Source organism: Doryrhamphus excisus, linkage group LG19, assembly GCF_037039965.1.
Source record: "Doryrhamphus excisus strain RoL-2023G ecotype Guam linkage group LG19, RoL_Dexc_Guam_v1.1, whole genome shotgun sequence".
Taxonomy (NCBI): Eukaryota; Metazoa; Chordata; class Actinopteri; order Syngnathiformes; family Syngnathidae; genus Doryrhamphus; species Doryrhamphus excisus.
In genome coordinates, this window is record NC_136375.1 from 6223579 (window position 1) to 6367757 (window position 144179).

The following is a 144179-nucleotide window of genomic DNA, read 5'->3' on the forward strand; positions in this document are numbered from 1 at the left end:
AAGAACGTCAAGGTTGCCACAGAACAGAGTAAGTCATGTCTTGTTTATTACGTCATGTCTCGAAACACTATTCCATGCTAGCGACAAGGCTAAAAAGCATTATAGATCCTACATAAACATCATGTATGTTTACTGGGATGACTAAATGAAGCATAAGCAACCCCAGGGCAATTTACGCTCACCATTCTGTGTTTTGAAGGCCACCGATCTTTATCTCGATGTCCTAAGTCTATGTTCTGCAAGTTCTCCATTTCACTTCCTAATGTTTCTCCTTTTATTTTCTCCACCAAAACTATTGACAAATGGCTCCAATCTTGGATTTAATCCCTGTAAACGTCCTCTGTCTTGCACGCCTCCATGTTTGTTTACCTCAGTGATTATACAGTGACTGCACAGCGAGAGCTAGCTCGTCATAGCTGGCACCATTAACGATAAATGTCATTTCATAAGTGGAACCACATGGAACATAACTACAAACAACAAATAAACATATTTTAATGGATGGATGATAGGTAAAACAAAACAACCTTAAGCAAGACATAAAGACCAGAACAAGAAAATAAAATAAAAATAAATAAATATGGAATAGATCATGTCCAATTTAATAATAATACATCATTATAGTAATTTAATAAACCCAGTCTTGTGTGTTTTTATCGCTCCCCCTCTGTTGTGTTCAAAAGCCGAGTGATCAACTCAGTCTTTCATTGAAGCAGGGCAGTGATAGTAATCGGCTGATAGTGATAGTAAATGAAATTGAAGCAGGGCAGTGATAGTAATCGGCTGATAGTGATAGTAAATGAATTTTCCCCCTCTTATTACCATTTTATTGTTTCACATCAAGTGCACCGTTATTCTCTTATCGTTACACTTGACATGACTTTTTGTGGTATTTTACCGTTACTAAAAAATGTACCATAAATAGCTTCCTTTGGTAAATGTTCAATACACACACACACACACCGAAGCATCTAAATAAAAGGAATCTATTTTTAAACATGTGGCCTATTGAATAATGCCACTTAGAATAGATTCCACGGTGCAAACACAGCTTCTGTCCACACTGCACTTTCTCCCAGTGACCCCAATCCAATGGGATTACTGCTAAACTAGGCTGGGATTACATCATCATCATCTCGCTTCAAGTGAAGGACACACACACGACAATTACCGTAAATTCCAGTGTATAAGCCACACCCACTAAGTGGAGGAAAAAAGTACCGTATTTTAAACTAAAAAGAAAAATCCAGAAATCACAATGCATGATTTTTTAACAATTTATTTGTGTGATACAGCTGCAAATAAGTATTTGAACACCTGTGTATCATCTAGAATTCTGACCCTGAAAGACCTGTTAGTCTGCCCATTAGAAGTCCACCTGCACTCCATGTATCATCCTGAATCAGATGCACCTGTTTGAGGTCGTTAGCTGCATAAAGACACCTGTCCACCCCATACAATCAGTAAGACTTTAACTTGTAACATGGCGAAGACCAAAGAGCTGTCCAAAGACACCAGAGACAAAATTGTACACCTCCACAAGGCTGGAAAGGGCTACGGAGCAATTACCAAGCAGCTTGGTGAAAAAAGGTCCACTGTTGGAGCTATCATTAGAAAATGGAAGAAGCTAAACATGACGGTCAATCTCAATCGGAGTGGAGCCCCATGCAAGATATCACCTCGTGGGGTCTCAATGATTCTAAGAAAGGTGAGGAATCAGCCCAGAACTACACGACAGGACTTGGTCAATGACCTGAAAAGAGCTGGGACCACCGTTTCCAAGGTTACTGTAGGTAATACACTAAGACGTCATGATGTGAAATCATGCATGGCACGAAAGGTTCCCCTGCTTAAACCAGCACATGTCAAGGCCCGTCTTAAGTTTGCATATGACCATTTGGATGATACAGAGGAGTCATGGGAGAAAGTTTTATGGTCAGATGAGACCAAAATAGAACTTTTTGGTCATAATTCCAATAAGCGTGTTTGGAGGAAGAAGAATGAAGAGTACAATCCGAAGAACACCATCCCTACTGTGAAGCATGGGGGTGGTAGCATCATGCTTTGGGGGTGTTTTTCTGCACATGGGACAGGACGAGTGCACTGCATTAAAGAGAGGATGACTGGGGCCGTGTATTGTGAGATTTTGGGGAACAACCTCCTTCCCTCTGTCAGAGCATTGAAGATGGGTCGTGGCTGGGTCTTCCAACACGACAACGACCCGAAGCACACAGCCAGGAAAACCAAGGAGTGGCTCCGTAAGAAGCATATCAAGGTTCTAGCATGGCCCAGCCAGTCTCCAGACCTGAACCCAATCGAAAATCTTTGGAGGGAGCTCAAACTCCGTGTTTCTCAGCGACAGCCCAGAAACCTGACTGATCTAGAGAAGATCTGTGTGGAGGAGTGGGCCAAGATCCCTCCTGCAGTGTGTGCAAACCTGGTGAAAAACTACAGGAAACGTTTGACCTCTGTAATAGCAAACAAAGGCTACTGTACCAAATATTAACATTCATTTTCTCAGGTGTTCAAATACTTATTTGCAGCTGTATCACACAAATAAATTGTTAAAAAATCATGCATTGTGATTTCTGGATTTTTCTTTTTAGTTTATCTCTCTCACAGTGGACATGCACCTACGATGAAAATTTCAGACCCCTCCATGATTTCTAAGTGGGAGAAATAGCAAAATAGCAGGGTGTTCAAATACTTATTTTCTTCACTGTAAGTCGCACTGGAGTATAAATCGCCCTTTGTAGTTCCTCCCCCTCATACGTCTGTAAACTCGAGATTAATTCTTCGATCTAGCGGATTGTAGTTGCCATCCGGCAATCCCACTTCTGACACCAATCTGGCGCTCAAGGGTCTTGTAACAGAAAAAGGTTTAATTTTTGAGAGCAGTTTCATTCAACAACCACACGGCCTGTTAGATTCCACCATCGGTGATCACTCACCATAAGAGTCTCAGTCATGGACAAGAAAACCTAAACGCATCACACAGCATTCATTCATTCATTTTCTACCACTTTTCTTCACGAGGGTCGCGGGGGTTGCTGGAGACTATCCCAGCTGTCTTCGGGCAGAGGCGGGGTACACCCTGGACTGGTCGCCAGCCAATCACAGGGCACATATAGACAAACAACCATTCACCCTCACATTCATACCTATGGACAATTTGGAGTCACCAATTAACCTAGCATGTTTTTGGAATGTGGGAGGAAACCGGAGTACCCGGTGAAAACCCACGCATGCACGGGGAGAACATGCAAACTCCACACAGAGATGGCCGAGGGTGGGAATTGAACCCTGGTCTCCTAGCTGTGAGGTCTGCGCGCTAACCACTAGACCGCCTCACACAGCATTGCAACAGATAAACAAAAACAGACAATAACAAACAACCATGTGACTTAAAACTAGAAACTGAAGCGCTACTTACATAGACGGTGCCGCAAAGCCCTACAATATATTACATATATTTTTATGTATTTACTTTTAAAAATGTCTGAAAATCTATAAGGACATATTTTTTGTTCTTTGTCCTAGTGTTTATTTGTACGGTATTTCCACATTGATGCGGTTTTCGTAGTGCCCTTGAACGCACCTCGCTGTGGCCTCATGATAATCAGGAAGTGTCCTTCAGAGCAGGACGAGGGATGTGTTTGTGAGCTGAAGATGGATGCATGGTGTTGGATTTACCCAGCTATAAAAACAATAATGCTGAGAGCATGGTTTAATATTTATTCAATTGAAAAAAGAAGTCGTTATACGGTAGGTGTTATATACATCACATGGATCTATTATATACATATTTAAGTTGACAAAAACAACTTATTATGGCTAAAGATACTAAAGACGGGGTTGAGAACTATAAAATCAGCAACACAAATGAAAAAGTTTCAATACTGATGTTGCTTGTTTGTTGACTTCAAGCCAGCTAGGAGCCAAAATGGCCGCCGCCAGCGAAGAGCCTAAATGGCTGACGCTAATGTTTTCTGCTTGTGAGGCCAAGCGGCTATAAACTCAGTTAAATAACTAATAAAGTAGGCGGTGATCCTCATTCGTTGTCATAGATGCAGTCTGTGGGGGGAAAAAACACATTTTAAGAGTTTAAAGAGTTTTAAGGTCTGGGTAGTATCCGTGATACCACCGAGTAAAGTTCAGGCTGGTATCACCGATACAGATCCGATATCGGTAAATTTGTAGTATGTTTCATTTGGTAGCATAAAGAATACAAGACATTTCATTCATTCATTCATAATGAATGAAATATGAATACATATAAAATATAATAAAAAATAATAGTAATAATGTATTAAGTTCAAGAATAATTTATTTATTTTAAATCCTAAAGTATGCGAGGTACGATATAACCACTCTAATGTACACCAGAAAATGCCGTAAAAAATCAGAAAATAATATTATAATATTGTATTTCAGTAAATTATTCAATTAAATTAACTAATTTGTATTATAAATAATATATATTAATAAATAAATGTCATATTTTTATTTTTATTTTTTTATTTGTTAATTTTTATTTTTATTTTTATTTTTATTTTTATTTTTATTTTTATTTTTATTTTTATTTTTATTTTTATTTTTAGTTTTATTTTTATTTTCATTTTTATTTATTATATATTTATAGTAATAATAATAATACATTGATTTGAATTGCTAAATGTATTATTTAGTATATTGATTAACACTAAATATCCATATTTGTGCTTTATTCAAATGAAAATAAAAAGCTTTTATTTATTGTATTCAGTGGAATATTTTGTATAATTATAAAACAGCAAATGGATTTTATTTAACTTTTTAAATGTATTATTGAATGAATGAAAATGAAATAAGTACAATAATAAAAGCGCTAAAACCTTCCCATGCGCGGACAAAGATGAGCTGAAATGGCGATCCAAGTATGGATATTTGGATTGGGGAATGGCTTTCAGAGCGCGACGAGTTGGTATCGGAAGCATGGAAGCATCGACATCACGAATCAGAAGTTAGGACAAAACACACCGTCGCCGACGTCGTCGTAAATGTCGCCGTCGCTGCAGAAAGGAAAGGAGACACGGTTTAGTGAACTTGCGGCTTGATGTCTTGCCGTGTGTCGTTGTGGTACTCACTCTGTGCTAATATGGCCGATGGAAACGTAACCAACTGGAAGGACGGGAAAGGAGAGCGGGTAGAGTTAATACACCGTGGGGGCGAGGGGGCGTGCAGGGCGCCGGTCACTTACACTTCCCGTCCTCGTTGCGACAGATCATTTTGTCGTGCGCAGCCTTTACGATCACGTCCACTTTCTCCCCGGCTTTGACCGCCAGCTCCTTGCCGCCCCACTTGAGCGGAGCGCTGGGCGTGGCGATGGTCACCTGGTAGAGCACCTGGATCTCCCCATCGTACTTAAGGGCGAACATCCAAAAGGGAGTAGAAGGGAAAAGCGTAGCCAAACGTACGGAGGACCGATACTCACTTTAAACTTCTTCCTGAACTCTTTCTCCTCCTTCTCAAGCTTTTTCAGCTTCTTTGGGTCCGACTCCTCGGCTGCCTTGCCTTTGCCTTTTAGGCTGGGAATGCTGAGGAACAAACCACACTTGACAAAGTTTTCCACGCCAACCTGACGGCTTTCTATTGCTTACCTGCTAATGGGCGGAAGGGGGGGCTGGCTTTGGGCGTCCACGTCGTAGTAGATCTCATCGTCAGCGGCTGCTGCCAGAGAAGGGAATCCAATGTTTACCGCTTATTATTGTTATTTTAGTATATGAAAACATTCCATTCATAAAACAAATATTCATAATAATAAAACAAGTATGACATTAACATTTATATACATTTTAAATTTAAACGTATTCTTTTTTTCTACATTAAATAAAAAAAAGGCTTAAAAAAACTACAATTCCAATATTTAATTAATTTTAAAACTAAAATTTAAAAATAAAATTTAAAATTATTTCCATTTAAAATGAAAGAAAATCTCTGAATTATATTCTGACATAAAAAAATTCTGAATTATGTGTTTGCTTTTTATTAAAATAAAAAATAAATATATGTATATTTTCTTAATCAAATAAAAATAAGAGAATCATCCTATTTATTATAAATAACATTTTTATGAAGTACTTCAATTTAAAAAAACTTAAAAATATAAAGCATTCTTTTCTTTTTATATTAAAATGAAAAACTCTTGCATTAAATTCAATAATTAGTATAATATTTTGCTTTTAAAATGTATTTAATATAAAATTATGTTTTATTTTGAGTTGATTTTATATTGTGTCAGATTTGTAATAATGAATAATACTTTTCTTTTGTATATGAATTTAATGAATAAAAATATAAAAAAATATTTAAAAAAATCCTTTTGTCATTAAAAGAAAAAACTAATATGAATCATAGTGTTAGTTATTGTCTCTAATAAATGAAAGAAAATACTTTAATTGTTCTTTCATTTTTGGACGTGAAATTTAAAAAATGCTTAAAAATCACAATTTCTATATGAATATCTGATAAGGTTTTTATCAAATAAAACCACTGACCGTGTCAGTTCAACTTGACCTAAACATCGGAATTGTACGATATCGATCCCCAAGAATGGAACGACCAAATAAAGATGGAAAAAATGGAAAAGCAAAGAGAGCACCCACCCGCACGGTCTGCTGTGAACTGGCTGGGGGGAGGCAGTCTGCCACGAGCAGAAAGACCATGAGAAAGAGAAAAGAGCGACTGTCGGTTAATCACGGCGGAGGAGTGCACACTAAGACGTGGTTAGTGAGAGCCGATATCCGGTATTGATCGCAGGCAAAGACAATCATCGAGATGACCCACGAATAAGCCATGCGGTTATGCAAGAAGGCGCCACGCCCTTCTTCTGTCAGCCAATCATTGGAGGTGATCAGTGAGCGGTTTGGCCCCGTGTTTACAGTCTTACTATACTGATGCACGTTTACACTTTTACGCTGGCCGCACGTCCACTTCTATCAAACATCTTCAGGAGGGCGTGAGGCTTGGCGAGGTACTTCCTGGGCTGGGCGGGGCTAAAGAGCCAAGCACTCGTCAACAAAACAACCCTGTATTTCAAATTTGACGGTGTTTTTTTTTATACTCATTTTGATTTCATGGAGTTTCATGATCGATACTCACCGAACATCCAAGTCTGGATCCATCACGTCATTGTAGATTTCACCTTCTTCTTCTTCTGGGGGCGGCGGGAGAAGCACTGCCAACAACAATAATAATAATAACAGCATCACATAATCTAAACGGTCCATTACACTCCTCAACTCACTCAAGAAAATATAATACAAATAATTACAAATCACATATAATTAAAATTAATACAAATCATTTTTACAAATAATAATAAACAGTGAATTACAAATAAATACAAATAATACATAAATAAATAATAAATGTGATTTTTTTCAGTAAGAAAATTACAAAATAATAAAAAACAAATAACTAAAGAGAGTACAAAATTAAACACTTTAAATAAAAAAAATAACATATATTACAAAGAAATATTCGTCATTAAAAAATAAAAATTCACATAGTTAAAAACAATTAAATAAGAAATAAAAATAATAAATCAAAACAATACAAAAATAGTTTACAAATAAATACAAATGAGGCCTAATAAAAAATAATTCTTTTTACACAAAATATTTTTTAAATAAAAAATATTAAAACTATAACTACGAATTAATAATAATAATTAATAACAATAATTATATAATTAATAAAATATATAAATAATAATTAAGAATAAAAGAAAAGAAGTAATAAATAGTAAATAAGTAAACATAATAACTAATAAAAATAAAAATATATAATTTAAAATAATGAAAATAATAACTAAATATAACAAATAAATAATAAATGAAAACAAATAAATAATATACGTAAATGTAATTAGCACGGTATCCTAGCTAACGTATGGTGTAATGTCAAGCTAGCGATGATAATAAGTTGATTGTGTGTACCTCCTAGTCCACTGATCCCGCTGTGGAGAGAAGACAACGTTGTATCGTTACAGTCGAAAACAATCGGGTGTCCAAAGTGCGGAACTAGCCACCGACGCTTACGACCTTACCTGCTGTCTGACGAGGCCACGTCCACGTCGTCGTACAACTCACACTTGGACCCCTGCTGGGCCTGATGGCTCTTCAGAGTGTTGAAGTCGATCTCCACCGAGGTGGTCTTCACGTAGCCAACTGTACGTACGCAACATAATTCATACTTTCATTTTTATGGAAGCCATGACTGTACCTACACAAATATATCATACCTTTTTATTCACATGGAAGCCATGACTGTACCTACGCAAATTTATCATAATTTATAATAATAATAATTTATAATGATAATCATAATTTATCATTATTATGGAAGCCATGATCTAGCTAGAAAAATTTTTTCCACACGAGGGTCGCGGTCGGTGCTGGAGCCTATCCCAGCTGTCTTCGGGCGAGAGTCGGGGTACACCCTGGACTGGTTGCCAGCCAATCACAGGGCAAAATATATATTTAAAAAATTTAATTCTAATAATAAATCAAAAATATACAAAAATATAATCAAATATATATATATATATATATATAATCGAATATATATATATATATAAGTATATATGAAGAAATTAAAAATAAATAAGAATAAATCAAACAAAAAATATATATATATTTAATATAATGATAATAATATATAAATAATAATAACAAATAAAATAAAGCAAATACATCTAAAATAAACCCAAAATAGAATCTATGAAAAATAAAAACATTAAAAAATGTATGTATAATAATAAATCAAATAAATAAAAGTAAATGACTGGCTGCATTTTGGTCGAATCCAGTTTAATTGTACCATGCTTTTATTTGGAGCTTATTTTGCACTGAACAGGAAGTCACTGTGTGCAGGTGTGAAGTGGTTATGTTATGTTATGTTATGTTATGCAACAGTGCTTAGCCGTAACAATGGAAGTAAACAATTTAGAAAGGAGCAGATTTGCTGAGCCTTTATGACTTAGTTTTAGACAGAAGAACCAGAACCAGAACCACCAGGTTCTGGTGGTTCAGCATCTGACGAGGGAAGCAACTTACTGGATCCGTCCTGTTTCCGTCCCACCCATTTGCCCTCAGGGGTGCCCTGGACCCGGATGATGTCCAGACAGTCTCCTCGCTTGAGGGCCAGCTCCGTCCTGCCGCCTCTGCAGTCCACACGGGCCTTGCCTTGGTGGAGGGCCTCCAGGGGCCCCACCAGCTGAGACGGCCGAGAGATGTCATCCCACCTTTGTTGGGTTGCACCGCGGCACTTTTGCTCACCTTCAGTTTCTTTCTGGCTTCCTGCTCTTTCTTCTCTCGCCCCCTCTGCTCCTTCTTCTCCGCCTCCTGTTGCCTTTTCTCCTCCTGCTCCTTCCTCCTGTCTTCTTCTTCCCTGTTGACGGCAAACACCACTGGAGTTGGCCGTGTCCATGATGGGGCTCACATTCATCCTAATGTGACTCAGCAACTTTCAATTGTCTCATTTGTCCACAAGATGGCGCTACTGTTTCCCATTCAAAGCATGCAGCAACATTCCGGCCTTTAAAGGGTTCAAAATGTATTATTCAGGTTAGATATATATTTCATGCTGACGTCATTGACTTAAGTGGAAAAGAAATATGATATTTCATATTCACTGCATGACTTTTTGTCATCAGAACCCCCCAAAAGAAAATCTAACTGTATAGAAAAAAAGAACAATGCATGAAAATCAATCCAAAATAATAAGTAAAAACTGAGTAGTAAAAGTGTTGTGTAATAATAATAATACGTAATAATAATACTCTCACCAGGGTTCATCCAGCGGCTCGTACGTGTCTCCGCTGTGGTCGTCGTCATGGTGATGTTGGCGTTCCTCCTGGCCGGTAGAAACACAATAAAAGGTAAACGAGGCGTTCAGTGTCGGTAAGAAATGTGCGTTCGCATTTGTGTCACCTTGGCCCGCTGACTGGGATGAGCTAAACGGGAGCATAAACAGCAAACAATAAAAGATAGCATTAAAGCATTAAAGATTCCCGGAAATGATTGGCCATGTTAGCCGCTGCCCAAACGTCACTCCACCTGTGGACGGTGGCAGCGGAGGAGGAGGAGGAGACGTCTTCTTCACCTCCTCAAGGTCGTCATACGACTCTTCTTGGTGCATCCTGCAACCGCCACATATCAACAAATATCATGTACCATATTTACTGTAGCTACATGTTCTATATCTACATCTCACCTTTGTCATACAGCGTAAAATGTATGATTCTTATTATTAATAATATCAGCTTCACTCTTTGCTTCCATTTCTTAGTTTTCCAATATTTCCATTTTATTCTTAAATCATCTTCAATATTCTAGTAATATTATGACTTTATTACATTATTTTTTCCTTCATATTTCAACTCTGTGCTACTAAAATGGAATTTTTCCCTCGTAATATTGCAAGTATTGCAGCTATATTGCAAATATAATAATATTAATAAATATTAATAATATTGCAAATATTGCAACAGTTTTCTGGTTACAATTCGACTTTTGTCCTGTTAACGTTTGGACTTTATTCTGGCAAAATTAGCGTTTATTTGTCATTCTTGCTTCTGTTTTCATTTCAATTTTCTACTTTTAATATTTAAACTTTATTACCATAATATTTTGATATTACCTTTGTATATTATAACTTTTCCCTGAACCTAATTTTCCAACAACTTTTTCATTATTAACATTAAAATATTATTATGAACATCTTTTCATTATTAATATAAAAATATTTTTTTCTTCAATATTTCAGCTCTATCCTACTGAAATGGTTTTATTTATTTATTATCTTGAAATTGCTTACTTTTATGCTTTTTTTCTTGTTACATATAACTTTATTGTATTAATATTCATATATGTATATTCTATTAATATTTTGACTAATAATATTAATAATATTATAACTTTCTCCCCAACCTAATTTCTAAAAATTACATTTTTTTGTTTTGTTTGTTTCTCATAATATGACTTTTAAGAAAACATATTTTTTCTGTCATATTTCAACTCTCAGCTACTAAAATGTATTATTTGTGTCATTATTTTTCATGAGTACTTATGAGACACTTCATCTCTTTGTTTATTTTTCTCTTAATATTTTGACTTTATTCTTGTAAAGTTGCAGCTGTTTTTCCTATTTCCCCTTTCTGGTTTTTTTTGTATGAGGTAAAAATTCTCATACAATATGGATTTTTTTTCACATTCTAGAAAAGTACCACGAGCCAATAAATAACTGCCTCTACCCACAAATGGGCCCTAGGCCACACTTTGGACAGCCCTGATGTAAACATAGTCTAGGTCAGGGGTGGGCAAACTTTTTGACTCGCGGGCCGCATTGATATGACAAAATTTACGGGGGGGCAGACTATATATTTTACACGTAACAGTCCACCTGGTATTATTGTATCTGTAAAATTGTCATGCAAATCTGCTATTATTATTTATTATTTTATATTTATATTTCAATATTTTAAAAATAATAAAATATTATAATAATTACAATAAAATGTAAATAATAATTATTATATTATTATGTAAAATATGCAAATATAACAACAATATTATATATAATTAATATAATAATTAGCATTAATATAATAATTATAATAATCATAATAGTTCTAATAATAATTATAATAATCTAATAATAATAATAATTATAATAATCTAATAATAATAATAATAATTATTATTATTATGTGCTTGTGTCCCTTTTTTCAGGAGCACTTTGTAAACAACAGACCATGTCAAAAAACGAAATTGATAAAACCATCAAAAGGTTGGCTCAGGCCATGATGCCAGGTTGTATGTTGAGTTTAAATAAAATACTTTGGAAAGATTGGGCGGGCCGTATTCAAACACTTGGCGGGCCGGATGTGGCCCCCGGGCCGTAGTTTGCCCACCCCTGGTCTAGGTCATAGGATGGAGAAATAAGTTGAGCCATTTTACCGGACTCACACGCTAGGAACATACAGACGCCTACAGTAGAGCATTGTGCCTTGCCAAATAGCACCTACACCAACATTCGGTATTACTACACATAAAGTAGTCCCCGAGCTGTACTCTCTCTCTCTCTGTGTGTGTGTGTGTGTGTGTGTGAGTGACTGTTTACGTGGTTCCAAAATGTCGCGGGGGCAGACTCGGGAGTGCACTTTGAGGAGGCTGGGTGGTGTGGTTGCTATGGTTACCAGGAGCCGAAGACATCTGGGTGACGCTGGAAGTGCTTCCTGTGAAGAAAAAGCATTGAACCATCAACCGTTCCTTGGGTATGTACGGAACCGTACACACGCTCATAGACAACTAGTCACGGTGGCTGACGTGTATGTGAGTGATTGGAAGAGAAGCTCTGAAACGCCGGCCCGTTTGTGAGTTAGCAGACCCCCAGATCTAAGAACAAATAATTAGTCCTGCAACCGGGCATCCATTTCTTTACTTTTTGTGAAGTTTCTTCTCGTAATTCTGATCTTCTCGTCACATGATCACTTTATCACTTAAATTAAGTTTTCTTGTGAAGTGATTCTAGAATGCACCACTAGAATGGCCCCCTGGCCGCCCTTTGGACACCCGTGAAGGAAGAGATTCTGTAGAAAGTGGTATTCGTTAATAGGCTCATGACTCATCATATGACTTCCTCATGTGATGAAGCAAAGTTAGCGCTGTGGGGGGGGGCGTTGTGGCTCACGTGGGTCCAAAAGAGGAAGTACTGTAAGTCAGTGACTGAGTGCAGGGTTCATTCCTACTGTACTATGTGAGATACTGGAGAGTATATCTGAAGTACTTACAGGTTCTTATTATGTTTATTGACACTGGACATTAGCTTAGAAGTTAGGGAAGTTCATGGACAGGGAAACTTCCCTAAATCATTAGCTGGGTTACAGGCTCTTATATATGTTATATAGGCTCTTATAGAGGTTATATAGGCTCTAATAGAGGTTTTATAGGCTTTATATAGGTTATATAGGCTCTTATAGAGGTTATATAGGCTCTAATAGAGGTTTTATAGGCTTTATATAGGTTATATGGGCTCTTATAGAGGTTATATAGGCTCTAATAGAGGTTGCATATGCTCTTATATAGGTTATATAGGCTCTTATAGAGGTTATATAGGCTCTAATAGAGGTTTTATAGGCTTTATATAGGTTATATGGGCTCTTATAGAGGTTATATAGGCTCTAATAGAGGTTGCATATGCTCTTATATAGGTTATATAGGCTCTTATATAGGTTATATTGGCTCTTATAAAAGTTATATAGGCTCTAATAGAGGTTTTATAGGCTCTTATATAGGGTATATAGACTCTTATATAGGTTATATTGGCTCTTATATAGTTTATATTGGCTCTTATATACGTTATATAGGCTCTTATAGAGGTTATATTGGCTCTTATAGGGGTTGTATAGGCTCTAATAGAGGTTTTATAGGCTCTTTTATAGGTTACATAGGCTCTTATATAGGTTAAATAGGCTCTTTTATAGGTTATATAGGCTCTTATATAGGTTATATAGGCTCTTATAGAGGTTATATAGGCTCTTATATAGGCTCTTATGTAGGTTATATAAGCTCTTGTATAGGTAATATTGGCTCTTATAGAGGTTATATAGGCTCTTATAGAGGTTTTATAGGTTCTCATATAGGTTATATAGGTTCTTATATAGCTTATGTAGGCTCTTATATAGGTTATGTAGGCTCTTATATAGGTTATATAGGCTCTTATATAGGTTATATTGGCTCTTATATAGGTTATATAGGCTCTTATAGAGGTTATATTGGCTCTTATAGGGGCTGTATAGGCTCTAATAGAGGTTTTATAGGCTCTTTTATAGGTTATATAGGCTCTTATATAGGTTAAATAGGCTCTTTTATAGGTTATATAGGCTCTTATATAGGTTATACAGACTCTTATGTAGGTTATATAAGCTCTTATATAGGTTATATTGGCTCTTATAGAGGTTATATAGGCTCTTATATAGGTTATATAGGCTCTTATGTAGATTATATAAGCTCTTATATAGGTTATATTGGCTCTTGTAGAGGTTATATAGGCTCTTATAGAGGTTTTATAGGTTCTCATATAGGTTATATAGGTTCTTATATAGGTCATGTAGGCTCTTATATAGGTTATGTAGGCTCTTATATAGGTTATATAGGCTCTTATATAGGTTATATAGGCTCTTATAGAGGTTATATTGGCTCTTATTGAGGTTATATATGCTCTTATAGAGGTTTTATAGGCTCTTATATAGGTTATATAGGCTTTTATATAGGTTATATAGGCTCTTATATACGTAGGTTATATAGGCTTTTATATAGGTTATATAGGCTCTTATATAGGTTATATAGGCTCTTATATAGGCCATATAGGCTCTTACATACGTTATATGGGCTCTTATATAGGTTATATTAGCTCTTATATAGGTTATATCGGCTCTTATATAGGTTATATTGGCTCTTATAGAGGTTATATAGGCTCTTATAGAGGTTTTATAGGCTTTTATATAGGTTATATAGCCTTTTATATAGGTATATTGGCTCTTATAGAGGTTATATAGGCTCTAATAGAGGTTTTATAAGCTCTTATATAGGTTATATAGGCTTTTATATAGGCTATATTGGCTCTTATAGAGGTTATATAGGCTCTTATAGAGGTTATATAGGCTCTAATAGAGGTTTTATAGGCTCTTATATAGGTTTTATAGGCTCTTATATAGGTTATATTGGCTCTTATAGAGGTTATATAGGCTCTTATAGAGGTTTTATAGGTTCTCATATAGGTTCTTATATAGGTTATATAGGCTCTTGTATAGGTTATATTGGCTCTCATATTGGTTATATTGGCTCTTATAGAGGTTATGTAGGTTCTTATATAGGTTAAATAGGCTCTTATATAGGGCATATAGGCTCTTACATACTACGTTATATAGGCTCTTATAGAGGTTATATAGGCTCTTATATAGGGTATATAGGCTCTAACTGATTGATGCAGCAAATGCCAGGGAGGAGCCTAATGGGGATAAGGGCCATAGAAAATACATGGATGAATGGATGGGTGGATGGATGGATGGATGGATGGATGGATGAATAGATGGGTGGATGTACGAATGGATGGATGGATGGATGGGGATGGATGACTGGATGGATGATTACCTACTCCTACTCCTATTACTCCTATTACCCAATATAGTACACATAATAACCCACATTAAGAAAAGACAACTTGTCTAACAACTATAGTAATATATTAGATATAATAAGACATAATATGGACTCCCACATTAGCATGTAATAAGGAATGCTACGTTGGGGAATCCTACGGTATGCTGCCATCATCTTACCAGTAACGATCCCAGCAGCCCTTCTGAAGTCGTCCAGGTCTACTTTCGGGGGTCGTTTGGGTTTAGCAGGAGGAGGACTCCACTTGGGGAGCGGGTTGCGTTTGGGGCCAGAGGCGGGGTCGTCAATGACGCCGTTCTGAGAAGCTTCTGTTGCGGGTTTCCTCAGGCTGGGCTTTTTGCTGACTGGAGGTTTTGGAGGCGGGACAGTCTGATGGACAGCCTGATTGGCCGTAGGTTTGCTGTCAAGTTGCGGCTTGTCCGGCTCTGCTGGACGTTTGTCCGTGTGACCTTCACTCTGCTGCCACAGTTTGGTGACACTGCTGCTGGGTTTTTGGGTCAAAGGAGGGATTTGGGGAGCCGAGTCCCCGCTGCTGGGTTTGGATGCTGCTGGGGGGGGTCTGGGGAAGGCAGGTTTGGGGTTGGAGAGGGTAGTGCTCAGTGGAGGCTTAAGGGTGGGCTTTGGAGTGGGCGGAGACAAGGGGGCGTGTCCTTTGTCAAGGAGAGGCGTTTTGTTGCTGCCGCCGCCATCCTGGCTGCTGTCAAACCTGCTAGCTAGCACTTTGGTTGTATTGGTCACATGATGCACCTCTCTGGCGCTCTTAGCGGGCGCCGTGTTTTTAAGGTGAGAAGGTTTGGGGGGGATCTTGATGGCGCCGCCAGACAGGCTTTCCAAGACGGGTTTCTTGGGCGGGACGGTGGGACCGCTGGAGAGGGCGAGGTTGAGGGGCGCTTTGGGTCGCCCCGGCGACGGTGATGGGCTCTCTTCGCTGGCGTTGGCTTGGAAGCGAGCCATGATGGCTTTTACATCAGCCTTGTTTTCCTGGAAAGAAGAGAAACATGTGACCTGTCGTGTCATGTCAGATTGTCCCTCGTTTATCGCTGCTTCCAGATCCGACCGCCATAAGTGAATTTCCACCAAGTAGAATTCAATATTAATAAATACATATACATGAGAGCGTGAATGGTTGTTTGTGTATCGGCCAATTGGGCTTCCTGTCTGGTGTGTGAGATTTTACTGTAGAGGTGTGAGCATACAGTACGAGGAAGTGGAGATAAGCACACAAAGCTGATGCTGATATTTCACTGCACAGGTACTCACTGACAGCGTTGCACAATAAGGTGAAAGTTCACTTCTGCATGCACTCGCTAACACACTCACTCGCTAATACTCACATGCTAACACACTCACTCGCTAATACTCACATGCTAACACACTCCCTTGCTAACACACTCACATACTTGCTAATACTCACATGCTAACACACTCACATACTTGCTAATATTCACATGCTAACACACTCCTGTGCTGATACTCATATGCTAACACACTGATATACTTGCTAATACTCACATGCTCACACACTCACATACTTGCTAATACTCACATTCTAACACACTCACATACTTGCTAATATTCACATGCTAACACACTCCTGTGCTAATACTCATATGCTAACACACTGATATACTTGCTAATACTTACATGCTCACACACTCACATACTTTCTAATACTCACATGCTAACACACTCATACTTGCTGCTAAAACACTCACTTGCTAACACTCACATACTTGCTAATACTCACATGCTAACACACTCACTTGCTAATACTCACATGCGAACACACTCATATACTTGCTAATACTCACATGCTGACACACTCACTTGGTAATATTCACATTCTAACACACTCACATATTTGCTAATACTCACATGCTAACACATATACTTGCTAATACTCACATGCGAACACACTCACTTGCTAATACTCACATGCTAACACACTCCCTTGCTAACACACTCACATGCTTGCTAATACTCACATGCTAACACACTCACTTGCTAATACTCACATGCTAACACACTCCCTTGCTAATACTCACATGCTAACACACTCATATACTTGCTAATACTCACATGCTAACACACTCACATACTTGCTAATACTCACATGCTAACACACTCGCATACTTGCTAATACTCACATGCTAACACACTCACTTGCTAATACTCACATGCTAACACATTCACTTGACAATACTCACATGCTAACACACTCACTTGCTAATATTCACATGTTAATACACTCACATACTTGCTAATACTCACATGCTAACACACTCACTTGCTAATACTCACCTGCTAACACACTCACATACTTGCTAATACTCACATGCTAACACACTGACTTGCTAATACTCACATGCTAACACACTCACTAGCTAATACTCACATGATAACACACTCCCTTGCTAATACTCACATGCTAACACACTCCCTTACTAATACTCACATGCTAATACACTCATATACTCGCTAATACTCACATACTAACACACTGGCTTGCTAATACTCACATGCTAACACACTCACATACACGCTAATACTCACATGCTAACACACTCACTTGCTAATACTCACCTGCTAACACACTCACATACTTGCTAATACTCACATGCTAACACACTGACTTGCTAATACTCACATGCTAACACACTCACTAGCTAATACTCACATGCTAACACACTCCCTTGCTAATACTCACATGCTAACACACTCCCTTGCTAATACTCACATGCTAATACACTCATATACTCGCTAATACTCACATACTAACACACTGGCTTGCTAATACTCACATGCTAACACACTCACATACACGCTAATACTCACATGCTAACACACTCACCTATTCACTAAACATTTGCATACTCACAGACAGACCCAGACTTATGTAATCTATCTATAGTAAAGAGTACTTAAGTAAAGAGAACAAAAACAGTGATGGATTGTCGTGTTTGTGCTATTTCCTTTCATGTAAACAGGAGAAATGGTCTGAATACTTCTGCAACGCACTGTATATACTACACATGTACATACTATAAGTATATGTACACATATGTATATATGTATATACTGTATGTATACGATATGAGCCCTACTGTATATAGAAACATCACACCTTTCACTTCACCCCAAGTCAATGTGGTGAATGTGGAAATGAAATTAGTCCAAAATAAAGCCCAAATCACGCTTCTGTTTCCCAAAAAGCCCAATGAGCCAATGAGCAATACGTGTTGCTGCACAATTGCTGCAACCACCTCTCAGAGTAACGCAACACACAAGACAAGACTGTCAACAGTTTCATACATTTTTCATGTACTTTCATGAACTTTTGTGTTTTTTGCTAACACACTCACATACTTGCTAATACTAACATGCTAACACACTCACTTGCTAACACACTCACATACTTGTTAATACTCACATGCTAACACACTCCCTTGTTAATGCTCACATGCCAACACACTCACTCGCTAATACTCACATGCTAACACACTCCCTTGTTAATGCTCACATGCCAACACACTCACTCGCTAATACTCACATGCTAACACACTCCCTTGTTAATACTCACATGCTAACGCACTCACATACTTGCTAATACTCACACGCTAACGCACTCACTTGCTAACACACTCATATACTTGCTTATACTCACATGCTAACACACTTGCTAATACTCACATTCTAACCCACTCACATACTTGCTAATACATGCTAACACATATACTTGCTAATACTCACATGCTAACACACTCACATACTTGCTAATACTAACATGCTAACACACTCACTTGCTAACACACTCACATACTTGTTAATACTCACACGCTAACACACTCCCTTGCTAATGCTCACATGCCAACACACTCACTCACTAATACTCACATGCTAACACACTCACTCGCTAATACTCACATGCTAACACACTCACTTGTTAATACTCACATGCTAACACACTTGCTAATACTCACATTCTAACACACTCACATACTTGCTAATACATGCTAACACATATACTTGCTAATACTCACATGCTAACACATATACTTGCTAATACTCACATGCTAACACATATATTTGTTAATACTCACATGCTAACACACTGCCTTGTTAACACACTCACATACTTGCTAATACTCACATGCTAACACACTTCCTTGCTGATACTCACATGCCAACACACTCACTTGCTAATACTCACATGCTAACACACTCACATACTTGCTAATACTCACATGCTAACACAATGAGCCAATGAGCAATACGTGTTGCTGCACAATTGCTGCAACCACCTCTCAGAGTAACGCAACACACAAGACAAGACCGTCAACAGCTTCATACATTTTTCATGTACTTTCATGAACTTTTGTGTACTTGATAGTATTGATGTGCTAGTCGTCATGTCATGATGTTTCATTAGGACCCATCAACAGGTCCACTTGGTCACATCCGGATACGTATTCAATCGTCTATCGAAGGGAGCGTTCCATCCCTAGGAAATTGTTTCTAGTCACTGAGCGTATGTGTCGTGATGGTAAGGCTAGCAAGTCTTCCACGGCATCTTCAGCACGGCCCACAGGGGGCGCCGTGGAGACTCAAGTTGCAAAAAAGGCCAAACAAATCAAATGTAGTGTTTGTAGCGCACACAGAGTGCTTATGGACACACATTAGGTACGGCAAAGCCTCCCCAGCAAAGAGGAAGCAAAACATTTCTATTTCCACTTTGGTGAAATAGTGAAGGCCCAAGTTGCACAAGCCAATACGCTGACACAAGACTGAATTCTTTGTCAAAGAATTCCTAATTCCTAGTTCCTAATTCCTAATTCCTAGTTCCTAATTCCTAGTTTCTCCGTCACCTCGAGCGAAACCAAACCGAGGCTAGCTGCTGTCTGGTCGCTCATGGAGTGACCTTTTATCGCCTAGTTTGTCGTCTGTCCTACTCACCATGCCGATTACGAGACGCCCGCCTGCTTCCACCGTGTCCGTGGAAGCCGTGAACGGAATCCGTGGAAGGAAGTCGTGGAAGTCCCGAAGCGTTTTTGTGTGTGCGTACCTGTCCCACGCTGGATGTCAAACAGACATAAAGAATCAACTTGTGTGGCCAAAGTGGAGACGACTTCCTCTCTTTCTCTCTCTCTCTCTCTCTCTGTCACACTGTTATCTGTGTGTGTGTGTGACGCTATCATATGTGTGTGTGTGTGTGTTTGTGTGTGAGACGCTGTTATCTGTGTGTGCTGATCTCATGGATTTGCGTGTCGCTGGTTAACTCCACGCATGTTTCTATGTGTGCTTAACGACACTGCTGTTACCCAAACTCACCCCCAAATGTCCCCTAGGTCCATTATTTCTTTTTTCTTTGGGGGGGGGGCATTGACATAAGAAGATCATCTACTTGAAGAAGAACATCCACTTGGTAAAGTGTTTTTGGTTCATACAGTATAGTTGCTGTAGTCAGTGTGTGTGGTGACTTTTTATTGTGAGTTTGTGACATGGGGGTTTCGGGTTGGGGGGGGTGGCGATCACACTTTTCATGTGTGTCTTCAAATCTTGCCTGGGAATGGCCTTTTATTGGGGCCAAGCCAAGGCGCACCGGTGTATAACGCTCTATTCAAGCTTAATGGGGGCAGGGGGGAGGGTGGTACACTAGTGCCTATACCAGCTGACTTCTGCAAAACTTCTGTGAACCTCCCAAACACCGAATACTACATTGGTACTACAGTTCTAGGTCAGAATGGTTTAACACCAGAATACTACATTGGTACTACAGTTCTAGGTCAGAATGGTTTAACACCAGAATACTACATTGGTACTACAGTTATAGGTCAGAATGGTTTAACACCAGAATACTACATTGGTACTACAGTTCTAGGTCAGAATGGTTTAACACCAGAATACTACATTGGTACTACAGTTCTAGGTCAGAATGGTTTAACACCAGAATACTACATTGGTACTACAGTTCTAGGTCAGAATGGTTTAACACCAGAATACTACATTGGTACTACAGTTCTAGGTCAGAATGTTTTTTAACGCCAGAATACTACATTGGTACTACAGTTCTAGGTCAGAATGGTTTAACACCAGAATACTACATTGGTACTACAATTATAGGAGGAAAAAGCGTCATAGGTTCCCTTTAAAAAAATAATACTAGGATTGTGAATTCCCACTGTAATATTACAATGTAATATTTCATCATATACATTTCAAGGTAATATTGAAATCCTGTGTACATTTAAACCCAATCGTATACTTATATTATTTATATAATATTTTATTGACTGACTGGTGAAATGTGATCAAAATAAAGGCTAATAATAATAATAATAATAATAATAATAATAATAATAATAATAATAATAATAATAATAATAATAATAATAATAAATAAAATCATGATGGAAAGTTAATACGTCCAGAAAGCCTGAAACTGCGGTGCACACATGTAAGTATCATGTAGTCGTATGTAAGTACATCATACATAAGAAGCCTTCATCGTGCTGCACCGTATATACAACTACATATTAGGCTACATCCTCATCGTATCCATGGTAACGCCCCCCCTCGCCACCTCCTCCTCCTCTTCCCGACTCCTCCGGGCAGTGAATCCCGAGCAGCTTCTGCAGCTTTTCCTCCTGCAATCGGAGCTCCATGGAGTCCACCAGGTCGTAGATGTTGTCCAAGGACCACATGGGGGACGGGAACCACGCCTTGACGTCTCCGTCCTTGCCCACCACCAACATGCTGAAGTAGTCCTTGCTGATCTTCAGCTGATCCCGCAGGTTGGCGACGGCGTGGCGGGCTAAGGGCTCCACCTGGCTCTGACTACGACCTGCAGGGAGAGCGAGTAGATGTTTGACCTGCAAACCTGCACGGTGGACGGGATCTGGAGCGGAACGAGCGGGTTCACCGTTGAGGGGGAAGAGCTCCAGCATCCCAGAGGATTTGTCTCCAACCCCGATCAGCTTCAACACGGCAAAGTGGCGAATACCTGCATGGAGGGAAGAGTCTTTATGGTAACCAGGAGAAGGTCAGAATGGTTTAACACCAGAATACTACATTGGTACTACAGTTCTAGGTCAGAATGGTTTAACACCAGAATACTACATTGGTACTACAGTTCTAGGTCAGAATGGTTTAACACCAGAATACTACATTGGTACTACAGTTATAGGTCAGAATGGTTTAACATCAGAATACTACATTGGTACTACAGTTATAGGTCAGAATGGTTTAACACCAGAATACTACATTGGTACTACAGTTCTAGGTCAGAATGGTTTAACATCAGAATACTACATTGGTACTACAGTTCTAGGTCAGAATGGTTTAACACCAGAATACTACATTGGTACTACAGTTATAGGTCAGAATGGTTTAACACCAGAATACTACATTGGTACTACAGTTTTAGGTCAGAATGGTTAAACACCAGAATACTACATTGGTACTACAGTTATGGGTCAGAATGGTTTAACACCAGAATACTACATTGGTACTACAGTTCTAGGTCAGAATGGTTTAACACCAGAATACTACATTGGTACTACAGTTCTAGGTCAGAATGGTTTAACACCAGAATACTACATTGGTACTACAGTTCTAGGTCAGAATGGTTTAACACCAGAATACTACATTGGTACTACAGTTCTAGGTCAGAATGGTTTAACACCAGAATACTACATTGGTACTACAGTTCTAGGTCAGAATGGTTTAACACCAGAATACTACATTGGTACTACAGTTATAGGTCAGAATGGTTTAACACCAGAATACTACATTGGTACGACAGTTTTAGGTCAGAATGGTTAAACACCAGAATACTACATTGGTACTACAGTTATGGGTCAGAATGGTTTAACACCAGAATACTACATTGGTACTACAGTTCTAGGTCAGAATGGTTTAACACCAGAATACTACATTGGTACTACAGTTCTAGGTCAGAATGGTTTAACACCAGAATACTACATTGGTACTACAGTTATAGGTCAGAATGGTTTAACACCAGAATACTACATTGGTACTACAGTTCTAGGTCAGAATGGTTTAACACCAGAATACTACATTGGTACTACAGTTTTAGGTCAGAATGGTTAAACACCAGAATACTACATTGGTACTACAGTTATAGGTCAGAATGGTTTAACACCAGAATACTACATTGGTACTACAGTTATAGGTCAGAATGGTTTAACGCCAGAATACTACATTGGTACTACAGTTATAGGTCAGAATGGTTTAACACCAGAATACTACATTGGTACTACAGTTATAGGTCAGAATGGTTTAACGCCAGAATACTACATTGGTACTACAGTTATAGGTCAGAATGGTTTAACGCCAGAATACTACATTGGTACTACAGTTATAGGTCAGAATGGTTTAATGCCAGAATACTACATTGGTACTACAGTTATAGGTCAGAATGGTTTAATGCCAGAATACTACATTGGTACTACAGTTATAGGTCAGAATGGTTCAACGCCAGAATACTACATTGGTACTACAGTTATAGGTCAGAATGGTTTAACGCCAGAATACTACATTGGTACTACAGTTATAGGTCAGAATGGTTCAACGCCAGAATACTACATTGGTACTACAGTTCTAGGTCAGAATGGTTTAACGCCAGAATACTACATTGGTACGACAGTTTTAGGTCAGAATGGTTCAACACCAGAATACTACATTGGTACTACAGTTATAGGTCAGAATGGTTTAACACCAGAATACTACATTGGTACTACAGTTCTAGGTCAGAATGGTTCAACACCAGAATACTACATTGGTACTACAGTTATAGGTCAGAATGGTTTAACACCAGAATACTACATTGGTACTACAGTTATAGGTCAGAATGGTTTAACACCAGAATACTACATTGGTACTACAGTTATAGGTCAGAATGGTTTAACACCAGAATACTACATTGGTACTACAGTTCTAGGTCAGAATGGTTTAACGCCAGAATACTACATTGGTACTACAGTTCTAGGTCAGAATGGTTTAACGCCAGAATACTACATTGGTACTACAGTTCTAGGTCAGAATGGTTTAACGCCAGAATACTACATTGGTACTACAGTTCTAGGTCAGAATGGTTTAACGCCAGAATACTACATTGGTACTACAGTTATAGGTCAGAATGGTTTAACGCCAGAATACTACATTGGTACTACAGTTATAGGTCAGAATGGTTTAACGCCAGAATACTACATTGGTACTACAGTTCTAGGTCAGAATGGTTTAACACCAGAATACTACATTGGTACTACAGTTCTAGGTCAGAATGGTTTAACACCAGAATACTACATTGGTACTACAGTTCTAGGTCAGAATGGTTTAACACCAGAATACTACATTGGTACTACAGTTATAGGTCAGAATGGTTTAACACCAGAATACTACATTGGTACTACAGTTCTAGGTCAGAATTGTTTAACACCAGAATACTACATTGGTACTAACAGGGGAGTTCAGGACACGACCGACCGGGTTGAAATACAAGCACTCTAAACATTGTTGTATTCCCTGTATTAGTACTGAGTAGTGCTAGTAGTAGTATCAGTAGTAGTAGTAGCAGTACTGACCAAGGTGACATTGCTGCCCATTGAGAGCAGAGAGCTGCTGTTGGAGAGAATAGTCATCTTCAGATGGAGCGGACAACAGCAGTAGTCTCCTCTTGGACATGAACCTACAAGCAGATTGCATCATGTCAACATCGTGGCTCCTCCTCCTTGTCAGAAGGACGTCCTACGCCAGGCGTCTCAAACATGCGGCAAGACCCGAGTTTGAGGCCCCCGTCTTGATATGAAAGTTTAATGTTAGTGCGGCCCACGCAAGTGGTAGAGGCGGGGTACACTTGGGACTGGTGGCCAGCCAATCACAGGGCACATATAGACAAACAACCATTCACACTCACATTCATACCTATGGACAATTTGGAGTCGCTAATTAACCTAGCATGTTTTTGGAATGTGGGATGAAACTGGAGTACCCGGAGAAAACCCATGCATGCACAGGGAGAACATGCAAACTCCACACAGAGATGGCCGAGGGTGGAATTGAACCCTGGTCTCCTAGCTGTGAGGTCTGTGCGCTAACCACTCAACCACCGTGCCGCGCTATGGTATCTTGTACCCAGAAAAAATTATTACGTTTGATTAATGTTCATGTTAAAGGTTAAATAACTGTTAATAGTTATCCTCCCTATCCGTGTGGAAGTGGTAAGTTTTTGGCTATTTAAGTTTAAAGGAAATAACTTGAAGGCTACCGTTTAGGTCGCTAGCTCTCTAGTTTGCGAGTTAGCATGTGTCTCAAGACCCTGCAGTTGCGCAATACTGTATGTTGTAAATAAAAAGAGTATAAATGTGACTATAGTCGTGTTTTGTCATGTCTACAGGGCTCTAATAATGCTTTGTGGCCCCCAAGTAAATTGAGTGTGAGACCCCTGTCCTATGCGCTTTCATACCTGAGCAGGGGGTTCTCCTGGTCGGATTGCTGCTTGTCGGCTCCACAAGGCGGAGGATGTTTCCTCTCTTCTTCCTTTTCAGCGCTCCGTGAGGGAAAGCTGTCCACGTACTCCAACATGGCCGTGCTGGATAGCGGGGCTTCAAAGACTCTCTGGGGCTTGATGTCGTAGTCGGTGATGGTCATGGAGAAGAGGTCGGGGGAAGACAAACCCAGCTCGGATCTCAGCAGTGGCGTCAGGTCCGAATCTGACAGCTGCCGGCTCACCAGCGAATCGAACGCGGGCTCTGACTCTTGGACACGCAAAAAGACACAACGCCACGCAATCAGTTAGAGATGAGCAGTTCATGCACCCCACTGATGTTCTGAACTCCTGTTTCTAGCACAACCTTCAACAGCACCTCTGCAAGTAGTGCATGCCATTTTTCTTGGATTGCGTCCAATGTTGATAACAATTATTCAGTAATTCCTCGTTTAGGGCGGCTAATTGTTTACAGACCCGACTACTTAAATAAATGAAACATTTTCATCGTTAGAGCATAGAAACCCTTTTTACATTATTAGAGCCCCGTAGACAAGAAGTAACACCCCTATAGTCACTTTTACACTCCTAATCTTTGTTTACGTCAAAATGCTCAGGCTACAGAATCACTGTAGGGACAGATGACCGACACCGGCACATCCAGCTAGCAAGCTAACTAGTCAGCCTCTCCAATTTACTTGTTAATTTTAAAATGAAATCTGTTTATGACTTTCTAAATATGAGCTTAAACATTATTAGTAGACGCCTGCCGCTAGCATAGCAACCCGACATGCTAACTACTTAGCCTCAAACAAGCAGGGGTGCTGCTCCATGAGATCTCATGGAGAGGAGCCAGTTGAGGTGGCTCGGGTGTCTAGTCCGGATGCCTCCCTAGCCCAGCCAGGAGGAGGCCCCGGGGTAGACCTAGGACACACTGAGGGATCATGTCTCACAGCTGGCCTGGGGAGGCTCGTGTCGTCCCAGTGGGACTGGAGGGGGTGGGGGTGCAGAGACAGAGAAGTCTGCGACTGCTGCCCCCGTGACTCGGACCCGGATCGGTGGAAGAAAAAGGATGGATGCATCAAAACCTGCTAGACTTTTGCCCTCCTAGTGACAAGACTGGTCTCCAGGCAAGGGTCTGAAGGAAAGAAGGTAGAACAGAGAACATGGGCATCGATCCCGCTACCCTCGTATGCTAAGTAAGCTAATTCCTGTGTCGGAGCAGGTTGGTTCTTCTGAGAGCGATTGGGTATCTCAAGCTTTTTTGACATTCTTGTAGGATTTCAACCCTTTTAAAAAATACTTTTTGCTGCTTTTTAAAAAAAGCTTTTCTTGTGAAAGGACGCATGGGCATTTCCTCTTTGTTGGTCCTGGTCCAACATGACTTCTATCTGAGTTCTAACAAAGACGGCCTTCAAGAAATACGGCAAGGCGTCTTACCGAGTTGGTGGTGCTGCAGCGTGAGCGTGGCGTCGGCACCTTGGCCCACGATGGTCGCCACGGTGACCTTCCTGGCGGCGAGCTGGCAGCGCTGTTTGTCGTTCTGGGCCAGCTGCTCCAAGTACAGCTTGGCGTCTCTGCCGGGGGTGGATATCAGCTTCCGAGAGTGGAAAAACACAAAGGCGGTGAAGGATTTCAACCATGGATGTTCCTGAAGAAGACTTCTCACCATCAACCGTCTTTTCCCCTTCAAATGCTCCACAAAGTCCTTCAAGGCACTTCTGTCCTTCTCGCTAACTTCTTTGTTGGACTTCTTTCCTCTTCCTTTCTTCCCTTTCTTCCCTTTCTTCCCTTTGTCCTTCTTCTTTTCCCTGCTTTTGTCCTCTTTGACATGAATGCTCTCCTCTGCGGGCGTCCTCGGCCCCTCATCCGGGGTGGCGTCCGGCCTGCCGGAAACCATGAACCAAGAACACCAGTACCATGAACAAGAAACACAAGTACCATGAACCAAGAATACAAGTACCATGAACCGGGAACACAAATACCATGAAAAAGGAACACAAGTATCATGAACCAAGAATAAAAGTACCATGAACCAGGAACACAAGTACCGTGATCCAGGAACACCATGAACAAGGAACACAAGTACCATGAACCAGGAACACAAGTACCATGAACCAAGAACACAAGTACCATGAACAAGGAACCCTAACCCTAACCCCCTAACCCTAACCCTAACCCCCAACCCTAACCCCTAACCCCTAACCCCGAGCCCTAACCCCTAACCCTAACCCCCAACCCTAACCCCGAGCCCGAACCCCTAACCCCTAACCCTAACCCCCTAACCCCCAACCCTAACCCCTAACCCCTAACCCCTAACCCCTAACCCCTAACCCCTAACCCCTAACCCCCTAACCTTAACCCCCCTAACCCTAACCCCTAACCCCTAACCCCTAACCCCTAACCCCCTAACCCTAACCCTAACCCCTAACCCCGAGCCCTAACCCCTAACCCCTAACCCCTAACCCTAACCCCCAACCCTAACCCCTAACCCCTAACCCCTAACCCCTAACCCCTAACCCCCTAACCCCCTAACCACCTAACCCCTAACCCCCAACCCTAATCCCTAACCCCCTAACCTTAACCCCCCTAACCTTAACCCCTAACCCTAAACCCTAAACCCTAAAAGGAACACAAGTATCATGAACCAAGAATAAAAGTACCATGAACCAGGAACACAAGTACCGTGATCCAGGAACACCATGAACAAGGAACACAAGTACCATGAACCAGGAACACAAGTACCATGAACCAAGAACACAAGTACCATGAACAAGGAACCCTAACCCTAACCCCCTAACCCCCTAACCCTAACCCTAACCCCCAACCCTAACCCCTAACCCCTAACCCCGAGCCCTAACCCCTAACCCTAACCCCCAACCCTAACCCCGAGCCCCTAACCCCTAACCCCTAACCCTAACCCCCTAACCCCCAACCCTAACCCCTAACCCCTAACCCCTAACCCCTAACCCCTAACCCCTAACCCCTAACCCCCTAACCTTAACCCCCCTAACCCTAACCCCTAACCCCTAACCCCCTAACCCTAACCCCTAACCCCGAGCCCTAACCCCTAACCCCTAACCCCTAACCCTAACCCCCAACCCTAACCCCTAACCCCTAACCCCTAACCCCTAACCCCTAACCCCTAACCCCTAACCCCCTAACCCCCTAACCACCTAACCCCTAACCCCCAACCCTAATCCCTAACCCCCTAACCTTAACCCCCCTAACCTTAACCCCTAACCCTAAACCCTAAACCCTAAACCCTAAACCCTAAACCCTAAACCCTAAACCCTAACCCCTAACCCTAACCCCTAACTCTAACCCTAACCTCTAACCCTAACCCTAACCCCTTAACCCTAACCCTAACCCTAACCCTAACCCTAACCCCCAACCCTAACCCCTAACCCCAACCCCTAACCCCCTAACCTTAACCCCTAGCCCCTAACTCTAACCCTAACCTCTAACCCTAGCCTCTAACCCTAACCCCCTAACCCTAACCCTAACCCTAACCTTAACCCTAACCCCCAACCCTAACCCCTAACCCCACCCCCTAGCCCCCTAACCCTAACCCTAACCCCACCCCCTAGCCCCCTAACCCTACCCTAACCCTAACCCCTAACCATACCCCCTAACCCTAACCCCCTAACCCTAACAAGGGTTACACAAGGAACACAAGTACCATGAACCAGGAACACAAGTACCATGAAAGTACCATGAAACATGAGACGGTGCTCCAGCTTGGCTGTTGATGCAAAGTGTAGTAGTAGTGTAGGAGTAGACGGATGGAGTACAGTATACGTACGTACTACACACCTTTGCTTGTTCACTTCCTCTTTTCCGGCCGACACGTGCGGAGGCGGGTGCCCCTCCTCTTTGTCCTCTTCCTGTTTATCGCCGCTGCCGGGTGCCCTCCTGGGGACGGGCGCCATACGGATGACGAACCTGGACCTCCCGTTGAGGATGTCTTGGACCTTCCTCTTCAGGGCGGCTTTCCTCTGCAACGCCGCCATCCGGCTGACGTTGCTGTGCCTGTGAGGACCGAGGACGATCTTCTTCTTGCTCTTCTTCCTTGTCCGCACAACCTTCTTCTTGGCGCTGTGGCACCTGGTACGTGGGAGATCAGGTTTGAGGTACGCGTCCAGGAGAGGAAGCGTTGCACAAACCTTAAGTTGGAGCCCTTTCTGGTGATCTTCTCCAGCTTCCTCATGGGGAACTGATCGATCATCTCCAAGATGGCCTCCACGCGCACCGGGTAGGGGAAGCGCTCGCTGACTCTCAGGTTTTTTTTCAGCACCAACATGTTGAAGGTTTGCTCCTGAAGGGGATGAGAAGTCAGATCATAGTGATAGCGTCACGATCTGCCGGCACCGCAGAGCGGCGTTTAAGTCGATATGGCTTTCACCAAGAACCGCATCTCCCCGATGCAGACAGCACTCGTGCAGCCCCCAGACCGTGACCCTTGGATATTTTGGAAAGCAACACTTGCAGCTTGGATAGATTTCATCTCAGCTTTGGTATACAACTGGAAAGTTCACTCTTTTTTTTTTAAAGTCTACACTAGTTAAACTACATGAGTTTTTACCACTTCATCCTCCTTCTTTATTCCACTTCATTCATTCATTCACTGGACTGGTGGCCAGCCAATCACAGGGCACATATAGACAAACAACCATTCACACTCACATTCATACCTATGGACAATTTGGAGTCACCAATTAACCTAGCATGTTTTTGGAATGTGGGAGGAAACCGGAGTACCCGGAGAAAACCCACGCAAGCACGGGGAGAACATGCAAACTCCACACAGAGATGGCCGAGGGGTGGGATTGAACCCTGTTCTTCTAGCTGTGAGGTCTGCGCACTAACCACTCGACTATTCCACTTAATATTCCACTTTATTCTCTTACTACTGGGGCTTTATTTTCATAACATGAAAACCTTTTCTACAAGCTAATTTCCATTTTCAATGCCCCTTATCCTCACTAGGGTGGGGGTATGCTGGAACCTACTACCGCTGTCTTTGGGCGGGGTACACGCTGGAATGAAAAAATTTAAAATGAAACTAAAACTTTTTCTGGTTCTATTCCAACTTTTGGGTCTCAATATCTTCCCAATAATTATTGTTGTATTGTTATTATTGGGGGCGGCACGGCGGTCTAGTGCTTAGCGCACAGATCTCACAGCTAGGAGACCAGGGTTCAATTCCACACTCGGCTATCTCTGTGTGGAGTTTGTATGTTCTCCCTGTGCATGCGTGGGTTTTCTCCGGGTACTCCGGTTTCCTCCCACATTCCAAAAACATGCTAGGTTAATTGGTGACTCCAAATTGTCCATAGGTATGAATGTGAGTGTGAATGGTTGTTTGTCTATATGTGCCCTGTGATTGGCTGGCCACCAGTCCAGGGTGTACCTCGCCTCCTGCCCCAAGACAGCTGGGATAGGCTCCAGCACCCCCGCAAGGAAAAAGCGGTAGAAAATGAATGAATGAATGAATGTTATTATTGGGAGCAGCTACCTGTGTGAGTTCCAGGTAGTGCAGCAGTTTGGTGACAGTGTCAGGGTCCAAGCTCTCCACGGTGGCGTCTCCTTGTACGCTGGTGCTCTGGATGCGGCCTTCCATCATGGCGTTCTGGATGACGGTGACGATGACCGTGTCTCGTTCTGCCAGACGGCAGTTCAGGGATTTCTAAAGGAGACAAATCAGATTGTCGGTCTCTTCAAGTACCGGAGTCCCTTGCGGTTTTACGCCTGAACCACCTGATCCGCGTCCTCCAGCTGCTTCTCCATCATACGGAGGTAGTGGTCGTTGTGGGAGGGGGCCGCTATCACCCACAGACGCTTTTTACCTGGACGAAGAAGAGCTTATAGAAACAGTCGCTTGCCACTTGCACGCGTTTCTTTACGTGCCTGCAAAATCCGAGAGAAAATCCAAATCCGGTCCAAACTCTCCAGCTTCGCCGCCACGCTGTCCGTCCTCATGCAAGCCAAGCTCCATTCCGGGGGAAAGGTCCGAATAGTCTCCCCAGTCCTTCACATTAGGGTCCAGATGGCTCCCGGTTTTGCTGGGCCGTGAAATCTGCAAGCTGGGCTGACTGAGGCTCCACAGTGCAAAAAGCAAAAAAGAGCAAAAGCTGCAAAAACTGCAAAACATCCTGGTCATGGTCCACGGAGACTTTCATTCAGAAGGAGTCACCCCTAGAACCAAAACACCTTTTCAATCCTGCTCATAAGCCTCGTTTGGTGGGAACCAGTGGGAGCAGGAGAAGGACCAAAAGACGTGAGGACCACAAGCCGGCAGAGTCAAGACTGAGGAGCACACACACATACACACACATACACACACACACACACACACACACACTGGCTCATCTGGACTTGCTTATGCGGCTCAGAGAGAGGAATGTATCAAAAGTGTTTCACGTGTGAACATTTCATCCCTCTCTTTTTTCTGTTTCCTGCTCTTCTTCTTCTTCTTGGCCACTTTTTATAGCGTGCTAGTTTGTACTTGCAGTGAATTGCATTTGACCTTCTGATGGCCTTGGGGGTGGAGGGGGGGGTTATTTATGATGGCTGCCTGACGTCCTGCTGGGTAAATATGCCCACGGAAATCCCAGTGGTAAAGTTCACTTCAAAGGTAAAGGGAACCTTAACAAACACCACCCAATAAAAATAGCGTACACCAGAAAGTAAATAAATAAATATGACCCATCGAGAAAGTACAGGAGGGATTAATATCTACTTTGCTCTTTTTTTCATATTCTTGCATTACTTTTTTTTTCCAAGTTTTTCAACTTTCCTCTTTTTTCTTTTCATAATATGAATTTACTCCCATCAAATCTCGCTTTAACACCTAATATTTTCACCTTATTCTCTTAAAAATACTGCTGTTCTTCTGTATCTTTTCATTTTCCGATTATTTCATTATTTTTGTACTTTTTGTACATTTTTTTCTCATGATTATGACTTTATTCCCATAATAGTAGGACTTTTTGTAACATGAATAACTTTTCCACAACCTCATTTCCCCCTAAATCCAGTCTTTATCTAATATTTCCATTTGCTACTAAAATGATTATTTTCTTTATGAACATTATTACAACATTATTCTTCTAAAATGGCAACTTTAATTTTCATTAGAATCCAAGTTTTTTTCTTAATATTTTGAATTTGTATTTGGAATTGTATCTGGAAGTGAACCCTGAGAGAAGTTTGGGATGGCTCAAAATGCTCGCTTTCAGAGGGTGTGGTAAAACTGTTCCTTTGTGACATCACAAAGAGGCGGACTTTAGCAGATATTAGCAGATTGTATCAGATTGTGGAAGATCCGGAAAGCTTTGTGTAGTGGTTATTGTTTATAGCTGCTCTATAGGAGTCCACAACTCAATACAATGGGCCCAACTTCATTTTTCATTAGAATACAACTTTTTGCTCTTAATAATTATATTATATTATATATAAATTACACCTGCTTTTTTCAATTTTAATTTTTGTTTTCTTTTCATTTTCCAAGTATTTCAACGTTGTCTTAAATAAACTTCATACAATTTCTCCCCGTAATCGTATGACTATGACTTTATTCTTAGAAAATAATAACTTTTTCACCAAATGACAATTTAGTTTGTCACTAATAATAATTACATCTTAAAAAAAACCAACTAACATCTTTAATAATTCAACTTCATGCTGTTAAAATGATGCATGTTTTTCACATTACAACATAAAAATTATGACATTTTCTATAATTTTTATAGTCTTTTCTTAATATTTGGACTTTATTCTCTTTAAATTACTACGGATTTTTAAATTTTGCTATTTTTGTAAAGTACTTGTTAAAATATATTAGCACAATCTGATTGGTTCCAATTCTAGTATTATTTTTTACTTTATTCTTGTAAAATTACTGCAATTTTTTTCTGCTGTTTACTTTCAGTTTTCTTGTTAAATGATTGAGATTGTGTCGCGGGCTGCAAGTGGCAACTGGGCCGCACTTTGGACGCTAGATGGCACTCAATGGTCATGTGGTGTGATTATTAAAATCATTTGATATTTGAAATATTTCCTGTAGCGCTGTTCTGCAACAATACTTGTGCATGCATGAGTGATGCTAAAATTATTATATTTGGGATTATGATTATGAGTATTATGAGGTGAACGTGTCCTGAGTGTTGAGGGAAGACTTGTGTCCACGTCAGGTCCTCGCTTGTGCAGAAAGACAAGGCTTTGTGTTTGTCAGCCACAAGAAAAGGCTTTGAAGAAAATTCCAGCCATGTTAACGAGCCTCGGGTGTAATGCAAACCAGAAGTGTGTGTCTGTGTGTGTGTGTGTGTGCGGGTGTGTGTGTCGGGAAGACAATCCCTAACACACTCAGTGACCCCCTTATAGAGTAAACACAAGACTCAATTTAAATGCTTTTGAAGTCAAATAAAAAAACTTCCTGTGATGCGATTCAACTTGCGCATACCCACAGCGCCTATTAGGGGTGTCAAGGAAAAAAGCTGAAAAAAACAAAAAAATCACGAGACCAGACAATGCCGAGGTCGAGTCCACGAGAAGGAGATGAGATTTTAACATGAATTTTAAGAAAAGTACAAGGAAAAAATAGGACCCGACAAACAAATGCTCCTCTTCTAGTGTTAGCATTCTTGCAATGCGAACATGCTAATCTTAGCATGTTAGCACATAGCATAATAATGTAAAGTGCTTATACATGTGTCTAGCTATGAAAATGAATAAAAACTCTAATATGCTAATATTAGCATGCTAGCAATGGTAACATGCTAACACCTAGCATAATACTGGCAAGCGTTTATATAAGTTCCTAGCAATGGAAACGGCTAGTTATAATGGAGAGACAACATCGGAGGGACAAAGTTAACATGCTAATGTTAGCATGCTAACATATAGCATAATAGTGCAAAGTGTGTATACATGTGTCTAACTATGAAAATGACTAAAAACTCTAATATGCTAATATTAGCATGCTAGCAATGGTAACATGCTAACACCGAGCATAATACTGGCAAGGCTTTATATAAGTTATATAGGTTCCTAGCAATGAAAATGGCTAAAGTTAACATGGAGGGACAACATTTGAGGGACAAAGTTAACATGCTAATGTTAGCATGCTAACGCATAGCATAATAGTGCAAAGTGTGTATACATGTGTCTAGCTATGACAATGACTAAAAACTCCAATATGCTAATATTAGCATACTAGCAATGGCAACATGCTAACACCTAGCATAATACTGACAAGCCTTTATATGAGTTCCTAGCAATGAAAATGGCTACAGTTAACATGGAGGGACAAAATTGGCGGGACAAAGTTAACTTGCTAATGTTAGCATGCTAACACATAGCATAATAGTGCAAAGTGTGTATACATGTGTCTCGCTCTGGAAATGGTAACATGCTAATATTAGCATGGTAACAAATGTCAAAAATGGTCCTATGTAGCATTGTGAAAGAATCCTTTGAAAATCCTTTGAAAAATCACCCCCAACATTTAATCTCTTCATCCATATCTAATTTCAGACAATTTCTCAAAATTTTATTTATAAAAGTTATTTTGAACACAAACATAAATATGTTATTATTGTAAATACTCCGGTATTTACTCAATAACAGCTTCCGTGGACAGTAAACAGTGAAACAGCACCCCTTAGTGGAACTAAGGAGAAAATTATCATTTTCACAAACTGTAAAACAGCATACTCTAGTGGACATAATGAGTCATTTATTTCGAATTGTTTTGAGGCAAGTTTAATATAAATTTAAAAACGTGAAGGTGTGATCTCTTTTTTGAGAGAGAATAAGCACATTTATGAGGTTTTTGTGTTTTTGCAAGACTTTTGCAACGGAACATGCAGCTATATTGAAAAAAAAAAAACGATAATGGAGGTTAGGTTATGAAATATGAACTAACGTGAGCACTGTTTTAAGAAATAGTGATGGAATAACCACCACATTTAGATTCATATCGGAAGTGTCAGGAATAAATCGAATTAAAAAAAGCATATTACTCATCGGTACATATGTTTATATGATCCAATAATATTACTGCCGCTTCTGCTAGATGACATCTTCCGGGTCGACAGAGAGTTCGCCTGCACACAAAAAAGAAGACACCGGAGCGCCTGCAAAGGTCAGTGCTTTTATCTGACGTGAACATGCGTCGTTTTTGTCACTTTATGACGTGCATGAGTGTCGCCGTGCACCCACGTTTTTGTGCTATTTTTGTTGTTGATCCCACGCATGGCCACCGGATGCTGGGACAGATGTGATTTATCAGCGCTAGCATGCTATGCTAGCTCCATGCTAGCTACTTCCTCCTCACCGGCCAGAGAGGACACATAATCATAATAAACAGAAATTACGCATAATTTCATAATAAACAGACATAAACATCGGTGGAATATTAAAGCGACTAACATTAATTCAACATCACTGGAAGTCGTTTATTTCTTTTCTTAGTAAAAGACCTCATGCACTTTACAGAGTGAACTGTCATGTGGCGTTTGGAAAACATTGAATGACAGAAAAAATAGAACCGGGGGCGTTCATTCATAAATATGATGGAATATGGAATCAATTATTTTCTTTGGGATTGAAAACTAGATAGAATGAGCGCATGTTGCCAACTATTCACATCGCTCGTGAATGAATGGAAGTGTTGCTGACGTGGTCAATTGTTTAATACCGACTTCTTTGAACGCAGCACTCTTGATACCAGCTGTGTCCCGTTTTTCATTGATTTGCTGATGTATGGATGTTTATTGATTTATAATCACGATGGCAACAAGGCCATCGTTTTGGCCTGACGACCCTCGTTTGGGAGTGTAAATGTTGGACTGGGGGCTGCCACCAATATTTGTTTTTTGAAGTAGTGACGTGTTCGAGTCCCAATGCGATTGACTGAATAAAAGAACATATAGCATTAACCCTTTCGGCGGCCAGGCTTACTGTCAGTTTGAGAAATCATCAGTTTTTCCCCCATCATTTGTGATGGGGGGAAAAGTTACTAATTTTCTACTTATTACTAATCTAATTTACTAATCTAATTTGCATAATATATATAATAATTTTGCATAATATGACGTCACCACCCAATTTGTGAGATCCCTGTCTCCACCACACCAGTTCATCAAAATGTGTGATCCACTTGGGATACTCCTCATCTCTCAAGCAAACCCATCCATCACCATCATCACTTGCAGCTTGATCTTGAACACCACTGCTACCTCAACCGCTATGATATACAGCTACTGTATTATTACATACTGCAGATATAGAGTGCGGTATCTATTAAACCTCGTAGCCCCCCTAAAGGGTCACTCTTCTTAAAGACGGGGACCACCACCCTGGTCTGTCAATCCAAAGGTACTGTTCTCGACTTCCATGCATTTTGGAGAGACATGTCAGCCAAGACAGACCCTCAGGGTGACCCTCCCGGGGGTCCACCCCTGGAGCTTTGCCACTGAGGATCGTTTTTACCACCCCAGGTAGCTCAGCCACGGTGATGGAACCGTCCTCTGACTCTGCTTCCTTTATTTAAAATATGTCAGTGGGATTGAGGGCCTCAAAGTATTCCTTCCACCGTCCGACTACATCCTCAGTCGAGGTCAGCAGACCCCTACCCCCTCTGTGAACAGTGTGGACCGGGCCACAACCTCTCCGAAGACCACAGAAAGTCGTGCTCCATACTTAATTGAATTCCTCCCACACCCGAGTTTGTGCCCCGAGTGCAATAAACAGAATCGAGTGAGCGTGGAATCAGAAAGTGGGAGGCAATTTTGCAAAAGTTAGCGAACATTATTGTGTGCGCCCTCTCGCTGAAGGATTTTACTCCCCCCAATATTTATTTTTACCTCTTCAGTTCCGTTTTTATATAGTTTGCCCGCTCCTGACGCCATAGAAGCGTAAGACCTTGTGCTACGTGTTCTTCATCTTGATACCATTCATGAACCACCACGGTGTCCCTGTTGTCTCGTCCCCAGGAGGAGTGCCGTCTGTCCTGCTGAGCTCCTGCTGCGTGTGTGGGTGCACCATGGCCAACCTCCTACGCGTCCTTGCGGCCAGCTGCTCTGCCCCCGTCTTCGGAGGGGTGTCCTGTTTGAAACTGCAGAGTGGACCCGCTATCAAAACAACATGCGTGCGCTTTTTTAGGACCCATCAAGCCCTCGGAAGATGCGCCAGTCCAGGTAGAGAAAAGCCTGTCTCTGCTTTGTGGTTGTCCTGTACTCCAATCAGGTGATTTGTTAGTATTTAGATAGCAGCATCACCTGTACCGTATACCATGTAGTATACATTAACTGTATAGTCAGCCTCACTATCATTAATCACTTGTCCTGTGCACCAGGCCTCGACCGGTGCCTCAAAAGATCATTTCCGCTCTACATCTTTATATATTAGATATACGTATGTCTTCATATCTTTCCCTGACAGACTTTTATTTTGAAAATCTGCATTGATTTTTAACCAAATCTTTTGAAGTTTTTTTTTTCTTTTTTACACGACATGCTGCTTGTTGTTTACTTACCGTTCAACTCAGGAACAAAGAAAAGGAAAATGTGTGCTAAGCTGCAATCAACCTACAAAGTAGCATCTTTATTGAAGATGGTGTATGATATGCTGCTGGCTGCTGGTGCATGTTGCTGCCATGTTTTGCTTGTTTGCATAATTCTTTGTGACTAATAGTTATAATTGTGGGTTTTGCCTGCGCCCTCTTTTTTTTTTTTTTTCCAAACTTATTTCAACATTCCGGGCCTCAAGCATCCCTCGGTGGTCTTGGGCCCTGACATTTGGGCACCCTTATTGTTTTATTGATTGGAATACCTTTAACACTAATTATTGGAACGCAATATTTATCAATTTAATCACAGATTAACAACTTATTTCTGTCTGTGATGAAATGTGATTTAATTCTGAGTTAACTATGGACAAAATGTGATTAATCGCGAGTTAGAATTGAACTTTTTTTCTCTCAATATTTTGACTTTATTCCCATAAAATTACGCTTTCTTACTGTTTTTTTCCCCCCAATTTTCCAGCTTTCTTCTCATACATATAACTTTATTCCCATAATATTTTGACTTTAATCTCGTAACTTTTTCACCAATGTAATTTTCCAAAATGTACTTGTTTTCATTATTTAATTAATTTTAAAAAATATTTCAGCTAATCCTACTAAAACATAATTTTATTCTCATAAAATTATGACATGATTTATTATATTGTAACACCTTTTTTCCTTTTTTTCCTCATAACATGTTGATTTATTATTATTATTTATTCTTGTGGAATTGCAGCTGATTTTATGAAGCTGATATTTTGCTGTTTTATGAAGCTATATATTTAGAATGTGCCACGGGCCAAAAAAAAAAAAAAAAAGAAACTCCACGGACACCCCTATAATTAAAGACTCCGTTCTCCCTGTAGCATGTATAGCTTTACGGTCTTTGCAATTTGTATATTTCCAATTCACACCAATAATTCCACACCGAGGCTGTACCATGCTAGCAAGCTGTGTGGGGCACGACGGAGTTTAACCAGGTGTCACTGGTGTATCGACATAAAGACCGATACCGTCACATCTGCATATTCATAACAAACCTAACGTTAAAGTATAATTTTCAGATGATGGAAAGGGTGTAAGCTGCAGTCTTCTTTTGTCCCCCCCCTTCTTCAGGGGTTCCCTACAAGCACATCACAGTCGGCGTCCCCAAAGAGATCTTCCAGAACGAGCGGCGTGTGGCGCTGTCTCCCGCTGGCGTCCAGGCGCTCATCAAGCAGGGCTTCAACGTAGTGGTGGAGTCCGGTGCCGGGGAGTTTTCCAAGTTTCCGGATGAGCAGTATGCTCAGGCGGGAGCTGCCATTAAAGACATCAAAGACGTCCTGGCGTCTGATGTGGTGGTCAAGGTAGGCACGCTTGGCAGTGGACATGTGGACGCGTAGTGGTATGGACAGGTTTGGGCACCCCTGGTCGTTTACTTGGAATGGCTGATCCCAACAACCAGTCCTTTAGAAGGGAACATCTGGAACATCAGGGGTCCCAAAACCTTTTCATACCTGTGTTGTTGCAAATGTTTGAGTATAGCAGGTTGTAGTAAATGCGAGTGCTATGATATGCTGTGATATTTTTCTGCTATTTTTCTGTCTTCCAGGTCCGTGCGCCCATTTTCAACCCGGAGCTGGGCGTCCACGAGGTGGAGCTGATGAAGGACGCGGCCACCTTGATCAGCTTCATCTACCCGGCCCAGAACCCCGAGCTAATGGACATGCTGTCCCAGAAGAAAGCCACCGTCCTGGCCATGGACCAGGTGCCTCGAGTCACCATCGCCCAGGGTTACGACGCCCTGAGCTCCATGGCCAACATCGCCGGGTGGGGCAATGATGCCTTCAAGAGTGCATGGTGATGCTTCACGGGCCAAATCATTGAATTTCCACTTTTCCGTGTCGTCAGGTACAAGGCCGTTGTGCTGGCAGCCAACAGCTTCGGACGCTTTTTCACGGGTCAGATCACTGCGGCCGGGAAGGTGCCACCCGCCAAGGTGTGTCTCGTGTGTTTGGTTAATCTCGCACTGCTCAGAAGATACCCCAGCGCTGTTATCTTGCACGTGATTAGGTGCTCATCATCGGAGGTGGAGTGGCGGGGTTAGCAGCGGCCGGCACCGCCCGAGCCATGGGCGCCATCGTCCGAGGCTTTGACACCCGGTTGGTTTTCCCACATCGAGATTTGACTTAAGGCGATGACGTCTCACACTTCCCTTTCTCGCTCTTCCAGGGCTGCAGCGTTGGAGCAGTTCAAGTCTTTGGGGGCGGAGCCGCTGGAGGTGGACATCAAGGAGTCAGGAGAGGGCCAAGGAGGCTACGCCAAAGTCATGTCCAAGGAGTTCATCGAGGCCGAGATGAAGCTGTTTGCCAAGCAGTGTCAGGACGTGGACATTGTCATCAGCACTGCGCTTATTCCCGGTATGCACGCATGGCACACAAAGTCACGTAGTGTGTCTTATTTATCTACTGTATGAAGTAATAGGAGTGTAAAGATTACTATAGGGTTGTTATTTCATGTCTAGAGGGCTTTAATGATATTAAATTGTTTTTAGAGGGTCAGGTTTTTTTTGCTTAGTATGTCTTATTTTCACTTATAGGTCTACTATATTAACCAATAGGTGTGTAAAGATTACTATAGGGTTGTTATTTCATGTCTAGAGGGCTCTAATGATATTCAATTGTTATTAGGTTTAGGTCAGGTTATCTTTGCTTAGTGTGTCTTATTTTCACTTAGGTCTACTATATTAGGCAATAGGAGTGTAGAGGGGACTATAGGGTTGTTATGTCATGTCTAGAGGGCTCTAATGATATTAAATTGTTTTTAGAGGGTCAGGTTTTCTTTGCTTAGTATGTCTTATTTTCACTTAGGTCAACTATATTAAGTAATAGGAGTGTAAAGATGACTATAGGGTTGTTATTTCATGTCTAAAGGGCTCTAATGATATTAAATTGTTTTTAGAGGGTCAGGTTTTCTTTGCTTAGTATGTCTTATTTTCACTTAGGTCAACTATATTAAGTAATAGGAGTGTAAAGATGACTATAGGGTTGTTATTTAATGTCTAGAGGGCTCTAATGATATTAAATTGTTTTTAGAGGGTCAGGTTTTCTTTGCTTACTGTGTGTTATTTTCACTTAGGTCAAATATATTAACTAATAGGAGTGTAAAGATGACTATAGGGTTGTTATTTCATGTCTAGAGGGATCTAATGATATTAAATTGTTTTTAGAGGGTCAGGTTTTCTTTGCTTACTGTGTGTTATTTTCACTTAGGTCAAATTAAGTAATAGGAGTGTAAAGATGACTATAGGGTTGTTATTTCATGTCTAGAGGGCTCTAATGATATTAAATTGTTTTTAGAGGGTCAGGTTTTCTTTGCTTAGTGTGTCTTATTTTCACTTAGGTCTACTATATTACATAATAGGAGTGTAAAGGTGACTATAGGGTTGTTATTTCATGTCTAGAGGGCTCTAATGATATTAAATTGTTTTTAGAGGGTCAGGTTTTCTTTGCTTAGTGTGTATTATTTTCACTTAGGTCTACTATATTACGTAATAGGAGTTTAAAGGTAACTATAGGGTTGTTATTTCAAGTCTGGAGAGCTCTAATGATGTTAGTGTACTTAAAAAGTTGTCAATAGGTTTTCCTATATGTAATGTGTTTTTGTTTTCCCTTATGTCGCCTATATTGTGTAATAGAAACACTAAAGTGACTATAGGGGTGCTATCTAATGTTTAATACAAATGTTAAAATGTGTATTTAGAAGGTTGTAAACAGGTTTTCTATGCTGTAACTATTCCATTTCTATATCAGGAAGATTGCGCTGTGCACATGATACGAGCACAAATGCTCATCCGGCTTTGCTTTCACATTTTAGGTAAGAAGGCTCCCATCCTCATCACCAAGCCCATGGTGGAGAGCATGAAGGACGGCTCAGTGGTGGTGGACCTGGCTGCCGAGGCGGGAGGAAACATCGAGACCACGGTACCCGGGGAGCTCTCTGTGCACAAGGTGATGGCAACATTATTCACCTGGTAGATGACCCCTAGGACGTCCAATGACTCCTTTCTTTATTTTGCAGGGTGTGACCCACATCGGCTACACGGACCTGCCCAGCCGTCTGCCCACCCAGTCCAGCACGCTGTACTCCAACAACATCACCAAGCTGGTACGGGCCATCAGTCCCGACAAGGAGAACTTCTACTTGGACGTGAAGGAGGTGTTCGACTACGGGACCATGGATCACGTCGTCAGGGGCTCAGTCGTCATGCAGGTACCAGATGGCCCCGAAGCAGGCCTGCTGTCTCACATGCAGTTTCCACTTATGGCCACCAGGTGTCACCCATACACCAATTTACACATTCTTGTTGGCTCCGGCTTCCTTTCCTTTTCTATGTTGATCATTTTTGATATGTATCATATCATATATGATATTTCACTAATGATTTGGCTAGGGAGTGTACGTTGCAATATACTGTAGACCAGTGGTGTCCAAGGGGCGGCCTGGGGGCCATTTGCAGCACACAGCTGTTTTTTTCTTGGCGGTATTGGATATTGAGAGTTGGACAATATCGGCATTTTGGTATACTTAATTCTAATATTATGGAATTATAGGCAAATATTATGAGAAGTAAATTGATGATTTTATGAAAAGATTATTTAAGAAGGAAGTTAAACTACTTTGGAGGTGGGGAGGGCAGAAATGCAAAATAAAACTGCTGTAATTTTATGAGAATAAAGTCAATATATTAAAAGAAAAAAGAATGGGAATAAAGTAGGCATTTATTGGAATATTTAGGTTTCGGGAATAAGCTATATTGTGGGAATACAGTCAGAATAGCAGATTTCTGGAAAATTATTTAAGGAAAAAAAATGTGGGGTAAAAAAAAATTGGTAACCATGTGACAAAGCTGATATTAAGAAGAGGCGATAATATCGAAATATTGATATTTCCTTTAAGCACGATATCAAAACCAGATAGTAGACTGGATTTGCACTGTATCTCCCTCACCCCTGCATGCAGGCGTCTGCGGTGGAAGGAATAAGTTTGAAGGAATACGCTGAGTAATGTGGAAGTACTTGGAATTCAAAGTATCAAAAGTAATTTTCACCACCTTAAAACCTGGTGTGACGCTCCGGACTGTGTGCCACGCTCCGATTACGTTCCTCAGGAAAAAAGTGGCCCATCACATACCGAAGGAGGAGCTGCAAGGAAAACCTTGGCCATGTCTCCGGCCACCAGTCCAGGGTGGACCCCGCCTCTCGCCCGAAGACAGCTGGGATAGGCTCCAGCACCTTTGGCTTATTCTTTTTTGATTTTTCACCATGTGGCCCTGGCTGGATAAAGGATAAAGGCCTTGCCCCCCCCATCCTACCTTCATCACATCATTGATCCTCATCATATTGTTGGGACGCTTTTGCTATTTTAATCAAGTCTCTGGAATCTTCTTTTCATTTGTTGTCCCCCTCCTCCCCCAGTGAACAAATGAAGGATACTCAAGTGTTTTATCTGTATTTTCTTACAGAACGATGCAGATATGACGAATTGTACCTAGGAACCATTAGTCAGATGTTGACGTCTTTGTCTAATGTTACGGTCATGAGACGTTGAGGTGTAATAAATGTCTTGTCGACCCGATTGCTCTCATTTTCTGTTTGTTTGCATTTCAGGATGGAAAGAACCTCTTCCCGGCTCCTCAGCCCAACAACCTGCCCGTCGCCGCCCCCCCCAAGCCCAAGTCTGTCAAGGAGCTGGAAGCTGAGAAGACTTCCCAAGTCTCCCCCTTCAGGGCCACGCTAACCTCCGCTGGCGCGTACACCGGAGGTCAGTCGGTGCGGCGTGCATCGGATGTGGCGCTGAATGCACCTTGGCTCGTCCCGTAACGTTTGTTGTGCTGGGGGGGGGGGGGGGGGGCTACCATGTGTACCACTTCTGGTTCGTAGGACATGCTTGACCCAGCCACAGTCAACCCCCACACCCCAATTTGATATCCACCCATACTGATACGCTTTTAAGATCAGAGCTCCCTTTGCTTTAATATATGGCTGTGCCAAAAGAAAAACATCCAACTGTTTTGTTTGGCCGTGAACGCATCATGTGGAGTACTGGCTATTCATTGAGACTCTTGGCTACATTTGCTGATATTGCTCTAGCTAGGTTTGCTGGTACTCTTCTAGCTACGTTTATTGGTACTGTCTTGGGTACATTTGCTGATATTGCTCTAGCTAGGTTTGCTGGTACTTTTCTAGCTACGTTTATTGGTACTGTCTTGGCTATATTTGCTGATATTGCTCTACCTAGGTTTGCTGGTAATCTTATAGCTAGGTTTACTGGTACTGTCGTGGCTACATTTGCTAATATTCTTCTATCTATGTGTACTGGTACTGTCGTGGCTACATTTTCTGATATTGCTCTAGCTACGTTTGCTGGTACTCTTCTAGCTACGTGTACTGGTACTGTCTTGGCTACATTTGCTGATAGTTTTTTAGCTATGTTTGCTGGTACCCTTCTAGCTATGTTTACTGGTATTGTCTTGGCTACATTTGCTAATATTCTTCTAGCTATGTTTGCTGGTACTCTTCTAGCTACGTGTACTGGTACTGTCGTGGCTACATTTGCTGATATTGCTCGAGCTATGTTTGCTGGTACTCTTCCTGCTACGTGTACTGATATTCTTTTGACCTGTGTTTTGCTGATGCTATTCTAGCTACTTTTGCTAATACTCTTTTGGTTTTGTTTTGCTGACACTTCTCGCTAGGTTTGCTGCTATTCTTCCGGCGACATTCGCCAATACTGTTCTAGCTAAACTGGTGACTTAGACTGGTACCATAACAGCTACCTAAAACGGCACCAACTGCCCGTGCTGTGCTTGAGCCCGCTTCCCAGCCAGAGCTGAGGGGCGGGGCAGGGTGTGCGAGGAGGTCGGCTTTCGCGGGTCAGCGACAAGGTGGAGGTTAATCATCAGCTCTCCCGGGTCAGCGCTGGAATGTGGGCGGGGGGTGCGAGGTGTCACAGGCCCAAACAGGGCACCCTCTTAGCATCAGGAAGTGCGTCAAATAAAAGCGCCGTCACGCTGAGTGTTTTGTTTGAAGCGCCGCCGCCAGTGGTTCCCGCGGTGCCACACAGGCCTCTGTGTGCGTGTGCGCCACATGCGCTTAATTGCGAGTCGCACGTTGTTGACTAGTACTTAACGCCCACCGCTCACCCGGCCGCTCGTTAGCGTGGACGTGTAATTCAGTAGTTTGGGATAATAAACTGCCATGGGGGGCTTGGGGTGGGGGGGCTGGCAGGAAATGAGGAAAATGTGAATGGTCACATGCCAACGTGGGAAATGTATTCCATGGAAACCGCTGCCTTGCCAAAGTGACTTAATACTCGGGTGTGGAGGGGGACCGGGGTGCACCCAATCCATCTGTGGCGGTCAATTGGGGGATCCTACAAAAATAATCTTGCACTTTTATTCTGAAAGGGATTTCTTTCTTCAGCTTGTTATCTATTGGAAAGACATACGTTGTCAATCGACACGCCACAAATGGACAGGAAGTTATCAGCGCGGGTGCGTTTATGATAAAGCAAGGACAATGCACCACGCCGCCCGTGTGGGTATCAAAGTAACGCTTGCATGCAAATAGACATGCAAAACTGTACCGCAAGGCATGCTGGGTAGTTAAGGATCTCAGATTTTGAGGCTTTTTATTGGTATGTTTTATTAAATTGGATTGACACAGAATTGAATTGGAAAATGGAAGAAATAGCAGTAACTTTACAAAATAAAGTCAAAATATTAAATAGAAAAAGTCATAATTTTACAAGAATAATATATTATAAAAAAGTTTAATTTTAGTAGCATAAAGTTAAAATATTAAAGAAAAAAAATGTCTTAACAAAAAAAGTTGTAATATTATGAGGAAATAACCAAAACACAATACAATTGTCGTTTTTGGAAAAATATAGTTACTGAAAAAGTTCTAATATAATTGTGGAAAAAGTCCAAATATTATGGAAAGAACATTTACAAGAATATTAAAATCGCAGTAGTTTCATGAAAAGCGTCAAAATATTATGAAGGAACTTAGGAAAGGAGTTATATTGTTATCTAATATTGTGGAAATAATAATATTAGAAAAAAGTTCTAATCTAACCAGCAGCGACACAATTTTATGGGGAGAAATATTTGTACATTCTTTGTTACCTAATGACATGACGTATTACAACTTTGCCCCCAAGCTAATGTGACAGAAATGACAACCTTCTTTCTTTTATTTGTTATAACATTACAAGTGCAAAACATTTCTTTAATATTACACCTCCTTGCTATGAAAATTATAATTCATTCATTATCTACAGCTTTTTCCTCACGAGGGTTGCGGGGGGTGCTGAAGCCTATCCCAGCTGTCTTGGGGCGAGAGGCGGGGTACACCCTGGACTGAAAAATTTTAATTTTTCAAATATATTTTAATTAATATTTTTTCTTTATAGTATTAGAGTAGTAGAGGAAAAAGCATAGAGTTGAAATATTCAAGAAAAATTATTAAAATTAAAATTATTTTTTAAAGTCAAACAATTTAGAGAAACTGACAAAACAAAATTCATTTGTAATTTTTGGAAAATTAGCTTGGGGGAAAGTTCTACAAAAGCAAACGGCAAGAATGTCAAAAAGAGCAAAGAGTGAATTAATGATAGATATGACTGGAATATGACCCATATATTACCGGTATATGACCCATATCTGACCGCAATATGACCTGAATATGACCCATATATAGACATAGACTTTATTTATTGTCATTGCACAATAACACAGCAGTGAAATTGCCAATGAAATGTTGTTGCCTGGCTCCTGTGTAATGATAAATAATAATGTGGAGAATAAATGGATTACATCAAGTATGAACAATGTACAGTGTAAACAGTAATTTGTACAAATAATTTAAATAATTTAGAATAAATAACAATAATTTAAAGCTTATTTGGCATTGAGCAAATATGACCTGAATCTGACCGGAATATGACCCATACCTGACCGGAATATGACCTGAATCAGACCCATATCTGACCCATATATGACTGAATTATGACCGGTATATGACCCATATCTGACCCATATCTGACCTGAATATGACCGGAATATGACCCATATATGACCGGAATATGATCCATATATGACCGGAATATGACCCATATCTGACCGGAATATGACCTGAATTTGACCCATACATGACCGGAATATGACCAAGCTGAGATGAAGTACTGGCTACAGTAGTATTTCTTAGCATAGTATCTACAAACTGACTGGGAACCCCTTGGACACCCGTGGGTTAAAGTGAATCCTGTTGTCAAATGATTCGCCAATACCAGAGTATAAACTGTGATTTTCCCCCCCCTCCTCCCGCAGGCATGGGCACGCTGTTGGCTTTGGGCCTGTCGGCCCCCAACGCCGCCTTCACGCAGATGGTCACCACCTTCGGGCTGGCGGGCATCGTGGGCTACCACACCGTGTGGGGCGTCACTCCCGCGCTGCACTCGCCGCTCATGTCGGTGACCAACGCCATCTCAGGTTAGTGATGATGATGATGATGATGATGATGAATGGTCTCCATGTTCTTCAACACATGAGCACTTAGATGCCTGGACCCAAACAGGAAGTTGTGGTCGGCTGCTGCTGCTTAACACAACAGGGTTAAGAGGTCGGTTTTGGGGGGGGATGCGTGCATGTGTGTGTTCTCACCGCTTTGATCCCCCCCCACAAGGAACCACGCTGAGGGTAGGAAGTAACACACCAACGGTGATCTTTCGGGGTCAGGGTGGTCTTCTGCTCGTTTAGACATCAGAGCAGGCGGTGGAGCGAACACGGACACTTTTCACATCCTTTAAAACTTTATTGGCAAACAGGCCAGTCTTGCTTTTATGTTGACACCTCGGCTGCTCCCACCTTCAACTTTATTCTTTCTCACATCAGTCATTGAAAGTCCACCATCTTTGTAGTTCAAAGGAAGTCTGCATAGCATGGCCCGGCCCGCCGCACTTTCAAAAAATAGCATTCAACAAGAACAATTCACTAAAAAATTGAAAAATCAGCATTAATTTTACAAGAACAAAATATGGGAATGAAATCCTAATATTACAAAAAGAAAATTATTTGAAAATTCTTTAAAAAATATTAAAATAAACATCCAAATGCCAAAAACGTAATGTTTAAAGAGTAAAGTCAAAATATTAAGAAAAATAACTCCAAAAAATTCTAACATTAAACAACGGCGAGAAAGTCAGAATATTATGAAAAAAAAATTGACAAAGTAAGCTTAAAAAAAGTATATATTACATTTTGCAATATTTTTTGTTATCCAAGAGTATCTTGTTTTTTGTAAAAACGTTTTGGTTAAATTTTAAAATGTGTACTAGCATATTTAAATAAATATTTTATTTTCCCAGGGAAGCACATATTGCAACATTCACCATGATCATGCTAGGTGTTGGCATGCTAATATTAGTATTGCTAACATTAGCGTCATAGTATTTTTAGTCTTTTCATCCCAGTTTGCAGTATCATGTCAGGTGCTAGCATGCTAACATTAACATAGTATCATTTTAAACCATTTTCTTAGCTAGACATTTCCCTCAATAGCTTCTCGATTTAATTTTGGAGAATTGTGGTAATAAGGAGACTGGCGGGGAGTTTGCACATTTTTAAAAATTTGAAGTACTTTAGCTTTTTTCATTTGTTGAGGGAATTTTCCAGTCTGAAATGATAAATTACTGCTGTGCTATGTTTCCATTTGGATTCCATTCCAATCAATTGATGTTTTTGCTTTACATATGAACATAAGCAGACACTTGGCGCTACCATGCTAGGTGTTAGCGTACTAACATCATTATATTAGCATTTTTAACATTTCCAGAGGTAGGCATTTATGCAAATGGTAAACACACATCTATTATCTTAGCCGTTAGCATGCTAATATTAGCATTGTTAGCATCCTTTAAGTCCTTAAAACCTTTCCATGGTAGGTTTTCATGGTGCAGGAATGTGAATACGTAGATAAAATAATATAGGACTAATATCTGTGGTGGCGGCACGGTGGTTGCCGCGCAGACCCCACAGATAGGAGACCAGGGTTCAATTTCACCCTCGCCCATCTCTGTGTGGAGTTTGCATGTTCTCCCCGGGCATGCGTGGGTTTTCTCCGGGTACTCCAGTTTCCTCCCACATTCCAAACAAAAACATGCTAGGTTAATTAGCGACTCCAAATTGTCCATGAATATGAGTGTGAATGGTTGTTTGTCTATATACCTATGATTGGCTGGCCACCAGTCCAGTCCGCATCTCGCCCGAAGACAGCTGGGATAGGCTCCAGCGCCCCCGCGACCCTCCTGAGGAAAAGCGGTAGAAAATGAATGAATAATATCTGTGGTGTAATAACAAGGGGTGGAGCATGGCGCTAGGTGCTTTTCTAGTTGAGTTGAAGTGGTTGGTGCATACAGGAGGTGATCTATCCAGCAGGTAAAAGGTCACAATGACAATATTAGGTATGTAGACGATGCCTGTTGTTTCTTATGAGACCAAAGGTTTTTTCTTTTGCAGGTCTGACGGCCGTGGGTGGTCTGTCTCTAATGGGCGGTGGCTACGCCCCAAGCAGCACTGCAGAGACGCTGGCCGTGCTCGCAGCCTTCATCTCCTCGGTCAACATTGCTGGTGAGTCGCCCGCACCGGGTCGTCTTTGCCACCAGTAAAACCTCAGCTTAGGAGGAAGACTGGCGGGTCTGCCTTTGAATGCGTGGCGCCGCCTTTTCTGATTGGCGGCTGGGTTGGACACGTTCGTGACATCTCCATTTTCAGGACAAAGTGTTGCTTCACAGCTCAGCTGTTTGCTTTGTTAGCTAGCATAGCAATATTTCTACAGATGCGTATTGACTTGACTTCCAGAAGGTACGATCAGGAGCAAAACGCATTCTGGTGTTTTTCTTCAGGATGGAAGCGTACGCCGTACTCACGCTTCATCCGCATCACGCTTTATCATTTTAAAATTACAGCTTTTGTCCATTTCTGTTTTTTTACATTGTCTGAATAGTACCATACTGTACTATACCATACTATATTATACCATATTATTCCATACCATACTATACCATACCGTACCGTACATACCATACTATGCCATATTATACTATACTATACCATACCATGCTATATTATACCATGCCATACCTTGCTATATTATACCATACCACACTATACTATATACTTCAAATTTGTGTACTATTTGTCTCCAAATATGACTTTATTCCATATTATAATTTTCCCACAACCTAATTTTCTCCCAATTGCCACTTTTTTTTAAGACTTTTATTAAGACTTCTCTTTCTTTAATATTTCAAGTCTATGCCACAAAAATGACATTTTTCCTCATATTCAAGTTTATAAATTGGTACTTTTTTCCTCCTTAAAATACAACTTTTCTTAATGTGTTAACTTTATTTTCACAAAATTACAGCTGCTTATTTACATATTTAAAAAAAAAAATCTAAATATTTCAACTTTCCCCCTGAATGCTTAGCTGCTACGTTTATTTCCCCACAATGTTATGACATAAAGAAATCATTTTTCTTTAATATTTCAACTTCATGCTGCTAAATTGACCCCAAAAACCAAAACAAGAAAAACCACAACAACCGTCTTCTAGTACGGGGGGTCCAAAAGTATCGACTCACATCAAGACTAGGAAGTATGACCATCCTGTGGAACGCCATGTTGCCGTTCCAGACAACTTGGAAGTGGGACATTTTGGACCTCTAAGTCGGACAAAGGGTGTTAGAGCGGTGCTGGATATCCTGTCATGCTCCCGCCTCTCTCCTTTACAGCGGAGAGAGGAAAGCGGAGCGTTTCTACTTGAATTATCCGCACTGACATGTTTAAAGGTCACTCGTTATTTTCCTGGCTTGGGTTGTTGGGCTTGGCAACGCTCGTCCTTGTCAGTAGTTCTGGTCTAAGGACTGTAGACCCCTCGTCATCTTCAAAGTTAGTCTGGAGTGTTGGCTCCAAAGCTCACATGTGGTCTATGGGGGCTTTTCAGGCGGCTTCCTGGTGACTCAGAAGATGCTGGACATGTTCAAGCGTCCCACCGATCCCCCCGAGTATAACTACCTTTATCTGCTCCCGGGAGGAGTCTTTGTGGGCGGATACGCGGCAGCGCTGCATTCGGGGTACAACATCGAACAGGTGGGTGACCATGGAGTTAGGATATCATCCCGGTTTCTTTGTTCGTCCAGATTTTGCACACATGCAACTCGCTTCTTTGATCTTCTCTGACCAGATGATGTACTTGGGCTCTGGAATGTGCTGCGTGGGCGCCCTGGCTGGCCTCTCCAACCAGAAAACAGCCCGTCTGGGCAACGCCTTGGGCATCATGGGTGTCGCAGGGGGCATCGCCGCCACTCTTGGCGCTCTCAAACCCAGCCCCGAGCTCCTGGCGCAGATGAGCGCCGCCATGGCTGTGGGCGGCACCGCTGGTGAGTGGCATCGGGAAACGTCTTTCGCATCTTCAACATGCTAATTGTTCCGGGAACAAATCTGAGACGCAGACTAAACATCCGAACGTATCCAAACACGGCGTTCCACCTCATCAACAACACATGCGTCCTCATCCCAGATGAGATTTGACGATCCTCTGTACTCCCGCAGGTCTGACCATCGCTAAGAGGATCCAGATCACCGACTTGCCCCAGCTGGTGGCCGCCTTCCACAGCCTTGTGGGGCTGGCGGCGGTGCTGACCTGCGTGGCGGAATACATGGTGGAGTACCCTCACTTTGCCACCGACCCCGCCGCCAACCTCACCAAGATAGTGGCCTACCTGGGCACCTACATCGGCGGGATCACCTTCAGCGGCTCTCTGGTGGCGTACGGCAAGCTGCAAGGTTTGGGACGCTTCCGGCGAAACTAAAGCCAGGATGCAACTAAAATATGCTAAAGAGTTATACAGCTTAGATTTCATCTCAGCTCTGTCGTATACTCTACGTGAAAAAGCACGATTGACTTCACACCTTGCTCTTTTTCCCTATTTTGGCTCTTTTTGGTTTTAAATATTTTGTCTTTATTTGAGGACATTTTTTCTCAAAATATTATGACGTTATTCCCATATTAACTTTTTTTCCTGCCTATTTTTCCAAAAAATATTTGATCAAATATGGTATTTTGTTATTTAATATTTCAAGTTCATGGGATAAAAATTCCAACTTCCAACTCTGGCAAAATTCCAACTTTTTTCTTGTTAGAATGCAACATTTTGCATGACTTTATTATTGTAAACAAAGAAAATAAGGCAATTTTGCCAATTTTCTTCTTGGAATTAAGACTTCATTCAGACTTGCCATAATATTAGAACTTTATTATAACCTTTTTACACAACATAATTTTCCATAAATTATTTTAAAAAATATTTTTTGTGATATATTTATATAACTTAAAAACTCCACCTGTTTCTTCCATTTCTGATATCTTTTAAAATGTTTTCAATATTTAAATTTAATTCATGTGCAGAAAATTTCAAAATACTTATTCCCATAATATCACTTTATGCAACCTAATTTTCCAAAAAAAGACAACTTTATTTTGTTGTGTTTTTGAAGTCATACTAAAATGACACATTTAAGACCACTTAAGTCACAGTTTTACGTGACTACTTTTCCTCATTAAAATGTTTTTTTTTTCTCAACATTTTTATTTTATTCTGGTAAAATTACAGCTGTTTTTTCCGTTTCCCAAAAAAAAATTCAACAATTTAAACTTTCACCGGAAATGTTCTTCTTATAATTATGATTTTATGATACCTATTATGATTTTCTTTCATTTCTGCTATTTTATTTTTCTAAATATTTCTACTTGATTTGTGTTAAAGTATGATTTTTTTCCCCTTTAACATGTTTTTCCACTACCTAATTTTCCCCCCAAAAAATTAATTATTTTGTGTGTATGAAAGGTCAACATTATGCTGCTCACATGAAATAGTTTTTCCTTTTAATATTTTTTAAACTTTATTTAACTTTTTTTTCTGAATATTTAGACTTTATTTTGTATTTTTTTCGTTTTCTTACGAAAGAAGAGACAATGTGCTTGTTAAATGTTGGACTGAAATGCAGCAGAGCAGGAGGCTCAGAGCTAAGCTTTCTCCAGTTCACAGATTCTTGTGTCGTACAAGAATGTTAACATGTAAAATAAGCCGACATGCATTCTGCTGAAAGTATTGGCATGCTAACTTTGCCATCCTGGGGAACCTCACTCCGTTCACTTCCGACCAGTCTTTGTTGGCACAGAACACATACTTCTGTTTGTCGTTTTTGGTCAAAAGAAATACAGCAGAGCGTGAGGCTCAGAGATAAACTCAATCTAGCTAACTGGGTCTTGGGTAGTGTAGTGATATCAAGATGTAAAATACGTCCAGCAATGCCGGCGTTTGGGGTTGCTAACTTGGATAGCCTGGGGGAACCTCACTCCGTTCATTTTCTGTCTTTACTGGAACAGAACACATCATTTCTTAACAGGAGGAGGGAGAACGCCACAGACTGACAGAAATGTAGCAGAGCCTGAAGTTCAGAGCTAAACTTTTCTCCAGATTATTATTAGTAGTAGAGTGTTGAACTATTTTGGGCTCACAGTTATAACATGAGAAACCATACAAAATGAATGTGTCATTTTTGGGAAAACATTATGGGAATAAAGTCATAATATTATGAGAACATTTATGAATAAAGTTGAAATATTTGGAAAAAGTATTAAAAAAAGAGAGATTAAATATATATTTAACTTCTTAGCATATCTACAAAATATCAAAGTTGCATCCTTCCATTTTTCACAATGTGGCCCCCACTGGAGGGAAAACCTTTTGCATTGTTGTTGAATGGTGTTCCTAAAAACTTCCTGTTTGACGTGTCCATCAATCACGCAGGAATGCTGAACAGTGCCCCCCTGATGCTCCCCGGCCGCCACGCCCTGAACGCCTCGCTGATGGCGGGCTGCGTCGGCGGGATGATTCCGTACATGCTGGACCCCAGCTATGCCACCGGCATCACCTGCCTGGGCTCCGTCTCCGCTCTGTCGGCCATCATGGTACGTACTGCGGGACTTGAAACTCGGCCCATGTTTGCACAGTGAAGCATTCATTTTTTATGGGGGGGGTCGGGTCAAGGGGCCTTTCGGCGGGGCAGATCGAAATCCGTAAAACGCCGACGGACGGCGCGTGTTAGAGGTTGTGATTTCCATCAGGAAGGGGGGCGGACGCGTGCGAAGGGGAAGTCAATAAGCGGTTTGTTGCGCCCGCAAGTCTCTCTCGTAGTCTGGCAGCCGTCGGGGCGAAAGAAGGCTCCACTTTGTGCGAGCGCCAACTTCCTGCTTGCACTTGACTCTAATTATGTTGGGCTTCACCACTAGAAAGTCACACTTGGCCTTTTCAAAAACGCAGCAGCAAAATATTCTAAACAAACCTTTTCAGTATGAATTAGTATTAATGTTTCAATAGATGGCATAGGCCAGGCGTTGGCAACCTTTACTTTGAAAAATTTTACCCCTCCGTCCCCACTAAAGCAAAATGCCTGTAACCACAAAACAGGTTTAAAAGAACATCTTATAAAGTCTAAGAAGAGAACATAAGAAATAAAAGTGCAGTGAGTGTGCATGTGTAAGGGATGCCAACCATGATGATGATGATTTAATATATTTTTAGAAATGTCAAATAGCTTAGAGGGCGTGTGGTTAGCGCACAGACCTCACAGCTAGGAGACCAGGGTTCAATTCCACCGTCGGCCATCTCTGTGTGGAGTTTGCATGTTCTCCCCGAGCATGCATGGGTTTTCCCCGGGTACTCCGGTTTCCTCCCCCATTCCAAAAACATGCTAGGTTAATTGGCCACTCCAAATTGTCCATAGGTATGAATGTGAGTGTGAATGGTTGCTTGTCTATCTGTGCCCTGTGATTGGCTGGCCACCAGTCCAGGGTGTACCCCGCCTCTCGTTCAAAGACAGCTGGGATAGGCTACAACACCCCCGCACCCTTGTGAGGAAAAAGCGGTAGAAAATGAATGAAATAGCTTAGACTTTTGTCTTCCATGTTTACCTGAGAGAGAAAACTAAATAGCATCCTGTCTGCTCATCCAAACAGCAGGCCAGGATGCATTCATGGTCTCACACAAAATTGGATTTTTCAAAAGTCATATTTTAACACTAAAGACACATTTGAGTTGTGAGAAGGTTGATCATTCTCGTGTGTGCTTGGTGGAGGCCGTCCCTGGATCACTGAGACCTCCAGACGCTCATCCCTCCCCCGTGTTTTATCCTCCAGGGTGTAACCTTAACAGCCGCCATCGGGGGCGCCGACATGCCAGTGGTGATCACCGTACTCAACAGTTACTCGGGCTGGGCTCTGTGCGCCGAGGGCTTCCTGCTCAACAACAACCTCCTGACCATCGTGGGGGCGCTCATCGGGTCTTCTGGCGCCATCCTGTCCTACATCATGTGCGTGGTAAGTCCTGCCCAGCCCGAAGGGATTCCTTCTTTGACTCAAGCTGGCACCGACTGTTCTCAACACCCCCCCCCCCCAAAATAACTTAACCTTTCATCAGAGATGAGGATGCAACTTTTTCACATTCAGATATTCAGTATACTGCATGAATATACAGTACTGTATATCCACTGTTCTATGCAGTATATTCATGACCATTTACTCTATATACAGTATACTGCATGAATATACAGTACTGTATATCCACTGTTCTATGCAGTATATTCATGACCATATACTCTATATACAGTATACTGCATGAATATACAGTACTGTATATCCACTGTTCTATGCAGTATATTCATGACCATATACTCTATATACAATATACTGCATAAGCATACTGTATATCCACTGTTCTATGCAGTATATTGATGACCATATACTCTATATACAGTATACTGCATAAGTATACAGTATACTGTATGTTTGACTATACAGTATATTTACATCCATATATACTATACTATACTGCATGAATATACAGGATACTGACTTTTCTATACAGTACATTCACATTCATATAATCTATATACAGTATACTGCATGAATATACACTATACTGTATAGTGACTGTTCTATGCAGTATATTCACGTTCATATACTCTATATACATATACTGCATGAATATAGAGTATACTGTATATTTAACTGTTCTATACAGTATATTCACGTTCATATATAAACTATACTATACTGCATGAATATACAGTATACTGTATAGTGACTGTTCTATGCAGTATATTCACGTTCATATACTCTATATACAGTATACTGCATAAGTATACAGTATACTGTATATTTGACTGTTCTATGCAGTATATTCACATCCAACTTCTTTACTCTATTATACTATACCGCATGGATATACAGTATGCTCTATAATTAACTGTTCTATACCATATATTCACATTTATACATTCTATATACAGTATACTGCATGACTATACAGTATACTGTATGTTGACTGTTCTATACACTATATTCACATTCATATACTATATATACAGTATACTGCATGAAAATACAGTATACTGTATATTTGACTGTTCTATACAGTATATATACATATACTATTACATATTATATAATAGTATATTTCAACATCTCAGGCCTGTCATGTAGGTGAAAAAGCATATTCATATCAACTTCAGGATTTATTTTCTTCATTTTTGCTGTTTTTAAGTTTCCAAATATTGCTACTTTTTTCCTAAATAATCCTCATACATTTTGTTTCCTGTAGATTATGACTTTAGTCTGATTTTAGAACCTTTTGCCACATCATTTTCCAAAACTTTTTTTTTTCCTTTCTCATCATATTACAATAAAAAAAAAATTTTTTTCTTTATTTAATTTTTAATCTATCTTTTATGTAAGTCTGTTGGCCAACTTTTATACTACTATATTTACAATACGACTTTTTTGTTTGCTGTTTTGACTGTTTTGACTATTCTTGTAAAATGACACACTGGTCACACTGCTGTTCCTTTTCCGTCCACTAGGAGGAACTCTAACGTTGTCCACAAGGCCAACTTGTCCACAAACTAAACCTTAGGCTTTTCAAGGCCCTCCATCCTTTGGTGTTGTTTTGCAGGCCTCAGGGTGACTAAAGTAGACACGGGCAATGGTCAATATTAGAATGGTAACATCACCATGTCTTCCCCAGGCCATGAACCGTTCTCTGGCTAACGTCATCCTGGGAGGCTACGGCACGTCTTCCACCGGCACTGGCAAGCCCATGGAGATCACGGGAACACACACAGAGGTCAACGTGGATCAGACGGTCGACATGATTAAAGAGGCCCAAAACATCATCATCACTCCAGGTAACACACACACACACACACACACACGGGCGTGGAAAAATATGGCACCTTGACTTTGCCATCCACCTCCCTCTTAGTGTGTGTTCTGTTTATTCAAGCCTTTCTGAACCCGTGTTACATCACCGCTTTGTGAGGCTAATTGACAAGGTTGAGTGTGGCCTCACTCCCCCCCCTCCCCCACACACACACACACACAGAGGAGGGTACATTCTTAAGTCTTTGTGTGTGGTCGTAAGTCGTGGCCGCAAGGTGACGCACATAAACGTCAACCCAAACGTCCTCGTAGGATTGGGTCCAACAACGTTTGTCTCGATATTTGGATACCACAATCATCTTTTCTAGACATGCCAAAAGGTTGTATGGTGTTTATTTTAATATACGATATTCACCTTGTCATATAGGTGGGGAAAGCACATTATTCATATTTATATTAATATTGAGAAAATGTTCCGAATATTTCAGCTGTTTTCTTAAATAATTAGACTTTATTCCCATAATATATCACTTTTACAATTTTCCAAAAATCACCACAGTATTGTACTTTTTCTCATTATTATTATAACTTTTATTAATATTTTTTTACTTTAATATTTATAATTTTCCCTCATAATTTTCTTCTTGTAAAATGACTGGAATGGCCCGACCCACATTTTTTGGCTTCTAATCTTATTTTTTTCAATAGTCTGGCACATTCAATGTGGTACTGATGTTCATTTTTTAAATAATAATAATTATTATCATTACACATTGCTACAAAATCTTCAACAAACTGTAATGCTTGTGTTTATGTAACATAAACACTTTTTCCATTTATAAGTTGCTCTGGAGTATAAGTCGCAGGAACAGCCAACCTATGAAAAAAGTGCCACTTATAGTCCGGAAAATATGGTAATAGCCTTTTCTGTATTATTTCAGCTTTACGCTACTGATTATTTTTCCTCGTCATGTTTTTCATGTAAAATTATGACTTTCTTGTTAGATTAAGTCATATTTTGTTAATATTTTTGACTTTCTTCTTGGAAAATTGCAGATCTTTTTCTTTTTTTTGCTGTTTTTTAAAAATATTTTTTTGTGAAATTATTTTTTTTAAAGTGCTGTGGGCCAATAAAAAAACAAGCTCGGGCCGCACTTAGCTGTAGCGTAAGGAAGTGTGCTTGGAGCCGTCCCTGTCTTGTGTTAACGCATCTAATAAAACACGCAGCATGAATGCCAATGAACGGTAAAGACGTCCTAATTGGCAGAACAGCGTGTAATCAAAGCTCTGATTATTTTCTCTGCTCTAATAATCAGCAGTGTTGCCTTTTTTTTTCCGCCATCCCGGTGTTTTCATTTTGACGTTTGAGTCGGGTCCCAGCTGTCCGTCACCCCAGCTGATTGGCATCTGGGGGAAAGATTAAGACTTTGCTGAAGAAATGGATTTCCATGTCTGGCTCGTCTGGGAGCGGAATCATGGATTTGTTTGTTGGAGTTTGAAACTCCTGTCAACTTTATTGGCCGATCCAATCAGGATTTTTTCTGGTTTTTGTGTGATTCAGCTTTTGTTGAAAGTTTTCACCCAAATTTTGCCCGGGTTTTTGTACCATGAAAATCAAAGTTGTACGAAAAAGTTGTTTCCTTTTGCCTTGATTGGAACAGATGAATTGGATTGATATGATATAGAAGATATAGATGATATAGACATAAGAGGGGAAAATAAAACATAAATATAAGCTAGAATAGACATAAACTTACATGTTGACGTTGGCAGAGTTCCTTGTTACTTCTGTTGTCTCATCAACTTTACATAAAACTGACACCTAGTGACCAGTCTGGAATACTACATCTCATCACAACGTCTGGATGCCTTATATTTGTATTTTTACTTCATTTTGACATTTTTATGTTTAAAAATGCTTGATTTAGGCCAGCAATATGTCACATTTGCTTAAGTATGCACTTTTTTTTTTTACTAAAAGCTGCAGCGATGATTTATGAGTAGATGCTGAGCCAGAAGCAGGACTGTACTTCCAGAATGTTGAATGTGTGATTTTAATCATTTTGTGTGTGGGTATGTGTTGTTAGCGTGATTTTTGCACAGCGTGCTTGTCTTAGTGCGTGTTTGAACCTGCTTGCAGGGTACGGTTTGTGTGCCGCCAAGGCACAGTACCCCATTGCTGAGTTGGTGAAGAATCTCAAAGAGGCGGGCAAGAACGTCCGGTAAGTCAACTTAAATCGACGCTATTAGCCACGACACATTAATTCCCATATTTCTTCTGCCCGAATGCAAAATGCCTTTGATCTAAAGAGTCCCAATGCCTTTGATCTAAAGAGTCCCAATGCCTTTGATCTAAAGACTTCTAGCCTTTTCCACCTTTCTCAACCCATTCACATTGTTCCAAAGTCCAAATTCTCAACTGAATCGGGACATTTTGCCTTCTATCATGCTAGGTGTCAGCATGCTAATGTTAGCATTGCTATCATTTTAACATTAGCATACTGGCATTTATATCCATTTTCATTGCATTCCATTTCATCTAAAGAGTTGTAATGCCTTTGATCTAAAGAGCACCAATGCCTTTGATCTAAAGAGTACCAATGCATTTGATCTAGAGTTTCCAATGCCTTTGATCTAAAGTGTTGCAATGCCTTTGATCTAAAGAGTTCTAGCCTTTTCCACTTTTCTCAACCAATTCACATCGTTCCAAAGTCCAAATTCTCATTGGATCTAAAGAGTTGTAATGCCTTTGATCTAAAGAGCACCAATGCCTTTGATCTAAAGAGTACCAATGCATTTGATCTAGAGTTTCCAATGCCTTTGATCTAAAGTGTTGTAATGCCTTTGATCTAAAGAGTTCTAGCCTCTTCCACCTTTCTCAACCCATTCGCATCGTTCCAAAGTCCAAATTCTCAACTTGATCGGGACAGTTTGCCTTTTATCATGCTAGGTGTCAGCATGCTAATGTTAGCATTGCTATCACGTTAACATTAGCATACTGGCATTTGTATCCATTTTCATTGGATCTAAAGAGTTGTAATGCCTTTGATCTAAATCATACCAATGCCTTTGATCTAAAGCCTTTTAATGCCTTTTATCTAAAGAGTTCTAGCCTCTTCCACCTTTCTTCGCACATTCACATCGTTCCAAAGTCCAAATTCTCAACTTGATCGGGACATTTTGCCTTTGATCATGCTAGGTGTTAGCATGCTAATGTTAGCATTGCTATCACGTTAACATTAGCATACTGGCATTTGTATCCATTTTCATTGGATCTAAAGAGTTGTAATGCCTTTGATCTAAATCATACCAATGCCTTTGATCTAAAGCCTTTTAATGCCTTTTATCTAAAGAGTTCTAGCCTCTTCCACCTTTCTTCGCACATTCACATCGTTCCAAAGTCCAAATTCTCAACTTGATCGGGACATTTTGCCTTTGATCATGCTAGGTGTTAGCATGCTAATGTTAGCATTGCTATCACGTTAACATTAGCATAGTGGCATTTGTATGAATTTACATCGGTAGACACTTATGTAAAGCACCATCACGTTAGGTATCAGCATGCCAACATCACTTTAGCATTGATACCATACTAACGTTAACATAGTAGCACACACACTATATATATTCATTCATTCATTTTCTACCGCTTATCTTCACGAGGGTCGCGGGGGTGCTGGAGCCTATCCCAGCTGTCTTCGGGTGAGAGGCGGGATACACCCTGGACTGGTGGCCAGCCAATCACAGGGCACATATAGACAAACAACCATTCACACTCACATTCATACCTATGGACAATTTGGTGCCGCTGAGTCCTGGTTTGTTTGCTGTGTTATATAAATTCTTTGTGATTGTAATCACTTTCGTCCTCCTCCAAACACGTCCCAGACGCCACAGCCCTTCGCTAACGCTACTAATGCTGGCAATGCCAATGGAGGCGGGGCTTGTGGCGCATGGTTGATAATGGTCTTGTTTCCGCAGGTTTGGCATCCATCCCGTCGCCGGCCGTATGCCGGGTCAGCTCAACGTGCTATTGGCTGAGGCTGGCGTCCCTTACGATATTGTCTTGGAGATGGAGGAAATAAACGAGGACTTCCCTGGTGAGAAGATGAAGAGCAATCATAGCACATATGCTAAAGCCTTTCCATTTATTCCAAACAGTGATGGTCTGTTCCAGGGTTAAACTGTGGCCACCACTAAACCTGTAACCCCCCCCCCCCCAAAAAAAAAACATTGGCAGAAATTGAAACATTTGCAGTCATTTTGCAAGAATAAAGTCATAATATTAAGAGAAAAAAAAGTTATTCAAATGAGAAAAAGTTGCAATTTTATGACAGTAACTTTATTTATATGGTGGTAATTGAGGAAAAACTAAATTAAATTGTAATTTTGTAATTTTACAAGAACAAAGTCAAAATATTTCAAGGAAAAAGTTGTGATTTCATGAGAATCACATTTTAGGAGGACAAATCATTTTAGCAGCATACAATTTAAATATGAAAGAAAAATGACGTTTATTTAAAAGTTGTAATATTATGAAAAAGAAAACAAAGTTTTAATTTTTGGCAAAATGTACTAAATTGACAAAAAAAATGAAATATTTAACAATATTTTATATTAATTTAATTAAAAGAAGAAACATTGCAAGAATAAAGTTGAAATGTTGGAATATAATTTAATAAAATGCAATTTTATGTGAATACATTTTTTAAAGAATAAAAGTGTAATATTATGAGGAAAATTATTGACTTATTAAATACTTTAAATATTAAAGTTGTAATATTATGAGAAAGAAACCAAACAAAATAAAGTTGTTTTTCATTGAAATGTTGGAATATAACTTAATAAAATGCAATTTTATGTGAATACATTTTAAAGAAAAAAGTGTAATATTATGAGGAAAATTATTGACTTATTAAATACTTGTATTAAAGTTGTTTTTTATTGAAAAATATGTTGGAGGGGACAATGGAATAATATAGGAATAAAGTCATAATCAGATTTTTTTTAAATTACGATTATTCAAGAAGTGGAAGAAATAGGAAAATCATCTGTAGTTATACTTTCATAAAGTCAAAATATGAGGAAAAAGTTCATTTAGTTCATAATTCAGAAATAAAAATAAATAAAGAAAAATATTTTAGCAGCCTAAAGTAGAAACATTCAAGATAAAAACATTTTTAAAAGTAATATTTGGAAAATGAAATTGCAGGAAGAACGGTATTTTACAAGAATAGAGTAAATGAAATAAATAATAATAAAGTCATAATTATGAGAAGAAATTTTACAAGAAGATAAAAAGTTGGAAAATTAAAAAAAAAACAGCAGAAATGAAAATGACAATTTTTTTTACCAGAATACATTCAAAAGATGAAGAGAAAAAAGGATTATATTTATCAATAATAAGAGTAAAAATGTTGCTGAATTTTTGTGTCCAATCAGAGACGGACCTGGTTCTGGTCATCGGCGCCAACGACACGGTAAACTCGGCCGCCCAGGAGGACCCCAACTCCATCATCGCCGGCATGCCCGTGCTGGAGGTCTGGAAGGCCAAGCAGGTGAGACATCTGGCCGATGCACGCCACGTTATTATCATCGCTACATCCCCGGGCCCAAAATGGATGAAAAGCAACCCACACACACACACACACACACACACACACACACACACACACACACACACACGGAGGTGGGTCCAGCTCCAGGTGCGGTCCCATCCTGATCCCATTAGGGGGTGACTGGGTCCCTGTGGAATGGCACCAAGCCTGGATCTGGAATAGATAGGAGGAACACAAGGAGATGCTCCTCTTAACCACGCATGCACGCACACGTTCACACACACACACACACGTGCACACACACGTGCACAGGTGCGGCAATAAGAGCCAACATTGTGTTTATGGAAATGTTTTGTGTCGGTAAACTAGCAGAGAAGCATGAAGCAGCCATTCCTCAACTTGGGCTAACTTTTAGGCCAACTACAAATCTACAAAAAGGTATTAGCTGATATCCACTTCACATTCACGCTCATACTCTTATCATGTGAATATAGGGGTGTTATTTCATATGGAGAGGGCTCTAAATATGTTAAAAGCACATTTAGAAGGTGATCATCAGGCTTTCTATGCTTGATGTGTCTTATTCTTATTTTACTACGTCAGGTAGTTGGAGTTTAAAAGTGACTATAGGGGTGTTATTTCATATCTAGAGGCCTCTAATGTTTAAAAGTATATATAGGAGATGGTCTAGAGCAGGGGTGGGCAAACTACGGCCCAGGGGCCACATCCGGCCCGCCAAGTGTTTGAATACGGCCCGCCCAATCTTTCCAAAGTATTTCATTTAAACTCAACATACAACCTGGCATCATGGCCTGAGCCAACCTTTTGATGGTTTTATCAATTTTGTTTTTTGACATGGTCTGTTGTTTATTCTATATAATATTGTTGTATTTGCATATTTTACATAATAATAATATAATAATTATTATTTTAATTTTATTGTAATTATTGTAATATTTTATTATTTTTAAAATATTTAAATATAAATATAAAATAATAAATAATAATAGCAGATTTGCATGACAATTTTACAGATACAATAATACCAGGTGGACTGTTACGTGTAAAATATATAGTCTGCCCCCCCCCCGTAATTTTTGTCATATCAATGCGGCCCGCGAGTCAAAAAGTTTGCCCACCCCTGGTCTAGAGGGCTCTAAATATGTTAAAAAGCATATATAGAAGATGGTAATTATGTTTTCTACACTTAATGTCTTATTTTCTCTTATGTCTACTCTGATAAATAGTCAGGGTTTAAAGGTGACTATAGGGGTGTTATTTCATATCTGGAGGGCTCTAAATATGTTAAAAGCACATTTAGAAGGTGATTATCAGCTTTTCTATGCTTGATGTCTTATTTTCTCTTACATCAACTCTGATAAATAGTAGGAGTTTAAAGCTAACTGCAGGGGTGTTATTTCATATCTAGAGGGCTCTAATAATGTTAAAAAGCATATATAGAAGATGGTAATTAGTTTTTCTATGCTTAATGTCTTATTTTCTCTTATGTCTACTCTGATAAATAGTCTGGGTTTAAAGGTGACTATAGGGGTGTTATTTCATATCAAGAGGGCTCTAATAATGTTAAAAAGCATATATAGAAGATGGTAAACGGGGATTCTATGCCATATCTACCAAAATATTCCATTTATTAAAAAGGAATCCTACTTTGCACTTGTCATGGTCGGGTCTGGAATCGTTGAACTACAAAGACGGACAACCTTTGGGCTACATGACGTGTCTTCCACCTTTTTGACAGATGGAAAATGCTGCTTTCCACATAGGAAATAGTATGTCTGTGACAATATTGTGTGGATGTGGACGTACCTGAGCCTCTGGTGCCCTCTAGTGTATTTCTAGGGAGCGGAGGCCAGTGTGAGTTGTGGCTGACAGCAGCTCCTGTTGTATAAAAAAAAAAAAGGACCAACAGATGATCTGTGCTCCTGGTGCGTGCAGGTGGTGGTGATGAAGCGTTCCCTGGGGGTGGGCTATGCCGCCGTGGACAACCCCATCTTCTACAAACCCAACACGGCCATGTTGCTGGGCGACGCCAAGAAGACGTGCGACGCCTTGCACGGCAAGGTCCGCGAGGTCCAGTAGCCCCACCACCCCCAACCCCCCGGCCCCCGCCACACCCCCAATTCAGAAAGGGATCTCTGCCACAATAAAAGACAGCCATGATGACACCACAACATCTTACAATAATCAAAAAAAACAAATGGCAGCGTGTACATCATGTTTGTGTGCTCGCTTCATGAAGGAAGTTATTATTGTTATTATTATTATTAATAACCTACAAGACAACATAGGATAGCATAGTGCTATACAGTGCTGTAATTGTAACCACAAAGATTACATAAGATGACACTTTCTTACTTTCATGATGATTCCAAGAACATTTGACAGTAGATGTAGAAATACAAACTAATCATTAGATCAGGAGGTTGCCTACAGCCACAGCTGTGGATGGAGGCGTTAATTGGACCATTTAGGGTAATGAAGATGTTAGAAGTGTAGAATGGACACTATTATTATTTTTAGAATGCGTGCTAGATAATGAACTTTCATAGAACTTAGAACCCTTTGTTGTTTTTATTCTCTGCCGTCAATAAGCTGAGTGTAACAAAGCAATACAGTCCAGTAGAGTCCAGTCCAGTCCAGTAGAGTCGAGCATGTTTGTGTTGCTGCTTAGGAAGCGTAGGCATTGCCGCTACATGACATGTTGCCTTCATGGCCTACTCAAACCAACAAGTCCACATCTATAAACCTTTAAAAAAAAAACCCCAAAAAAACAACAAAGTACCAGGAAGTAAAACGTTTTCTCCACTTTTCCTGGCTAGCATACACGTTTTGGCCAATCAGAAGCCAGAAGAAGCCACCTCAGCTTCACTTAATAGGATAATTGTATAGTAAATGACAACATAGGGGTGTTATTATGTCTAGAGGGCTCTAATAACCCAAGTATTGCATTTATTACTAAGAATGTTACTTCACTTGAGGTGTGGAATGGGTGATAAATGAGGTATGTTTCAATGCCACCAGGCAAAATCTTCATTTTTATTGGCCAAAAATATCCCTGCTGACGTGGGCGTACCCCAAGCCTCCAGCCTCCAGCGCTGCCACGTCTATTTCTACTCATAAAAAGATTGGAAAAACACACCAGTGATTTTTATCCAGCTGTTTTTGTGTCTTATCCTTTTTTCTTTGTTGTCTTTAGCTTGATGAAGGAATTGGAAGTAGATGACGATGATATTATTCTTTAGCTTGTGGGGAATCGAGCAATCAAAGGGTACCTGCTGATGTGTGCTGATATTCCACCTCATCCTCTACCTCGCCGCACCAGCGACCAATAGCCTTCCTTTGTTGGGAATCCATGTGACCAACCACTCCTCATTTCCATGCTTTTATTTTGAAACTTGTGGCTTTTCTGTTGTGATCACCTGACCTCGGTTTGTTACTGTCGGGTAAAAAGGATGAAGGTTACACACAATTTGAATATTTGGATATTTGGGCTGTGTGTGCATTATAAGCCCCCCCCCCCCCACCCCCCAAGGAAAGTATTTTTGTAAAAGCAACACCACAGCGTTATTCGTAGCGTTACGTAACGTAGCGTGCACCACCTGGTCATGCAATGCACATGATGGAGGGGGGGTGGAAAGCTATGGAAATGTGAATGTTCTTTTCCACTTGTTGATCATGCACCCCCCCCCCCCCCCCCCACCCCTCAATAGAAGAATAAACTTGGATTTAAACAACATTTCTTCCTGCTGTTTTACCGTCTACAAACCACACGGCGTCTACGGTACGCTTCCAGCTTCACTTTCACACATTCTGTGCAATTTTACATTTAAAGTTTCAAGAAATTGCATTTTTAAAAATTAATCATAATCCTGATTTTTAATTTGTACATTTACAAATGACAAAAATGGATCGGGGGGGGGGGCAGGGGGCGGTTGAGAGACATAGTCTCTCCAATATGTCCTGTGTCTTCCCGAGGCCTCCTACCGGTCGGCAATATGGAAATTGAAATGAATAAAAATGAATAAAATTGACAGTTTTTTTAAAGAATATCAGGCATTTTAAAATAATTATTTAATTTTATTTTTTTATTTATAATAATAATTAAAATATATAGATTTTACTCCAGACATTTTTCAGACTTTGACTGATCTTATATGATATAGGATAAGTAAAATTGAAATATGAAGAAATATAGTTTGTTTCCAGGATGCTGTCATGTTTTCTTAACACTTAAAAAATGGACTTATGAATTTGATTTTATTACACACAAAATGCAAAGCGAAGTAAATGTATTAATAAATACATTATACAAATGTATTATTTATTCATTTAATTTTTAGGTATTGTTAAATTCTGACACGTTCATTTTTCATATGTTTATTCACTTTATTTCACTCAATAAAATTGAAATTTAAATAGAAAATTTAAAAATGATTAATTATGATATTCTTTATTGTGTATTTATTTAAAGCTATTTATATATAAGATATTTATATGAATATATATTTGATCTATCCTTATCAATATCATATATGTATATATAGTATATATATCTAACATTGGTATATTTCCTGTAATACCAGATTTTCGTTTCATTTTCCTGTAGTACATATGAGTACTGTATATTTGGTATGTACAGTATATTTACTGCGTATGGTTGTCATGTTTGCATTTCGTGTGTGTGTGTGTGTGTGCCAAAGTGAAGCATGAGTCCGGCATGGGGGTTGCGTTCCTGCCTAAAATGTAAACAGCGGCGTGTGTGACATCTTCACCTGCCAGCCGCACTTGATTGCCATTCATCATCATCATCATCAGGGAGGCACTGAGATTGCGACGGGACGCTGCCCGCAGCGATGAGACGGCGGATAGATTGATGATGGCATGCGTGCGCCATGAGGGCGGCTTCATCCCGTAACAAGTAGCACTCAGGCGGCCTCTTATCTTCCCTCGGCTGAGGGCCACTGTCACTCCCCGGGTGAGATGGGGCGATTGGGGGGGCCGTGTGTTGATGGTGTGTGCAGGCGGGGATGCTTTGTGGCCGTTGGATGGATAACCTGCATGTCTCAGCCTCCATTGGCTTTGGGACGGTTGTTGAAGAATCCACTTTCTGCAATCAGCAGTCTGCACTCTGACCAGAACTGGGAAATTAAATAGTTGGAAAAAATCACAAGAAATTTACAAAACTGCTGTAATTTTACAAAAATAAAGTCAGAATATTACAAAGGTTTTATTTTAATGAGGAAAAAAAAGTTGCAAGTAGCTAGTCTATACAAACAGAAGGTTAGCTTACAATACAAAAAGTCGAGTCTAACTGTTCATGTGTTTACCCATCCATCCATTTTCTATGCTACTTGTCCTTACTATCCAAGCTGTCATTTTGGCGAAAGGCGGGGTACACCCTGGACTGGTGGCCAGCCAATCACAGGGCACATTTAGACAAACAACCATTCACACTCACATTCATAATTTGGAGTGGCCAATTAACCTAGCATGTTTTTGGAATGTGGGAGGAAACCGGAGTACCCGGAGAAAAGCCGAGGGCAGAATTGAACTGCGGTCTCCTAGCTGTGTGGCCTGCGCGCTAACCACTCGTCCGCCGTGCAGCCCCACTATCAATAACCAAAGACACAAATTCTGAAGCATGGATCAACTCTGTGCATATGTTTTGCTCCACAGAGATGCCAAGTGCGGAATGGAAGTTTTCCCCGTCCTTTAAGCCCCCACCCACGGTGAGGCCTCTGGGATCCCCTGCACTTTTCCCAAAGACATTTGTGTTCCGACAGCGGGAGATAAATGTAGAGGCTCTAACGCGGCCAGCCAGCAACACAAATGACCTTTTTACTGTTCAATTTCATGGCTGCTTAGGGTCGGCTAGCGTAAACATTGCGGCGGCGAGTCTTTCAAGCCGGCTTTTATTGTCCAGCTGCTCCTCAAAGCTTGGATGGAAATAGTTGAGAGGTTTGGATGGAAGGGAAGAAGAGAGGCCGCCATCGGTGTGCCTTTTAGGGCAGCATGGCTCTTCAAAAAAGAGGCATCACAGCGTTTTAGGGAAACAAAATGTTTATTGAAACATCCTCCAAGGCCACTTAGCAACACTTTGTTAGCGTCATGTAGCGTCACGCTGGAAATATGACGGCCACCAGAGAAAAGAAGGACTAGGAAAGACTCTCTGGACATTCTTCCACAGGACCCCCAGTCTCTGGTCTGTAGAAAGGATTCATGTAGTTACATGGTCCACAGGATCCAACAGTTTCAGAACCAGTAAGATTTAACTGTTAGAAGCTCAATAGGATCCAACTGTTAGAGGTTTCTAGTATCCGATACTTAAAAGGTCCTTACCAACAAGCTGTTAAAGGATCTGTAGGATCCAACTCTTCAAGGGTCCATAGGATCCAACTGTTAGAGGTTTCTAGTATCTGATTCATAAAGGGTGCTTACCAACAAGCTGGTAAAGGATCTGTAGATCCAATCCTTGAAGGATCAGTATGATCCTACTATTCGAGGGTCCATAGGATCCAACTGTTAGAGGTTTCTAGTATCCGATACTTAAATGGTACTTACGAACCAGCTATTAAAGGATCTGTAGGATCCAACTCTTCAAGGGTCCATAGGATCCAACTGTTAGAGGTTTCTAGTATCTGATACTTAAAAGGTCCTTACCAACAAGCTGTTAAAGGATCTGTAGATCCAATTCTTGAAGGATTGGTATGATCCAACTATTCGAGGGTCCATAGGATCCAACTGTTAGAGGTTTCTAGTATCCGATACTTAAAGTGTCCTTACAAACCAGCTATTAAAGGATCTGTAGGATCCAACTATTCAAGGGTCCATAGGATCCGATACTTAAAGGGTCCTTATGAACCAGCTATTAAAGGATCTGTATGATCCAACTATTCAAGGGTCCATAGGATCCAAAGGTTAAAGGGTTCTATGATCCAAGTCGCTATGGTTTCAGTAGGATCTATACCTTAAAGGGTCTCTGGATCCATATCTCTGAGCTGACTTAGGTTTTTCTCTTTTTCTGTGTCCTTAGTCTGTGGTTTGCCCGGTGTTTTCCTTCAAGACCTTTTATGGGACTAATTGTGGACTGTGGATTTAATTCTAATCCTACAGGTTTTAGAATAAGGTCAGTCCAGGACAGCTCATCTTAAGTAGGAACCAGGACTAGACCTTTTTAGAAACCTAATACTACTAGGACTGATACTACTTAAGCTGCATGCCCTCTTACAACTTGTGATGCACGGCACCCTGGCATGGACCGTTCGGCTCTAGTGTGGTACACCTTGTTTGGGGGCTTGAACCGGCCACCCTGATATGTGGTGCCACTCAAAGAAATATCTGCCTTCAAAGACGTAAAAGAATCATTCAAGTCCTCACTTGACAATGAAAACAACAAAAAGTTTTGTAGGGACGTGAAAGACGGGAGGAAAAAGTCCAAGGCCATGAAAGGCGGTTGTGGACGGATGTTAGCGGCCGTCAATGGGAGTCGGGTATCAGCTGGATGACCTCTTTGGTGTCGGAGGGGGGGCCTCATCAGCGCCGCACAAAGGAAGGGGCTGACAATGAAAGAGGGATGGAGTTTCAGAGCCCAAACATCCTATCTCTCCCAGCGCTATTCTCCGTCTCCCTCGCTCACTTTCTGTCTCTTCCTCGCCGTTTGTCAAACTACAAAGGCAGAAACACCTGAGCCCCCCCCCATTCAAGCACCACTATGTCATGGAACGTGTGTGTGCGTGTGTGTGTGTGTGTGGTGCAAAGGAGCAGCCTTCATACCTGCTGAGCCGTACCTTCCTGATAGTCTTTGAACACACCGCAGCTGTATAGTGGTGCATTCACTGCGTGTAGTAAATGTGATGACAGCGTCTGAGCAGGGCTGGAAATTGATGTGTTTGTTTTTGAGACGTGTACTGTACGCACTGTACTGACTGTACATGCAGGAGTACTTGGCCTACTAGGAAGCATTTTACTAGCATGTTTGCAGAAATTTTTAAAATGTTTAAAATTTTTATTTTTACTTTATTTTGTAAGAAAAAAGTTTTTGAAAATCTGTGGAAGTTTTTTTTTAAAAATGGCAATACAATAAAAAATTTAGTTTTATTTTGTGCAGTTGTTTAGGGGGTGTAGTTTATATATTTTTTGTTTTTTAAAGAAGAATAATATATAGTGAAAAAGGTTGGACACTTTTAACATAAAATAGTTAGTATTTTGTAAAGGGTGAAATATAATAATAAATATATTTTCTTTAGAAAAAAAACAAATTCTAAAGAAAAAATTATTTATTTGTTTAAAGTTCTGTTTTGGGGCAATTTGCTTATTTTCAGGAATAAAGGCTGTGTTGTTTTTTTAAAAGAAAAAGTTTACTTAAAAATATATTTTTAAGGAAAAAAAGGTGTTTTGGGGGTTGAATATTTTCAGAAAAAATTCTGTATTAGAAATATTTTTAAAGTTTTGGGAGGGAAATTTGCCCATTATCAGGAAATGTTTTGGAGGCGGAATTTAATATTTTTTTTAAAACAAAGCTGTATTTTTAAAAATTGTAATTATAATTTTTAAAAAAAATTGCATTTGTTTGTGTTTTGAGGGCAAATTAGCATATTTTCAGAAAAGTTTGTAGATTTTTTAAAAAGAAAAATGTAGGATAAAAAATGCATGTGTTGCATGTGTTATAGTATTGTACCAAAAAAGCTATGTTTTGGGGAAAGTCATTATTTTAGTCATTATTTTTTGGGAAAAATAATGATTTAACTGACTAAAAATTATAATTAAATATGTCCAAATATCAGCCCCATAAAAATGCGATATCAGTGGATATCAATATGGGATTTTTTCCCAATCATGAAAAATTATATTTTTAAAAATGCTGTATACAACCCATATGTGTTTATTCCACCACAGGAGATATATCATGTTACATGTATCGGTATCGATATTGGTATCGGTATCAGTTGATACCTTCTTGGACAATAGATCGCTTTTTGGCAAATAAAAAAAAATTAAGTTGTGTTTTAGAGAAAATTTGCAATTTTTTAATTTTAATGCATGGGGAAGATTAGAATATTTTCAAAAAAATTTTAAGGCGGAAGTAGCCGTGTACTTAAACAACAACAACAAAAACGCGCCCCCCCCTCCAAAACACTGCTTAAAAAAAAATCCCCTTTCCTCTAAAAATGACAACATTTCCTCCTGAAAATGTTTGTGTACCCCCCCCCCCAAAAAAAAAAACACACAATGTATGACACTTGTCTTTTTGAGCCCAGCCCAGTGATTGATGCCGCTGGTCAAGTAGCACATGTGTCTAAGTTCTTATCGCCATCGCTTGAGCCGCTGATGTTGATGCTGGCGCAGGCGGAAGCTTGAAAGTGGCTGCGGCGCCCACACGGTCACCCGCTGCTTATCAGTCAGGTGTGGCTGCGGCGCAAACGTGTTTGTTGTGGTTTGCGTGTGCGTTTCAAGCGGCCGTCTCGGGGAGGCACAATGGGCATGTCGTGCCACCGAGGACAAGTCGAAGAGGATGACTTTCTGCTGGAATGTCAGGAACCACAACAAAGAGCCGCCTCCGTTATCACAAAGAGGATCCATGGCGCTTTTTTGTTATTGCGAGTGGAAGTGCCCACAGGTGCCCTGCTGTATGACATCACACCCAATGAGGACATTTGACATGACTGTTAGTACTACTGATACTACTTGGCGTATCAGAAAGTATTCGCATTTCATTCCCTTCAGATAGATTTGGGAAGGCTTCCCTACACGTCCTAAAAGATGTAGGAAGCAAGAAAAGACAACAGAGGGGAAGCCCTGGTGAGTCGAGCGTGTGATGAGTCAGTCATGAGGGTGAGTCGTTCGAAAGCACATTTAGGAGTTTTCTGTGTTTTGGCGGCGAGGACACGCTGAATTGTTGTCCTGTGTACATGTACGTGTACATATAGTATGTATGTATAGAGTATACACTGAACTACACTATACTAGACTAGTTTTGCTATGCTAAACTGTACTAGGCTATTCAACACTATAAATACATTGCTATGCTATAATATACGATACTGTACTATCACGGCATGGTATGGTGGTCTCACAGGTGGTAGATATTGGTAGCTATTGGTAGCAGAGCAACAACGGTGATCCAGCAGCATCCATGCTAACAAGCACGCACCAACTGAACTAAACAACAACAAAATAATCCAAAACACAATTAGCAGCAGCAAAGTCAAGCAGAACACAGAACAAAAGAAAACAGGAAGTAATACAAAATAGATAGAAAATTAACAAGCTGCAAACACACAGGGCATGACAGTACCCCTCCCCAATAAAGGAGTGGGTGGTGGGAGGACAGGTGGGAGGGGGGGGGGTCCCCAGAGGGACCTGTACGGGGGATGTCTGGAACACAGAACAAAAGAAAAATGAAGTATTACAAAATAGATAGAAAATAAACAAACTGCAAACACATAGGGCGTGACAGTACCCCCCCCCCAATAAAGGTGGGACGACAGGTGGGAGAACAAAAAAAATGAAGTAATACAAAATAAGAGCCTGAAACTGAAACTAATGCATAAAAGGGAAATACAGTAAAGCAGGCAAATACACAGGGCATGACGCTATGACACGATGCTATGCTATTCTGCTGTGCTATGCTATGCTATACTAAGCTATGCTATGCTGTGCTACGCTATACTACACCATAATATACAATACTGTGCTATTCTATATTATGCTATGTTACATTGTACTATGTTATGCTACTATGCTATGCTGTGCTATGCTATGCCGTGCTACTATGCTATGCTGTGCTATGCTATGCCGTGCTATGCTATGCTATGCTATACTACATTGTACTGTGCTATGCTATACTAAGCTATGCAATGCTGTGCTATGCTATACTACACCATAATATACAATACTGTGCTATTCTGTAATACGCTATGCTACACTTTAAGATACTATAATGCTATATACGCAATAATAAGCTATGCCATGCTATACTATGCTATGCTATACAGTGCTACTCTTATAAGCAAACTTTACTACCTTCTTTTGTAATACTTTTGTAAAACTACACTACCCTGTACGACACAAATACTGCTCTACCATACTGTACTATTCTGTACTAAACCATACTACTTGCCTGTGCATCATTTTACTCACATATTTTCTGCTACACTATACTGTACAACAACAATCTATGTTGTACTATACTACACATACTACTATACTGTGCTTTAGCAAAGAAGTATTTTACTGTATATAAACATTACTTCCATTTGATGTACTTTGTCTTACTATACTGCACAGCACTAGTGAATAGACCTCTACATTAGCATTCTTGGATTTTTCAATATGGTACTTCTGTGTACTACACTGTATGCTTTATGATACTTTACCACGCTGGTCTTGTTTACTGTACATGACTTGATTGTAGTGTTTTGTGGCTACTATCCACTGATAGTATGTAGAGTGTACACACTGATAGACTCCCTACGGTTGATGTTGCAGTGCTTCCTTTTACACTTGAACAGTGGACGTCTGAAAGCAACTCACTGGACACTTTTATCAATGTTGATATTATCCCAAGCTAAACAGCAAAGTGCTGCAATGGAAACATGTTCTCCAACCCCCCCATACCCCCCTGCCCCCATCTTTTCCACCCACCCAGATGTACACCTAAAACACCCGAGAGGTGAATGTGTCAAACTTCACCTTTTCAAAAAATACATCTTTATTCTCCCACCTGTCTTATCACCCCCCCCCCCCCCCCAACGTGGACGTCTTCCTCCTCAGCCGCATGGACCATCATCATCATCGCCATCTTTCCCTGCCTTGTAAATCCATTAGTTCCTCCTGTTATCTTCACGTCAACATCCCCCTCAAATATTTACAACAAGAGCCTAGGACGAGATGATTCACCCCCCCCAAAAAAAAATCCACATGACTAATGCAAGTGTCTCCAAAACATTGTCTGCTACGTGTCGGCACGTAAATCAGTGGAGACCTCCTCCTCATCCTCCTCACCCTCCGCATCCTCCTCATTCTAGAAAGTCAAACATGATGACGTCAACAAGTCATCGTAGGCCAAGACTGACAAATATCAGAGAAAAGATTGTGTTTCTCAAAATGACTCCTGCATCAGAACAGCAACTAACATGACGTGTGTTTGTCACTAGGACTCAAATAACAAAGACATTGTAAGGCTGTGGGTGTAGAAACACGGGCGTTTGTAAAAACCCTGCATTTTTCTATGAGATCTGGTATATGAATATAGCTTTGGACAAAAGTCAAAACTTCAGCTGTGCAATTCTTACTATTTTTCCAAAAAATGACTCCTCCGCGTCATAGAAAGAAGCCTGTTGATTTTGAACTATGCTGATGGGTGTGTTTGTCACTGGGACTCAAATAACAAAGCCCTTGCAAAGACACTGTACGGCTGTGGCTGTAGAAAAACAGGCATTTCTTAAAAGGCTGCCTTTTTCTATGAGATCTGGTATATGAATATAGCTTTGGACAAAATCCCAATTTCAGCCGCGGTATTCTGACTATCCTTCCAAAAAAATTGCTCCTCCGCATCACAGAAAGAGGCCTGTTGATTTTGAACTATGCTGATGGGTGTGTTTGTCACTGGGATTCAAATAACAAAGCCCCTTGTAAAGACACTGTACAAGAGTGGGTATAGAAACACGGGCATTTCTTAAAAGGCTGCCTTTTTCAATGAGATCTGGTATATGAATATAGCTTTGGACAAAATCCCAATTTCAGCCGCGGTATTCTACCTATCCTTCTCAGAATGACTCCTCTCCTTCCCAGCAAGAAGCCTATTGATTTTAGACCCCCCAGCGATGCCCGTATCCTGCTTGTTTCCATTTACAGCAATCCAAGCGTGGTTGCCCTGGCGCAGTTCGAGGTGCAGACATGATGGAAGAATGGTTCTGCTTCCGAGAGCTTTGCAATGAGGGGAGAATACGTTTCATATGCTGGTGATCATAAGCCTTAAGAATGACAGGAATGAAAGAAAGAGTCAAAGAGCTCAACAATAACATTTTATTGTTGTCTTCCATTCAATTCATTAAATACAGCATCAAAGGCGACAGGGAGGTCTGCTATAGCTAGCTAATGCGTGCATGTGTATGTGTGTGTGTGTGTGTGAGAACCAAGGTGTGTCTGGTCAAGGTAGAAGTGAGTGAGTCATCCCGCTGCCATCCAGCTGTGGTCCAGATGAAGGACCACCACCTGCTTTTTTTTTTTTTTTTTTTTACTGATTTGGTTATCAAGTCCACGTTCCTCGCAGACATCCAAACAACAATCAGTCGTGTTCTAAACAAATGCACGTCACAAATGCATGCACCATTTTTCCCAAAAAAAGTGTCCTTTGTTTTTTTTTCTCTAGTGGTTAACTTCTTTTTACACTTGAATGGAAGCTCAGCAACAATTAGCCTAGGACTAGCCTTTTGGAATTGGGGGGGAGGAAACCGGAGTAATGCAAACTCCACACAGAGATGGCCGAGTGTGGAATCTAACTCGGGTCTCCTAGCTGTATGGCCTGCGCATTAACCACTCAAACACCGTGCAGCCTCGTTCTAATTTTTTCATTCATTCATTCATTTTCTACCGCTTTTTTCCTCACGAGGGTCGCGGGGGGTGCTGGAGCCTATCCCAGCTGTCTTTGGGCGAGAGGCGGGGTACACCCTGGACTGGTCGCCAGCCAATCACAGGGCACATATAGACAAACAACCAGGAAACCGGAGTACCCGGAGAAAACCCACGCATGCACGGGGAGAACATGCAAACTCCACACAGAGATGGCCGAGGGTGGGAATTGAACCCTGGTCTCCTAGCTGTGAGGTCTGCGCGCTAACCACTAGACCGCCGTGCCGCCGTTCTAATTTTTTAATATACATTTTAAAAATTATTTTCCAGAGACGGGGCGGCACAGCGATCAAGTGGTTAGCGCGCAGACCTCACAGCTAGGAGACCAGGGTTCAATTCCACCCTCGGCCATCTCTGTGTGGAGTTTGCATGTTCTCCCCGTGCATGCGTGGGTTTTCTCCGGGTACTCCGGTTTCCTCCCACATTCCAAAAACATGCTAGGTTAATTAGCGACTCCAAATTGTCCATAGGTATGAATGTGAGTGTGAATGGTTGTTTGTCTATATGTGCCCTGTGATTGGCTGGCCACCAGTCCAGGGTGTACCCCGCCTCTCGCCCAAAGACAGCTGGGATAGGCTCCAGCACCCCCGCGACCCTCGTGAGGAAAAGCGGTAGAAAATGAATGAATGAATGAATTTTCCAGAGACATACGCCACCCCATGGCGCTGTTCGGAATTTTCTCACGCAGCTCTATCAGACATCCCCCGTAACGTGACGTATTTGTCTCAATCTCAATCAAATTTTCCGAAGCATGTGACCCCAACCCATAGATGGCGCCACAGAGTGGTGAGAAGAGCTGAACGCCGGTGCTCTCCTGCGCTTCCAGACACGGTGGTCGTGGTTTGGGACCACGCTACGTTCTCGTGTGTCCGTAATAAGCGAGCGTATCTAATCTGATGAAAAACACAAAGCGTTGCGCTTCCTCGTTTCCTCCACTGGAGCGGCCAATCAAGGGCCTTCCTTGCCTGATTGATGGATGAGATGAAGCTTCTGGACTTGGGTTTCATTGTAGAATTACAACCACTAGATCAGCTCACAACTATTTTAGCCTGTTTTTTATTACCAGAGTCTTTTACAATGTCGTCACATGTCGTCTATTTCGATAACATTGTATATTAAAAATAGAAATACATAAGATAGATAGATAGACTTCCTCTATTGTCATTGCACAATAGCAGTGAAATTGCCAACGAAATGTCGTTACCTGGCTCCCGTATAATACCAGAGACAAGAAGATAAATAATAATAATTAATAATAATGATAATGAAAAATAAATACATATAATAATAAAATAAAATAAATAATAATAAAATAACAATTAGTCAAATAAATGTATATTTTGTAATGTAATGATTTGTATTTTACACTTTATTTATAAGATTTGTTTTTAAATCAAATGTAATAATCGCTATGAAAGTTATGATTATTATTATTGTTTTGTTTTTTTCATTTGGGGCAAATGTAAACAGCATCACTTTTTTTTAAGTTTTTTAAAAAACTGATGTATGCATCAATATTTAGAAATGTACAGGATTTTTTTATTATATGAAACAAATACAGCATATAGAATATGCCAAAATCAAAAAATAAATCCAATAATAGTAATATTATCAAAATTATTTATTAGAGATTTGGATGAAAAATTTGGACAAAAATTTGGACTAAAATCGAAAAATCCTCAGAAACAGAAGAAGTAAAAAAGTCTCACAAAATCAACAATCAATTTGATACCAAACATAAATATAAACATCAATAATAAATATTGATAAATATTGATAATAAATATTTCTGTGTTTGTCCGTCTTGTCCAGTCAGGCATCCAAACCATCAAATTAGACCCCCCCGCTTTGTAACCCCCCAGCTTCGATCAGCCTTCTTGCTGCTGTTGTGCAATAATCATGACGTACGCACTGAGCACCCTGTTTGAGCTCGTCCACTCGTCCAGCTCTCGTCTCCACCCCCCCCCCCCCCGAGCAATAAAAGTGCTCGATGTCGGACCACCAAGCGTGAGGACGTCCAGACACTCCCAATGTCCTCTTTCTGCAATTGGCCGTCTTTCCCAATTTTTTCTGTGATCGTTTGTGCACCGTGTTTATTGTTTCCTCGTTGCTCCTCAAAGTCTTGATTGACTTGACTTGGTGAGACGGACCAATTTGTTCCCCTGGGGTTCTAGGATTACCCGCCTGTCTGCTGGCAGCCGAAATCAGCATTGTTTGCAGCATTGCGTACGTGAGGTCTTCTCGGGAGATTATTTACTGAAATTACTCACAAAAGTTGCCTGAAATTGAGCTTTGAGCTCAACAACACAAACCCCCCCACACCCCACCCCAAAAAACAAGAAAAACATTGAGTGGAATATTATCACAAGAAAATGAAAGCACAAATTGCCCAACAAAAAAAACAAGTCAAAGTTTAGATTTTGTGTTCCAAAATTTGTGACTGCTAGAGCGCCGAATAGAACCTGACTCCGTCTTCATCTACCTGCAAGTGTCATCTGTTTTTTATAGTATATTCAGTATCAATAACCTCCTTGATTGGACACAGCAATATAATGTCAGGGTGCTAGAAATGAGTGACTGCTAGAGTGTGGAATAGAACCTCATCCACTGATGCGCTCATCTGATGTTTGACTTCATCTACCTCAGTGCCATTTGTTTCACATTCAAAACCAATAGTCTCCTTGATGTGATGCAGAATAAAAATGTCTGCATGCAAAAAATGAGTGAAATTAGCGACTGCTAGAGCGTGGACTAGAAAATTCTCCAATGATCCATCTGTTGGCTTTGGCACCATCTGTTTTTGGTTATTGTTCAAAAGCAATAGTCTCCTTGATGTGATGCAGAATAAGAATGTCTGCATGCAAAAAAGAGTGAAATTAGCGACTGCTAGAGCGTGGACTAGAAAATCTTCCAGTGATCCATCTGTTGGCTTTGTCACCATCTGTTTTTGGATATTGTTCAAAAGCAATAGTCTGCTTGTTTTCAAAACGAGCACTGATCTCTAAACAGTGGTTGACGTATGCGACTGCTAGAGCGCTGAAAAGAAACTCACCTGTTGATTTGACCTATGACCTCACGTATAGCACCGCAACACCATTTGTTATAACGCTGAAATCAAAAGCAATAATCTGCTTGCTTTGTCAATAATCTCAGGACAGAAGGAAAGTGTGACTGCTCGAGTGCCGAATAGAAACATATCCTAGGGTACTGATTTGGTTTGCTCAATGGTGTTTTGCATGCAGCAAACAGCAACTTGTAAAGTGCTGACAAGACATTTTTACGGATGCAAGCAGATGTGGCGGACCCGGGGCCAAATCCCATGTGGTCCAATCCGAGTTCTGAGACACATCTAGTCCAGTTTTTCACGTACTGTGCACCCGCTGACCTTGAAGGTACCCCCTGGAGTGCCCCTCTTAGGTGCGAGTGAGTCCTTTTAGCCCGACTTCTGCCGACTTTCAGCACCTGTTTCGGGGTTCTGTCAGCCCTCATCGCGGGTCCTGGAACCAAACGAACCCAAATAGACAGGATTCCGTGGTGCATGCGGTTTGTGTGTGTGTGTGGGGGGGGGGGTTCTTTCTGCTTTCTGCTGGACGAGGCGTGTTAGTGTTGGCGCCGCTCTGAGTGTCTCCGTGAAGACAGAGAGCAGATATTTATAGAGTGACATTCTAATGTTCATACTTTGCATGAAAATGCCTGGGGATCTATCCTCCAAAGATATTATTTTGCTGGGCGGTTGGGATCGTTCTCCGCTGGTCGAATTATTGGACTTATTGCCGCTCATTCCTTGGATGCACTCTTCTTCGGCAGCCAGTGGGAACGTTGTTTCTTCCTTCATTGTTGTCGTCAGCTCTGCTATGCAATCATTCTTTTAAAAATCATCATTGTTTAGTTTTTTCCTTTAAATAAATGTGTCATTTATATGGTTAAAAATCTTTCACCAAAATGACTATCCTGGGGGTTCCAATTAAGTCAAGTCCACACGTGCAAACTCCCGCTACTTCACAGGTGTGTTATTATTTTTAAAGCTCTGTTTACTCTTTAAAAGCGTGCGCCTCTCTGGGCTCCAGTCCAGGATCCTTTATGAGCAAATGTATTGTTGCCACATCTAAAAGTGGAACAGATACTACAGATACTACAAATACTACATACGACCACGACTGCATCGTTTTGGGTGTCGCTTTCAAGGCTAACCTAAAATGTGAATGCTGAAATGTTAGCACTTTAGCATCACATAGTTATGCTACACTTGCTAATGTTTGGCATTTTCACGCTGTGCAGAGTTAAAGTGTGCAAAGAGGATGAAGTGCAAAGACTTGTGGTGTTACTGTGTTAGTTAGCAAAGAACTACAGAGTCAACTGCTGATGACCTCATAGACGCTAACAGCAACCTTTGGATTATATCGCGGATATTTGGGGACCATGTGGTCCTGATGGCCTCTTTGGGCTAAGACCTTCAGCTTTACTGGGACGATTTGCATCTGAGTGTGAAACTCAACGCCTCCAAATCCGAGGTTCTCAGTCGCAATGGGGTCCTGCCCCAGGTGGAAGAGTTCAAGTATCTTGGGGTCTTGTTCACAAGTGGAGGTGGGAAGGTGGGGGCATCTTGTCCGGATGGCTCCCCGATGCCTCCCTGGTGAGGTGTCCCAGGCATGGAAAGACTGATTATGGTGCCTTGGTGTCCTCCTGGTGGAGCGGTGGAGGGGGTGGCCAGCCGGGGACCGGGAAGTCTGGGCTCCCCCACCGAGGGACCCCCGCAATCCGGACCCGGATATGCAGAGAGCCTCGCTGGAGGGGAAAGGTTTGATTTATGTTTTTTTTAATGTCAGTTTTTTCTCAATTATTTTCTGACATGCTCCCCCCAAGGGACAGAATTTCTTTCATGTCGCCCCCAACCTAAATACTCGAGAAACTGATAATATTTATCCATGAATCCGTACTTTACAGAATGAACTTGAAACTTAAACCAGGAAAAAGCAACAAATGTATTCAAGAGTCAAATTGCATGTTGAGTACTAAAACTTTGTACATGTTGGCAGGTCTGCATTAAAATGAAAGCCTCACGCGCCAACCCCTGATAGTTCCCTTGTTTCCCCCCAGGGGAGCCCGCCCCACTCTTTGAGAAGCACTGTGGTATATAAAGGCTAATTAACATTGACAAGGGCTAATGGGGTCATGTGACATACAAGAAGAAGGGGATATCAGACAGCATAATGGCATACGCTGGACGTAAGAAGATTCACCATAAAGGACAAAATATGGTTTCCAAATGTGTCCTCTTGAAGATTTTCATCCCGACTCAGATCTGTTCTCCTTGACACCTTCAATATCCGTTGCTTTGGATGTGATGCCTCGTTTCCGTCGCCTCGGAGCGCCTGCTCATCATCAACGATGCATCCATCTCAACAAGCATCTGCAAGCCTCGGCGGAGGTCAATCATTCGCGCAATCGTTTTGCTGACCCGCTGGCGTGTTTTGGTGTTTGGGTGTGACACCGGCTCAGCTTCACTGGGTACAAGTCACATCATTCCAAGTTGGGAGAAGTCAAAGTTCCCACACATGCTACACTTCCGTCTTGGTCTCTCTGCTTTCAATCTGCACAAAGAGACCTTTTCCTCTCGACACTGCGGCGCGGCGCTTCAGAATAACATTGTTTGTCCGCAGAGGCTTTCCTGCTCGCCGTGTGCTGCAGCGTGTCAGCCGTGATTCAAGACGACATCCGCCGACATGCCGCCGACAGCTGCTGCATAGACCGAGTGAACGTCTGCCTTTTGCCGCCGCCAAAGTCCAGCGATGAGAGCCATTGTTTTGTTGGATGGTTAGCAGAATTACACAAAAAAACAACACAATTGTTTTCCATAAGAGTTGTGGCTGGGTTGCATCTGTGGTGTGTTTGCTGCCTCTGCACCAATAGCAACAAATATATGCCTTCTAATATCGACTGTAGATGCCCACAAAGAAAAAAAATAATGGACGATCCCACTACAGCATAATACATGATAATGCATTTATTATTATGTTGGGGTGGATGTCCATCCATCCAATCATCCATCCATCCTTCCATCCATCCATTCATCCAGCCATCCATCCAACCATCCATCCATCCATCCATCCAACCATTCATCGATCATCCATCCAACCATCCATCATCCATCCAACCATCCATCCTTCCAACCAACCATTCATCCATCATCCATCCAACCATCCATCATCTATCCATCCATCCATCCATCCATCCATCATGCATCCATCCAACCAGCCAGCAAGCCATCCATCCATCCATCCGTCCATCCATCCAACCATCCATCCATCCATCCATCCATCCATCCAACCATCCACCCATCCATCCAACCATCCATCCAACCATCTATCCATCCAACCATTCAATCATCCAACCATCCATCCAACCATTCATCCATCATCCATCCAACCATCCAACCATCCATTCATCCATTCATCCATCCATCCAACCATTCATCCATCCAACCATCATCCATCAACCATCAACCATCCATCCATCCAACCATCCATCCAACCATTCAATCATCCAACCATCCACCTATCCATCCAACCATCCATTCATCCACCCATCCATCCACCCAACCATTCATCCATCATCCATCCAACCATCCATCCATCCATCCAACCATCATCCATCCAACCATCCATCCAACCATTCATTCTTCCATCCATCCAACCATCCATCCAACCATCCATCCATCCATTCATCTATCCATCCAGCCATCATCCATCCAACCATCCATCTATCCAGCCATCATCCATCCATCCAACCATTCATTCATCCATCCATCCAACCATCCATCCATCCATCCATCCATCCATCTATCCAATTATCATCCATCCATCCAACCATCCATCCAACCATCATCCATCAACCATGCATCATCCAACCATCCATCCAACCATTCAATCACCCAACCATCCATCCACCCAACCATTCATCCATCATCCATCCATCCATCCATCCATCCATCCATCCAACCATTCATTCATCCATCCATCCAACCATCCATCCATCCATCCATCCATCCAACCATTCAATCACCCAACCATCCATCCACCCAACCATTCATCCATCATCCATCCAGCCATCATCCATCAACCATCCATCCATCCAACCATTCATTCATCCATCCAACCATCCATCCATCCATCTATCCAATTATCATCCATCCATCCATCCATCCATCCAATTATCATCCATCCATCCAACCATCCATCCAATTATCATCCATCCATCCAACCATCCATCCATCAGTCCTTCCATCCATCCATCCAACCATCCATTTTATTCCACTCGTCTGGATCACCGGGTCAGCAGTGTCAGTAGAGACTACCGAGTCTTCAGTTCCACTGGGAGGACACAAACATGTTCCCAGGCCAGCTGTGAGCATCCTTGGACTGCTCAAGAGCCTCCTCCAGGCTGGGCATGCCCGAATGACATAACATGCCTTGACAGCCCAAAACCACAGGACACAGTTTCCATGGCTACAATTGACATTCTCTGACCAACTGGAATCTCGGCATGTGGTTCGGAACCAGACCAGGCCATAGAAACGCTGGTCTTCTGGTTTTGGGCTGTCATTCGATGAAAACGGGGACGTTGTGGTTGGAACAATAACAATAACAAAAGAAAATAAGTTGGACCAAATCACGAGAGAACTGTCTTTGCCACCGCCGTCGTTATCGCGGTCTCCCGCGTGTCTTCCTCTGATCACATGCAAAGGTCTCCCTCCACCAGACCATTCAAATGATGACGACATCCTTCATGACACAGTTTGTGTCTCGAAATGGACGTCCACACGTTGTCCCTCTTCATCGTCCTGCTTTGGCCGTCTCAGTAGGTCAACGTGTTCTGCATCAAATGCACATTAATTGTTGTCCGTATCACGCAACCACTCGCAGCTGGGACTCATTAGACCTGTTTGTCTGAGCGTGTGTGTGTGTGTGTGTGTGTGTGTGTGTGTGTGCGTGTCCACCAGGCCAGCCGGTTTCTTCTGTGTCTTTGATAAACCAGTTGGTGCAACACTCCAAGAAGACTTAAAGAAGATGATTGACTCTGGTTTGTTCTGATGTTGTTTGTGTTGGTAAAAGTGCGGTTGTGTGTGTGTGTGTGTGTGAGTGTGTGTGTGTGTGAGTGTGGTGGTCAGGACTCACACAATTTGTTCCCACATCTGTGTTGTGTTTTAGCATCATCACATCTTACTGTCACTGTCAAAGAGGTATTCATTTACTTACTAATAAAATGAAATCACATAAAAATCTGGCAAGAGTAGAAGAGCTAAAAATGTTGTTTGCTTTTCATGAAGTCCTTGTTAACAAGATCCGCCCCTAGCTCAATGAGCCCACCCCCTGTATCCTGTATGCACCCACCAAAAGGCGGCTTTGTGAAAAAAAAAACGAAACAAAGAAACACCAGGCTTCGCTACACATCTTAAAATAAGACGTGGAAGTTTTTGAGACTCTCACCCAGCACAGGGGCACTCAAGGGGGCGGCCCTCGGATGCTTTTTACTGGCCTGTGGCACATTCTAAAAATATCAGTAACTGGACGCATTGGACCCATTGGACTCACTGGACCCATTGGATCCATAGGACCCATTGGACCCACTGGACTCACTGGACCCATTGGAATCATTGGACCCAGTGGACCCACTGGACCCATTGGACCCATTGGACCCATTGGACCCATTGGACCCATCGGACACACTGGACCCATTGGACCCATTGGACCCATCGGACCCATCAGACCCATTGGGACCACTTGGGCCAATCGGACCCACTGGACCCATTGGACCCGTTGGACCCATTGAACCTGTTGGACCCAGTGGACCCACTGGAACCATTGGACCTGTTGGGCCCAGTGGACCCAGTGGACCCAGTGGACCCACTGGAACCATTGGACCCATTGGACCCATTGGACCCATTGGACCCATTGGACCCAACATAAGGCCAAGCTTTCATTACATATGTGATGTACCAAGTCCCCCCCCCCCCCCAACTATTTAGTCGTACATACACTACTTCCCTGTCTTGCTGCCAGGATTATGTCTGCAGCTTGTCATCCTCCTGGCTCTTCTTCTCCCCCGCTCTCTGGGCCAGACGTACGCCATTGTCCAGCTTAGCCTGGTTTGACAAGGGGGGTCAGGTTGAGGAGGAACCTTAAAGAGCCGCTCGACGTAGACAACCTGCACTACTATTATTTGCTTGATGGATGAATCACACTTGAACTTCTCCCAGCTTTCTTTCCACGACCGCATGCCGCCTTGTTATTGTTGTGCCGTGGACTCCATCCCGTCAGCTTTTCTTCTCAAGGCTGATGTGCCGATGAATACTTGACAGTTTCACTCCGAGTTCCGAGGAATGATGCAATGGTGCACCACCGTGGATGAATGCATTAGCGGTGCAGGCGCTTCAAGGGCGTGCAAGCTGTCAAGCATGCTAGCTACTGTTTATGGTATTTGATGTATACATCTATCCATATGACACCTTCTCCAAACCTGGTGAATGAAAACCTGACAGGTTGAGGAGCACTCAGAACATCATAAAAAAACACATCAAAAAGCCAGCTATGCTGCATTCACTCCCAAAACATCCATAACAGTGGCGATGATTGGACACCACATATTTACATATCATACACTAACAGCCAAAATGGCCAAAAAACCCAGCTGTAATATTGTAGGAATAAAGTCCACATGTTGAGAGAATAAAGTCTGATTACAGTCATCCCTTGCTCCATCAGAGTTTAAAAAAAAAACATTTCAGAAATAAATGATCGCCTTTTTTCCATATTATTAGCATTTAAAAAAAACGCATATTTAAGCAAACGTTACATATTTTTGGCCTGAATGAAGCATTTTCAAGCATAACAATATTGGAATAAATACAGCTGGGGCAATACAATACATTGATGATGTATGGATATCACATTGGTATATTCTCATAGGGTATCGTATAGGTATACTCTGGTATGGTATTGTATAGGTATACTCTGGTATGGTATTGTATAGGTATACTTTGGTATGGTATACCATTGTATACTCTGGTATGGTATTGTATACGTAGGTATACTCTGGTATGGTATTGTATGGGTATACTTTGGTATGGTATACTATTGAATACTCTAGGATGGTATTGTATAGGTATACTCTGGTATGGTATTGTATAGGTATACTTTGGTATGGAATACTATTGTATACTCTGGTATGGTATTGTATAGGTATAATTTGGCATAGTCTTGTATAGGTATACTTTGGTATGGCATACTATTGTATATTGTAGTATGGTATTGTATAGGTATACTTTGGTATGGAATACTATTGTATACTCTGGTATGGTATTGTATAGGTATAATTTGGCATAGTCTTGTATAGGTATACTTTGGTATGGCATACTATTGTATATTGTAGTATGGTATTGTATAGGTATACTTTGGTATGGTATACTATTGTATACTCTGGTATAGTATTGTATAGGTTTACTCTGGTATGATATTGTAAAGGTATACTTTGGTATGGTATACTATTGTATATTGTAGTATGGTATCATATAGGTATACTCTGGTATGGTATTGTATAGGTATACATTGGTATGGTATGCTGTTGAATACTCTAGTATGGTATTTTATAGGTATACTTTGGTATGGTATACTATTGAATACTTTAATATGGTATTGTTTAGGTATACTTTGGTATGGTATTATATAGTAGGTATACTCTGGTATGGTATTGTATAGGAATGCTTTGGTATGTTATACTATTGTATACTCTGGTATGATATTACATAGGTATACTTTGGTATGGTATACTATTGTATATTGTAGTATGGTATTATATAGGTATACTCTGGTATGATATTGTATAGCTATACTTTGGTATGGTATACTGTTGAATACTCTAGTATGGTATTTTATAGGTATACTTTGGTATGGTATACTATTGTATACTCTAGTATGGTATTATATAGGTACCCTCTGGTGTGATATTGTATAGGTATACTTTGGTATTGTATACTCTAGTATGGTATTATATAGGTATACTCTGGTATGATATTGTATAGGTATACTTTGGTATGGTATACTATTGTATACTCTAGTATGGTATTATATAGGTAACCTCTGGTGTGATATTGTATAGGTATACTTTGGTATTGTATACTATTGTATACTCTAGTATGGTATTGTATAGGTATACTCTGGTATGATATTGTATAGGTATACTTTGGTATGGTATACTATTGTTTACTCTAGTATGGTATTATATAGGTATACTATGGTATGATATTGTATAGGTATACTTTGGTATGGTATACTGTTGAATACTCTAGTATGGTATTTTATAGGTATACTTTGGTATGGTATACTATTGTATACTCTAGTATGGTATTATATAGGTGTACTCTGGTGTGATATTGTATAGGTGTCATGGTGCGGCATGTGGGTGTTGCGATGCGAGCCCAGGATGCAGAGAGGACGAGAAGGTGCAGATAAAAGCTTAGCTTTATTTCCGACAAAGCGATTGCAGCACTGGCATAGAACACGACAAAAAACTCAATGCACCAACAAAAGGAACACACACCCGGCTGAACTAAATACAATCAACAAATTACTAACAGGTGCGTATAGGAGAGAAAGTAAGTGACGGGACACAGGAAATAATACAAAATAAGAGCATGAAAGCAGAAACTAAGGCAGACAAAGTGAACACACAAAACTGTCACACAGGCAAAGCTGCACATTGTGACAATAGGTATACTTTGGTATGCTATACTATTGAATACTCTGGTATGGTATTGTATAGTTTTACTCTGGTATGGTATTGTATACGTATGCTTTGGTATGGTATACTATTGAATACTCTGGTATGGTATTGTATAGTTTTACTCTGGTATGGTATTGTATACGTATGCTTTGGTATGGTATACTATTGAATACTCTGGTATGGTATTGCATAGATATACTCTGGTATGGTATACAATTGAATACTCTAGTATGGTATTGTTTAGGTATACTTTGTTATGGTATTATATAGTAGGCATACTCTGGTATGGTATACAATTGAATACTCTAGTATGGTATTGTGTAGATATACTGTGGTATGGTATTGAATAGGTATACTTTGGTATGGTATATTATTGAATACTCTAGTATGGTATTGTATAGGTCCACTCTGGTATGATATTGCATACGTATGCTTTGGTGTGGTATACTATTGTATATTCTAGTACAGAGAAAGAAAAACAAATTAGAGGAAGAAAGTAGAAGTTTTACGAGAATAATGTAACAAATTATTTTTCTAATGAGAATAAACGCTTAATAATAATTTTGCTGAAAGTTGAAATTTAAAATACAAATATACAAATATACATTTAAATTTCATTTATAAATCTAAATGCAAATTTTCCCAATAAAGGCATATCTTATCTTATCTTAAATAGTACAAATCTATGTAGTCCAAATATGAGCAGCAAATTAAGGCAATGGGAAATGAGGTTGGGGAAAGTGATTGTATTATATTGTATATTGTATATTGTATATTGTATATTGTATATTGTATATTGTATATTGTATATTGTATATTGTATATTGTATATTGTATATTGTATATTGTATATTGTATATTGTACAATATACAATATACAATATACAATACAATTGTATATTGTATATATTGTATATTGTATAATATTATGGGTAAAGTACCAGAAGATGTATGTAAGAAGAGAGCAGTTGAGATTTAAATAAAAAAGAAATCTGTAATATTACAAAAATAAGGCCAAAAATATTAAATGAAAAAAAATATATAATCTCCATTATAAATAAACTCCAAACAACTTTATTTTCAAATTAATTAATCAAATAATTTGTCTTGTTTTTTTAAAGTTGTAAAAAAGAAAGAAGCTGTTTTCAGTCGCAAAAAAACAAGGAAGGAAAAATACTTAAAAAATGAATAAATCATTCATATGAGTAAAAATAGCATTGCAGCATAGAAAAATATCTTTTTTAAAAGGAGCAAAGGTTGCAAAGTCAGGTGGGGGGTGGGGGGGGTAGAATAAGTTGTTGTAAAATATGAACGTGGATCTGATCTTGGATCTGTGAGGAGAGAATGTCTCCCAGGCTTCGCGCACGCCGGACTTAGACCGACATCACCGCTACGATCTGACAGCAAGAGTCGGGGTGGGGGGGCAGCTGTTTATTGCTTTCATATGTTTCCAACATGTGGTTCACATTTCCAGGGCATTTTTTGGACTGGAGCATGGATGGGTGGGGGTCGGGGGGGGGCACTCTTACCTTGAGACCTCACTAGGTCGCTGCTATTGTTGTCCAATAATACGATGTGAAAGATCACTTTTATGCTGAGATTGTTTGAACATGCAGGCATGGCGTCCCGACAACCAAAATGACGGACGGATGTCAAACGTAAAAATGCTGGGACGGGCGTCGCGTTCGTTCATCATCTTTCATTTGTTAGAGTTTCATTTGAAAAGGATTCCTTAAAAGGAAATGCAGAAATTAAGCTTGTTCAAGCATAAACATGGCAAACTGGTCATTTTGGCCGAGACACACAATCACTTCCTGTCCGCCACCCACTCAGCTCCCACAGGGAAGACATTTATAGCATTTAAGCATGCAAACACGTCTTCTCCTATGATGTCTACTGTAGGTGTGTATATGTGATTATAGGGGTGTTATTTGGTGTCTAGAGGGCTCTAATAATGTTCAAAAGTGTATTTAGAAGGTTGTAAACAGGTTTTTGTTGGTTACGTCATGTGTACAGGGCTCTCATATTGTTTAAAAAAATATTTAGAAGGCTGTAAACAGGTTTAATTTGATTACTTCATGTCTAAAAGACTCTCATAATGTTTAAAAAAGTATTTAGAAGGTTGTAAATAGGTTTTCTCTGGTTACTTCATGTCTACAAGGCTCTCATCATGTTTAAAAAAGTGTATTTAGAAGGTTGTAAACAGGTTTTTGTTGGTTACGTCATGTCTACAGGGCTCTCATAATGTTTTAAAAAAGTATTTAGAAGGTTGTAAACAGGTTTTCTTTGGTTACTTTATGTCTACAGGGCTCTCATCGTGTTAAAAAAAAGTATTTAGAAGATTGTTAACAGGTTTTCTTTGGTTACTTTATGTCTACAGGGCTCTCATCATGTTTAAAAAAATATTTAGAAGGTTGTAAACAGGTTTAATTTGGTTACTTCATGTCTACAGGGCTCTCAGAAGGTTGTAAACAGGTTTAGTTTGTGTACTTCATGTCTAAAAGGCTCTCCTAATGTTTAAAAAAGTATTTAGAAGGCTGTAAACAGGTTTTCTTTAGTTACTTTATATCTACAAGGCTCTCATAATATTTTAAAAAGTATTTAGAAGGTTGTAAACAGGTTTTCTTTGGTTACTTTATGTCTACAGGGCTCTCATCATGTTTAAAAAAGTATTTAGAAGGTTGTAAACAGGTTTAATTTGGTTACTTCATGTCTATAGGGCTCTCATAATGTTTAAAAAAGTGTATTTAGAAGGTTGTAAACAGGTTTTCTTTGGTTACTTCATGTCTACGGGGCTCTCATAATGTTTAAAAAAACGTCTTTAGAAGGTCATAAATGGCTTTTCTTTGCTTTGGATACCAAGATATTCCATTTGTAAATAAACAATCCTACTTGGCAGATATTCACCTACCACGGTCCAGTTTGGGATGTCTTTCAAATAATATCATTTAACAAGGAAAAATAACAACATAAACATTGGATAAATCAGCAGTCATTTTATAAGAATAAATATGAAAATATTCAGAGAAAGATGTTCTAATATATGGAAAAAATTTAATTTTAGTTGCATTGTTGAATTATTAAAGATTAAAGTTGTAATATCATAAAAAACAAATTGTGATGTTTGGAACACATATGAATATGAATATTAATATTAATATTAATATAATTAATATATATTAATATAATATTAACACATATTAACATGAATATTGATGTTGACATTGATATAACCATAATGACGATAACAATATGAATGACCATGATGACAATAATTCTCTTAACCGTCCTAATGATGATAATGATCATAATAATCATAATCCAATTCCCTGTGAAGATGACCAGTCAACCAGTTTTTACAGAATTCTACTGAAGGTGAATTTTATTTCCTGATTTTGGCGCCCCCTGGAGGCATCCGCGAGTATTGCCTAATACGCTGACCTTTCAGGTCACATCATATTTGAAGATGATAATATGTTTGGAGGTGTACAGTATGTACTGAAAGAAGCACAGTCTGATGGGGGGGGGGGGGTGCTAGCCAAGAGGGCATGAGCGGTGCCAGGGGAGGGGGGGCGTGGTGGGGTGATGTTTGCGAGGAAGACGGTGTGATGGAGTCGATTAAAGAAGTTGGCAGGTTTGGGGGGGCGTGGCTGGCAAAGGGGCTCGGGGGCATTCATTGGACACGAACCAAGGGAGTTCCTGGAAGACACGGGGGGGTGAACCAAGAGTCCCCCTTGGAAAACTTTTGTTTCTTTCGATCATCTTTCCCAATTTAGTGTCCTGCATGACAACTCTTGTTTTTCTTCAAATGGTTTTCCCAAGCAATTCCGTGCTGTGGATGCTGTGGTGTTGACCTTGGAACTTGGAACGTGGAGCGGCCAACTTCCCAGTCATCAGGCAGGCAAGTCATTAGAAGCTGGATGCAGTCATTGGCGCGTCCATCAATACGCATCCCGGCATTTATTCCTGGCTGTTTGTTTGCTGTGCCAGAATGTCGCTCATTAGCCGAGCGCTTAGCTTAGCATATTTCACGTCTCCACACACTGCTCCTCAGTCACGGCCGTCCTGGACCCGGCCAGACCTTGGACCTAGCTCCATCTCGCATCTCCCGAGAGCCTCAAGTTTCCTGCAACAGGTGGCTCAAACATTTGCCTTGGCCGCCGCTGAGCACCACTTCTGTTTATCCCTGCTGGGGGGGAGGGAGGGGGGGCAAGAAAGAGAAGCATAAATCCAAACAGGCAAGGAGAGTCCAGTACACTTTGTTTCATCGGGTGTCCTAACTTATTCCCAGATGCAGGGCCACAGAGTGCTGAGTGAAACACTACTTTCATATTTTAGAAAGCAAATTATAAATTATTATAAATTATTAAACATATTATTATTAAACACACCCACTTCATTCTTTGCTCTTCAAATTTTTCCAAATATTTCAATTTTTTTTGTCCATTTACTTTTTGGAATGTTATGACTTTATTCATCATTTCATGACTTTAATCCCATAATTTCATGACTTTAATCCCATAATTTCATGACTTATTCCCATAATATAATGACTTTACTCCCAAAATATTATGACTTTATTCTCATAATATAATGACTTTATTCGCAAAATATTATGACTTTATTCTCATTAAATTATGAAATTATTCCCATAGTATTATGACTTTACTCCCATAATATTATGACCTTATTCCCATAATATTATGACTTTGTTCCCATAATATTATGACTTTATTCCCATTCTATTATGACCGTATCCCCTTTATGTTATCATCTAATTCCCATAATTTTATGACTTTATTCCCATTAAATTATGACTTTCTTCTCATTATATTATGACCTTATTCCCATAGTATTATGACTTTATTCCCATTATATTATGACCTTATTACCGTTATGTTATCATCTTATTCCCATAATATTATGACTTTATTCCCATAATATTATGACTTTATTCCCATTGTATTATGACCTTATTCCCATAATATTATGACTTTATTCCCATAATATTATGACTTTATTCCCATTCTATTATGACCGTATCCCCTTTATGTTATCATCTAATTCCCATAATTTTATGACTTTATTCCCATTAAATTATGACTTTCTTCTCATTATATTATGACCTTATTCCCATAGTATTATGACTTTATTCCCATTATATTATGACCTTATTACCGTTATGTTATCATCTTATTCCCATAATATTATGACTTTATTCCCATAATATTATGACTTTATTCCCATTGTATTATGACCTTATTCCCATAATATTATGACTTTATTCCCATAATATTATGACTTTATTCCCATTCTATTATGACCGTATCCCCTTTATGTTATCATCTAATTCCCATAATTTTATGACTTTATTCCCATTAAATTATGACTTTCTTCTCATTATATTATGACCTTATTCCCATAGTATTATGACTTTATTCCCATTATATTATGACCTTATTCCCGTTATGTTATCATCTTATTCCCATAATATTATGGCTTTATTCCCATAATATTATGACTTTATTCCCATTGTATTATGACCTTATTCCCATAATATTATGACTTTATTCCCATAATATTATGACTTTATTCCCATAATATTATGACCTTATTCCCATAATATTATGACTTTATTCCCATAACATTGTGATTTTATTCCCATAATATTATTACATTATTCTCATAATAATATGATTTATTTCCATAGTATTTTGACTTTATTCTTTTACTTTATTTTTTTCCTAACCCAGGACTTTTTGGTTTGTTTCTCATAATATTGGAAGTTTTAAAAAAATGAAATTATTTCAACTCTATGCTTCTAAAATTACATATTTTCTCATAAAATTGCAAGTTCATTCTATTTCAACTTTCTTCTTTGTCTTTCTTGTAAATTTGCTTCCAGCCTGAGCCCCCCCACAGATGGCCCCATATTCATGCTTCTTCCAGGTCCTCAAGCGGCAGACCGTCACACTACAACCACCACGTTGGACTCTTCTTTTTCTGGCACACCTTCCAAAAAGTTCGACTTTTTATTTCCCCAAAGATCTTGGGGATCATCAAGATGTTTTCTTTTGCTTTTGGTCTTGGAATTCCACCATTAACTCTGACCTTAACTGAGGCAAGCAGGGCCTGGGCTTCTCTGGATGTTGTTGTGGGGTCTTTTGTGACTTGTGGGATGAGTCGTGGTGGCGTTCTTGTGGTCGTTTTGGTTGGCCGGCCACCCCTGGGAAGGTTCACCACTTTTCCATGTGTTGGCCAGTGGTGGATAATAGCTCTCACTGTGGTTGGGCTGGAGTCCCAAAGCTTTACAATTGGCTTTAGAACCTTTTCTACACTGATAGATCTCAATTCTTCTCACTTATGTTATGTTTTAATGAGGGGAGGGGGGGATTATTTTTTCACACAGGACCATGTACTGTAGATTTTGTTTTTTTCTCCCTTCATAATAAAAGCCTTCAGTTGTAGTGTGACAAACATGCAAATAAATAAGACATGAGGGAGGGGGCAAAACTATATACAAATAACTTCCAAGCACAGTAGATGCTTTCCAGTCTTTTGTACAACGTAGCCCCCCCCCCCCCCCCTCGGTATGTTGTCATTGTAGCATGGAGTGCAGCCTATGTCCTGTACGTAATTCGGAACCGTCCAGCAGATTGTCGGTAAAAGAGCAGATCGATCTTTGCTCTAATCTCATCTCCCCACGGATGAATCTCTGCGTATTGAATTATCCTGGGAGCCAGAGCGGGAAAAGGGACGGTTTGTGCGGATCAGCAGCCAATAAATTCGTCTTTATTTCATCCCACGTCAGGGCCTGATGCCGCGCATGTCAGCCGCCCGCTGATCAAGCACTAATGGGGGCTTTCTGGGGTCCCGGCCTCCTCGCCAGCCCAGCCGCCAAGCAAAACAACAAATATATTTTCATTTCAACTGCAGGCATATTTCTTCTGGAGAGTGCCGGGGGGGTGGGGTCTGGTGGTGCGGTGGGGGGGGGGGGGGGGTCACATATAGAAGAGGTGAGGAAAGGAGGAAGAGGAGGAAGAGGAGAGGCAGATATGAGCGATGAGGACGGGAGAAAAAAAGTAATTCAGAATGGTTGGCCTCAGCTCTGGAAAATGTTTCATCAAGGTCCGTGTCAAAATATTAGTCCAACATCCATGTTGACTTTTCTTCTGCCAAATCAGAGGGCTCCAAAATGGGGGCCGGGGGCCGCTTGCAGCCCACGGATGTTTTTTATTGGCCTGTGGAGCATTCTGAAAATATCACTTTTAGAGAAAAAAAACAGCAAAAATGTTACAAATCAGAGGTCATATTAATATTATTAATATCCATTTTCCTCACCAGGGTCGCTGGAGAATGCCGGAGCCTATCCCAGCCTCAGGATGTTTTTTTATCGGTCCCTGGCCGATTCTAAAAATGACAATAAATATAATAAAACTAAAATGGAAGTCAGCTGTAGTTTTACAATAATAAATATGATAGACATAAAAACCTAATAATGAAAAAAAAATTAGAAGGGCAAAGTTGAAATAAAACAAACCAGTGGAAATGGGAAAACACCATATTTTTATGAGAATAAAATCAAAATATTAAGAACAAGAAGAATAAAAATTACATTCTAATAATAAAAATAAATTGGTAATATTATGAGGAAATTCATTAATTCATTCATTTTCTGGAGCCTATCCCAGCTGTCTTTGGGCGAGAGGCGGGGTACACCCTGGAGGCCAGCCAATCACAGGGCACATATAGACAAACAACCATTCACACTCACATTCATACCTATGGACAATTTGGAGTCGCCAATTATTATGAGGAACTTAATTATTAAAAACAAAAAAACACACAAATGAAAGTGTCATTTTTGTAAAATTAGGTCATCATATTATGAAATAATGTCAAAATATTCTGGGAAAAAATGCAGGAACAAAATCTGTAAGAAAGTTAAAATACTTAGAAAATGTTATGAGAAAAACTAAAAATGGAAAATAAAAAAAAGCATAATGTCGCAATTTTGTATGCTTGGAAAAGCAACATTGGGAAAAAAAAAGTTCCTCCAAGAAGGTCATGTATTGGCCTGGGATGCAAACCGGGAATTTGACCACCTTCGCCTTCGGAATGCCAGCCCTTGAACTTTATGGGGGTGGGGTCAGGATGGGGGTCTTGGCGTCCTGAAGACATTTCTGTACTCAATATGTCGTACTCGATATCAACAGCTAAGCTGGATCAGAATCCTAGACTTTGTCCATCTCAAACACAGGAGGGTGAGAACACATACACACACACATACACACACGTAGAGAGAAACAGACGATTGACATGTGATGGATGCAATGAACAAATTACAACTACAGAAGGTGTGTGTGTGTGTGTGTGTGTGTGTGTGATGTGTCTGATTGTAGAGTCTCAACAAGTCCTGACAAGAGTCAGAAAGGGGGGGGGGTCGAGCTTTAAACCAAAAAGGGGGTGAAGGAGAAACATGGCAGGACCCAGACAGGAAGCACACGATGAGAGAAGGGCGTTAAAACTCAGAAAGAAGATGAAGAAAACATGAGATCATAGTTAATTAGAATCAGGTGATAAACAAGCGGCCATATTTACGTTACGCCATATGCCCCCGCTGTCTCCAGAGGCGGGCGAGGGGCGTCACGGCAACCAGTTTCAGACAAGGAAGGTCAAGGAGGAGGCCTTTCCCAGCTGCTGGACCACACTGGAACTCAGGCCTGCTTTTACTTACCAGGAGAGAAGGAAAGGTGCAACATCCACGATCCTTATGGCAAACATGAACACGCCCATCTTCCTCTTTTAGGAACGTAGGGAACAGATGAAGGAAGCAGCTCATTCATGCACCTGGTGGGATGCACCTATTCCTATGGACACACAACCCGATGGGAAGCCACCATTATGAAATCAAAAGGCATCATTATGAGACGAAAAGTCATAATTATGAGGTGAAAAGTTCTAATTATGAGATGAAAAGTCATAATTATGACAACAACGGTCATAATTATAAGATAAAAAGTCAACATGATGAGATAAAACGTCCAGGTTATGAGATAAAAAGTCATAAATATGATATAAAAAAATTATAATTATGACATTAAAAAGTAATAATTATTAGATAAAAAGTCAAAGTTATGAAAAAAAGTCATAATCATGAGAACAAAGGTCATAATTGAAAGATTAAAAGTCCAAATTATGAGATAAAATGTCCAAATTATGAGATAAAATGTCATAATTATTAGAAAGAAGTCATCATGATGAGATCAAAAGTCCAGGTTATAAAAAGTCATAAATATGATGTCAAAAATTTTAATTATGAGATTAAAAAGTCATACTTGTGAAATAAAAAGTCATAATTATAAGATAAAAAGTCAAATCTATAAGAAAAAGTAATAATTATGAGAACAAAGGTCATAATTGAAAGATGAAAAGTCCAAATCATGAGATAAAAAGTCCAAATTATGAGATAAAATGTCATAATTATAAGATGAAAAGTCATAATTATGAGCTGAAAAGTCATAATTATAAGACAAAAAGTCCAAATTATGAGATAAAAAGTACTAATTAGGAGAACAAAGGCAGTTATGAAATAAAAAGTCCAAATTATGAGAAAAAAAGTCAGTTATGAAATAAAAAGTCATAATTATGAGATGAAAAGTCATAATTATAAGATAAAAAGTCCAAGTTAGAAAAAAAGTCATAAATATGATATAAATATGATATAAAAATCGTAATTATGAGATAAAAAAAGTCATAATTATGTAATTAAATGTCATAATTATGAGATAAAATTTGAAGTTATGATAAAAAGCCGTAATTATGAGAACAAAGGTCATAATTATAAGATGAAAAGTCCAAATTATGAGATAAAACGTCAAATTTATAAGATAAAAAGTCCAACTTATGAGATAAAGTCATAAATATGAAATAAAAAAATAATAATTATCCGATGAAAAAGTATGATATAATAATGAAATAAAAGGTCATATTTACTAATTACACGATAAAAAGTCAAATTGTATGAGATAAAAAGTCATAACATATGGGAAGTAAAATAGAAAGTAATATTTACGAGATAAAAAAGTCAAAGTTAAAGTCATAATTATGAAATAAAAAGTCATAATTATGAGATAAAAAGTCAAAGCATCCACTGTGGTGTGACAAGGTGTCACTATGCCAGTCAGGTACTTCTTGGGCAAACATAAATAAAGTTAATAACAACCATAATAATAATGTGGTTCATAACCAGCTCACATTATGGAATCATTAGCTCCATGAATTAGCGTCCTCTTTTTAGCTGTTTTTATATATGGTTTAACACCAGAATACTACATTGGTACTACAGTTCTAGGTCAGAATGGTTTAACACCAGAATACTACATTGGTACTACAGTTCTAGGTCAGAATGGTTGAACACCAGAATACTACATTGGTACTACAGTTATAGGTCAGAATGGTTTAACACCAGAATACTACATTGGTACTACAGTTCTAGGTCAGAATGGTTTAACACCAGAATACTACATTGGTACTACAGTTATAGGTCAGAATGGTTTAACACCACAATACTACATTGGTACTACAGTTATAGGTCAGAATGGTTTAACACCAGAATACTACATTGGTACTACAGTTATAGGTCAGAATGGTTTAACACCAGAATACTACATTGGTACTACAGTTATAGGTCAGAATGGTTTAACACCACAATACTACATTGGTACTACAGTTATAGGTCAGAATGGTTTAACACCAGAATACTACATTGGTACTACAGTTATAGGTCAGAATGGTTTAACACCAGAATACTACATTGGTACTACAGTTATAGGTCAGAATGGTTTAACACCAGAATACTACATTGGTACTACAGTTATAGGTCAGAATGGTTTAACACCAGAATACTACATTGGTACTACAGTTATAGGTCAGAATGGTTTAACACCAGAATACTACATTGGTACTACAGTTATAGGTCAGAATGGTTTAACACCAGAATACTACATTGGTACTACAGTTATAGGAAAAAGCATCCTTTAACATGTGGATCCTATAATAATTTCCAAACGTTAGCCATGATAAATGAAATATGTGAGAGCGAGGGAAGAAGTGGATGCAAGTTAAAGACAAATATATTTCCATATTTATTCATGTTTAAAATGAGATAGTATTAAAAAAGAGAGAGAAGGATAAAAGGGTAAAAAAGACAATTGCCTTTTTAGCACATTCTGTTAAATATCACCCAAAATAAATAAATTGAAAGAAAACCCATCATAGTGTTTGACGATGTGTTTGGTTTCCATCTTCTCCGCCTTTCCATACGCTGCTGATCACATTTATGATTTTTCTTATGTGGCGACCCACTTCTATAACTTAGAGCAGGAATATTATATACATGTACAGCAACATGCAGTATCTTTCTCCCCGAATAGAATTGTCCTCGTCTGACAGATGCGGAACGTCTTCATGGTGTCCACCGTCCTCAGCGCATCCTTCGCACCAGCAATGTCATCCGATGCTGCAGAACGCCATGTCCCATCATCGTGGATGCACCACCATGGGCAGGAAGTGAGTGGTTGTGTTTTTTCTCCTGGTCTTCTTCCCCCTGACGGCCTTGCCGTTGGCGTTGAGTCCCACAAACATGTGCTTCCGCTTGTTGCGCCACTCAGCCGAGGCGTACGTGTTGTACTTGTTCTCCTCGATGCGCTCGATCAGGCGACAGTCGGGGCCAAAGTCCCTCTGCGGGAGAGAGAAAGAGCAAAGATTAGTGGAAGAAAGAGCCGATGTGTTTAGGGAGGAGATGTCGTCTCCAACAGCTGACCTTTGGATCTCAGCTTGGGGCCACAAACCCTCCACAGAACTGGTCATGGTAACAGTACTCTTTACTTTTACTTTCATTATACATTAGAATATATTAACACCCCTATAGTCCCCTTTTCACTCCTATTGCCCAATACAGTAGACATAATAAGAGAAAATAAGACACATGAAGCAAACCTGTTAACCACCTTCTAAATACATTTTTTACATTATTAGAGCCCTCTAGACATAAAATAACACCCCTAAGTCCCCCTTTCACCCCTATTACCCAACACAGTAGACATAATAAGAGAAAATAAGACACATTAAGCAAATACAAACTACATAACCACCTTCTAAATACACTTTTTTAACAGTATTAGAGCCCTATAAATATGAAATAACAACCCATTGTCATCTTTACACTCATATTAACCAATACAGTAGACATAATAAGAGAAAATAAGACACATGAAGCAAATTCAAACCATTAACCACCTTCAAAATACACTTCTTAAAGCATTATTAGAGCCCTCTAGATATGAAATAACGCCTCTGAATCCCGTTTTCACCCCTTTACCCAATACAGCAGACATAATAAGAGAAAATAAGACACAGGAAGCAAATTCAAACCGTTAACCACCTTCTAAATACACTTTTTAAACATTATTAGAGCTCTCTAGATATGAAATAACACCCCTATAGTCCCACGTTCACCACTATTACCCAATGCAGTAGACATAATAAGAGAAAATCAGACACATTAAGCAAATTTAAACCATTAACCACCTACTAAATACACTTTTTAAAACATTATTAGAGCCCTCTAGACATGAAATAACACCCTTAGTCACCCTTTCAACCCGATTACCAAATACAGTAGATATAATAACAGAAATAAGACACATGAAGCAAATTCAAACCGTTAACCACCTTCTAAATATACCTTTTTAAACATTATTAGAGCCCTCCAGTGATTAAATAACACCCCTTTAGTCCCCATTTCAATCCTATTACCAAATACAGTAGACATAATAAGAGAAAATAAGACACATGGAGCAAATTCAAACCGTTGACCACCATCTAAATACACTTTTAAAAAACATTATTAGAGCCCTCCAGTGATGAAATAACACCCCTATAGTCTCCTTTACACTTCTATTCCCAATATAATAGACATATTAAGAGAAAATAAGAGCCTATTATGCAAGTAAAACCTGTTTAACGCCTTCTAAATACACTTTTTAAACATTATTAGAGCCCTCTAGACATGAAATAACACCCCTATAGTCCCCATTTCAACCCTATTACCAAATACAGTAGACATAATAAGCGAAAATAAGACACATGGAGCAAATTCAAACCGTTAACCACCTTCTAAATACATTTAAACACATTATTAGAGCCCTCCAGTGATGAAATAACACCCCTATAGTCTCCTTTACACTTCTATTCCCAATATAATAGACATAATAAGAGAAAATAAGACCCAATTATGCAAATAAAACCTGTTTACCGCCTTCTAAATACACTTTTAAAGCATTATTAGAGCCCTCTAGACATGAAATAACACCCCTATGGTCCCCATTTCAACCCTATTACCAAATACAGTAGACATAATAAGCGAAAATAAAACACATGGAGCAAATTCAAACCGTTAACCACCTTCTAAATACACTTTTTAAACACATTATTAGAGCCCTCCAGTGATGAAATAACACCCCTATAGTCTCCTTTACACTTCTATTCCCAATGTAATAGACATAATAAGAGAAAATAAGACCCAATTATGCAAATAAAACCTGTTTACCACCTTCTAAATACACTTTTAAAGCATTATTAGAGCCCTCTAGACATGAAATAACACCCCTATAGTCCCCATTTCAACCCTATTACCAAATACAGTAGACATAATAAGCGAAAATAAGACACATGGAGCAAATTCAAACCGTTAACCACCTTCTAAATACACTTTTTAAACACATTATTAGAGCCCTCCAGTGATGAAATAACACCCCTATAGTCTCCTTTACACTTCTATTCCCAATGTAATAGACATAATAAGAGAAAATAAGACCCAATTATGCAAATAAAACCTGTTTACCACCTTCTAAATACACTTTTAAAGCATTATTAGAGCCCTCTAGACATGAAATAACACCCCTATAGTCCCCATTTCAACCCTATTACCAAATACAGTAGACATAATAAGCGAAAATAAGACACATGGAGCAAATTCAAACCGTTAACCACCTTCTAAATACACTTTTTAAACACATTATTAGAGCCCTCCAGTGATGAAATAACACCCCTATAGTCTCCTTTACACTTCTATTCCCAATGTAATAGACATAATAAGAGAAAATAAGACCCAATTATGCAAATAAAACCTGTTTACCGCCTTCTAAATACACTTTTAAAGCATTATTAGAGCCCTCTAGACATGAAATAACACCCCTATAGTCCCCATTTCAACCCTATTACCAAATACAGTAGACATAATAAGCGAAAATAAGACACATGGAGCAAATTCAAACCGTTAACCACCTTCTAAATACACTTTTTAAAAACATTATTAGAGCCCTCTAGACATGAAATAACACCCCTATAGTCCCCATTTCAACCCTATTACCAAATACAGTAGACATAATAAGCGAAAATAAGACACATGGAGCAAATTTAAACCGTTAACCACCTTCTAAATACACTTTTTAAACACATTATTAGAGCCCTCCAGTGATGAAATAACACCCCTATAGTCTCCTTTACACTTCTATTCCGAATATAATAGACATAATAAGAGAAAATAAGAGCCAATTATGCAAATAAAACCTGTTTACCGCCTTCTAAATACACTTTTATAGCATTATTAGAGCCCTCTAGACATGAAATAACATCCCTATAGTCCCCATTTCAACCCTATTACCAAATACAGTAGACATAATAAGCGAAAATAAGACACATGGAGCAAATTCAAACCGTTAACCACCTTCTAAATACACTTTTTAAAAACATTATTAGAGCCCTCCAGTGATGAAATAACACCCCTATAGTCTCCTTTACACTTCTATTCCCAATATAATAGACATAATAAAAGAAAATAAGAGCCAATTATGCAAATAAAACCTGTTTACCGCCTTCTAAATACACTTTTAAAGCATTATTAGAGCCCTCTAGACATGAAATAACACCCCTATAGTCCCCATTTCAATCCTATTACAAAATACAGTAGACATAATAAGAGAAAATAAGACACATGGAGCAAATTCAAACCGTTAACCACCTTCTAAATACACTTTTTAAACACATTATTAGAGCCCTCCAGTGATTAAATAACACCCCTATAGTCTCCTTTACACTTCTATTCCCAATGTAATAGACATAATAAGAGAAAATAAGAGCCAATTATGCAAATAAAACCTGTTTACCGCCTTCTAAATATGCTTTTGACTATGAATGCTGGAGGAAACATGCGAAGACGAATGAAAACACCATGTCTCTCCTGCCCCATGCTGGATTAATCAGGCATTGTTTACGGCGGCTTTGCTGTGACAATAGAGGTGCAATCACGCTGAACCCCCAGGCCACAATTGCATGTAATAATCCTGCAGTAGAAGGAAGCCATGATTCCATTGGATGACTCCCGGATAAAGAAGTCAGTGTTGCAAAGCCATCACGTGTAATCAAACGCCAGCCCTTCTTCAGGCCTGTGCCCGAGCGCGGCTTGTGTTGCAGTCGGGCGCAAGACGACGTCATGGGAATTCAGTGCAACAGAACGCCTCTTTTTCTTTTCTAGCGTGTGTCATTTCATCTGCGCCGCCGCCGCTCCGCTGAGACGCGCTCAAAAGTTGCCTCTTTCACACCGAGAGAAAAGAGATGAAACACAGGCCGCTTCCCCCACCCTTTCACTCCCACCAACCAACGGCAGCAGGTGGGGGATTGAGTTTCCTGTTTCTCAAAGGAAACAAGTCACATTTAGTGACTTTGCTTCCTGTGGCAGGAATAGATAAAAGACAATAAGATATAATACAATACACAATCATCTGGTGAGCCACCAAAAATCACAGATTCATTTAAATCATGCTTTTATTTCTATGCTTGGCTTCTAATATTTAAACCAAATTAGGTCATTGAGAAACAGTATTGAATAAGTATGATGCAATAAAGTCCTACTCCACTGAAAAACACAACCACAATTATAAACACATGTCCCGCAAATATTCTCCGACTCGAGTACTGGATAGAACTGCATTGTGAAATTGGTCTGGAGACATTCCCTTCCTCCATTATAGTCTGACTATGCAAGCAGCTTCCTGTTTTATTTTGAAACAGGAAGTGGTGCTACCTGTCAACCTGTCTAATCAAAGCAAGGCAACAAAGCTTCCAAATCAACTAAGCAGGCTAACCAGGAAGTATATTTACAAAGTGGGAAACAGGTTTTCTATTTTCTTATTATGTCTACTATTTTGGGTAATAGGAGAGTAAGGTTGACTATAGGGGTGCTATTTCATGTCTAGGGGTCTCTACTACTGTTACAATGTGTTTTTAAAAAGTGGTAAAAAGGTTTTCTATATTTCTATGTCTTAGTTTCTCTTATTGTATCTACTGTATTGGGTAATAGGAGAGTAAGGTTGACTATACATAGGGGTGTTATTTCATGTCTAGAGGTCTCTACTAATGTTACAATGTGTTTTTGAAGGTGCTAAAGAGAGTTTCTGTATTTTATATGTCTTATTTTCTCTTATTGTATCTACTGTATTGGGTAATAGGAGAGTAAGGCTGACTATAGGGGTGTTATTTCATGTCTAGAGGTCTCTATTAATGTTACAATGTGTTCTTAGAAGGTGCTAAAAAGGGTTTCTGTATTTTATATGTCTTATATTCTCTTATTGTATCTACTGTATTGGGTAATACGAGAGTAGGGTTGACTTTAGGGGTGTTATTTCATGTCTAGAGGTCTCTACTAATGTTACAATGTGTTTTTAGAAGTTGGTAAAGAGGGTTTCTGTATTTAATATGTCTTATTTTCTCTTATTATGTCTACTGTATTGGGTAATAGGAGTGTAAAGGTGACTATAGGGGTGTTATTTCATGTCTAGATGGCTCTAATGTTACAAAGTGTTTTTAGAAGGTGGTACAAAGGTTTTCTATACTTTATGTCTTATTTTCTCTTATTGTATCTACTGTATTGGGTAATAGGAGTGTAAAGGTGACTATAGGGGAGTTATTTCATGTCGACAGGGCTCTAATAATGATACAAAGTGTTTTAGAAAGTGCTAAAGAGGGTTTGGAACTCCAAAAACACGATGAAGGAATCCTGATAACTGGAAATTCACTTATCACGGTTGGGTCCGGAAGCAATTCACCTTGATAAATGAGGCGTACATGTACAGCTTTGTACAATAAAGATGCACCACTCACCGCCCCGTACAGCTCCCCCTTCTTGCTGATGGCCAGGTAGTAGTTACTGCTGAGGCCCCTGATGGCCACCACGCCCACGTCCACCGACTTGATCTCCAGAATACCTGCCATACATTTACCATCGGTTACTGACAGGCAATCCAAATGTGCCCAAAATCCAAATGCAACAAAATACAACTTTTAGTAGTTCAACCCATTTCAGCCCATCCACCCAATTTCATGGGGAGCAAATTAAAAGGAAATCTCCTTGTTTTCTCAAAACAGGGGTGCCCAAAGTGTGGCCCAGGAGCCATTTGTGGCCGGGGATGGTTTTTTTTTTTTTGGTATTTACTAGCCCAAGGCAGGTTCTAAAAATATTATGGATTAAGAACAAAAAAATGAAAATTGGTGGTAATTTTACAAGAATGACATTCTAATATTATGAAGAAAAAAGTAATTTAAGTAACATAAAGATAAGATATTCCTTATCTTAAAGTTGAAATATTAAAGATTAGATAATTATTATTATTATTAATATTAATACTATTAATAATAATAGTTATTATTATTAATATTAGTATTATTATTATTAGTAGTAGTAGTAGTGGTATTATTATTAGTATTATTGTTATTATTATTATTAGTAGTATTATTTTATTCTGATTTTTATTTTTATATTATATTATTAATTACTAATAATTGTATACTGTGCTAATAATTATTATTATTACAATTACTATTATTACTATAATAATAGTAATAATATATAATAGTAATAATAATAATAATTATTATTATTACTAATTACCAATAATTGTATATTGCACTAATAATAATTATTATTACTAATTACTATTATTACTATCATAATGTAATAATAATATTAATAATATTATTATTAATAATATTAATATTAGTTCATATGAATAATATGCTTTTTCACCTGAGATGATGTGAGATGAAATATATTGTATATACACTAACTTATATACGCTAACTTAAAGTTGCATCCTTTCATTTTCACTGGAAAAGCCTCTGGACACCCCTGAGCTTAAAAGGCTTCCTCACAAGCAACCCCCAGTCTGGTCCTGCTCCCCCCGGCCTGGCCTGGGATGTGACAGTCCGACCCCGAGCGGCCTCTTGCCCCACGCTCCTCCGCCGCTTCGCATGCTGGCTGCGCACCCTGGGACTGAGGTGTAAGCCAGGAAAAAACATTTCTCCATCTTATGTTTGTTTTTCTGGCCTGGGGGAGCGCGTGTATGTACAGTATGAACAGGACGGAGGGGAGCTTGTTGGCTGCCAGGCTGGCTCGCCAAGAGGTCAAGACCCAACCAATTATTGCGTTAAGGATGGCCTGAAAGTCGCTTCCACCGCACCATAAAACGATCAAAGCTTTCAGAGGATCAGCTGCAGCTAGCAGGCACACCCCTCCATCTCTTCTTCTCTCCTTTTCATGGTGATTGCAACCACCACCCTTATACTGCGTAGACAAGACGGCAACTTTTGTGCTTACTATTATAACTTTCAAAACTTATAATATTATGGGAATAAAATTATATTAAGCAAGGACAATTTATCAAGACTATTACACTATTATTATTACACTATTATGTAAATTTAAGATAATAAAAAATGCAATATTAAGAGAATAAATGTGGCCAAAATATGCTTACTATTATAACTTTCAAAACGTATAATATTATGGGAATAAAATTATATTAAGCAAGGACAATTTATCAAGACTATTACACTATTATTATTACACTATTATGTAGATTTAAGATAATAAAAAATGCAATATTAAGAGAATAAATGTGGCCAAAATATGCTTACTATTATAACTTTCAAAACTTATAATATTATGGGAATAAAATTATATTAAGCAAAGACAATTTATCAAGAGTATTACACTATTATTATTACATTATTATGTAAATTTAAGATAATAAAAAATGCAATATTAAGAGAATAAATGTGGCCAAAATAAACAAATAGTTACATAAATAAGTCACAAATTTACAAGAAAAAAAGTAGTAAACTTGAGTCAGATTATTATATTTTTTGTGTGTAGTAGATGGCCAAAAGTGTAATATCACTAAATAGCTTCCTTGGGAAATCCAGCTCTATTCATCCAGCACACGCCAGATATTAAAGCATATTAGTTTATTTTACGATGGCAGAATCCCTGTGATTTCCATTTTTGTGCTTTGGGGAAATAAAAGCCAGCCTCCCCCAGTTCTACTTTTCTACTTGTCTACATATGTTTCACAGGATTCCAAGTGATGAACTGGCATGTTGGTGGTCAGGACCATATGTCCCGCATCACCCAGCCTGTATTTTTTGTCGACTTTTTCTTGAATATCGTCCCCAGAGCATGTTGACGCCAGGCCAAACCTAACCTTCCTAACAATAAAAGTGTCTCACACACACACACGCACACACACACACAAAGATCATTGCGTTAACTTGCCAAGGCGGGACCATTTGTCAAAGTGACGTGCGTAAAAAGCGGTGGATGCGCCGCAACTCATCCATCAACTTCAGAATGTTCTATCCCGCCAGACGTGTCAAAATCCACGCTAATGGCTTTCCCACAGGACTGCGATCTATTTGTGGTGATGGTGAGTGGTGCATATTGTATTATCTGGAATTTTAAAACATACGTCATGAAGCGGGAAAAAAAAACATGTGTAGTTGATGATGGCGCTATCAGAGCTAGCTTAGAAGTGTTACAGCGCCACTCCTAACAACATTCAATTCATAAGAGAAGAAGACAAAGCCAGGGGGAGGGGCAATACAAAAAAACATCAGGGGTGTCCAAAGTGTGGCCCGGGGGGATAACATGGAGAAAGAGCAGTCATTTTACAAGAATACAGACAAAATATTAGTATTAAAAGTCATAATATTCAGAAAAAAATTTGCATTAAAATGACAAATTAAAGGAAACAAATGCCATAATATGATAAACAAAAAAACAAAAAATTCAAACAAAAAGTTTAATTTAGAAAAATCTTGTTGGCAAAAATGCATGATATTGCTGTAATGAAGTCATAAATATTCAGAAAATGAAGTCATAATATTATGAGAAACATTGTACAAGGAGTACGTTGAACTATTTGTAAATAAATAAAGGAAAAACATTTTTAAAAATGTAATATAAGGAGAAAAAGTTTATATTAATAATGTTTTTGATTGGTATAAAAACATCTTTCTTAAATTTTGGCTAAATTATAGCTAAATATTCTAATCTTGTGCCACCAATTTGTTAAATGTGCCTCTTTCTTTGGAGTCGGTGCATGCACAACCAGCTTGTCAAACCATTGAAAATGGCAGGCGGTCATTATATGTAACAGAATAGCAGTCTGGCTTAATTCATCGCACAGTAACTTAACACTCAAACATGTACCAATATGACTTTAAAATAAAACAAACCCAAAAATTAAAAAAAAATCCCATTGAGATGAGCCTGCATTCATTGGGGTGCTGCAATGATGTCAGCCTCCCTTTGCACTATGGGCTCCAGGTCTTCTGTCTCTCTCTGGTGGACAGAAGCAGAACTGCATGGCCATCCATTATTCGTACTGCTTGTCCTCCAATGAATTGGTTTTCTCAAACAAAATGCATAATGGGAAAACTCATATTGGTATATGTTTACATACTTCTTGAATTTAAGGTAATATATACACACAGTATTCCGAGTGTATATACAGTATAGTACACGTGTGTGTGTATGTATTCATTCTGCACATTATCATGTGACATCGGCACATCATTCTGATCAAATCCTAGCATGCTAAAACAAATAGAATGGTCAGAACTATCAAACAAGGATAGCTGACTAACCACGGAAGCTTTGTGACGTTTCTTCTTTTCTGAGCGATGGCCAAGATGATAATATTTCTGTATTTCTGCTGACTTTGTTTTGTTTTGTGTGTTCCAACTTTCACGGCCCAAAGCTAGCAGACTCTTCGTATGACAACAAAGCACATGAACTCCACCTGTTTAACATTTTGCAGCGTGCTGACAGGACGTAAACACACAGACGTGGCCGCACTACCATAAAACATGATGCTATACGATGCGTTCAGGAAGACAGCAACATTTGCTGTTGTTTCCCTGCACTGTCCATTCTTTGGAATGGATTATATTTAGTATATAGTAGTATAGTATAGTACAGGGGTCTCAAACACGCAGCCCGCGGGCCAAATGTGGCCCGCAGGACACTAGTTTGAGCCTTGATATGAAAGTTTAATGTTAGTTTAAGTTTGATATGGATGCTGTATGGTATCATGTACCCAGAAAAAATTATTACGTTTGATTAATGTTCATGTTAAAGGTTAAATAACTGTTAATAGTTATCCTCCCTATCCGTGTGGAAGTGGTAAGTTTTTGGCTATTTAAGTTTAAAGGAAATAACTTGAAGGCTACCGTTTAGGTCGCTAGCTCTCTAGTTTGCGAGTTAGCATGTGTCTCAAGACCCTGCAGTTGTGCAATATGTTGTAAATAAAAAGAGTATAAATGTGACTATAGTCGTGTTTTGTCATGTCTACAGGGCTCTAATAATGCTTTGGTAATTTTAATCTGAAAAAAAAATGTCTACCCACCAACTATATGTGGTTTCTTAAGTTTTTATTATTTTCTGTTTTATTATTATTATTATATTTATTTATTACTGATTGATTGATTTTCTTTATTCTTGATTTGTTTATTTATTTTTCATCTTATTTTGTGTAGAAAAAATAAAAAGTAAGATATTTGAGAACAGTGGAATGTTTTATCAGAGCTTTTATTGTAGAAAATTGGAAGTTTTTTAAATTTTTTTGTTTTTAATAAATGGGTTTTTTTTTTTTTTTTTTGGAAAACCTGATGCGGCCCAGTCTCACCCAGACCTTAGCTCCAGTGCCCCCCAAGTAAATTGAGTTTGAGACCCCTGGTATAGTATAAACACGTCAGTGTGTCGTTTCCCACCAAAAGCAGGAAGTGCACTGCAGGCTAAGCTAGGATGCAATGCTAAGTTTAGCTTTGGACTGCAATTTTACACACACTCACACAATAGGCAGAAACGTCCTGCACCTGGGGGTGCTGGAGCCTATCCCAGCTGTCTTGGAACGAGAGGCGGGGTCCACACTGCCACCTGTTATAACCCCCTCCAATCTTTTGTTTGATGTCGTCTTTTACGGCCCCCCCATCTGGGACTAAAAGCCCACTTTCGCAACGAGAAGGTCAGGGTTGCGACAAGGTTGGTGTACATCACGTGCAACACATACGCAAAACACACAACTATGCTGCTTTGTGGATTTTAATAAGCTCGGTTGACACCCCTCCCCCGCCTTTTTTTTTTTTTTTTTTTTTTACACATGCTCATTTATGCTGTCCTATTTCTGAAAAGGGCCATGAACTCCCCCCATGTGTCCCCTGGATCCCAGCCCAGCGTCTTAATTATCTGTGTTTTAAAGGCGAAGGTTGGCCTAATAGAAACGGCATGGCGGCACACGCTGCCTGCTGGCATTCAACCATCACCCCGCCCTGCCGATTACATCAAATATGCCATACGAAGTCAGATTTATGAGCAAAATAAAGGTATTTTATAGGCCATCTTTGTTTATAATGTAGGATAATTACTCAAGTCAGAGCGAGTGTTGACACAAGCGCCTTGGAAATGGAAAGAAGATGGAACGACACAAACAGACCTCCAACAATGGACGGCTCATGAACGTATCATTCTTATGATTTATTGTTTGGAATTTGCTGCTCCGGTGTTTGGCAGCACGCCTCTTATATAACTTATATACGCGGGAAGCAGGGATGTCCACACATAGAGCCGATCCATCCATCAAAGGAGGTTTTCATTGGTCAAAGCAAGTATGAGAGTTAGCATATTTTTACTCATAATATTACAACATTATTGTAAAAAAAAAAAAGAATTGTGCTTAGCAGGCCTGGAAAATAGGTTGGTCTTTATTGTTCTCAAGCTGCTGCACCTCGCCTGGAATCTTGTGGCGCCACCCGGTGGTCCCACTTTGAAAAGGCGTGCGCTAACGTGAACCCAACATTCATTCATTCATTCATTTTCTACCACTTTTTCCTCACGAGGGTTGCGGGGGTGCTGGAGCCTATCCCAGAGGCGGGGTACACCCTGGACTGGTGGCCAGCCAATCACAGGGCACATATAGACAAACAACCATTCACACTCACATTCATACCTATGGACAATTTGGAGTGGCCAATTAACCTAGCATGTTTTTGGAATGTGGGAGGAAACTGGAGTACCCGGAGAAAACCCACGCATGCACGGGGAGAACATGCAAACTCCACACAGAGATGGAATTGAACCCTGGTCTCCTAGGTGTGAGGTCTGCGTGCTAACCACTCAAACACTCAATCAAATCTATTGAAAGTGTCATAGATATCTGTTAGGAATGGAACATTTTCCACATTGTGTTTATCTATATAACAGAGAGAAAACCAAGACCTTTCCGCTTGGAGCAAAAGATCTTGGACCTTGCCAGACTTTGGCTGGTGGGCTGAGCTTTCTCTCCAGCACTGGCATTGCAACTGCTTGGCTTTTCATATCAATTTTTTTTTGCTCATATCCATGCCCATAGCTTTCTTCTTCTCAAGATCAGTCTGATACTGATAACCTTTTTATATCTAGTCTTTGAATTTACACCTAAGTGTTGACGTCCTCATGAAATATCATGACATGACTACGAACACATCACTAAAATGTTATTATAATATTACTACATTATTCTTGTAAAATTGTGACTTTCTATTAAATTAAATTAAAGCTATGTAAAGCACATTTAGATTTTTTTTCCACCTATTTCACCTTTCTTCTTGTAAATTTGTAAATTTTTCTTCTCGTATTATTAGGACTTTATTTTCATAATATTGTGAGCATATTCTCGTAATATTGACATATTTTCACTCCAAGTCTTTCTCATTAGATTGCAACTTTTTCTTTGAATAGTTTTTACTTTATTCTTGTAAAATGACTGATTATAATTGTTTTTGTTTTTTAATCATAAAATAAATAAAATAAATAAAATAAATAAAATAAATAAAATAAATAAAATAAATAAAATAAATAAAATAAATAAAATAAATAAAATAAATAAAATAAATAGCTGTGTGCCGCAAACAGCCCCCGGGCTGCGCTTTGGACAGCCTGCCCAAGTCCATATCCAGATAGTGGAAGGCCTTGATACGAAGCCTTAGCAGGACTGCTCAATGCGCCCAAGTCACATAGCAGAGGTTGCTATTTCCAGTCCGGGTCTGGGGGCAGGTCGCCCCCAGCAGCACGTTTTAACACGCCTGAGAGAAAGCCAACATAACCAGGGGTGATGTTAATAGTGAATTGATGGGGGGGGGGTTGACTTTGTAACACGATAAAGTGGCAACGCTGCCAGTTTCTGTCCAAACATGTCACGGCAGGAGTTAGGAGTTTGTGGCTAATGTGCCGTGACGGTCGTCGGCTTCTTCCACATTTTTCATTGGCCACTCAGCGACCTGTTGCGGTCGCGAAGCTTTCGTCGGGTTATTTTACACCGCCGATCTGATGAACAGGCTTTTTTTTGTTCCACATCGTTCTCACCCTGCCATTGGCTGGCCACCAGTCCAGGGTGGACAGCGGATCTCGCCCCAAGTCAGCTGGGATAGGCTCCAGCACCCCCGTGACCTTCGTGAGGATAAGCATCATAGAAAATGGATGGGTCGTTCTCACCTTTTCGGTGGTGACTCCAAGGGGGGTCCAAAGTGCGCCCTGTGCGACATTTGCATTTTTTATTGACTCCTGGCTCATTTGATAAAAAAGCAGCAAAAATGGAAAAAATATGCTGTAATTTGACAAGAATAAAGTCTAAATATCACAGCAAAATTTGGAACCTCATGAAAAAAAGTCATAATGTTAGGATGATAAAGTTCTTTTTTTAATTGTCATATAAAACAACAAATACAGTTGTCAATTTTGGGAAAATTTAGATGTTATGGGAGTCCAAATATTCTAGTTATGATGAGAAGAAAAATAATAATAACAATAAATAAATAAATAACTAATAAAAATAATAAATAATATAATAATAATAAAATAATAATAAAATAAACTGCAAAAAAACATCTGTAAATTAGGAGCGATGGTACATATATTGATAACAGATATTGGTCAGATATATTCATGTAGATGTTATGGGAGTCCAAATACTCTAGTTATGAGAAGAAAAATAAAATAAATAATAAAATCATAAACAATATAATAATAAATAATAATAACAATAACAATAATAAAATAACAATAATAATAAAATAAACTGCAAAAAAACATCTGTAAATTAGGAGCGATGGTACATATATTGATAACAGATATTGGTCAGATATCTTCAAGCCCCCACCCACATGTAAAAAAAGCGCTCCAATACAAGAGGTTCATTCTGGACTCTTCTGATCACCATCCCAGTGCTACCCCCAAAAAAAAGACTTCTCCGTGGCATGGAACCGAGGAAGTTCTACATGAGCCAATCCCATCGCACCTCCCAAGCAGCACCACAAAAGACAGGCTGATACTACCCGATGCTACCTGGTACCTGGTACCTGGAAGTACTTGCTCACAGCATGGTTCCTCCAGCCTTTTCTCTCTCTCGCTCGAACCAAGACTTGATCTCATCACCTTTCTCTTTGAATATTATTGGATTACGATGTACTACTAGATTTTATTCTTGTAAATTTACCATTGGTTGTTTTTTTTTCAAATACTTATAATAATTTTCTTGCAGTAATATGATGACTTTTTTTCATCGTATTAGTTTTTCCACACCCTTATTTTGCAAAGAATTTAACTTTATTTAGTTTTGTTTATTTCTCCTAATATTATTTTTTCCTCATATTAATAGTTTATTATTGTAAAATTGCTACTTTTTTCTCGTAATATTTAGACTTTTTTCTTGTATTTTTTTTTCCAATTTTGCTGTTTTTTTTTCTAAATATATAGTGGATAGTGGAAAATATTCCATTCCAAAATGTTCTTTTTGCAGATTTTCTTCATATAATATTTGATGCTGCACGGTGAATGAGTGGTTAGCGTGCAGGCCATAAAACTAGGAGACCCCAGTTCGATTCCACCCTCGGCCATCTGCATGGCTTTTCTGCGGGTACTCCGCCCCCCCCCCATTCCAAAAACATGCTCGCTTCATTGCCCACTCCAAATTATCCATAGGTATGAATGTGGATGGGAATGGTTGTTTGTCTATGGTTGTTGCCCAAGACAGCTGGGATAGGCTCCAGCATACCCCCTTGTAAGCGGTAGCGAATGAATGAATGAATATTTTGACATTATTGCTGTAGTATTTTTTTCTGCAAGGTAATTTTCAAACATTACAACTTTATTTGTTGTTCTGTTTCTTATAATATCACAACTTTATGAAAGTTAAACTTGTAATATTCCAATGTTATTATCATAAAATATTTTTTCCCTCTTCCTATGTTGCCACACATGCAGTGCAGACCTAAAGACCCGGTAATTAGCCGGCTCTCCTGGCCGCTGTGTTCTTCCCGGCCGGCCGTCCAGATGCTCCTCCGGCCCAAACGGGGAGCCCTCAGCACCAACTTTGATGACTCCATTAAGAGCCCCACTTTCATGCAGGCTGCAGCGGGAAGCAGGTGTTGCGTGTAGGCAGCGGTCCTGGATGTTATCCATCACAGATGCCGTGCTTCACCTCCCACTGCTTTACTGGCCTGACTGGTCATTTATTCTGCCGCTTTTAGCGGTGACACCTTCTGTATTCCACTCCCACTGCGGAGGGACAGACCGGGGGGATAAAAGTACGGCTGAGTGAAAGTCAGAAGAGTCTGCAAGGCTTTTATGCTACAAACACGGATGCTAACGCAGAGAGCTGCAAACACAAAGGAGGGAAGTGCTGCCTTACTTCAGCACACATTTAAAATTTCTTCTTAAATAATCTTTGTAAATATATTGTCTTTATTCCTACAATATAAGAACTTTATTTATAATATTTTGACTTTACATAATTATAATGTTATTCTATTAAGGATTTTTTCTCTGTTTCTTGTTATTTTTGTAAAATCCATCGCTCCATCTTCTATGCTGCTTAGACTCATGAGGGCTGGGGTGTGCTGGAGCCTATCCCAGCTGACTGGTCGCCAGCCAATCACAGGGGACATATAGACAAACAACCATTCACACTCACATTCATACCTATGGACAATTTGGAGTGGCCAATGAAGCTAGCATGTTTTTGGAATGGGGGGGGCAGAGTACCAGGAGAAAAGCCACGCATGCACGGGGAGAACATACAAACGCCACACAGAAATGGGGAATCAAACCCGGGGTCCTAGCTGTGTGGCCTGCTTGCTAACCACTCATCCACCGTGCAGCCGATACTTTACATTCATTCATTCATTCATTTTCTACCGCTTTTCCTCACAAGGCTCGCGGGGGTGCTGGAGCCTATCCCAGCTGTCTTCGGGCGAGAGGCAGGGTACACCCTGGACTGGTGGCCAGCCAATCACAGGGCACATATAGACAAACAACCATTCACACTCACATTCATACCTATGGACAATTTGGAGTCACCAATTAACCTAGCATGTTTTTGGAATGTGGGAGGAAACCGGAGTACCCAGATAAAACCCACGCGTGCACGGGGAGACCATGCAAACTCCACACAGAGATGCCCGAGGGTGGAATTGAACCCTGGTCTCCTAGCTGTGAGGTCGGCGCACTAACCACTAGACCGCCGTGCCACCCTACTTTACATCACTTAGACAATTTTATGGTTGAAAATGCTTCACTTAGGCCTCCAAAAATCCCAAACCAGAAGCAGAAAGCCTGATTGAAAGGATGTGTTTTTGGCCTGCAACTTTTCCGAGGGCCTCCGCCTAACCCTGCGTGTTTACAAAACGATGATAGCCTCCAAGCATCCTCGGCGTAGCATAAACAATAAAAAGGCTTCCCACCAACTCAACATTCTTTGGCATAATAATCTCCTATTTGCTCATTTTTCACAGCAAAAACTCACAAGACAGCCCAAGCCAGACGCACCTTCAACGACCCCGTACGTGACGTCACGGGGGTCAGAGGGCACTCAGAGTCGTACATTCTCGCTCGCCCGTGTAGGGGGGACTGCAGTACCGCGGATGGAATCATTCATCGAGTTCTATAACATATTTAGTAGGGAAATGATGTTCCAGCAGGTCGTATAGACTGTTCATGTGTAAAGCCTCAGCACCGATTCCAGTAAAATCACGTGGATGGATGCTGGGCCTCCTTTCATATTCGTAGTGTTTGTTCGCTGGCTTCCAGTAAAAGAAAATCAGTCGGGGTGAATCACGAGTGGCATAATGTGATCCAGACTGCTGCTTAACTTCAACACAAATATCTTGCTCAGGTGGTTAGCATGCAGGCCGCACCGGGTTCCATTCTCAGTGTGGAGTTTGCGTGTTCTAATGTTCCATTCCAAGCTAACATGTTCCATTCCAAAAACATGCTAGCTTCATTGGCCGCTCCAAATTGTCCATAGGTATGAATGTGGGTGGGAATGCTTGTTTGATTGGCTGGCCACCAGTCCAGGGTGGACCCCGCCTCTCGCCCCAAGACTGGGGATATGGGGGTATGCTGGGATAGGCTCCAGCATCCCCATAGATGGATATCTGCTTACGTGAAACCTACCAAATGACAAATTCCTCCACTGGTTGCATGTCAAAGTGTCGCTAAAGTGGCTCATTAACTTTGCTAAAATAAGTAATAGGATGTTTCAGGTTAGCACGCAGACGTCACAGTTAGGAGACCAGGGTTCAATTCCACCCTCGGCCATCTCTGTGTGGAGTTTGCATGTTCTCCCCGTGCATGCGTGGGTTTTCTCCGGGTACTCCGGTTTCCTCCCACATTCCAAAAACATGCTAGGTTAATTGGTGACTCCAAATTGTCCATAGGTATGAATGTGAGTGTGAATGGTTGTTTGTCTATATGTGCCCAGTAATTGGCTGGCAACCAGTCCAGGGTGTACCCTGCCTCTCGCGCGAAGACAGCTGGGATGGGCTCCAGCACCCCCCAGACCCTCGTGAGGAAAAGTGGTAGAAAATGAATGAATGAATGAATGTTTCAGGTTGCCGTTTCGTTCGGGAGGGGGGGGGCAAGTGATGAGCTTGCACCAAAAATGAGCAGTCCTGCAGGGAACGAATGTTCCTTCTCCTCACGATGACGCTGTTTTGGCTTTATTCCCATAATATTATAACTTTTTCCTCAATCCAATAAAAAAAAATGACAACTTTAATTTGTTTTGTTGGTTTGTCATAAAAGTACGATTGAAAAAAAGCCAGTATTTTTTCTTTTATATATAAAATCCGCTGCTACTAAAATTACATAATTTTTTTCTCGTAATATTATGAGCTTATTGTTGCAAAATTGCATCATTTTTTTGTTGTTACAATATGTCTTTTTCTCTGCTTTCCTAGAGTTTTTTTTATGATTTCACATGTTTTGCTCATAATATTACAACTTTATTCCCACAATATTAAAACATTTTCCCCAACGTAATTTTTCAAGAATGAAATGTTGTTTTGTTTGTTTTTCATAATATCGCTACTTCAAAAATGACAACAAAAAATCATTTCATCGTAAAATGACATCTTTCCTCATTATATTACAACTTGTAAAATTGCAATTTTTTTCTTTGTATATATTCAAATTATTGCTGTAAAATTACAGCAGGTTTTTTTATTTTATTTTTAAAAATTCTTTAATATTTCAACTCTATCCTACAAAAATAATATGATTTTCTTCTTATATTATAACATTATTCTCATACATTTTTCGGTTAGATTACGACATGTCTTTTAATATTATGATTTTTTTGATGCAAAATAACCACAGTTTGTCATTTTTGTTATTTTTTGTTATTACTTCACTTTTGATCCAAATCTTAAAACCTGGTGAAAAAGTGCAAGAGTGTACGTGCCCTGTTGGATCTTAAGGAGGTCCCAAGTGGAGAATCAAAATGTAAAACGAAGAAATGGGAGTGAGCCAAAAAAAAGGCGTAAGGTTGTGCATGGGCGTCAAACGGTGATATTGCAAGGAGCATCCCTCAAGACTGAAGTGCCATGGTATGTGTGGTAATGACTGGCTTTTCCCAAAGAAATAAGCTGACTCTGACTCCTTTGGATCATGGACGGCGGGAGCAAGATTCCCACTAACATTCCCAGCGCTTTGCAGCATTCCTGCTGCTCTGTTTCCATCAGTGATCCACCAAGCGGTGAGCTGGCGTGCCTCGCAGTGTGAGCAAGTGTGAAGTGAGGTTGAGTTCAGCGAGGAGCGTGCAGGTAGTTTAGGTTTAGTGTATGTTTTCAGAGCCCAGCTGAATGTAATTGTTGACTTTGGCAGCCTTCGCTGGACTCGACCACGGCTCCAGTGTTTTCGGAGCGAGCCGGCTCGCCCCAGTGACGTTTGCACGCCACTTTAATTTACCGAGAGAGGAGTCCACAAAGATGTCAGAGTAACTTTGAAGCCAAAGCAACGCTGACACTAACCTCTGCCGCGTCCCCTCACGCCCCATAACTCTCTTTTATGGGGCCACACTGATACGGGTTCCCACGAGAACACCCCCCCACCGGCCTCCCCGGACGTGCTTGTCAAATCGCAGCGAAGGACCGAGCGGACCACAGACATAACAGAATAGACAAGTTAGACAAGGTTGGATGATGTGCACGTGTTACACACTTTGAAGGGGGGCGGGCCGGGTGGACGTGGGAGACGTGGGGGGCGGCCTCCTGGTTAGAGCACAAGTGTCCAAAGGCTTTTCCCCCAGCGAGGGCCTCATAGGGAAAAAGTAAAGGATGCAACTTTGCCACTTTGGTAGTGGTTTGGTTGTAAGTGTTGCCCCCCTCCCCCCTCCCTGGGGTCTTATTTATTAGCCCACTTCCATGTTTGAGATGATGTCGATATCAGCCAATGACAACACTCCATCAACACCTGATGCATTTGAAAATGAAACAAAGCTCCATGTCCCTGTGTGAGAAAGTGATTAGCCTAAAGCTAATAAGTGCTCGGGCCACCCTTGTTGTGGGGTCTTTTGTGACCTCTGGGATCAGTCGTGACTGCGCTCTTGGGGTCGTTTTGGTTGGCCGTCCACTCCTAGGAAGGTGTGGGTGGAAATGGTTATCCTGTGATTGGCTGGTCACCAGTCCAGGGTGGACCCCGCCTCTCCCCAAAAACAGCTGGGATAGGCTCCAGCATACCTAATTCCCCAAATGGCAATTTTGTTTTGTTTGTTTCTCATAATATGACGACTTAAGAAAAAGTAATTATTCTTTAATATTTCAACTTTATGTGAAATGTAAAATGACAACTTTTTTCTCTTAATATTTGGACTTTATTCTTCATTTTTCCTGTATTGTGAAATTCTATTTCAGGTTTATTGTGAAAGGGACCCCAAAGGAAGCAGTAAGCCGCACTTGGACTGGAGCTTCATGCAGAGTAGAACTTCCCCACTTAATGCACCACGTGGCCTCGTGTTTCCCAAGTGGGGGTCGCTAGGTAAAGGTCAAAGCGGGAGGGGGTGGGGTGGGGCAATTAGCACGGAGGTGGAACAACGTCCCCTAAATCAGAACATGAGAGGCGCCATAAAGTGAACCGCATTCAATCCGTTCCCACCAGCGGGGGCTGCAGGTCTGATACTTTTACTTTGACAGGGGAGGCTGGGGGTGATGGACGGCTCGCAGCTCGACAACATGATTAGAAAATTCAGGCGCGGAGGAGATGCTTGACCTCGGTGCCGGACCTAAAACGTCTTCATCACCTCTGACACCGTCTAATGACGTCTAATGATGCAAGCTCAACCCCCCCCCCAGAACACAAAGACACTTTGAGGAAAAAAAAAAACTTCTCACTTTTCCAACATCTTACCTGTAAATGTTCTTCTCACAACTTTATTCCTATAACCTTATTCCTATTTTATTACAACTTTTACTATACTACTGTAATTAAATATTGGACATAAAATTCCAGCTGCTTTTTTATTTTCCAACGTTTTCAACTTTTTTCTTTTACATTTTCTGCTTTACTTTTTCTGCTTTAAAACTTTATTTCCATAATATTTTCACGATATTCTTATGATATCATAACTTTATTATGTATGTAATTTTCCAAAAATGACTACTTTATATTGATTTCTACTAAAATGAAAGTTTTTCTTATAATATTATAATGTGTTCTGGAGGTAAAATATCATAATATATTATATCATAATATAATATAAATATTTTAATATATTGACTTTATTTCCATAAAAATACAAAATGTGTATTTTTATTATTTTATATATATATATATATATTATATTACTATATGTATTTTCATATACATATAATATACATATTTTTCCATTCCTGCTGTTTTTTTATTTTCTAACTTTTTTCAACTTTATTCCCATAATGTTTACCCCATAATATAACTTTTACTTTATTACTAGAGTATATTATACTATATATTATAGAGTATATATTTTATATATATACATATATTTATATCATGTATTAAAATAAACCAAAATAAAAAATAGAAATAATATTATGTATTAATCATATTATAATTTTTTATTTTGTTAACATAGTGTTCCAATAATAACAACTTTATTATGTTTTGTTTATCGTATTATGACTTTTTTTCAAAAATCATATTTCAACTGTAAGCTGCCAAAAGAACATTTTTTTTGTTAAAATTTAGTTCTTATAAAATCATGACCCTTTTCTTTACAAGACGACTTTTTTCTTTTAATATTTTGACTTTATTGTCATAAAATGACATTTGTCAAGCTTTTTTCATCTTGTAAATTTTCCTCTGGAAATGACTTTATTCCCATAATGTGGCGCTTAAAGCGGCCTTTCGAGGCGGAATAGCTGTGTCCCGTTCCGCGCATCACTTAGCTGCCTCTTTTTTTTTAGCTGTAAGATGTGTGTTCAGGCTTGTGGATGATGGGAGGACCCCCCCCCCTTTAAGTCCTTTAAGTGTCAGACACCTGAGACTGTGGTGGAGGAACTAATGTAGTGTAGCTTGTATGTTACATTTAGTGTGTGTGAAAGCTAGCTATTGCTAGCTTACTCGACATGTGTTTTTAATGAGCAGGAATCGACCTCAAAAGAGCACATTTCTGCATTTACAGTACATGGAGGCTTTTGAAGCTCTCTTGGCACCGGCAGCCCCAACCCTATGTAGCATGCATGCGTACGTACGTACATACATACGGCTTTTTTTTTTTTTTTTTTTTTTTTTTTTACAAACAAGCTAATTGACAACGTAGAACAGATGTGCACGGCGCGTCAAGAAAGGGTCACGTTGCCAAATGATCATGTGGAACATCACCACAACATCAGTGTTCTCACTCAGGGGGTGGGGGGAGCGGTGCCGTATATAGCGTCGGCTTTTATTTGATGATGAGAGCGATTTGTTTGTAGCGCATGCTAAATAGCTGGAGGTGGTGCGTTAGCGTAAACATACATGCAAGCTTGTGTGCAGATGTGAGCACACGTCAAAGCATGATTCATCCCCGTCCTCAAATCATTCCCACTTGCAAAACGTGAGGCTGAAACTCTAATATGCCCACAAGATAACATCAGTTTTATAGTCCAATCTAGAAGTCCCCCCCCTCCCCCGCCGCCGATGGATTGGGCCTCTCATGCCACGACCTGATGCCATTCGCACCCTCAAAGTTGAGAGTGTGCGTTTGTGCAGGCCACTGCAAGCAGGAGGAGGGAGCAAAAGACACTAATTGAAATTCCTTCAGCCATGTCTGGCAGAGCCTTGGTGTCTGAGTGGCACACACACACACACACACACACACACACATTCACACTGGACCAGGCCCTAATAAAAGTGGGCTTTGCCATATGGAGACCATGTGCAAGACTGGCCTCTGTGGCCGTGCACACGTCTACGTGCGTGCACGTGCTCAGCGGGAGAAGCATTCACGGTTATGAAGGTGTGCGACTCGTCATCATCTGTATAGGAAGACACGCCCACGGCAGGCACACAGATACGGGTAGATATGACGCAATCTACCTGTACCTATCATATAGTCAATCTAAATCCCATCATGCACTTGTTCACTGTTTTCCCTCCACCAGCACCGACTCTCGTGTAGTTTGCGTAGGTAAGAAAGACAGGAAGTGACCAAGTGTACCTGATTGGTCCCAATCAAATATCACCACATGATTACTAGCACATCGCTGCTATCTGGAGAAGCGGAGCTCAGAGTGGAGGGAGCTGCCTGCTTTGGCCCGGCAAGGTGTACTGTATTCGGGCACACGTTCCGAGTAGCCGGTGGGATGCCGTGGAGGTTTCTGGCAAATCTTTTGAACTTTTCAAACGCAAAGTTTTATGTGCGCTCGATGTTTTTTTCCCCTCATTGTGGAGCGTTTGGGACAACTAGCATTAAAATGTTTAAAAGTGAACAGGACACTAACATCATCGACAGTAGAAAAAGGAAGCTCCACAGAATATTGCTAATCTCGCCTCAATGATTGGTTATCTGAGCTGTTTTTATTTGGTTATTTATTGGTATGACATCATAATTTGCTCATATTGGTCCCCCGAGTGCTAACCGCTGATATAGGTTGCTTGGTGTCCCTGCTCTAATGGCCCCCTTTCCAAGGAAGCATCTGAATTTACTTTACTGTGAACATGAACTCCTCGTTGAGGCGTTTTTAAGTTGTCCCAGGGAAGCCCCCCTAACATCTCACTCCCCAGCCACTTCTTCCAGCTCTTCCCAGCCGATCCCGAGGCGTTCCCAGGCCAGCTGAGAGACATGGTCTCTCCAACGTGGAGGCCTCCCATCGTGGTTGGATGTACCCTGAACCCCTCTCCAGGGAGGCGTCCTGACCACACGCCTGAGACACCTCATCTGGCCCCTCTCCCGGAGGCTTCTGACCTTATCTCTCAGGGAGACCCCGGCCACCCTGCGACAGAAACTCATTTGGGCTGCTCGTACTCGCCATCGCGTCCTTTTGGTCACTACTCAAAACTCACGGGTGAGGTTTGGTAAATTGAGAGCTTTGCCTTTCAAATGTCCGCTTCATTGCCAACGCCGCACCAACCCGCCAATCCAGCTCACGTTGTGCTTAGTGACCCGGATTTAAAGGTCAAACTCACATATTGAGGAAACTGAGGTCCAACAGGTTTAATATGGATAAGTTCTCCTGCATCCTCACTCTCAGGGAACCTTTAAGTGATGACCGTGGATGATGGTGGTTTTATTTCCAGTAACCTGGGATCTCAACATTTCATTCCAAATTCCAGAAGCAACCAAGTGGAAGTGACTTACTGTACGGATCGTCCTCACTTTTGGTTCCGTTGACTTTCCCCTTCTTGTCGATGCGGAGGAAGAACTTCTGGTAGGAGAAGAGTTTCCGCCGGCGCACGTCTCCCTGCAGGTGGTTGTAGCTGCTGCGCACGTGGCGGCCCGCCGCGGCGGCCGAGGATGAGGACAGGTCGGTATCCCGCGGCAACCTTGCAGAGGAGGCGTGAAAGGGCGGCGGTGGTGAACTGAAGGACGCCGGAGCTTCCCGAGGCGGGTTCCCTCCTTCGGCATGGTGGCTCTGGTTAAAACTCGCTGGTGGAGGAGAGGGCAGAGGCGAGGACGAGGACGCTCCGAGCAGGAGGAGCAGGAGAAGGAATGCGAGGGGCAGTAGGTGCGTCGGGGTTGCGTAGCGCCGGTGGCGGGGGTGGGAGGAGAACCAGGCGACCGGTGCACCGTGTGTCACTGTCCATCTACACATGGTAGTGGAGCTGGAGGAGCCGTGGAGGTGCTCAGGGGCTGGGGCATGCTGAGCTGAGCGGCAGGGAGAGGGAACAAGAGCAGGAGAGGGCCCCCTCCAACCCAAAACCACCACCTTCTGGACCAGAGTATGATGCACGCTTCCTCCCGCCGCTGTTTGTTTATTCCTCAGGAGCTCTTGAGGAACGCTTTGACATCCATAAGTCAGATCAGCTCTCAGCCTGAGCAACTGGGGGGGGGGCAGGGGGGTCGCCTCCGTCGTCCCCTCCTACACTTTACTCCCAGTCGCCCTCACACGTTTAAAACTCCCAAGTTCATTGATACAGAATCAAACAGCTGTCCCCGAACTGCTCTCTTCCAGTCCCAGGAGAAGGCGAGAGATGGCCCCCCCGTTTTTGGTACCGCCACAAAAACTTTGAAAATGTCCACGGCAATCCAAGATGTAGAAGAATCCAGACTTTGGGAGTCACTTGAAGGTTTAAGCGAGGCCGTGGTCGCTCCTCGTGTGAGCGCTCCGAGCAGCGTGTCGCCTTCTGTAGCTCTCTCTCTCTCTCTCTTTTGGCCTCTTCTTCCCTCCCTCTCTCTCTCTCTCTTCCCCCCTTTCTCGCCCTTGCCTGTCTCTATCAGCTGTGTGGACTCGATCCTCGTCTCCGCTTTCACCTTATTTATCTGCCGCAAACCCCCGCCCCCCCCTCCCCACATGTCATCTCTTAGTGTGATTGGACGTCTATGGAGACCACTCCACTTTGAAGGACTGTGTGCGTTTATGTGTGTCTGGTCGAAGGTGAGGGGGGGTGAAGGGTGGCGGTGGGGAGGGGGGATCTGACACACATACACACAACCCACCCCCACCCCCTGTTTTTCTGTCTCCTCCCATTTCTAAGTATGGAAAAGTTCATGACTGTAATATTTCTTATGAAATATACAGTAGAGCAACACGTACACACCACAGGCAATAACACACTGATCATTCCGGAAGGGAATGATGCTTGGATATCAGCCGCTTTCCGTCATCAGCAATGAGGGAATTGTGACGTCATGCCAATCAATCCAGTAACATTTAAAAATAGCGTCAAAAACAAAAAAAAATCACTTTGCAAGGAAGACATTTCCTCGTTGTAGCGAATTCTGAGTGATGATGGGAAAGAACAAAACACAAAAAAACGAATCAGCCACCAGAAACCTCCGTGGTGGCATAGCCGCTGCTTGGAGCGCGTGCCCGAATACAGTACACCTTGCTGGGTCACAGCGGATGGCTCCTCCCTTATTATACAAATAAATGTATTGTATATATAAATATTTTTTTATAATATATAAATATATTTGTATATATACATATATATGCAATTATATATATATATATATATATATATATATATGTATATATATATCAAAAAATAAATATATAAATATTATATAAAAATACAATGAAATAAATATACAATGATGACAAAACAAAAGTCACAATTTTGCAAATATTAGTAACTAGAGACAAAAAAATAATGATGTAATTTTTCGAAAATGAGGTTGGGGAGAAGTTGTGCTATCACTAAATTTATTATATTATTTATAAATTTATTAAAATTAGATCACAAATATACTCTGCTTCTCCTGACCTCCGTGGCATGATGCCAGCTGCTCGGAGCATGTGCCCCAATACAGTGCACCATGCTGGGCCACAGTGGGTGGCTCCTCCCTTTCTATACATATAAATGTATTGTACATATATAAATATATATTTTTATAGTTTTTTATAGTATATATATATTATAAAACTACAATGAAATAAAAAAAATAACAAAAAATGGGAAAAACAATAATTTTACTATAGTAGAAATATTAAAGTTATAATATTAATATGAAAGAAATTATACATTGATGACAAAACAAAAGTCACAATTTTGCAAATATTAATAACTAGACAAAAAATAAATATTTTTTTTTCGAAAATTAGGTTGGGAAAAGTTGTGCTATCACTAAATGTATTAAAATATAATGAAAACGATATCACAAATATTAGTGCCTTCTCACCCTCTATACTCTCCTGACCTCTGTGGCATGATGCCAGCTGCTCAGAGTATGTGCCCGAATACAGTACACCTTGCTGGGCCACAGCAGGTGGCTCCTCCCCCTCTATCCTCTGGTCCTCCTGGTGGTAGTCATGTCATGATCCTTCATTAGGACAAACCAACAGGTACACGTGGTCACATCTTAATTTGTTCCAGCTGTGCACAAACTACACATCAATTTAAATAAAATAAAATTGATTAAAAAAAGTTATCAGTATCAGTCTGGAGAAGCAGAAGGTTGTGCGTATCGTGCTTCTCTAGTTGATTGATCTTAATGCCAACATTCTTTCAAATGTGGCTGTGGTTATGTATCATCTCTACCAATTAGTTTGGCTTACTGGAAGGACCCCCGCTAGTTTTCCTGGATCTGGATGGAAGAAGGTTCTAAGGAACCAGGTGTTGTGTCTGCTTTGGACCTTCTTTCATCTCTTTGTCACCACAAAGTCATCATTTCAAGATGACTCCAAGGTTTCTCCTTTACTTTGTCTTTGATTTTACCCAAAACCGCTACTTGCAGCTCGTGGACGGTAGATAGGGGTGGGGTTGTTCTCTGTCGTGTTCCATCTTTCATTATGTCCTCATCCATCACTCCCCTCTGCTGTGGATTTTTTACTGGTAATTATTATAATATAATTATTATAATTATTATAATATTATTGGTAACCCAATTAGCCAAAAAATGACAACTTTATTTGTTTTTTTCCACAATATTAAGACTTCAAAAAATATTTTTACATTTCAACTTTATCCTACTAAAAATGTGTTATTTTTCCTCAAAATACTACAATATTATTCTTGTAAAATTTAGATTTTTTCACATTATTATAACTTTTGTGATATTAATTAATTTTCATTCATTCATTTTCTACCGCTTTTCCTCACGAGGGTTGCGGGGGGTGCTGGAGCCTATCCCAGCTGTCTACCAGCTCGGCGAGAGGCGGGGTACACCCTGGACTGGTCGCCAGCCAATCACAGGGCACATATAGACAAACAACCATTCACACTCACATTCATACCTATAGACAATTTGGAGTCGCCAATTAATTTAGCATGTTTTTGGAATGTGGGAGGAAACCGGAGTATTAATTAATTTTAATAATTTTATTTCACAAAAAATTGTTGTTAAATTCCTCCAAATAATTATTAATTTATCTCTTATGTGTTATTCACATTATTTACATATTATGACTTTTTCTGTGACCTTATTTCCCCAAATTACTGCTGATTTGTCAATTTTTTAATAAGTTTCTTGTGAGATTATACTTTAAAAATATGCTAGAGACCAATAAACGGCCCCCACTTTGTAAAAATGTATTAAAATACTCCTCCTTAGTTAGCATTAATGATGTACAAAGAGCACTTTGACGTCTGATAAGCTTCAGCACCACGGACAGCATTTTTTTTTTCAAACGATGCGGTTATTCAATACGCCACGTGTCGTTGAAGACCCTGACTGTGACATGACCGTGTCTCCTTGTGTCATGTCATGTGATGTACGTGGGTCTGGGAGCAAAATGTCACCGGAGGAGAGACGAGCGTGCGGTCAACCGCACGCAGACGCGCGCTTGGCTTCAAACGGACCGATTGTGTTATCGTCCCGCTTTGTAGCAGTAGTAAACACAAATGACTATTGTTAAACGATCGGTTGCTGATCAGCCCGCCCGGCCCCCGCCGGCCTCATGCGGTTGTGTGCGAGCACGCTAACGCGTTTCAGATGTTGCATGTCACTCGTCCGTGAGGGGAAGAAATGTTTCGTCACAGCAGAAAACAATTTGTTGGATGCAGCCAAGCAGTGCACATTTTGCCCCCCCCCACTCCCCCAGCCTAAACTACTTAGGAAGGCTGTAGGGGTTTCCCTGTCTGGATTGAATTTACAGATAAATGTAGTTTGCATTGCAGAGTTGCTTTATATTATTTAAAGAGGCCATCTGCAAAAGCTGCTAAGTCTGTTTTAAGTCGTAGTATCGGATACGCCAGTGATTCGCAACTAAACAATTAAACTCTATTTTCCTAGTAAGAACATTCATTCATTCATTTTCTACCGCTTTTTCCTCAAGAGGGTTTATGGGGGTGCTGGAGCCTATCCCAGCTGTCTTCGAGTGAGAGAGGCGGGGTACACCCTGGACTGGTCGCCAGCCAATCACAAGGCACATATAGACAAACAACCATTCACACTCACATTCATACCTATGGACAATTTGGAGTCACAAATTAACCTAGCATGTTTTTTGGAATGTGGGAGGGAACCGGAGTACCCGGAGAAAACCCGCGTCGAGGGTGGAATCGAACCCTGGTCCTCCTAGCTGTGAGGTCTGCGCGCTAACCACTCGACCGCCGTGCCGCCCCCTAATAAGAAACAAAGAAACTCTAACTTTTCATATGGAGGCTTTAACATTATTAGAGCCCCCGGATGTGAAATAACACCCCTAGAGTCACCTTTATGCTCCTATTTTTCTTTCGTTTACATCACATAGAACACCTCCAACAAGGTTTTATGGTTGTCTAGCTACGCTGTGAGCACATAGCAGCAGGTACAGTCATGATAACATGGAAAGCTATACCGAGCGTTAACCTTTAGCGTTAACCTTTGGAGCGTGTTGGTGCTTTTTGGAGTCTTTTTCAGAAGGATTTGAATGCGGAATATGTGTTTCCCATTACATGCAGCAATGAGCTGTCTCTTTTTTTATCTGTTTGTATATCTTTAGAATGCACAGAAAAGAAAGAGACATGCGTGTTCACGCCTCACATCAACCTGCAATAAAAATCTGTTGTTCCGGCCATCGGGTCTGGTGTTTGTCATACTGAACCATAGGTAGGTTTCTCGTTAAATACTAAAATATTGTGTACCTTGTTGTAAAATGTTTTATAAAAACGATGACGGCGGCATGGCGGTCTAGTGGTTAGCGCGTAGACCTCACAGCTAGGAGACCAGGGTTCAATTCCACCCTCAACCATCTCTGTGTGGAGTTTGCATGTTCTCCCCGTGTATGCGTGGGTTTTCTCCGGGTACTCCGGTTTCCTCCCACATTCCAAAAACATGCTAGGCTAATTGGCGACTCCATAGGTATGAATGTGAGTGTGAATGGTTGTTTGTCTATATGTGCCCTGTGATTGGCTGGCCACCAGTCCAGGGTGTACCCTGCCTCTCGCCCAAAGCCAGCTGGGATAGGCTCCAGCACCCCCCGCGACCCTCGTGAGGAAAAGCGGTAGAAAATGAATGAATGAATGAAAAACGATGACATCACCGACCCATCGTCGTCAAGTGAAGTCAACCAGAAGTGCGCCAGAAGTCAACACAAAATAATCCGTAGAAGTAATTCCACTTTGTTGTAAGTCTAGATAGAAGGCGGATGATGGTGGACTTATGAGCGTGTGTTTTTTTTCCTTCTTCTATAGTTTGCTATGTGGCAGAGGAAGCGTGCAGGAGCGGCACATGTTGATGTGTCTCGTATATTACAAAGTTCCCTCGCGACATCACGGTTCACTTTTTGCAGACTCTTCCGCTGAATATTTTTTTGTGTACATTTTTAATTTTTTTTGCAGTTTCACACTGTAAGAATGCTGTTCCAGGGTGAGTCTGGCCCTTTAAGAAGAATTACGTTGTAGGAAGTTGAGTATTGTAGTTTTCTGCCTCCTGGTTGGCTGTGGACCGTCTTCCAGACGGAACAAGCGACGGCAGGTGTAAAGCGCTTTAACGAGGACACAAAAACGCCACGGTCAGTGAGTCAATAATTTCTTGTGCCCAACCAATTAGATTGTTCATTAAAAAAATGTTAACTTTGAGAGTTGGATACAGTTGGCTACAACGTGGGTTTCAGTCATTGCAGGCTATTTGGGGAACCTACCAATCAGAGGACAAGTGGACTTGCCAATTGCAACTAATCGGAAGACTTGTCCGATGGCAATTGGCTATTTATCCCCACACGATGTGATGGTGGTGATGGTGGGTTTTGCGGTCCAAATTGGCATTTCTTAGCCACTTAAAGGCAACCTGACGGGCAGGAGGAAGCCATTAAGGTCGGAAACTAATCCTTCAAATGTGTGACATTTGCAGGGAATACGACATGACAAAAGCGTGTTAAGATGCAGCCGCATTTCTTTTTTCATCCCAAAGAGTTTAAGTGCCTTGTGGTTTCGGCTTCAACCAGGCGGGATTTCGATCCGTAAATGTTGGGGGCTCGGCTGACACAGGTCCCCTCTGGCTCTGTTGCTCATGCCTTAAATGAGTCTTGATTGCTCATGCCTGGGAGGAAGACATCATTAGGGACCAGCAGTTCGGCTGAGTGATTCTAATTGTTTCATTGCGTTTTGGGCTGGTGGCTTTGAGGACATTATATTCCTCAAACCACCTCTGCACAAATGGGCCTGCCACTTAACTTTAATGGAAGACACATTACAGCTCTTAGGGACGCAAATAGGAGGTCTCACTCTGAGCAAATTTACACCACAGTGTCAAAGAAACTCACGAGAATGACGCCGCTTCTTCTGAGTCATGGTTCTAGTAGGCCTAATCCCCGAACATTTGGAAAGGTCTGCGCTTGAAACGGAAACAAACACAGATCAGCGGGTCAACCGTGGCAATCAAACCAACGAAGAAGCCAGCACCTCTTTCTCTCTCTCTCTCTCTCTCTCTCAGACGGCGTCTGAAGGTGAGCCAGCCTTCGTCAGCCTTCAGATCACGTAAACAAAGATGTTCCCGGATTGGGACATGGAATACCGAGGCTGGTGCTTTGGTATCGGAGAGGTTTATTAGTCACACAGCTTTCATAATCCTGATCATGTTTCTTTCATACTTACGCAATGATGTGGACTTTTATTCCTCACATGTTTAACAGGAAGTGGGCCATTTTTGGAAAATAGCAACCTTAGGGGGGTCTTTGCCTTTTCTGTGCATTCTAAAAAGAGAAAAACAGCTAGCACGTGGGAACTAGCTAGCACATACTAGGACACACCTAGCATATTAATCCAATAAAACCTTAAAGGCGACCTATTATGTTAATTTTCGTCCCATTGAGTTGTGAACTCCCGTAGACCGAAAGCTTTCTACATCTTCCAGAACCTGCACCTATTCCAGCTATATTTCCTTGGATTTCCACTCACAGCCCACCTCGGGGCACGCCCACTCCCCTCTGATTGGTCCCACTCAGCTTGTACAGCTCGTTCCCAGGCATGCCCATATAAGGAAGTCACAAGCTGGATGTCGCTCACTGTGGAGTCACAGAAAAAACAAGCGTCCAGAGCCATCCAAAATGTCTTTCCGGGCCCACTTCCAAATGGGCAGGACTCAGTATCTGAACCTTGGGCAGTGAAATAGGTGTTAGCGCCCGCATGCTAACTGTTTTTCTCTCTTTAGAACGCACAGAAAAGGGAAAGTGAAGTGCCTTTTCCTTGAAATAATGGCGTGCGGGTGTTTGGCTACGTCTAGCAGTCCAGATGATTTTATCCCAACCTGTCTTTCATCCTCTTGACTCCTTGTGATCCATCAGAAGAAACGCACCTATGAAGGTCGGAGGGCTACGGAGTCATTTCCAACGGAGACAACCCAGAACATTGTGGCGCTGGGTGGCTGTTCTTCTTCAGCCGCAACTGTCCTCTAAAAATCGACAGTGACGAGGGGTCGTTTATTTCTTAAGGCTGGTCTGCGTGAAGCCTGTGACCCAACATGAAGTCATAACAAGGCTAATTATACATTCAAAAGGAAAAGCCATGCCGTATTTTCACACAACCTTGCATCTGTGAAACATACGTCAACCCTTGACATTACTTTACTCTGCAGCAGCATCACGTATGGTGCTACAAACAACCTTCAAAAGCTTCACTTGTTGACCCTGCAGGGACTGGAAGAATTTGCTGGATCACTTTTATGCTAACATCATTTTATCTGATGCCATTGGAGTCATCGTTGCCATAAATCTTTGGATTCATTGATTGGAAAGTCATGACCCGCATGACTTGTTTTATCGCATGTCATGTCGTGTTTACAACGCATCCACAAACAGCACCGCCCACTTACCACTAGGGTTGTAGGATATTTTTTATATACCGGTATATAGATACATCCAATGATAATAAAATGACTTGTGTTGGTATAAAGGATAAATGTAAACATTGACTTTGACACATGGTGAGGAGAAGGAAGGTAATGCTGGAGCCTATCCCAGCTGTCCACCCTGGACTGGTGGCCAGCCAATCCCAGGGCATATATAGACAAACAACCATTCCCACCCACATTCATACCTATGGACAATTTGGAGTCGCCAATGAAGCAAACATCCTGACTAGCATGTGTGGTCTCCAGGCTAACCACTCGTCCACCGGTTTGTAGCTTTTTATACAATACAATTTATACAATTTAAATATGTATGTGTTCATATTGTGGTACTTCCAAGGTCCAGATTGTCCAACCCTACTTTATACATCCTAACCACCTGTTTACTACCAATTTACCATTTGTCACACCATCGACACGCCAAATTCCACATCACAGCTGGGGACAAAGAGCATGCAAGTGTAAACACTCGTAGACATGCAAACTTCTCACCGCGTGGACTCATTTTAGCCACTTTTCAAGAAATTTTTATTTTGTGCTTGTTATTGATTGGACTAAAGGCTAAATCTTTTTTTATGGGCTCTGTTATGTATTTGAAAATAATGAAAGAATGCTACTTTAGAGAATTGGTTCCTTCATCAACAAACCAGCGAATCATATCGAATCATATCAAATCATCTTGAAAGGTATGTTATATGTAGTATTTTGGTCACTAGGCATCAGTAATGTTGCGAGACGTTAGATGACGGTACCATGACACCGCATGGAGAATGGCTAGAATGGCACCGCCCAGCCCACATGACAAGGCTGAGACGGACATGCCAAGGCTGAGACTGACATGCCATGGCTGAGATGGACATGCCAAGCCTCAGATGGACATGCCAAGGCTGAGACGGACATGCCACGGCTGAGACGGACATGCCAAGGCTGAGACGGACATGCCAAGGCTGACACGGACATGCCAAGGCTGAGATGGACATGCCACGGCTGAGAAGGACATGGCAAGGCTGAGACGGACATGCCAAGACTCAAACGGACATGCCAAGCCTGAGAAGGACATGCCGTGCCTGAGACGGACATGCCATGACTGAAAAGGACATGCCAAGGCTGAGATGGACATGCCATGGCTGAGAAGGACATGACAAGGCTGAGACGGACATGCCAAGGCTGAGACTGACATGCCATGGCTGAGATGGACATGCCAAGCCTCAGATGGACATGCCAAGGCTGAGACAGACATGCCAAGGCTGAGACGGACATGCCACGGCTGAGACGGACATGCCAAGGCTGACACGGACATGCCAAGGCTGAGATGGACATGCCAAGGCTGAGATGGACATGCCATGGCTGAGAAGGACATGGCAAGGCTGAGACGGACATGCCAAGGCTGAGACGGACATGCCAAGACTCAAACGGACATGCCAAGCCTGAGAAGGACATGCCGTGCCTGAGACGGACATGCCATGACTGAAAAGGACATGCCAAGGCTGAGATGGACATGCCATGGCTGAGAAGGACATGGCAAGGCTGAGACGGACATGCCATGTGGAAGTGGTAAGTTTGGTCTTCTTTATCCTTCTTCCCCACTTTGTTTGAAATACATCCTTAAGTTTAGAATAAATGAATTCCGTAGGCTAACTAGTTATCTTGGTAGCTTGCTATGCTAGCGGCAACAGTCTGTTACTGTATGTCTGTAGTGATACCCTAGCCTGCTCAATGTGATGTCAATGAATAACAATGGACAAGTGACTCTAGGGGTGTTATGCTATATCTACTGTGCTCTAATAATGATAAAACCCACATTTAGAAAGTCAGAAACAAGTTTTGGTGTAATTATAGAAATGTTTCATGTTATTGACATTGAATCCTGTAGTATATTGTGGAACTATATCCAATGTGGTCGAGTCTGGGATCAATGTAACCGGGATGGAGGAGGGATTAGCAGGTTGTTTTTATCGGATTGTAACTTATGTATCATGGAATTGTGTATGCAAAAATATTTACAACTCTACTTCCAACATTGTGCGTTTGTTGGGATCTCGACATGGGCCAAAAATGTTAGCATATAGCATGCTTTTCATCAGTGTAGGTGATGTTATATGATGTATAAGAAATACACAAGTGCAGGTGCAAGCGTATGAATTATGATATGTCAAGTGGTGATCCATCACATTCTGGCCCATTGTGAAACATGTTTGTTGCGCTTGGCGGACTTTGGCTTCATTGGCAGCCTTTTTCGTGTTAATGTTGTAAACCCGGCGACCTGAACAGCCTAATAAAATAATAACATGAGTTTTGGAAACAGACACGTCATAATGGAATCATTTATCAAATTAGTAAGAATAAGAATCATTACACAAAGATTCTTCCCCATCACATGATGAACCAAAAGCTCCCAGAGGATCTTAGGCAAAGCCCGGTGGAGGTGAATGGCGGCCGGTGAAATATTGATAGGCCAGCTCAGGGTGTTAGTTCCGGGTGAATAATACAACAGGGAAATTAGTTCGGCTTTCAGAGAAAGCGGATTCATTCATTCGTTCATTTGCTGACACTCCACATGGGTAAAAATGTTGAATGGTGACAACAACGAGGCCGTGCCGACATGGCTACGAGATAACGAGTTGGCTGACGTCGGGGCTATCTGCTATCTTCCAACATAAAACCACTAAATGAAAGCAGAGCCACCATCCACCAGTACCAGTACAGAACAAATATACACATTTGCACTCAATATCGTCCAAAAATGAGGTAAAAGGGGAGAATACTGTCTAGTAGCATGAGACATGTTAGACTGCTGAACAAAGCGGGACCGTTCGCATTAATCATGCAACCTTGAATTAAATAATGGCCCATATTTCCAATATTCACATGAACTGACATAAAAAGTGATGTTGTCATTTACTAATTATTTTGTGTGAGTTGTTTTATTATTATTATTATTATTATTATTATTATTATTATTATTATTATTATTATTATTATTATTATTATTATAACAATAGACTTCCTGTTTTTTGTCATATCAATCTTTTGTCCATGAAATAATGTTGGTTTGCATTCTGGCCAGTACACATGCATAACATGATCTGAAGTCTCACACGGTATTTAGTTTTTTTAAATTACACCACAGCTGAATGCCTTTAGCATTTAGAAGCCTTTGGAAGCCCTTAGAAGCATTTAGAAGACTTTAAAAGCATTTAGATGCCTTTAGAAGCATCGAGAAGCCTTTAGAAGCATTTAGAAGCCTTTAGAAACACTTAGAAGCCTTTAAAAGACTTTAGAAGCATTTAGAAGCCTTTAGAAGCTTTTAGAAACACTTAGAAGCCTTTAAAAGACTTTAGAAGCATTTAGAAGCCTTTAGAAGCATTGAGAAGCCTTTAGAAGCATTGAGAAGCCTTTAGAAGCTTTTAGAAACATTTAGAAACACTTAGAAGCTTTTAGAAGCATTTAGAAGCCTTTAGAAACATTTAGAAGCATTTAGAAGCCTTTTGAAACATCTAGAAGCCTTTAGAAGCCTTTAGAAGCTTTTAGAAGCCTTTAGAAGCATTTAAAAGTCTTTAGAAGCATTTAGAAGCCTCTAGAAGCATTTAGAAAAATTTAGAAGCATTTAGAAGCATTTAAAGAATTCAGAAGCTTTTAGAAAAATTTTGAAGCATTTAGAATAATTTAGAAGCCTTTAAAGCCTTTCGAAGCATTTAGAAGCTTTTAGAAGCCTATAGAAGACTTTAGAAACATTTATAAGCATTTAGAAGCCTTTAGAAGCATTTAGAAGCTTTTAGAAGCCTTTAGAAGCATTTAAAATCTTTAGAAGCATTTAGAAGCCTTTAGAAGCATTTAAAGCATTTAGAAAAATTTAGAAGCCTTCAGAAGCATTTAGAATAATTTAGAAGCCTTTAAAGCCTTTAAAGGACTTTGGAAGCCTTTAGAAGCATTTAAAGCATTCAAAGTCTTGAGAAGCATTTAAAGAATTTAGAAGCCTTTAGAAAAATTTAGCAGCCTTTAGAAGCATTTAGAATAATTTAGAAGCCTTTAAAGCCTTTAGAAGCTTTTAGAAGCCTTTAGAAGCGTTGGCTTCAACTGTTCCCAAAGTCAGCATGTCCTCCATGAGCATAACGAAGTTTGACATTCCCCATAAACTGGCACATCTGATCCGTCACAGTCCAGACATGTTGGTTCTTAAGAGAGACACAAACAAACGGTACACAAGATAGGCAAGGTGGTGGGGGGGTGGGGGGGTTACCTTTGAGCTGGGGTCAGCTAGAGAGGCAGAGAGAGGTAATTGTCTGTGATGATTGATGATTCCCGCGGCGTTCTTGTTTATTTCATCAGGCAGGAAGTGGAAAGCCAAGTACGTCTGTGACCAATCAGTGGTCATCATTAAGAGAGCGAGACCAGGGCCAAAACCAATCGCGGGCTGATTCATTTGAATGAGAGAAAGGTAGTCTGAAGGCAGGCAGTGAAGTAAGAGAAGCAAATCCAAGTTGCTGATCGGGAAAAGGGGATTTTTAATAAACGACTCGTTTTCCAGTTCCACTCAGCGCCAACGACAGCTAAACGACTTCTGTTAAAGTACAAAAGTAAATGCAAGTCGAGTCCAGAGGCTACGTTCACACTGCAGGTTCAGATTTTTTGTTGAAATGCAATTTATTATGTGGTCGTCCACATTATCACACAAATCAGACATGCTAATGTAAATGCAAAGCGTCTGAAAAGTGACGTGTATGTAAAAGTACGACATGGCTTTAGCCAAGTAAACATTGCAGCAATGTGAGCGCTAGTGACGTACAAAACCATTGATCTCATTTCCAAGCCGATACTGGCTAAAAATGTCGACTGGTATCGGCGATAACGATCCGATTCCATCGTCGTAGGGAAGCGAGAGCTGAGTCTGGACCACAACCTGGACCTGGATAAGGAATTTGTAGCATCGATTTCTGTCCGGATGTGCATAGAGATGGCGAATTCTGGATTGTTCAACCTTGGCAGGGACAGATGTGGGTCAAAGGTCATCTGGCAACAGCATTATGTGAACGCCGCGCACACCCGACCGCCATTGTCTTCCATTACTTTGCCGCAGCGTCGGAACCAGACACCTGCAGCGCTCCATTCATCCGGGTCGGATTGCAGGTGTCGGGTTGGGGCCTGCTGAACAGCCCCCACGTATATGTACACGCACGCCACTGGCCCACCCGCATCACGTGACATCAGGCAGGAACAAGGGAGGATGACAGCAGCTGAAAGGCGATTGTGTCCTCGCCGTGATGGGAAAACAAACTACGGCACGCGAAACTGTGTGATGTGGCCAAGGCAGCCGGCCGTGCCCAAGCCTGCAGAAGGACGGAGGACGAGGCCGTCTAGACGTACACAAAGCAGATCCGCGCTCAATACAGGCTGCGGGACGCACAATGAAAACGGGATTGATCTGAGAAGCCTTTGAAAGTCGTGACTCGTGACTTTTTGTTTTAGGTCATCGTCAAAGCCTGCTCATGACGATGTAAATACAGATGGAATGTTGACGGAATGCCATGGAAAAAGAAATGGTCATACAATTTAAAAGCCAGCATGTCAAGAAATGCTGCAAATGTTCGACAGTACGAATTGCCTGTGAGAAAATATGTCACAAAGCACAACTCTACGACTTTACATCAGTCAATAAACATTTCAAAATGTAACTTTATGCTACTTAAGTGATATTGGTTTTCTCGTTATAATTTTATTCTTGTAAAAATTTGTCGTTTTCTGCACATTTTTGTTGTATTTTTTCACAATTTTCCAAATATTTAAACTTAAAAAAAAACATTTATTTGCATAATAATATTACAACCTAGTTGGCAACTATTATTGTATTTTTTGTTTATCTTAACATTATAACTAAGAAGAAATAATAAATATTTAATATTTGTAGTCTAGGCGGCACGGCGGTCCTCACAGCTAGGAGACCAGGGTTCAATTCCACCCTCGGCCATCTCTGTGTGGAGTTTGCATGCGTGGGTTTTCTCCGGGTACCCTGGTTTCCTCCCACATTCCAAAAACATGCTAGGTTAATTGGCGACTCCAAATTGTCTCTAGGTATGAATGTGAGTGTGAATGGTTGTTTGTCTATATGTGCCCTGTGATTGGCTGGCCACCAGTCCAGGGTGTACCTCGCCTCTCGCCCGAAGACAGCTGGGATAGGCTCCAGCACCCACCGTGACCCTCGTGAGGAAAAGCGTTAGAAAATGAATGAATGAATGAATGAAATTACTTTTTCTTGAATTTTGAATTTTTTTGAATTGAATGAATTTTTCTTATGTCTTTTTTTTGTTAGAATTTGACTTTTTTCTTACACTATTTGTCTTTTCCCGTAAGATTACTGCTGTTGTTTTTTTAATTTATGCTGTTTTTTTATTTTTTAACTATTTCAAGTTGTTTCTTCTCATAATGTTTTACTTTAACAGGCAATTTTGTGGCCTTTGAAGAAGTGTTTTCTTCTCAGGCAGATGGCGTCTGATGATTATGGGCCGCCCTCGGCACCAGGACCAGCCGTCGTTGGGGCCAAGGATGGTCCAACCAATGGGATCCTCCAGCTCATTTTTTTGATGGACCCGGGATGTTTTTCCCAAATTAGTAATGACCGTCTTACTTCGTCCAAACTCAGCAGCGATGGCAGGTGACGGTGTGAATCCCTGCCGCTAAATCACATTCAATCCAGATTTGTAGCAACATTTTGCCTTTTAAAGGCTGCGCTCTTCGACTCTTCAACAGCCGATTTCACTTTAACGCTTCCTGGAAATAAATAGCATTTTGTCTCACTCCCATTTCTTCTTTTTGCATTTCCAAGCTCTCCTTGGGGTCCCGAGTTGGTTCACATCATAGCTCAGCATCTCACCAAGCGTTGCTAGAAACACGCTACCAGACATACCACAAACACACACGGGGCGCTTTTACGTAATCCACAACAAAGTGCACCCCGGGTCGAACCCTGTGTCTGTTTCCTCATGTTTTGTCCTCTTATGTCCTGCGGCCTTTAGCCAGGAGAGTAACTCCCACATGAAACGCTTGCTCATCGGCGTGATGGCCTGCTGCTGCTAATGAGTAGAATAAGGAATCACAGCTTCCTGTTTGTCCAGGAAGAAAGCAACCGTGACTTTTCACTGGTGTTTGGGTGGAATTTGAAAGTAGGATCTCCCGTCAGCGTTGAGCTATTAAAAAGCCCGGCTAAATGCGAATGCGGACGCGGAGGAAAAAGAGCACTCGGTGCCGCATGGAGTGACGGCCCAGGACAGCTGAGACGCGATATCATGAGAGACACATTAACCACCTGCCGCCGTTCACGGCCGGGTCACGTCGCAACAGCCCAGCAGTTTCCCTGTTTCCCTGACTGTTGCTTCGGTGACCGCAGGATGAAAAGCTGAGCTCTATTTGGAAGAACAACAACGCACCCGTGGGCCTCGCCATGTGGTTAAAATGCTCCATGCGTACCGACTCTAGGTCACATGACTCATGTGAGGGTATGATGCCCAGTTCTGGTTTAAATCTGAATTTAGAAGTGGTCGTTCACATGATCAAAGAAATTGTTTCCTCGTTCATGCAAGCAATTCAAGCTAATATATCAATAATATTAATATGTTTTCTTCAGGTTCTTCTTCATCTGAATGTCTAGAATAACATAGGGTACGTTTATTTGGACAAATATGAATGATGCTAACCCTAATAGCTCATACGAGTTGGCAGTACTATGCTATAGTAATGTAAGAACTTCAGTTGGAAATAGGTCGATATCATCTCTTAAATGAAAATCTTATGAGCTATTTTGTTATCATCATGGTATCTGCCCAAACAAAGGACACAATCATATATCTGAGTGTCAAAAATCCTGAACTCGTTTCTGGCAATTTGAAGGATTTTGTACAACTGGAATCAATATTTATATATATTTTTATAATAGCATAATATAGTCAATATTAGCATAAGTATCAATATGCTGAGAAAATACATTTCAGTAGTGTTTTCATTGCTTAATCTTTCATGTTTTCTTTTAATATGTCTACTATTTTGGGTGATAGAGTAAAGCTGACTATAGGGGTGTTATCTTGTGTCCAGAGTGCTCTAATATTGTTTTTAAAAAGTGCATTTAGAAGGTGGTAAACAGATTTTCATTGCTTAATGTGTCTTATTTTCTCTTACTATGTCTACTATTTTGGGTGATAGAGTAAAGCTGACTATAGGGGTGTTATCTTGTGTCCAGAGTGCTCTAATATTGTTTTTTAAAAAGTGCATTTAGAAGGTGGTAAACAGATTTTCATTGCTTAATGTGTCTTATTTTCTCTTACTATGTCTACTATTTTGGGTGATAGAGTAGAGCTGACTATAGGGGTGTTATCTTGTGTCTAGAGTGCTCTAATATTGTTTTAAAAAGTACATTTAGAAGGTGGTAAACAGCTTTTCATTGCTTAATGTGTCTTATTTTCTCTTACTATGTCTACTATTTTGGGTGATAGAGTAAAGCTGACTATAGGGGTGTTATCTTGTGTCTAAGGTGCTCTAATATTGTTTTTAAAAAGTACATTTAGAAGGTGGTAAACAGCTTTTCATTGCTTAATGTGTCTTATTTTCTCTTATTATGTCTACTATATTTGGTAATAGGAGTATAAAGGTGACTATAGGGGAGCTATTGCATGTCCAGAGGGCTCTGATATTATTTAAAAAGTACATTTAGAAGGTGGTAAACAGCTTTTCATTGCTTAATGTGTCTTATTTTCTCTTACTATGTCTACTATTTTGGTGATAGAGTAGAGCTGACTATAGGGGTGTTATCTTGTGTCTAGAGTGCTCTAATATTGTTTTTTTAAAAGTGCATTTAGAAGGTGGTAAACAGCTTTTCATTGCTTGATGTGTCTTATTTTCTCTTACTATGTCTACTGTATTTGGCAAGAGGAGTATAAAGGTGACTATAGGGGTGCTATTGCATGTCCAGAGAGCTCTGATATTGTTGAAAAAGTACATTTAGAAGGTGGTAAACAGCTTTTCATTGCTTAATGTGTCTTATTTTCTCTTACTATGTCTACTATTTTGGGTGATAGAGTAAAGCTGACTATAGGGGTGTTATCTTGTGTATAGAGTGCTCTAATATTGTTTTTAAAAAGTACATTTAGAAGGTGGTAAACAGCTTTTCATTGCTTAATGTGTCTTATTTTCTCTAACTATGTCTACTGTATTTGGCAAGAGGAGTATAAAGGTGACTATAGGGGTGCTATTGCATGTCCAGAGAGCTCTGATATTGTTGAAAAAGTACATTTAGAAGGTGGTAAACAGCTTTTCATTGCTTAATGTGTCTTATTTTCTCTTACTATGTCTACTATTTTGGGTGATAGAGTAAAGATGACTATAGGGGTGTTATCTTGTGTCTAGAGTGCTCTAATATTGTTTTTAAAAAGTACATTTAGAAGGTCGTAAATAGCTTTTCATTGCTTAATGTGTCTTATTTTCTCTTACCATGTCTACTATATTTGGCAGTAGGAGTATAAAGGTGACTATAGGGGTGTTATTGCATGTCCAGAGGGCTCTGATATTGTTGAAAAAGTACATTTAGAAGGTGGTAAACAGCTTTTCATTGCTTAATGTGTCTTATTTTCTCTTACTATGTATACTATACTGGATGATAGAGTAGAACTATAGGGGTGTTATCTTGTGTCTAGAGTGCTCTAATATTGTTTTTAAAAAGTGTATTTAAAAGGTGGTAAACAGCTTTTTATTGCTTAATGTGTCTTATTTTCTCTTACTATGTCTATTATACTGGGCAGTAGGCATATAAAGGTGACTATAGGGGTGTTATTGCATGTTCAGAGGGCTCTGATATTGTTGAAAAGGTGCATTTAGAAGGTGGTAAACAGCTTTTTATTACCAGAACTATGAAAACATTTAGTTTATGAATATTGAAATTAACTTATGTCGGTGAGGACTGGAACCAATTAGCCGCCATAAAGGGATTACTGTACAGGTCGTTCTCACACATCCAGCATATCCCAGCACCAGCCTGAAATGTGCTTGACGTGGAGAAGAAAAACAACAACAAGGATGCCAGAGATAGAAACAGCACTCCTTGGGATGCAATGTAATTGTTGTTTTAGGCTGAGAGGAGGCGGGGGCGTGGGGGGAGGAGATGGGGGTGGGGTGGGGCATATCGCTGTGGCTGAGAGCTTTTTAAGCAAAGTTGTTAGTCATCTTGTACAGTTAGATAAGATAATGGAATGGCAAAGGATCAACTGAGCAATGAGCCAAAGCTTTTAGGGGTGATGGATTTTGGGGAGATGTTTGGGAGTGGGAGTGCTGGGACGTGTGGGTGGGCTGTGCTATGATGTCATGGGAGCCATAAAAGACAAATTGTCCCAGAGAGATAGAAGAAGCTGGAAGGGTTAAATACAACGGCAATATTGGTAAAACACAGCGTTCACATTTGGAAACATTTTGTTCTCACAGCAGATAATGGGAATAGAAATATTCTGTTCTCTCTTCCATCTAATGTTTTTACATTCTCTTCCACGGGTGTCCACAGTGTGGGCCACACAGTGGAAAATAAAAGGATGCAACTTTGCTTTGGTCTAGAGCAGGGGTGGGAAAACTACGGCCTGGGGGCCACATGCGGCCCACCAAACGTTTGAATCGGGCCCTCCAGTTGCTTTCCAAGTATTTCAACTTTTAACATACAAGCTGGCAACATGACTTGCAAGTCGGATAAAAAAAACATGAAAAAAAAACTGTAAAATTAAAATTCGTAATTCGATGTGATCTGACGTTTAAAGTGCTCCTGAAAAAAAGCGACATAAGAACATATACATAGCTGATAGTATGACACTTTTACAGATACAATTAGACAACAAATTCAATGCAGAATTGAATTAGAATTATAAGCGTAAAATAGTGTGTGTATGTGTGTGTGTTAAATATATTGTCTGGCCCCACGGACAATGTTGTTAACTCAACGCGGCCCACGAGTCAAAAAGTTTGCACACCCCTGGTCTAGAGACAGTGACACTGAGGAAAACACAGGAAGCAGAACTGGCAATAGAATATAGATGAGGATGCTGAGGTTCTCATTGGGAGTGACCAGGATGGATAGGATCAGGAAGGAGTACATCTGGAGGAGATTGGTTTGCTATGGCGACCATTGAAGGGAAAATCCCAAAGAGAAAGAAGAAGAAGACGACTTCAACATAATTAGTTTCATAGAAGTAGAAGTGTTAACAAAGTGTCTTAATATTATTGTGTAGTGATTCAGTAATCATATACTGTAAGTAAAGATAGCGATGCCAGTTGATGATTTTGTGTGCATAACAAAAGCTCCGTCAATGTAAAGGAATGGTGTTTTAGTGTATAAATGAACATCATGTATAAACTCTACACTTAATACACTAAAAGTTACTGTTTTAGTGCAGGGGTCTCAAACTCGCGGCCCGCGGGCCAAATGCAGCCCGCGAGACGCTAG

At 40.4% G+C, this 144179-nt stretch overlaps 4 protein-coding genes across 7 annotated transcripts; 1 reads left to right on the forward strand and 3 right to left on the reverse strand.

The window, feature by feature from the left end:
* Positions 1 to 3543: 3543 nt before the first annotated feature.
* Positions 3544 to 20385, reverse strand: fyb1b (FYN binding protein 1 b). 4 transcript variants are annotated; one of them, XM_058056866.2, is made up of 19 exons: positions 20178 to 20385; positions 15386 to 16205; positions 12166 to 12280; positions 10101 to 10183; positions 9975 to 9997; positions 9830 to 9897; positions 9321 to 9432; positions 9099 to 9258; positions 8090 to 8210; positions 7980 to 7999; positions 7141 to 7216; positions 6948 to 7034; positions 6645 to 6682; positions 5640 to 5706; positions 5474 to 5576; positions 5240 to 5402; positions 5127 to 5160; positions 5020 to 5051; positions 3544 to 4074 (listed from the first exon to the last, which is right to left on the reverse strand). In XM_058056866.2, exons 1-19 carry the CDS (start codon positions 20178 to 20180, stop codon positions 4052 to 4054), a joined length of 2148 nt encoding a protein of 715 aa, XP_057912849.2. In that variant the 5' UTR covers positions 20181 to 20385; the 3' UTR covers positions 3544 to 4051. The 4 variants fall into 4 exon arrangements, with proteins under 4 accessions (XP_057912849.2, XP_057912848.2, XP_057912851.2 ...); XM_058056865.2 differs by having other exon boundaries at positions 5640 to 5709; XM_058056868.2 differs by lacking the exon at positions 6948 to 7034.
* A 1372-nt stretch (positions 20386 to 21757) lies between these two features.
* On the reverse strand, positions 21758 to 31882 carry ccdc80l2 (coiled-coil domain containing 80 like 2). The gene is made up of 11 exons (XM_058057623.2): positions 31639 to 31882; positions 31489 to 31577; positions 31247 to 31417; positions 29895 to 30046; positions 29545 to 29835; positions 27398 to 27614; positions 27169 to 27325; positions 25708 to 25999; positions 24827 to 24930; positions 22144 to 22224; positions 21758 to 22065 (listed from the first exon to the last, which is right to left on the reverse strand). Exons 1-11 carry the CDS (start codon positions 31880 to 31882, stop codon positions 21758 to 21760), a joined length of 2106 nt encoding a protein of 701 aa, XP_057913606.2.
* A 3904-nt stretch (positions 31883 to 35786) lies between these two features.
* On the forward strand, positions 35787 to 66959 carry nnt (nicotinamide nucleotide transhydrogenase). Its single transcript, XM_058057583.2, has 22 exons — positions 35787 to 35875; positions 37728 to 37931; positions 39419 to 39648; positions 39894 to 40111; positions 40193 to 40280; positions 40355 to 40443; positions 40514 to 40701; positions 42158 to 42291; positions 42362 to 42553; positions 43951 to 44104; positions 47676 to 47837; positions 49863 to 49973; positions 51352 to 51497; positions 51592 to 51787; positions 51960 to 52193; positions 54221 to 54381; positions 55609 to 55788; positions 57494 to 57653; positions 59768 to 59849; positions 61609 to 61727; positions 63070 to 63185; positions 65142 to 66959. Exons 2-22 carry the CDS (start codon positions 37778 to 37780, stop codon positions 65283 to 65285), a joined length of 3258 nt encoding a protein of 1085 aa, XP_057913566.2. The 5' UTR covers positions 35787 to 35875; positions 37728 to 37777; the 3' UTR covers positions 65286 to 66959.
* Positions 66960 to 99759: 32800 nt separating this feature from the next.
* fgf10a (fibroblast growth factor 10a) lies at positions 99760 to 125181 on the reverse strand. The gene is made up of 3 exons (XM_058057733.2): positions 124145 to 125181; positions 105840 to 105943; positions 99760 to 100358 (listed from the first exon to the last, which is right to left on the reverse strand). Exons 1-3 carry the CDS (start codon positions 124596 to 124598, stop codon positions 100158 to 100160), a joined length of 759 nt encoding a protein of 252 aa, XP_057913716.2. The 5' UTR covers positions 124599 to 125181; the 3' UTR covers positions 99760 to 100157.
* Positions 125182 to 144179: the final 18998 nt, after the last annotated feature.

Bases quoted from the DNA above. Each gene is read 5' to 3' on its own strand.
- fyb1b (XM_058056865.2), bottom strand. The intron at 5,161-5,239 runs GTAAGTGACCGG...CCGTCCTTCCAG, and splicing joins TCGCAACGAGGACGGGAAGT to TTGGTTACGTTTCCATCGGC. The intron at 4,075-5,019 runs GTGTGTTTTGTC...TTCCCCCCACAG, and splicing joins TTACGACGACGTCGGCGACG to ACTGCATCTATGACAACGAA.
- fgf10a (XM_058057733.2), bottom strand. From the start codon at position 124,598: ATGTGTAGATGGACAGTGACACACGGTGCACCGGTCGCCTGGTTCTCC. The intron at 105,944-124,144 runs GTAAGTCACTTC...AATGTATGGCAG, and splicing joins AAGTGAGGACGATCCGTACA to GTATTCTGGAGATCAAGTCG. The intron at 100,359-105,839 runs GTGAGTGGTGCA...TCTCTCCCGCAG, and splicing joins AGGGGGAGCTGTACGGGGCG to AGGGACTTTGGCCCCGACTG.
- ccdc80l2 (XM_058057623.2), bottom strand. From the start codon at position 31,882: ATGTTTTGCAGTTTTTGCAGCTTTTGCTCTTTTTTGCTTTTTGCACTG. The intron at 27,615-29,544 runs GTGTGTAGTACG...GGTTTCCGGCAG, and splicing joins GAGGAAGTGAACAAGCAAAG to GCCGGACGCCACCCCGGATG. The intron at 24,931-25,707 runs GTATGAAAGCGC...ATCTGCTTGTAG, and splicing joins CAGGAGAACCCCCTGCTCAG to GTTCATGTCCAAGAGGAGAC.
- nnt (XM_058057583.2), top strand. From the start codon at position 37,778: ATGGCCAACCTCCTACGCGTCCTTGCGGCCAGCTGCTCTGCCCCCGTC. The intron at 55,789-57,493 runs GTAAGTCCTGCC...TGTCTTCCCCAG, and splicing joins TGTCCTACATCATGTGCGTG to GCCATGAACCGTTCTCTGGC. The intron at 61,728-63,069 runs GTGAGAAGATGA...GTGTCCAATCAG, and splicing joins AATAAACGAGGACTTCCCTG to AGACGGACCTGGTTCTGGTC.